General features: G+C 39.8%; 2 protein-coding genes across 5 annotated transcripts; both read right to left on the bottom strand.

Annotated features, from left to right (window-relative positions):
• Positions 1 to 38,256: 38,256 nt before the first annotated feature.
• nrn1la (neuritin 1-like a) lies at positions 38,257 to 115,044 on the bottom strand. The gene is made up of 3 exons (XM_087797213.1): positions 114,919 to 115,044; positions 67,729 to 67,879; positions 38,257 to 40,719 (listed from the first exon to the last, which is right to left on the bottom strand). Exons 1-3 carry the CDS (start codon positions 114,965 to 114,967, stop codon positions 40,428 to 40,430), a joined length of 492 nt encoding a protein of 163 aa, XP_087653339.1. The 5' UTR covers positions 114,968 to 115,044; the 3' UTR covers positions 38,257 to 40,427.
• A 236-nt stretch (positions 115,045 to 115,280) lies between these two features.
• Positions 115,281 to 139,190, bottom strand: edc4 (enhancer of mRNA decapping 4). 4 transcript variants are annotated; one of them, XM_087796976.1, is made up of 30 exons: positions 139,020 to 139,190; positions 137,925 to 138,087; positions 136,961 to 137,072; positions 136,633 to 136,732; positions 135,596 to 135,782; positions 135,346 to 135,493; positions 134,140 to 134,244; positions 133,078 to 133,190; positions 132,871 to 132,954; positions 132,704 to 132,799; positions 132,519 to 132,615; positions 131,109 to 131,289; positions 130,967 to 131,033; positions 130,803 to 130,894; positions 130,550 to 130,725; positions 130,312 to 130,391; positions 130,112 to 130,232; positions 127,961 to 128,247; positions 127,672 to 127,902; positions 126,588 to 126,686; positions 125,703 to 125,849; positions 125,544 to 125,580; positions 125,256 to 125,403; positions 124,415 to 124,570; positions 123,375 to 123,490; positions 123,140 to 123,305; positions 121,233 to 121,419; positions 119,963 to 120,182; positions 119,370 to 119,533; positions 115,281 to 116,225 (listed from the first exon to the last, which is right to left on the bottom strand). In XM_087796976.1, exons 1-30 carry the CDS (start codon positions 139,105 to 139,107, stop codon positions 116,042 to 116,044), a joined length of 4,152 nt encoding a protein of 1,383 aa, XP_087653102.1. In that variant the 5' UTR covers positions 139,108 to 139,190; the 3' UTR covers positions 115,281 to 116,041. The 4 variants fall into 4 exon arrangements, with proteins under 4 accessions (XP_087653102.1, XP_087653104.1, XP_087653100.1 ...); XM_087796978.1 differs by having other exon boundaries at positions 125,256 to 125,400; XM_087796974.1 differs by having other exon boundaries at positions 132,871 to 132,973; positions 133,079 to 133,190.
• Positions 139,191 to 144,179: the final 4,989 nt, after the last annotated feature.

Raw genomic sequence — 144,179 nt, 5'->3', positions numbered from 1 at the left:
AGAGCAAAGAGAGACGGTGACAGTGGACAACCTTGTCTAGTGCCATTATTTAATCTGAAGTTTTTTGAAATTATCCCGTTAGTTGTGACTGGCCATTGGAGAAGTGTAAAGTGCTCTGATCCACCCTGTAAAAGATTCCCCAAAACCAAATACTGATAGACATGAAAAGAGGAATTTCCAGTTGACTTTATCAAAAGCTTTCTCTGCATCTAGTGATAATACAAAGTCATCAGCATTACTTTTATTTGAAATTTGTATTAGATTGAATAGTTTTCTTGTGTTTTCAGAGGACTGTCTACCTTTGATGAAACCCGTTTGATCTGGATGTATTAGAGTTGTCATGACTCGTTCTATTCTAGAGGCTAGCACTTTGCTAAAGATTTTAATGTCTGTGTTGATCAGCGAAAGGGGTCTGTAGTTAGCTGGGTTGGAGGGGTCTTTATCTGGTTTTAATAGTAGTGTGATCATAGCTGTATTCATTGACGAGTGAATTCTAGTTGTTGATGTGAATTCTGTCAACATTAGAATGAATAGATTTGAGATAGTTGGCCAGAAGTGTTTGTAAAACTCAACTGGAAAACCGTCAGGGCCTGGAGATTTATTAATGGACATTTTATTAAGAGCTATGTAAATTTCCTCTGGTGAAATTGGCCTGTCTAAACTTGTTGCTTGTTCTCTAGATAGGTGTGGTAATTTTAACCCATTAAGGAACTTGCTGATATTGTCCGTGTCTGGGTTTAAATCGTCACTGAATAGTCGTTTATAAAAGTCTTCAAACACCTTATTAATTTCTGCCTGTGAGTTAACATATTTTCCATTGCTATCTTTTACGGTGGAAATAGTTGATTTTTCTTTTCCTTGTTTAATTAAATTTGCCAAATATTTAGCCGATTTGTTGCTGTGCTGGAATTTATTTAGACGTAGTCTTTGTATTTGGAATTTCACCTTTTTATTCAAGATATCATTTAAATCCAGTTTAACTTTCCTAATCTGACACAGAAGAGTGTCGGCTGGGTTTTCTGAGTATTCTACCTCAAGTTCTTTTAGTTTGGTCTCTAGATCTTTTTCTTTCTGTTCTTCAGTCTTCTTCTTATGGGAAGGGAAGGAGATTATTTTTCCGCGTAGCACAGCTTTAGCCGTCTCCCAGAGGAGGGACGCAGAGATGTTTGGTGTATCATTGGTTTCTAGAAAGAAGGACCATTCTTTTTTAAAATAATCATCAAAATCTTTATCCTTCAGTAGAGATGTGTTCAACCTCCATCGAGTGGAAGACTTCAGTTGAGGTTGGATATTAAGACAAAGTGAGGCTGGTGCATGGTCGCTTACAATTATGGGATGGATTTTTGTTTCTGATGTGATTGATAGTAGGGATTTACTGGTCAAAAAGAAGTCTATTCTAGATGAAGTGCGATGTACCTGTGAGAAGTATGTAAATCCTTTCTCATCCTGGTGGTTTAGCCTCCAGCTATCAGCCAGTCCAAACTCCTCCATGTACTGTTTTAGTACTGCTGTTGATACTGAGGTTTTAGTGTTTGCAGTTGAACTGGATCTATCCTGGACTGGATCGAGCACAGTGTTAAAGTCACCGCCTATAATAAGATTAGAACAGGGCAAATCAATTAGATTAGAGAACAAGGTGTGAAAGAAGTCTGGGTCGTCCTTGTTTGGCCCATATACACTCACTATAGTCAGATTTTGTTTGTTATTTAGGGAGATATGAATAATGACGTATCTGCCTTCTGGATCACAAATTGTAGTGTTAAGTGTGAATTTGATTTTACAAATTAAATAAAATAAAATACAAATAACTAATTCTTTCTGTCTGTAGTTCGGATCATAACACCTCAATAATCAAATTATTTCGTTTTCATTTAGAATATTTTCTGTTTTCTTGTAATTATTTAATGTAGATATGCCTACTTTAATGTACGAGTCACTTGTTTTATTTTGTATTTAATTCGTTCCATTTTTGTATTGTATCCACAACACAAAAAAAACCCTGTGTTTTAACAATACTGGTAATAACATTTTTCTCCTTATATGACATTATTGTGATTTGTTCTCTGAACATAATACAGTTGAAACATACCCTCGTAAATTGTAAACAGGCTTGTAAAACAATTGGGAAAATGAGTGTGTTTAGGCTGATTATTCCAGTTGCATAATGAATACAATTCTACAATAAAGTCTGTTTATTAACACTGCAACGAAAACAATAAATAACAGAAACAATGATAACTTGACAATAAAATTAAATAATTATATTTTTAATATTCAGATTTCTGTATTACAGGGCAGTTTCCCATCAAATATTGCTCCATCCACTTGGCTTTGGCAGGGATCGGGGGAGAAACAAAAAATACAGATTCTAAAAAAATAAGAAAAAATATGTGACCTTAAGGTTGAAAATACATTTTTAGAGTTCCCAATCAATGTCATCTTATTTGACAGCAGAGTGCCCAGGAGTATACACACGCAAACACAAGGAGAACCTACAAACAAACAGAATGACCACAAGTTGCCCCACATAACAGAGTTATTACAATTCAAACTAGAAAATTCCTTGGACCTGCAATACATGGCATACCTATTTCTCAGATCAATCTCTGCTGAGCTTAATGCCTTCAGTCTTTTCTGACAGTTTTCCAAATAGAGAAGATGCTTGAAGAAAAAAACAAAACAAAAGAAAACCAAGAAAAAAAAAACTTTGGATCATAACACCTTCAAGCATGTGACCTCGAGGTTAGACTCAATTAACACAGAAATAAACTGTCTGACCACCAATGGTTCATCATGCTGGCATGTCTCTATTTTTAGCTTTAGAGATACATTACTCGTAGGGAGTGCAACTACTCTACAATATGATGTTTAAAAACGAATTACCTTTGTCTATGGCATTAGACTGCAGTATCCGGTAGCTTCTGAGTAAAAGGCATGCAGACCTCCCCTTTTTCTGGTCACAGTGTAACCTATAAAATTAAATATATAGGTTATCCATTTGTCAGTTTAATGGATCACCTTAATGTACATGTGTGACTGAATCGAAGCTATATAATTAAACACGTTTACCTGGTAAACTGTTTTTGAATTCCAGCAACAACCTCTGCAGGACTCGATCGTGTAGAACTCTTTTTGCGAGGATGCAGATCGTATGCTCCAGGGAATAAAGCCTCAGAGAATGTAAAAAAGAAAAGTAAAAAAAGGAGTTGTAGAAGATTTGTAGATACATGCATATTGTACTTACTATCAAGCCAGTGAAATGTGCCCGTATCCTGAAGGAATCTGTAGAAATGGTATCTCTGAAAGTGGTCCACACCAGGCTTAATGTTAGGTATGCACCATCTCCCATCAGTAGGATATCCTCAAGGAGGATTTCTGAGAGGATCGCCTTTGGCAGCTACAAAATAAAGGTTAGATGCAATCCAGAGATTGGATTCACGTAAAACAAATGCATGTGTATGTGATGCTAATGACATGAAGCATCCACTATGTTTTTTCTCTGAGTAATACCCATTATTCAGAGCAACATCATTTGAATTAGGATTACCTCAAGTATGATACACCTGGTGGCCTTGTCAGTCCGAACCTTTAAACGATAACAGTTTTAGTGAATCAATGTGCATGTGCAGAAAAATGAAAGTTGAATGGAAGCCACTTATTATCTTGCTTACCATGTGCATCTTTTTTTCGGACTTTGGGATCCTGTATAAAGGTTTCAGAGTCCCTTGTAGCAGAACTCTGGCTTCATTTAATAAATAATAAAATTAAATTCACACTCAAAACTTCAATCTCAGACCCAGAAGGTAGATATGTCATAATTAATATCTCACTAGATAACAAACAAAATATCACCATATTTAGTGTGTATGGGCCAAACAAGGTCCACCCAGATTTCTTCCGCACTTTATTCTCAAATCTAATTGAGTTACCCAGTTGTGATCTGATTATAGGAGGTGACTTTAACACTTTGCTTCATCCAGTCTAGGACAGATCCAGTTCAAGCACAAATACCAGACCTTCGCTATCATTTGCAGTTCTAAAACAGTACATGGAGAAGTTCGGACTGGCTGATAGCTGGAGACTGAAACATCAGGATGAGAGAGGATTCACGTACTTCTCACAGGTACATCACACTTCGTCTAGAATAGGTTTCTTCTTAACAATCAAATGTCTACAATTAATCATATCAGAAACAAAAATCCATCCCATAACAGTAAGCGACCATGCAACAGTCACACTTGATCTAAATATTAAACCTCAACTGAAGTCTTCCACTCGATGGAGGTTTAACACATTTCTACTGAAAGATTTTGATAATTATTTTAAGAAAGAATGGTCCTTCTTTCTATAAACTAATGACACACCATACATCTCTGCTTCCCTTCTCTGGGTAACATCTAAAGCACTACTATGTGGAAAAATTATCTCCTTCTCTTCGCATAAGAATAAGACTGAGGACCAACGAGAAAAAGATTTTGAGAGAAAACTCAAAGAACTTGAGGTAGATTATTTGGACAACCAAACCGATACTCTTCTCTGTAAGATTAGGAAAGTTACATTAGAATTAAACAGTATCTTGAATGAAAAAGTGAAATTCCAAATTTAAACTCAAACAAAGCAACAAATCAACTAAATATTTGGCCAATTTGATTAAACGAGAAAAAGAAAAATCAACAATCTCTATTATAAAGGACAATAGTGGAAAATCCTTTCAAACACAGGAATACATTAATAAAGTATTTGAGGACTTTTATAAACAGCTATATAATGCAGATACAAACAACGACACAGATGATATCATGGAGTTACTTCATGGATTAAAATTATCACAACGTTCTCGAGAACAAGTAAATAGTTTAGACAGGCCCATATCACCAAAGGAAATGTTCATAGCTCTTAACAAGATGTCCATCAATACATCTCCAGGCCCAGACGAGTTTCCAGTTGAGTTCTTTAAACACTTCTGGCAGACTATCTCAAATCTATTCATTCGAATGGTTACAGAAGTCACTTCAACAACTAGGATTCCCTCATCAATGAACACTGCTATGATTACGCTACTCTTAAAACCTGATAAAGACTCCTCCAACCCAGCTAACTACCTCCCCCTTTCACTGATCAAAGCAAACATCAAGATCTTTAGTAAGGTGTTAGAATAGAACGTGTCATCCCAACCCTTATACATCCAGATCAAACAGTTAATTGGAAATTTGTGTTCTCAACGTTATCAACATTCGGTTTTGGGTAATCATTTATAGCATGGATTAAAGCACTTTGCAATTCTCCGATGGCCACAGTCACAACCAATGGGATAATTTCAAATAACTTTATATCAAACAATGGCATTAGGCAGGGGTGTCCGCTGTCCCCGTATCTCTTTGCTCTTTTCATTGAACCCCTTGCAGCATACTAGAGAAAAACAATACTTAGGACACTTAGGAAGCCATAGCCATCTCTTAAAGAATGTTTTTACAACCTCAAACATTTTCTAAGATCTGTAAACTGGTCAAAATCAACTATTTTGCCACCCGTAAAGGCCAAACAATGTGTGTCAACGTTAGTTTCTCCACACCGTAGACATTAAATATTTAGGAATCTAAATCTCCCCTTATCTATTAGAATTGTTGAATTTCTCTCCACTACTTCAAAGGATACAGGATGATATAAATTGCTGGACAAAATTACATTTATCACTTATAGAAAGAATAGAAACAGACAACTGACTCTTCCTGGCTTAAAACAGAACAAGCTCATTGTAACAACCTACTGCTATTGGATCTTCGATTTCTCATTCAAACTATTAAAAATCACAATTTTTTTAAAACTCTGACCATGAATACAACCTTAAAGTCTTTGTGGAGAACCTTAAAAATCACAAACTCAGAAAAAATAGCCCCTTGAATCGGCTCACCCATCTGGCTGAACACGGATGTCACTATCAACAAAAAAAATGATTAACATTAGCAGCTGGAACGAAAAGGTTGTTACACACCTGCACCATATTGTACAAGAAAACTCGCTCATAGCCTTCTCTGAACTTGTAGATACATTTACTATGACAAATTCACACTTTTTAGAATATATGCAATTGCATGCTATAATTTTACCAACAATTAGAGCAAACATATCGTCAGAAGATTCCATTCCAATGAATAAACTACTAAACATCCCCAGTACAAGGAAAATAATATCCAAAATATATTCGGTACTGAACCAGGCGGACACCTCTATGTGCATACCAACCTCAAATTGGGATGAAGATCTCTCCATGAGCATCAACTCTAACTTTTGGAGTCACATAATGTATGTAATAACATTTTCATTAAGAATACAAACAACATTTACAGCTTATCCAATACAAAGTTATTCATAGAACTCACTGCTTCAAAACTACATCCGGATGGGCTTCACTTAATCAGTCACATGCACCAGCTGCTCCCTGGACACAAAATAGTCTTACTTTCACTCACTGTGGACATGCACACCAGTCAAGTTATTTTGGCTTAATGTAAAAACTAATATATCCTTATTTCTGTATATATATTAGCGTCTCTTAATGACCAAATGTTTAACTTTGATCTAACCTGGACCAATGTCATCTCACTTTTAACCCGACAACTTCCAACCCTATACAAACAAATTTCTTGACATGCTGTACATCACTAGATTCTCACACACACTCGTACTCACAAACACCCACAGGCACATAAACGCACATACACATAGTTGTTCTGGATGGCCCTCTGGCCTGGGTGGCCTTCCATCTTGTGTGATGGGCGGACCTTGGGACCACAGAGACCGTGGACCGCCCATGGAATGCTGCTGTCCCAGTCAGGTGACTGTGCTGCTCCCCGGCTCCTGGGGTGGTACTCGACGCAACTACTGGCTGTGTTGTTGTGGGGCATCCTTGAACCATGCCGCTGCTGCTGTGGTGGCTTTTCGTCCCTCTGGCCTCACTACTCATTGTGTGGAAATACTGAATCAAGTGGCACCTGTTAAATCGAACTTGAAAATTCAGAAAAACGGTGCCCTTGGACAAATGAAGATCTCCTGAGTCTGAAGAGACTTTGTCGAAAGACTGAGCGTCTCTGGAAGTCCACTAAACTTCTTCCTTGAGTGCTGTATCTCTGGGTGATATTTCGGCACTAGTGAACAAGATGAAACCCTCCTTCCTTGTAGGCTTTTTATCAAAGTATTTGATGTAATTGGGCCTTGGGTTACCAATATGGTGAACCTCAAACTTTTCCACAGGGGTTTTTCCCAATGCATTTAAACATGCCATTGTGGAGCCTTTGCTCAAAAAGCCAGGCTTAGACCCAACTGACCTCAGTAATTTCCGGCCTATTTCTAAGCTCCCTTTCTTGTCCAAGATATTGGAGAAAGTGGTGTCTGAGTAGCTGTCATTGTTCCTGGATCAGAGCAACATTCATGAGAAGTTTCAGCCTGGCTTCCGTAAATGTCACTCTACGGAGACAGCTTTACTGAAAGTGTCCAGTGACATCATGATGTCGGTGGATTCGGGTCAATACACTGTTCTGGTTCTCTTGGATCTGTCCTCAGCCTTTGACACAGTTGATCACCAGATACTGCTGAGAAGACTGAGGGATGAAGTAGGACTGTCTGGGTCTGTGTTACAATGGTTCTCATCATACCTTTCTGGGCGCAGTTTCAGTGTATCTGCCAATCAAATGAGGTCTGAATCGGCGGATCTGTTGTGTGTAGTCCGTCAAGGTTCTGTTCTGGTCCCTTTTATTGTTTTTGCTGTACTTGATTCCCCTCGGTAAAATCATTCAGAGATTTCCTGATGTTTCTTATCACATTTTTGCTGATGACATCCAACTCTACTGCTCCTTTGATCCAACTGAGCCCTAGAGTCTGAACAGCTTAGTCAATTGTTTGATAGAAATCAAACAATGGAGTGAAAACACTTTGCAGCTAAATGTGGACAAAACTGAAACTCTGGTTATTGCTCCTAATGATAAGGTTCCAGGGTTGAGTTAGTACTTGGGTGACTTAGTCAGTCTATCAAACTGAGCTTGAGAAACCTGGGTGTTGTATTGGACAAAGACATGTCTATGGTTTAACATTGCAGAAAACTGACCAGAAACTGTTTCATTCAACTGAGAAAAATCTCTAAACTCTTGTCACAACATGATCTGGACTTGTAATCAATGCGTTTGTGTCATCTCGCCTGGACTATTGCAACAGGTTGTTTTCATGTCTTAACAAGAAGGAGCTGTCTCGCCTCTTTTCGCTTGATGGAGTCTACTGACTCCTTGAAGAAAAATCTTAAGACATTTTTATTTGTACAGGCTTTTCCCTGATTTTCTGGAACTCTTCTGTTGTTCTCAGTATTATCTTGACCTTTAAAGTATATATTTTATTGAGTATTGTTTTGATTGTTTAAACGCTTTGTGACCCTGGTCTGGAAAAGCGCTATATAAATTAACAATGGCCGATTTATAGAGCTTCAAAGTTCAGATTTATCTAAGTTTCCCATGGTGCCTTGGGATACAGGAAGTTCATAACACAATCAAACCACCACTGTTAAGCTCAGAATGGAGTCTAGAATAACATGCTAAAATATCAGCTCTGAGGTCTGAGTAGTATTACCCAAGTCCATTTCTGGAAGATCAAGTCTAATTATTCTGTTACTGAGACCATCTTGACAGAAGAATGACAACCTATCCCTCATTTTCGCACCGATGGACACCAGATTTCCTACATAATTACTAGGTGGTCATCAGATTCTGTAAATAAGATTTAATCTTTTTAGCTTCACATGGGCCCACATGACTCCTGAAGTAAGGGAATTAACCCTTTCATGTCCAACACACCAATAAACCAAAATAGATCAATAGGTCAGAGATTCCTTTAGCTACTTGAACAAAAATGTACATGTTAGATATTTAGTCCAGTGTGAACACACACACTAATTTTCAGACCAGCATAAACAGGAGCAAAAAGCATGTATTTCATGACTGTTGTTCTTTTGCTCTTATTTGACCTCTTTGACCCTCAGACGTATGAAATTTGGTCTGTAGAACCTCTGAAGAAAGTTGCCCAAGTCCATTTCTGGAAGATCAGGTCTGGTTATTCTGTTACACTGAGAGACAACTTTGACAGAAGAATGGCGCCTGAAATTATGAAAGTTATACAACTATTTTGTTGTTATTCAGTTATTATACAAGAACTTACATTTCGCCGATCCTTAAAACTCTTCACTGGCTGCCAGGTTCTTTCAGGATCGACTCAACTAAAATTCTGGTTCTTACTTTCAGAGCTATTCATGGTCAAGCTCCTCCTTACATCAGTGATCTGATCCAGCCTTACACCCCAGTTGGGCTCTGAGGTCTGTGGATCAGGATCTAGTTGCAGATGGTTCCTCGCACACGGTACACGACCAGAGGAGAGAATCCTTCCAGGTTGTTGCTCCTAAGCTTTGGAACGATCGTTCTTTGCGCTTGATGGATCTACTGACTCCTTCAAGAAACATCTTAGGACATTTTTATTCGTGCAGGCTTTTCCTTGATTTTCTGGAACTACTGCGTTGTTCTCGATGTTATTTTGATATTTTAAGTATATATTTTATAGAGTATTGTTTTGATTGTTTAAGCGCTTTGTGACCCTGGTCTGGAAAAGTGCTCTACAAATATTACTTACTTACCTACTTCATTACTTATTTGTGAATGAGTTTCAACTAAAGTTATAATGCAAAGTTAGCTGCTACTTTTGCAAGTGTGGTCATTTCAAGAAAGAAGTGGTTTATCTCTACTTATATCTTAAATATCTCCACTGTGTTTTGCTGAATGTTTGTTTGTGTTTATGTTTGTATTTTGTGGATGTACTTTGGGTGTTGATGGTTAATAATTGAGTAGTGGAGAAGGGGTAGGTTTAGACGAGCTTATGCTTCATCCTTCTCACTTTTTGGACATGTTGGGTAAATATTATTATTGTTTGGCTAATGTCATTTGTTTTGTTTCTATTTCTTAAGTTGACTTTCTTATGTAACATGTTCGAAATAAAGCATTCATTCATTCATTCATGATTCATTAACATATGTTGTCTGCTTTGTCTGAATATTGTTCATGTTCATGGTCAAAGCGGCAGGCCGTCAACAATGAGTCTGGTTCCGCTCGAGGTTTCTGCCTTCTAAAAGGAAGTTTTTCCTCGCCATTGCTCACTGTACAGCTCACTGTACAGTGTTTTGTTTCTTGCTCTTTGTTGAATTGCTGGGATCTATTTTTCCTTAATCAACTGTAGTCTTATTTCAACTGTATAGTGTCTTGAGATAACTTTGTTATGATAAGACACTTTAAATAAAATTGAATTGAATTGAATTGAATGTTGAACTCTATGTCGATCTCAAACTAGGGTTAACAGATAACTTTTTACAACTTCTAAATCACCAATAGTCATTTTCACAACACATTACCTGCACTGAGGATAAATACTATGGGACCATTATTCAAAATGACATAAAATTGTGCTTTATTACAGGTTTCATACCAAACAATTGTTCACAGATCGTCACAAATGTCACGAGTAACCATCAGAGTGAATCTGCACGACGTTGATGGTCTCATCCTCAGTGAAGACTTGTCCTTCAAAGCCTCACCAGTCAAGCCCATGGTGCATCTTAAAAGAATAAGACAATAAGAATGAACAGCTGTACTGTTCTTCACTTGCTAATTAAACTCTTACCTTGCTGTGACGTTGCCATGCGAGACAACTCTTTCAGGGAATCACAACGACTTGACAGAGACTTCCAGAGGTGGTTCATCTCTTTCTCAAGAATCTTTCACTTCCTGCCGTCTCCTTACTGCCATAACAATGTCGAAACCTCTTCTCTTTGAAAGCAACAGAACCTGGGAAACATTGTGGAACAACATATGTTTTTAATAAAGTTGTATGATTATGATAATTTGAAGTTTAAATCTATTGAAAAAGATGTGTTTCCAACAACAGAACCCATAAAACCAGAAATTTTACATTATTACCACACATGACTATTTTAATTAAGTGTGAATGCTGTAACCATCTCACCTGCTTTTGACATGTGTTTGGTGGTGCTATTTTAGAGAGAAAGGAATTGACCCCTTCCACCTCTTTTTCAATAAGTCCAGCACTTGTCTGATATGCAGCACTCCATCTCACCTAGAAATTAACATAGAATTGTATTTTAGATTATTTACATGATGGGATGTGCTGTAGGTTTACAAGTTTGTGTTCACTATGCTTACTTCACATTCAAAGTCATTATGCATGAACCACAGAGAGAAAGGTTCATGTTAAGCAAGTCTGGGAAATTCTTGCAGGTCACTTCCATGAAAAAAACGACCAAAAAAACCTACTAGTGTTTCTTTTGCAGGTACAAGGGGTAGGCAAAGATCTCTCCCCTGTACATGTTGAGGGTACAAAGGAGCACTCCAAGGCTACAGACTGCTAGTTCCAATCCCTAAGATCTATGGGAGGTCCCTCTGGATGCAGACCAATTGATGATGTTAATATTATGATCACTTTTAAATATAAATGTGTATAAATATAAATAACTTGTGACATCATCATCCTTTGCTATGAAGACACCTTTGAAAATGGGTTGTTCCTCTTCTGCTCCAGTTTCTAGAAGCCCGATCAGAAGGTCCCGGAGTTTCTACCACGTAGTTGAATATTTTCATCGTTCAAAGATTGCTGGAGTTCTTGAAAAAACGCCTCTAGTAAATCAGTAGTGAAGAAAGTTTGAAACATCAATGTGTCATTATAAGTAGTCAAAATGCTAGAACGAGACTTGCAGATTCATACAAGCACGACAGCCTCAAGAGCAAAGACTACCTCTGTCTGGTCATGTTCTGCGACAGGTGGATTGGTGGTAGCACTGTAATAGATTGTAATAGAAACAAAGGAATGTTATGCTTAGCAGGCTGCAAAGGAATTGATTTGAGCAGTAATAACTGACTACAAAAGCAAATATACTTGATCATGCATTCAGAGACAAGCTCTCCATGTTTCATTCATCCATTGTGTTTCCCATCTGGTTTATGTCTTTATCTTGGACTTTAAAAAACTTTTCATTATTATTTTATATTTTTATTTTCGTTTAAAAAAAACAACAACAGATCAAATCCCTCATCCAAAAGGGTTAAAATAAACTCCCTGATAACATACATCAAATATGTTATCTGTATAATATGCAGAAGTGCCTGAATTAAATAAAATAAAAACTTAAATATTAATTAAATAAATCTCATACCATGGCCTACCAATACAGCAAACTTTTATTGGAATATAAATATATTTTTGTCCTTTCAAAATAACAAACAAAATACGCGTGTGAGTTGCATTAGAATTTTAAAAGCTATTCAGTGTTTTAGCGAACTAGCTCTCGTGTTAACACACTACAGAAAGTTACATTACAGGTAATGAAACATTGTCTTGAAGCAATAATTATATCTTACCTCATTAGATGAGTAACCTGCACCTTGTTCCGTCAAGTTACTGCAGAAGTGTGATGCGGAAATTGGAAGGCGGCTGACACTAAACTACAGAACTGGACTCGGTCTTCATACAAGCACATCTACAATTGACAATTATTGACGTCGTTGTTCGGCATGTTCTTCCATGGCGCTTTTAAACAAACGAGTACAATATCTAGTTTTATTCCTGTGGTCTGATGGGAATACATTCCGTGCACGGCGGAGGGATACAGTAATGACGTGATCTGATAGAAATGGGCTATCAGCATGTTTTGATCTGATTCTCGTCTGAGGTGTGTAAAAAATAAAGCTCAAAAACAGATTAAATGTTGAGTTGTAACACCTGAAAATATAATAATAACAGTACAGTCATTTTTACAGGACCTTTTAAGCATGTATTACTCTGCGAGAGCCTCTTGACTTCCGCGATGAATGAACAATCCAAGTTTCCAAAAATACAAATTTAGCATTTTTACTGATTTATGGGCGCCTTGTACCACCTTAAATTGGTTCGAGGTCGGTAAGCACAATCGGGGGTAGAGTCGCACTGTCATCATTTATCATTTCAAGTGCGCTTCATAGTTGTAGAATTATGGTAGCCAAATGACAACACTGAGACGTCACGTCACGTAACCAGGGCATTGAAGATTTAGGCAACGCGTCAAATGTTACCCGCTCAGTCTTAATCTGATGTTGAGGGGGTTCCCTGTATATCAGATGGGTGACTCAATGCGGCTAAAATCGACATTTATGTTCCCCCTATTGTGTCACCTGAGTGATTGCTTGGGGCACTGACCCAGCATGGGACGGTTGACGACTTGGGTGTGAGGATCTGTTGTTAGTTAAGACCCCCACTCTACAGGCTTTCCTACACAGTGGCTCTGCTGCATGTTTTGGTGTCAGCTGAAATGATAAATATATTGGCATTTTTATGTGAGTCACATTTTATCTTTTTGCTTGTTGAGGTATCTATGGTCAGGCTCTGGTCTAGACCCTTCTCTTTGAGGTCCTGACCTTCTCCTTGAGAGCCTTAGTGTTCTCTTTACAGAGCGCCCCTCATGCTAATTCAGCATCTTCACCAGCTAGTAAAGTGCGAGCGCCTGAGTCCATTGTCTTCACACTTTAACACTCACGGCAGCTCACTTTAACAGGAGTGTCCGCTTACAAAGCAGTAGGTCGTAAACCACAAAAAACTATTGACACAGCTTGTGATTAAGTAATTCAATAATTTTCAACAATATTTCATTAAATTCAAATTGTTCTTATGTATTGCGGCTAATTTCATTGCTAATATTTGTATTCAGCACATGGCTATGATAACTTATTAACTATAATAAAGTATTTGTATAATTAAAAATGTCATTGTTGCTCGAATGACATGCTATGCTAATTGAGATAATAGAAAATAAAAATGTATTTTTTTGACACAAATTGTGGTTTTATTTGATTTATGCATCTATTAGTAAAACTTACAATACACTATGGAATACGCACATGCTAACACACATGGTTACACACACACACACACATGCTTACACACATGGTTACAAAGACAAGCTAACATACATGCACACTACCACAAGACCTTCACTGTGACCCCTAAAGGCTTGACCTCTAAATATTTTGTTGATTTTAAATTTTTTCCAGCGTTAAGCCAGCAAAAGTGTTTTCAAAGAAGTGTCTTCAGATGCATCTTCGGAGAAAGATGAAAACACGTCACGATAATAGCGTTCTCTCCGTCTCTTCACCAACAGTTTGACCTTCAGCATTGTGGAGCTAAGCAAAACGAGAGCCCACGTCCGGGAAAAAGAAGCTGAAATTCTGTTTCTCCACTTATGCGTTTATCAAAGGCCTTGTGAGAAAGAAAGATATTTTATTCCTCAGTAACTCACGACTGCTGTCTGAGGTCATGCAGAGGTCGAGATTATCATGCATTTTTAATATTCATCAGGTGTGATTATGTTGTTAGATGTTGCCGCACTCCCACTTGTTCAACGCTGAAATTTTACTTTCAGACGGGCTAAAATTGCTCAGTGTGAAAACTATGCATGTTTCCATGTAGAGATTAAACCTGGTCAACAGTGACTCGTCCCATGAAAAAGGATTTATTCTGCATGTAAATCTCAGCGAATCATTAAGTGTTCAATTGATTCCCGCTAACGCCCTGCCAAGTCTGGGGAATTCATGATTTAACTTAATGAGTTGGCCCTTTCCGTAACTCAAAAATCTCACATCAGCAGCTAAGTAGCGATTGAACTAAATTTGTCACGCCGCTTTAAGACTGAAACAAGTCGGATTCACTCACTCCGGTGTCTGCACAGATGAGAACAATTTCATTTAATTTTTGTAGTCGGTAGAAGCTGTTTGTCTTGTCAAAATAAAATGTTCTAAGTCAGGATATGAACTTGACAGCAACAAATGATGGTGAACTACTGTTGTGTACAGGTTTAGATTATTGTCAACTCGGATGTCAAGTTTTAATTAAGTAAATCCTCTGTGGTTTGACTCATAAACACTTTAATTTATAGTTGCCCAGATACTATTATCTGAACTCTACCTAAGAATTATTCAAATCAAGAACTTATGTGACTCATAGTTTTGACTCAAGATCTCTCCCTCCAGCCACGACGATTAGTGAAGCGTATCTTCAATCATCTCGCCATGTTGGACTTCTGATCTGAACCTCTGACTTCCTTCTTCTATCCTGGTAAGGTGGAGGTCTTCCTACTCCTCCTCTTCCTCAATGGATAATTCATCAGTGCTTCTCAGAGCGGCTCCCGCTGCCGACTGTGATTTCCACTGGGACTATTTCAGGGACTTATCCCACCTCAGCCGGGAATTAGAGGCTTGAGTGGAGCATAGCATTAATCACAGTCACCTGAGTGTACACACACATACACACATACACACACACATACACACATACACACAATCACACACACACACACACAAACACACACACTCAAGTGTGTGTATTTATGTACTCATTAATGTGTGTTAATGTACTCATACACGTGTGTTTGAATATGTACTCATACACGTGTGTTTGAATATGTACTCATACACGTGTGTTTGAATATGTACTCATACACGTGTGTTTGAATATGTACTCATACACGTGTGTTTGAATATGTACTCATACATGTGTGTTTGTATATGTACGCAGACATGTGTGTTTGTGTATGTGCTTATAAATATGCGTTCGTATATGTACTGATAAATGTGTATTTGTTTATGTATTCATACATGTGTTTTTGAATATGTACTCATACATGTGTGTTTTTGCATATGTACTCATACATATGTGTTTGTATATGTACTCATAAATGTGTGTTTGTATATGTACTCATAAATGTGTGTTTGTATATGTACTCATACATGATTGTTTGTATATGTACTCATAAATGTGTGTTTGTATATGTACTCATACATGTGTTTTTGTATATGTACTCATTCATGTGTGTTTGTATATGTACTCATACATGTGTTTTTGTATATGTACTCATTCATGTGTGTTTGTATATGTACTCATTCATGTATGTTTGTATATGTACTCATTCATGTGTGTTTGTATATGTACTCATACATGTGTGTTTGTGTATGTACTTATAAATGTGTGTTTGTATATGTACTCATACATGTGTTTTTGTATATGTACTCATTCATGTGTGTTTGTATATGTACTCATACATGTGTGTTTGTATATGTACTCAGACGTGTGTTTTTAAATGAATGCATAGGTTGACATAGGTTGAGTGTTAGAGCTCCCTAGTTGGTCTTTTGTTTGTGTGTGATCTGTTTAGATGTGTTTTATGTGTGATTTATTATTGTTATTATTCATTTGGTATTTATGTTCTTTTCATTTTTGCGAGTTTTTTTTTTATTGTTTCACTTGTGCGTATGTGTGCTTGCATTTTACTACTTTCGTGTGTGTGTGCAAGAGCGTTCAAATGTGGGTGTGTTAAAAGGAAACACATTGATCATGAATCGAGCGACTCCCTAAGAGAAACCGAGGAGAGAAGTTCAGTGAATGTCATGCGGTTTGTAGGCGTGTTGTGTGTCACTATAGGTAGTCTAGAGTGATTTGCTACATATAAAACTAAATAACAGCTTAGGTCAACTGTGACTTTAAAACAAAACCAAATTACCCGGCAAAAGGTCCCTGTGTAACTGTCCTGCGAATTCGTCACTGGTTTGCCTCTGTCCATGTCACAGTCAAAGTTCCCGTCTTCATCAACGAAAAACAGTTTAGTCTGCAACAGCTTTGTTTGTGAGCACTTTACTTGACGACATCAATCCACGTTAACAACATCATCGTTTCCAGATCATCTCCATCAGGCTTCGTTTGTGACATCTGGATGTGGAGGATAAATAACACACAGAGGAAACCTTAGTTTTTCTCTGGAAAGTATGGACAATGCAGATATTTCAATGTGTAAGTGGAAGCTAAGCAATAAGAGGAAAGAGAGCAAAATATGAAAAAGTGTAACACAATGAGGTAATAATATCAAGATTGTCCACGAAGAAATATGATGACTACGATTAGATGAAGAGGGACTTCTTCCATCCTCGTCTTTTATTGCAAAAGATGAAATTCATGAAAAAATATTAACTAGAAAAAGTTTGGAAAGTCTGTGGTCCTGACGTAAGAAAGAAAATATCCCTTCAAGTGTACTTGTTCTACTCTCATTTGTCCTTGTTTTTCCATCAGGTGTCCTTGTTCTTCCATGCTTGACTTCCCATTATGTGTCCTTGTTCTTCCATCAAGTGTCCTTGTTATTTTGTCAAGTGTCCTTTTTCGTCTTTCACGTGTCCTTCTTTTCTCATGTGTCCTTGTTCTCCCATCAGGGGTCCTTGTTTTCCATCTTTGTCTTCTCTAGCGTGTCCTCATTCCATCCATTAAGGGTCCTTGTCATTCCATCAAGTGTCTTTGTCATTTTCTCATACAGTATGTCCTTGTTTTTCCATTTGGAGTCCTTTCTGAATTTTTTTTTTTTTTCTAACTCACCCAAGTTATTCTATTATATGCCTTTTTTCTCTAGTCTAGTGTCCTTCTTCATCTCTCATGTGTCCTTGTTCTTCACTCATGTGTCCTTAATTTTCTCTCATGTTACCTTGTTCTTTTCTCATTTGTCGTTGTTCCTTCATCAGTAGTCATTGTTCTTCCATCGAGTGTCCTTGTTCTTCTCTCATGTCTCCTTTTTCCCCTTCCTCATGTGTCCTTGTTCTTCTCTAATCTGTCCTTGTTCTTCTCTAAAGTGTCCTTGTTCTTCTGTCAAGTGTTCTTGTTCTTCTCTAATGTGTCCTTGTTCTTCACTCATGCGTCCTGGTACTTTTTATCATGTGCCTTTCCGTCAAGTGTCCTTGTCCGAGACAGTTTGAGAAACATTTTCTTTCTCATTTAACTTGTAAATTGACTCAATTAACTTGAGGACGCTACAGAGCTGCCCCTCCCTCCACGTCTCTCTGAAGCAGCAACTTACGAGTTAAAAGAGCAGCAAGGGCGAACACGGTGAGCCTGGGAAGCACAGATGAAAGAAATAAGTCCACATTTGTGCTGTAATTAGAGCCACTGTGCGTTTGAAGACAAGCAGCTCGTTTACCAGCGCAGATCCACAAAGATTTGGAGAGAAAAAACGTGTCAGAGAGAAACTTTGTAATTCTTGTAAAAGGACCGGCTGAGTCTAACTTTCCCTTCAAATAAATTGACAACAAATTCACACTTTGCTTTGTCGCAGTGCTTCTACTGCATTGCCAGACTGCAGCAGAACCAGGTCCAGTGCTTCTGGAGTCCTGCACTCCGCTGAGGGCACGATTGAAACAATAGCAAAGCAAAGCACCACAACCTTATTCTCTGAAGATGCCCGAATGCACTGCATTGATGTAGAAACAATTAGAGGAAATGTCACTGCCCAAACACATACATAAATACAAACTAACTCACACAAACACACAGCAGAACCATACACACACACACAAACTCAATCACTAGCTCACACACACTCAGAAGTCAGTCATATGTGCATCAAAACCATAACAACATTTTCAACACTTAACAGAGATAATGCTAAACATTGCCTCCAGAATTGAGATAAGAGTAAATAAGCCTCTGCACCTAAATACATTTAATCTCGGGGAAGGGTCTGCCCCCCATATAAGCCCACTGCTCGCCATTCGTCTCTCTTTTGAAACTCAATGACGGAGAGAAGACCCAGCTGGGCGAACAGTTAGAGGGCTTTGCATGTACTAATAGAACTGGGATTACATCCAGGTAGCTCTTTTTATTATTTTTTATTATTTCTCTTTACTCTTTTTTTTATCTTCATTTTCTATGAATTACATGCTCCACCCTTTACCGTTTATAACTTAGGCGAAGGCCTTAGAAAAAAGTTCACTCCTAGCTGGGACAGAGATCTTCACTCTGTTACCAAGAAAAGAAAACCATCCCACCTAATCTCACTCTGTTGCCATTTACTGTCTCCAAAACTGTGTGAGACAGAGAACCAGATCACGTAAATAAAAAGGCACAAACTTGGCCTTAGACGACCACGATGCAGCTTGACAGATATCTTCAGCCGCATTCCTCTGAACGCTATGCACCTGGTCAAGTGGGCTCTCCATCAGGGGCAGTGTGACCGGCTACCTCATTAAAATTTGAGAATTGCACTACAAATCCAATGAGCAAAAGGCTGAGAGGATCCTCAGGCTCCAGCATTCTTTGTCCCGTAAGAGACAAATAGCTGATTGTATTTACATAAACTGGCGGTACATCTAACATAACAGCCCAGAGCTCATACAGGTGTTCCCCCTGGAAGCAAACAGTTCCACTACTGGTCTCCCAAACCTGGCGCCAGTTCTGTGATATTATACCTGGGGAGAGCTCCCACTCCTCCTGACAATTGTAATTCAGAATGGAGGCTGCCACGCGGAGTATACCTGGTGACCTGACACCTCTCTGCCTGTTCAGATAAGCCAGTGTTGTGCAGTTGTCTGATCACATGTCTCCCTTCTAATTGAGGAGAAAAATGGTGGAGGACCTTTTGAAACTCTAACAGTTCAAGGTAATTTACGTGTTTTGGTGTTTTCCACCACACTGTCCTGTCCACAAGTCCCGCCCCAGCCGGTCAGGGTCTGTGAACACATGAGTGTACTGATGTGCACAACCCAATATGACTACTTTCTGGTAGGCTTGGAGAGTTCCAGAAGTCTATGTCCTTCATGGCGAGGGCTGGAACAGTCAGCATGTGGCCATTGTCTCGAACTGGATGAAGTCGGAGCCGAACCCCGGTCAGATTTAACAAACCCAGCCTGACCACTCGGTGGGCTGCCGCAATAAGATAAGTAGTGACATTATGTCTTTGATTGGTATATATGAGGTTGTTCGAACCTTGTCTAGCTGGTGTAGGAACGTCACACTTCTCTCGTCTGATAATCGAGCTGTCATGCTACTGGAGTCTAGATGCAGACCGAGGTAGGGCATGTGTTGACCTGGTTCTAACATTCTTTTCTTCCAATTGCGTATGTGACACAAGACTAGAGCAGTTTGATCCTGCACCTCTTGTCGAGAGGATGCAAGAATTAACCAATCGTCCAAATATGTCAATTTGTTGACTCCTCTCGACCTAATCGGCTCCAGTGCTGCCTCCACACACTTGTCCTTAGAGCCAGGGAGTACCCAAATGGCAGGCAAGTGTATTCCAAAACCTCGTCCCCTACCTCAAAACGTCCACATTTTCTGTGGCGAGGAATGATCGTCAGGTGAAAAAAAGTATCGGTCAGATCTATTGACCTCATCCAATCGTCTAGTCTGACACTTTCACACCTTTCGTCCCGTCCCTCTCGTTGTATGGAGGTACTCGTGGGGGCCCCCGATGACAAGGGCCGGTTCGATGCTAAAGTAGGCAATGTTTCAACGGATACTTCCACATTAACTTCATGTGTGGATGTCTGAGATGGTTTAAAAACCATCCTGCGTGTTAGAAACTTCATCCACCGTAAGAACGTGGCCACCATCTCGTTTGTTTTTGTTATCGGGGGAACCACTTGCAGCTGTCAAGCACTTGTCTATGGTTTTTAAAACCCAATTCACAGTTTACCAGGCTTGATTTCTTTGCATAGGACGAAAGTAGACGGAGCGACACTTTACCGTGACTTTTTTATTGCCACACCAACCTTCTTAGCTTCGTTATTAGCATCAGAATAGCTACATGCTACATGTGATACCGCTAATATCTTCCCCCTTATGTGTTGAAAACTTACCACATGATATTTCTCTTTCTCGTCTCGGATTCGCTGGTTTAGAAGAGCGTGTAGATTCATTATTTTCTCTGGCGGTAGCCTGTTAATCACCGGTGACAACAAGTGTAGCGGCGCTGAAGTCAGAATTTACATTAGCCGTTGCTGAAGCTACCGTAAATACTGTGGCCAAGGAAGGCAGACCTACGCTGTTAGTCTTCCCCTTATGTGCCGACATAATAACAGTTTCAGATGTGGAAACAGACTTACATGGAACACTATCATAGACTTTCCTACCTTTATTTTGATAAGGGAGCTGTCTTAATGAACCGTGTGCTGCTCGAGTCGGACCGCCCCCCTGAATGCGACGCTTGGTCCTGCGGTGGGTCAGGTTTGGCTGGTTTATCCAACCATGGCGAGGGCCAAGCATAGTTTGACAGCTAATCCAGGTGTGGTAGACCTTGGTCCAGTCAAAGCCCTGCTCAATACAATATAGCGCATAGGCGGAGGCAGTACCTTTTCCCGCCAGCGGCGCAACTGCTGTCTACTACTCGAACATCCAGAGATTGTCCATCTTAGGACACGTGGCCACAGGCTTCGGCTTAGGCTCGTGCTCCCTTGCCATCATCCCACAAGTAATGTCCAAGTTCGGTTCGGAGGTGGGGGTGCATGCGGTTGCAGACAACCCGATGCGAGCTGCCACCGATATAAAAATGGATGGCAAGTCGTCTAACAGGAAGTGGTGTTCAGCCGTGGCTCCGGCAGTGGAGGATGTAGCTGGAGTTTTCTCATACAGAGACTCGGGGTCCTTAAACTTATAGATTCAACGGTTGTCCTACTCCTTATACTGGGACCATGCATTCCTAGGTGGTGAGAAGGTCGGTGTGGCCTACATGGTGTTAGCCACCGGGGTGGAGCTAGCTGCTATAGCAGTAGTTGCAAATTTACATATTTTTTTTCAAACTCCAAGCAGCATTAAAATCAGAAAGGGAAAGAAACAACTACAAAAAAACATTCTTAATCAACGCCAACTTACATGTATGGTCTTTTTCACTTTTGTCAGGTGATGAGCTCTTAGCAGGAAAACGAGGAGGACCAACGTCTGTAGCCTCCCATCAATCCACCTTCCTTATAAGAAGTCTGTTAGATAAGTCGTCTCGTTGACTTTGAATTTTGCAGGAGCCGAATTGACCACCGACGGAGAAGTCTAATATTTGAGGACGAGCCTATGTGAGGACACGTGCAGGAACTACACGCTGCGACTCTTGTGGTCAGTGAAGGTTACGCATACGCTAAAAAAGAGACCTTCCTTTTTTGAAACTACCCCGACCCCCCCTTATTGGTATAACCTTCACTGTTCAGCCCTCCCCTGTGCTCACTCCTCCCTTGCATACATCTTCATAATCTGTCCTTCAAATTCTTCTGCGTCTCCCTCGCTCTACTCCCCCAACTCTTGGTGCTAAAAAGAGAGAATCAGGAGTTTCTTGTTGATAATGATATTCACCATTTTTTAGTGACTTTACATTCTCCTCAGAAAGTATAACACTTCAAACAAATTCAAAACATGATCAACATTTATGTGATTAACATGTTGATGCAAGGAATAAACACAAACAAACTAAACAGTTATATGAAGGCATCACACAGACAATCTACAGCCAGGAGAACACGTTTGACAAAGAGTAGTCAAATACTAGTTCATCAAGGAGGATGGAGTGTTTATTGTAAAAAACAATCAGATTCAGACAATCAGATGTTTTCAATTTTTTCCCATTTGGTTCTCATTCAGGGTACAAACAGAACAAAAACACAAATCTTGACATCTAACTGTATACCCCTCTATATAATAATACAAAATATAATATAAAAAGTTAAACTGGAAAACAACATAAACAAATGAAATACCTTGGTGTCACTCTATCTAAAGGTCTTCACAAATTATATGATGTCAATTATAGACACACAGACCATGAAATAAGGAAAGTCAAATGATTAGCATGCATTCATCTACAAATGTATATGGAACGGTAGAAAACCAAGAATTAAATATGAAATACCACAGCTCCCCAAAGACCAAGGAGTCCAAACTTCAAAAATGATCACTATGCAGCACAACTTGGACCTCTAACACCTCTGAGCTTCTGGAAGAGTCTTGGAAAAAAACAACAGACAATGTATAGCCCCTAATAATTTCTGTCAAACTGGTAAGACTGTGGGGGCCTAGACGTTAATTTTCTTATCTCGCATCTGAAGCGGAGCCTCCGTGAAAATTTGTGAAACGTTATTTACCCACCTCTTAAAGACATTTGAATCTAGTTCAGGGTAAAAACAGAACAAAAACACTAATCTTAACATCTAACTATACACAACTATACAAAATATTAGTCAAACAATTATGTTCAACTGGGAAAAAAATAGAGTTCCTAGTATTAAAACAAAAATATTCATTAAGAGAGAGAGGATTTAACATCTGTAGTGTTACACTAACATCCTCAGAAGAAGCGTATGAATGTTACATCCAACAGTTGTAACAAGAATTGGAAGTTAACCTTCGATGCCTCAACATCAGTGATGAGACAAGAAAATTAAAATTAGAAAAAGTAAAATGAAAGTGTGTGTGGTGTCAGTATATGGTGCTACCAAAAGTTAAACGGTTTAGAGTGAAATTTCTGATCCAGTAACAAAACCATCATGAACATAGTTTAGAATTTTGGAATTGGGCAGTGGTCAGAACCTGACATGAATGGAGTGAGCATAAGTGCCTTATACAGGAAAGTGTTTTTGTTATAGGCTAAAAGAACTACATCTAATATGTAATAATGACACATCTAAGGTTAAACTAACTGTTAAAGATAAAAATGTAAATTAATTCGAACACATAAAAGTGAAACAAGTTCCATTAGGCTCATTGTTGGGCAGAATTGAGTCATGTGTAACACATGTCTCAACAGGGGGGATGTTAAGGTCAAAAGGACACTTTGCAGCAACAGCCATCCCTCTATACTGTGAATAATTTTATTTTTTTACTTTTTGTAAATATTATGTTTAAAGCTTAAACACAACCCACATTAATTTTCATCGATGACGTTCACATCGAACGTCATCGATGTTTGATCGACATTCCTCTCACTGTGTGTGATGACACATCAGCGCTGCCGTCTGTCCAGACCTCAACGAAAGGTGGTAAGATTTTTTCATTTCCTCTCTTTAATTCGACTTTTACAACCGAGTTGAACGTCAGTGACAGCTGGTACCCACGTGACCGCTGCTCGCTTCAAAAGATCCCGCTCTGCGCGCCTGTCAGTGACGCGGCGTCGTCAGTGACGTCATCGGTGCTGAATGTGGGACTTCTTAATGTTCGCTCCATTATTCTTAATGATCTTTTCACAAGAGTTAATTTGGATTTATTATGTCTTTCTGAGACTTGGCAGAGAGAGGAAGAGTTTATTCATCTGAACGAACTCTGTCCAGTAGGGAGCGCTGTCCTGGGGAAGCCTCGCCTCTCTGGTCGTGGAGGAGGTCTTGCTACTGTTTTTAGGGAGAGTTGTTCTTGCAAAGTGATTCAGACACAGGAATTCACTTTTTTTGAGTCTCAGATGATCTTGGTTGGTTCTACAAGACCTTTCTATTGTGTGTCAATCTACCGTCCGCCTGGTCCTGCGGCGGTGTTCTTGAAAGACTTCAGTGACTTCTTATCTTCCATTATTCAGATGGAATCTGTTCTTATTCTTGGAGACTTTAATCTTCATGTTGATGACGTCACATCTTGTTCTGCTAAAGAACTTTTAACTTTAACTGAAGCCTTTAATTTTGAGCAACATGTTTCTGAACCCACTCATCAAAAAGGCCACATTTTAGACTTAGTTTTTACTCTTGGCCTGAACATTTCTAATGTATCTGTACATGATGTCCATCTGAGTGATCATTCTCTTGTCTTGTTCAACCTGGACTTCATCCCTGAACCTAAGCCTTTGAAAGTTAGGTCTCAGAGGCGTGTCATCTCAGCCGATACTGCAGACAGTTTTTCTGCTATGATTGACCGTCTTTCCTTTGATGACTGTCCAGATGTGGACAGTTTGATTCACTGTTACACTGATCATTGTGTTGAAATACTGGATCAAGTGGCACCTGTTAAATCGAACTTGAAAATTCAGAAAAAACGGTGCCCTTGGAATAATGAAGATCTCCTGAGTCTGAAGAGACTTTGTCGAAAGACTGAGCGTCTCTGGAAGTCTACTAAACTTGAGGTGCACAGACTTCACCTCAGGGATCTGTTGACTTCTTACAATGAGATGGTAGAAACTGCTAGATCTGATTACATCAGAAAACTGGTAGCAGCAAATAGGAAAAACCCCAAAGTTTTGTTTGACACGATTAATTCTCTCGTGTCTCCTGCTCCTCAAATCACGCCGGTCTTCTGTGAAGCTGACAGCAATGCATTGTTGAGATTTTTCATTGACAAAATTAAATTGATCAAAGAGAAAATCTCTCCCCCTTTGTTGGGAACCCCTACTGTCTCTGAGCCCCTCTCCTCCTCTTGGTCTTCCTTCACTGCTGTATCTTTGGGTGATATTTCAGCACTAGTGAACAAGATGAAACCCTCCTCTTGCTCAGATGACGTCCTTCCTTGTAGGCTTTTTATCAAAGTATTTGATGTAATTGGCCCCTGGGTTACCAATATGGTGAACCTCTCCCTTTCCACAGGGGTTTTTCCCAATGCATTTAAACATGCCATTGTGGAGCCTCTGCTCAAAAAACCAGGCTTAGACCCAACTGACCTCAGTAATTTCCGGCCTATTTCTAAGCTCCCTTTCTTGTCCAAGATCTTGGAGAAGGTGGTGTCCGAGCAGCTGTCTTTGTTCCTGGACCAGAGCGACATCCATGAGAAGTTTCAGTCTGGCTTCCGTAAACATCACTCTACGGAGACAGCTTTATTGAAAGTGTCCAGTGACATCATGATGTCGGCTGACTCTGGTAAATTCACTGTTCTGGTTCTCTTGGATCTGTCGTCAGCCTTTGACACAGTTGATCACCAGATCCTGCTGAGAAGACTAAGGGATGAAGTGGGACTGTCTGGGTCTGTGTTAGAATGGTTCTCATCTCACCTTTCTGGGCGCAGTTTTAGTGTATCTGCCAATCAAATGAGGTCTGAATCGGCAGATCTGTTGTGTGGAGTCCCTCAAGGTTCTGTTCTGGGTCCTTTATTGTTTTTGCTGTACTTGATTCCCCTTGGTAAAATCATTCAGAGATTTCCAGATGTTTCTTATCACATTTTTGCTGATGACATCCAGCTCTACTGCTCTTTTGACCCAACTGAGCCCCAAAGGCTGAACAGCTTAGTCAATTGTTTGCTAGAAATCAAACAATGGCTGAGTGAAAACACTTTACAGCTTAATGTGGACAAAACTGAAACTCTGGTGATTGCTCCTGATGATAAGATTCCAGGGTTGAGTCAGTACTTGGGTGACTTAGGTCAGTCTGTCAAACTGAGCCTGAGAAACCTGGGTGTTGTATTTGATAAAGACATGTCTCTTGTTCAACACTGCAGAAAACTGACCAGAAACTGTTTCCTTCAACTGAGAAAAATCTCTAAACTTAGGAAAATGTTGTCACAACATGATCTGGAGCTTGTAATCCATGCGTTTGTTTCTTCTCGTCTGGACTATTGTAACAGTTTGTTTTCATGTCTTAACAAGAAGGAGCTGTCTCGTCTGCAGTTGATTCAGAACTCTGCAGCGAGAATTCTGACCCGCTCAAGTAGGAGAACTCACATTTCTCCGATCCTTAAAACTCTTCACTGGCTTCCAGTTTCTTTCAGGATCAACTTTAAAATTCTGGTTCTTACTTTCAGAGCTATTCATGGTCAGGCTCCTCCTTACATCACTGATCTGATCCAGCCTTACACCCCAGCTCGGTCTCTGAGGTCTGTGGATCAGAATCTACTTATGGTTCCACGCACACGGCTCAGGACCAGAGGAGAGAAATCTTTTCAGACTGTTGCTCCTAAGCTTTGGAACAATCTTCCTCTCTCTTTGTGCTTGATGGAGTCTACTGACTCCTTTAAGAAACATCTTAAGACGTTTCTATTTGTTCAGGCTTTTCCTTGAATTTCTCGAACTCCTGTGTTGTTCTCGGTGTTGTCTTGATCTTTGAAGTATGTACTGTTTTGAGTATTGTTTTGATTGTTAAAGCGCTTTGTGACCCTGGTCTCGAAAAGCGCTATATAAATAAATATTACTTACTTACTTACTTACATTGTATAATAAGATAAGATATATAAGAAAACAATTTTTCATTTTTAGATTGTGAAGATTGAAGTGTTATAGACTTTATGGAGGTTAATTCCATGTAAAAGGAGAATTCATTGTTTGATCATCATTGATGAGCTTTGAAATTGATATTTTTTCTGTGGAATAATGATACTGTATTGGTTGAAGAATTGTTGAGGTTAAAGTTTTTATAGTTGTTGTTGTAAGAATTTGCAATTGTAAACATTTCCATTTGCAGAAGACGTCTAAAGCTTATCTATTTGGGCCCTATGTCAACCGAGAGGAAGAGTGCCTATGTTTCAGCCTGGTCTCCAACCACTATGAAGCCAGAGACTCACAAACAACCCTCCAGGAGCCCTCATCTGACTCTAATGTGACCAATACAGATGTTCGGACTGCTTACGCTCCTATCAACCCAATCCTTTTGAGGGAGAACCTGAGACCCCCCAGACCCTTCCTACGTCACCAAAAGAGGAGGTGGATGGTTGGATGCCACTAACGCGGTGACTGTAGAATTCTTTTACCTGCAGAAGTTTCACTCTCTGATAAAGAAGCTGAACACTCCAAACTTCATTCCGGCCGTCCAACACTTTCTGACTGGAAACAACATTGAGGCCGATCATCACAGAGTGACGATTATTACAGAGATTGTTTTGCTCGAGCTGAAATCTTCAACATTCATCCTTCCTGCGCTCATCCTTTGTGAGCACAGCGGTGTGAAACTACAGATGGAGAATCTGGAGTCTGGATCTGAAATCTGGGAGAGAGCTTGATTTTTCAACCACGAGCAGAAGACGAGATGGCTCCACTCTACGGGACACTCGCCTACTATTTCCCCAGACATTCCCCCTCTAGAGAGTTTGTAGGATATTTGAATAAAGCCGTTGAAAACTAAGTTTCATCCCGCGAACACAAGGAATTTAAAAAACTGGAAATCATGTTTGAGCAAGTACAATCACTTCACCTACATCATTGGGACACTATGGTGAGAACCACGTCGTCTTTGTGTCGAGGAGGATTTTCAAAAACCTTCCAAAACTTTTTTCAAGAAGTGGGAAAACAGACAATTACCATGAGTCGACTACTCTGTTTTTATACCTTTCTGTTTGATGTCAGTGTTGAACTTTTACAGTCCAAACATCCGATGAACGTCTCACAAGAAATCGCTCTACTACACATTTTCTTCTGCAATGAAACATGTGTTTGGATCAGTCAAATGGTTCTATAAAAAAGCTGTTTTGACTTTAACACACAAGATTTAACACTTAAGACGAGCGAGATGTCAAGTTTTTTTTAATGACTACCTCCTTCCATTCTGTGAGCTTGAAGGATAACAACTAGAAGAGATAGAAGTGTGTGTCTTGGCACTTGACACTTGTCTTGACACTATTCTATAAAACAGAAACAATAAACCATTTATAAACTATGTGAAAACCTACAATTCCATAAAACATTTGCAATCATAGCCATGATAAACATCTGAATTGTTTCCATCATCGTGTTGAGAAACCATTAAAAGTTACAGAGTTATTGTCGTGTACATACTTTTAATACAGAAACAGGAAGAAAAATAAAATGTATTTGTAAAAGTTGATTGTTGAATGTTTATTGATACATTTTCTTAACCCGTTGTTGTGTTTCTCTTTAGTCGTTTTCTCATTATGATAAAAAAAACAAAACAAGGTACGTACCTTTTACAAATTTTTGGTCATAGTTTGTAGAAGAAAAAGTATAAGATCATTTTTGTAATAAAACAACAGAAAAGTAAAAACATAACACAGCAGAATGAATTGTTTTAAGGAAACGTTTACAATTGCAAATTCTTGGAGCAACAACTATAAAAACTTTAACTTTAACAATTCTTCAACCAATACAGTGTCATTATTCCAACACAGAAAACATGTATTTCAAAAACTCATCAATGATTATCAAACAATTAATTCTCCTTTACATGGAATTAAAGTCTATAACACTTATCTAAAAATTGAAAATTGGTTACAGTTCTTATCTCATGATACAATTTGAGTTGTGTTTAAGCTTTTAACATAAGATTTACAAAAAGTAAAAAAATAAAATAATTCACAGTATAGAGGGATGGCTGTTGCTGCAAAGTGTCCTTTTGACCTTGCCATCCCCCCTGCTGAGACATGTGTTACACATGACTCAATTCTGCCCAACAATCAGCCTAATGGAACTTGTTTTACTTTAATTTGTTAGAATTCATTTACATTTTCATCTTTAACAGTTAGTTTAACCTTAGCTGTGTCAATATTACATATCAGATGTAGTTCTTTTAGCCTAAAACAAAAACACTTTCCTGTATCAGGCACTTATGGTCACTCCATTCATGTCAGGTACTGACCACTGCCCAATATAAAATTCTAAACTTTGTTTATGATGGTTTTGTTACTTGATCAGAAATTTCACTCTAAACCTTTGTTAAACATTTGGTAGCACAATATACTGACACCACACACACTTTCATTTTACTTTTTCTAATTTTAAGTTAAGTTTCTTGTCTAATCAATGATGTTATTGTTTTAAAATTTTTAAATATTGGCTTATTTCTCGGTTATAGTAGTCTGTAACTTCTAGATATCTAGAATAATCCTCTCTCTCTTAATGAATAGTTTTGTTTTAATACTTGAAACTCTATTTTTTCCCCAGACTAATATTTTGTGTAGTTGGGTATAGTTAGATGTTAAGATGAGTGTTTTTGTTCTGTTTTTACCCTGAACGAGAACCAAATGTTTATAAAAGGGGTTTGTGAATAAGAAAGTTGTAAAAAGTTGTTACAATATTGTAAGAAGTGGACTCAAATGTTAAATACGAGAGAAAACAAAATAAAACATTGGTAAGTTCTATTTCCAAAAGGCCTCAACTTCTATTTGGTACACAAATCACTTTGGTAATCTCTTGGTAAAATCTAACTCAAAGTCATTCAAGGATGCTCTAAACACAAACGGAACAAGAGGCTTGACCTACAATGTATATTAACTTGCGATGTCATTTTATTTTTCACTTCCAGTAGAGACCTGTTCGAAGATGACTGTGTTAGGAGGACACAGTGTTAAGATATTTTTCTTTACAAAAATTGTCTAAAGTTTCAAGTTCCACATTCCAGAGTGCTAGGGGGACCCTTGTATATCATCGATCATCGATCATTAAGACAGTTGCTGTACCAGGGGGCGGGGCATAGGATGAGTAGGGGTCATCATACGTTGACTGGTACCAGAGGTCAAAAGGTCATCAAATGTCCCAGGGGGGTCATAAATCATTTTAATGATCTCGGCTGCAAGTGGTTCCTCTCACTCCAGTCCACACAGTCACGTATTAGACTCCTCGTCTTCGCTGTTGTCCCTGATGCATCCAACAATGGCAGTGTCGTCAGCATACTTCTGGACCAGACTCAGCTCGGAGTTGTAGCTGAAGTCTGAAGTGTAGATGGTGAAGAGGAGAGGTACTGTCCCCTGAGGTGTTCCTGTACTGCACACCACAGTGTCAGAAGTGATGTCCATCAGCCTGACATACTGTGGTCGATCAGTGAGATAGTCCAAGATCCAGGAGACCAGACCAGGGTACACATGCATCTTTGTAAGTTTATCTTGCAGCAGAGTGGGCTGGATGGTGTTAAAGACACTAGAAAAGTCCAGGAATAGAATCTTCACTGAACCGCTTCCTTTATCCAGGTGGGAGTAGGTCCAATGCAGGAGGTCTGTAATTGTTCAGCTCACTTGGCCCGATTTTTTGGATCGATACAGGAAGTTTTCCACAGAGTTGGTACTTTCCCCAGCTGTAGACTTAGCTTGAAGACATACTGGAGTGGCTCAGCTAGTTCAGCAGCAGTCGAGCAGACACCTTGTCAGGACCAGCAGCCTCCATGGACGAATCCTTCGAAGTAGATCGCGTACCAGGAGTGAGGTGATGCTGGGAAGCGGTTGTGTGGAGCTGAGGGGGGCACAGGAAGGTGGGGCAAGTTCTGAAGCGGGCTGCAGTGAGGGTGAGGTGACCTGCTCAAACCTGTTGAAAATTTGTTGAGACCGTTTGCCTCCTCCACCGTGTCCACTGCGGTCAGAGAGGACTTGGTCTTGTGTCCAGTGATGGTTTTAATACCATCCCAGACCTCTCTTATTTGTTCCCCATTCAGTTTCTCTTCCAACCTCCTCCTGTAGGTGTCCTTTGCCTCCTTCAAGTATCGCTTCACCTCGTGCTGTGCTGACCTCATGGCGTCTCTGTCCCTGCTCCTGAAAGCCACTTTCTTATTTTTATTTTATTTTATTTTATTCCGTTAATAGTGTTAATTTTTTAATATTGTAAATAATTTGTATATTTTTAAGATCGTTTTATTTTATTATCTCTTTTATTATTTCTTTTTTTCCTTGCACTTTATTCTCATTGTGCTGTTGTAAAAGTGTGTTTCCCCTCTGGGGATGAATAAACGTATTCTATTCTATTCTATTCTATTCTTCCTGTTAAGGACATTCCTGACCTCCTTTGTTAACCACGGTTTATTATTAGGGTAACAGCGGACAGTCTTAGCAGGGGCGACAATGTCTATGCAGAAATTTAAATAATCCATTAGACAGTGTGTCTGACCCTCCATGTCCTCATCATGAGACTTCAGAAGCACATCCCAGTCTATGGTGTCCTCCACAGCTGGTGTCCACTTCCTGGTTGTCCTAGTAGTCACAGTCTTTCTCTGAACCAGAGGAGTGTACTGTGACTGAAGGTGGACCAGGTTATGATCGGACCTTCCAATTGGAGGAAGAGGTTTGGCTTTGTATGCATCCTTAAAGTTGGAATAAAGAAGGTCAATTGTCTTGTTATTCCTGGTGGAAAGTAGGCAGTGTAGAGTCCAGGTTGGCGTAGTTAAAATCCCCCAGAGATGATGATAAAAGCATCAGGATGCTGATTCTGAAGTCTAGCTGTCATTGTGTGAATCTTCTCACAGGCAGATGCAGCCGCAGCGCTCAGAGGCATGTAAAGACGATCGATCATGTGACTGAACTCGCGTGGTAGATAGTATGGCCTCAGGCTGACAGCCAACAGTTCTAAATCCTGAAGGCAACAAGAACAAGACTTTCTTCACAGTAACGTTTCCCGGGCCTACACCAGCATTTATTCACATACATGATGAGTCCTCCTCCTCTGCACTTCCCGCAAGCATGTCTGTCTCTGTCGGCTCTTACGGTTGGGAAGCCTGGCAGGTCCACGTGAGTGTCTGGAGTCAGCTGAGTAAGCCAAGTATCTGTGAAGATCAACAAGCTGCTCTCTCGGTAGATCTGCTGGTTGTTGAGAGCAGACAGCTCGTCAATCTTGTTTGTCAATGAATTGACGTTCCCCATTGTGATCGTGGGGATCGGTGGTCTGTGACATCTCTGATTGTCCGTTAGCCTAGCCTTCATTTTCTTGCAGGCTCTACATCAACAATAGCGACGCTGAAGTTTCATCGGGATATTGTGACGATCTCCAGCCCATGCCATTCACTTCAGTGACAGTAGATCCTCTCTTGAGTAAGAGACACATTAAAATCAACTTTATTGAAAAGGGAATGTTAAATAAAATAAATATATAATCAGCAAATTAAACATCCAGACAACCCTTTACCTCGGCTTGTTAACATAAAATCTATCAACTTTGGTTTTCTGCTTTCAAGGAACTGAGATAAACTCTGCTTTAACCCATGAGTCTGTCTCATTTAACCCTTGTACATCATAGTTTCTAGGAAATCACTAGATGTAACTTTTGTTATTGTTGAATTACTGAATTATTCCTGCATCTTGACTCAACTGCTTCTGAGCTTTAACTGTTCCTGCTCTTGCTTTTAAGATATTTCTTTTCCAGCAGGATGTCGTCGAGGCCACAAATTAAAAAAGAAGCAGAGGGCTATTGTGTCTCTTAGAACATTTTGAAGGTATTTCAGATGGTAAGTAAAGACTTTTTCCTCCACTGACTTCGGACTGCTAAGAAAGTCTGCTCGTTCTTTCGGAGATAATTATCAACGGTGTCAGGAGCCCCAAATGGAATTTGGCATGATATAAGCGGCATTCAAAGAACAATATAATTTGCCTGCATGAAGAGCTTAAGAGCGACTCTGCTCCACAGGAGCGAGTCCGAGTTTCATTCTCATAAGGCTGAGAGGCTAATCGCTTAATTCGCTTACGCTGATATTTTCACTCTCAGAGTTTCATATTTTAACTTGCATTCGATCAGCAAAACCCAAACAAGATTTGTTTGTAAGAAACAAACAGGGAGTTAAACGTGGTCTACCTACAAATGAGTCCATCTTACTTCTTCTCATGTCAATTTCGTTCATTTTATTCTTCTTATTTTCTCCACAGGGTCTCCAGAGCTGGAGACTGTCCCAGCTACATTCATCAACCAACCTTGGTAGGAAGACTATGGAAGGAAACCGTAGTACAGAGACCTAGCCTCAGAAGTAGATCTAAAACAAAACATCAATCAACATACAGGAGGAGCACATGTCAGTTGACTCATGCTGGATTTTAACCCACAACTTGCTGTGAGGCTGTGCCACTCATTTTAGTTTGTGGTATTGCTATAGGAAAGTAAAGTCCTGTTAAAGAACTGTTAAGTCACTTCTACTGAGTCACAGAAATTGTACAAGTATATTCATAGTAATTTCAAAATCAAGCCACTGTCCTTTATGGCCCTCAAGTGGACTTCCTGTTTGTGTGATTCAGAATAGGATTTTATGATTTTATAACCAGAAGATTTTTGAAAAGATATCAAGAAAAATGTCAGGGTTTTTGACGGTTTATGAGAACATGATGAGAGTATCCTTGTGTCACATAATGATAAGAAGAAGTTCCTGAAATATAATCTGAAAATCTTTAGGGAAACTCACATGCTCCTTTTGACGAGACCGTAACTGAAAAAAATCACAGATGAATCCAACACATGAGCGGGACTGTTGCCTCACCCGAGCAAACGGAATATTCTCAGTCAGGAGAGCTGAGTGGCTCATTATCGAGCTCCTCTTTGGTGGAACACTTCACATGACGATGATCCTCCAATTTAAAGTTCAACCTTCTAAACAATCTTTCCTAAAGCCAGTCATTTTAATGCTCTCGCTGCAAGTTCCAGTCAAGAAGGGATACTTACTTACAACTATAAAAGCTCTTGAGAGGGATCAGAAGTCTAGAAGTTTTTTTTTTTTAATTATTACCAATAATCACTTAAACCACACAGTGAGAGGAATGATACATATTGTTTATGGTTGTAAATAAATATTTGTTTAAAAAATCATTAAAATAATGGTTTAAATTGTTGTTCAGAATTATGGGTCAGTGACAATACCCAGCAGGTGCTTCAGTAAAGTGAGTGACAAAGAATGTTTACAAACAGTGGCATTTATACAGTCAAAGTTGGGCGCGACTCCCCTTCATTGGCTCCTGGTTCTCTGGACCTCGGATCTGGTTGGCTCCTGATGTTCGTCCCCACGTCTCCGGGAAGATTAGGGCATCTCTTCTCTTGTGTCAAGAGTCATGGGTGGGACAGGTGACTCCCTCAAGGCAGTTTTTGCCCGAGATGCTTCCTGCTTTTTGGTCAAACTCATTCTTGCACAATCACTCTATTCTTACCATGCTTCAGGTGAAGCATGATCAGTCACAAGATTGGTCATAAACTCAGCCAGCAGTTTTCCATGTGCTTTGGGTGTAAGCATCAGTTTCTGTTGGATTCAATCTTTTATAATTAATTGTTATCTACATTCATTATATGATATATTTTACCTAGATGGTTTCATGCACACGGTTCAGGACCAGAGGAGAGAAATCCTTCCAGGCTGTTGCTCCTAAGCTTTGGAACGATCTTCCTCTCTCTTTGCGCTTGATGGAGTCTACTGACTCCTTCAAGAAACATCTTAAGACGTTTTTATTTGTTCAGGCTTTTCCTTGATTTTCTGGAATTCCTGATGTGTTATCAGTTTTATCTTGACCTTTAAAGTATATACTTTATTGAATATTGTTTTGCTTGTTTAAGCGCTTTGTGACCCTGGTCTGGAAAAGCGCTATACAAATAAAAATGACTTACTTACTTATTTATATCCTATAAAAGGTAAATATTATTAATAATAATTCATATTTAAACAATAGGTATATAGGTGTGATCCTCCCACAAGAACCCATGAGATCTTAAAAGAAGACAAAAATAAATAAATTGATGTTTTATCGAATCCTGCAGACAAAGGTGATGCTTGAGGAAGGAGCCTTGTTCAATCCAAGACCTACAGGGGGCACTGTTGAGTTTTAACAGAAGTTTAGCGGTTAAAAAGAGGTCATGAGATTTATTTTTTATTTCATGTTTTAAATGCATTTATTCATGTTCCCAGTGTTCACGTGCTTTTGTTTGAACACCAGTTTGTATTTTTAACTCAACAACAAACATCCGCTGCAGTAAAGTGGGTCGTATCATCACGTGGGTGCTGCTCCTCAACTTGTGCCTTAGGTGGCCTCGAGGTTGCTCCTAAACCACAGTTTCAACCTTGGTCGATCTCTGTGAGTCGTTGCTTCAGCTATTAAGTGAAGCAGGACGTGTGGGAGACCATTCTGTGGCGGTGACTCAAGTTTTGGTGGAGCGGACGATAAATGTGAGTCAGCAGATTTACTCAGCTGCTGCTGACAGATCACCGGCCTCACCTCTCAGTCTCACACTCTCACATTTCTCAGTCTCACATCACACCTTTCTTAGTCTCTCACTCTTACACTTCCCATTTTACCGGCACAAACTTCTCTGTCTCACCCTTTCACACGTCTCAGTCTCACCAACACCCATTTCGGAGTCATACTCTCTCACACTTCTCTGCTTCAACCTTTTACACTTTTTGCTCTCACATCACACATTTATTAATCTCACTTTCTCCCACTCTAAATCATCCTTTCACACACTTTTTAATCTTACACTTACACAATTCTCTAACTCAACCTTTTACACTTCTCAGTCTCCTCACACACTTTTTTATCTCACCCTGACACACAGTCTTACCCTCATACACTTCCACTTTATACTTGCACCCTATGAATCTAAATCTCACCCTCTCGCACACCTCAGTCTCAACCCTGTCAGTATCACCATCTCAATTTTACCCTCACACACTTCTGTCTCACAACTCACGCACTTCTTACTCTCACACATCTCAATCTATAACAGTTATTGGTCTCCCAGACTTCTCTGTCTTAAAGTCATACACCGTTTCACATGTTCAGTCTCACCATAACACTCTTTCAACCCCTCACCCATCTCAGTCTAAACCTCACAGAATATCCACTTACACAAGCCTCCTACTCTCACCCTCTCACACACCAAGATCACCAGATCCTGCTAAGAAAACTGAGGGATGAAGTGGGACTGTCTGGGTCTGTGTTAGAATGGTTCTCATCATACCTTTCTGGGCGCAGTTTTAGTGTATTTGCCAATCAAATGAGGTCTGAATCGGCAGATCTGTTGTGTGGAGTCCCTCAAGGTTCTGTTCTGGGTCCTTTATTTTTTTTGCTGTACTTGATTCCCCTAGGTAAAATCATTCAGAGATTTCCTAATGTTTCTTATCACATTTTTGCTGATGACATCCAGCTCTACTGCTCTTTTGATCCAACTGAGCCCCAGAGGTTGAACAGCTTAGTCAATTGTTTGGTAGAAATCAAACAATGGCTGAGTGAAAACACTTTGCAGTTAAATGTGGACAAAACTGAAACTCTTGTGATTGCTCCTGATGATAAGATTCCAGGGTTGAGTCAGTACTTGGGTGACTTAAGTCAGTCTGTCAAACTGAGCCTGAGAAACCTGGGTGTTGTATTTGATAAAGACATGTCTCTTGTTCAACACTGCAGAAAACTGACCAGAAACTGTTTCCTTCAACTGAGAAAAATCTCTAAACTTAGGAAAATGTTTTCGGAACATGATCTGGAGCTTGTTATCCATGCTTTTGTGTCTTCTCGTCTGGACTATTGTAACAGTTTGTTTTCATGTCTTAACAAGAAGGAGCTGCTCTCGCCTGCAGTTGATTCAGAACTCTGCAGCGAGAATTCTAACCAGCTCAAATCGAAGTACTCACATTTCTCCGATCCTTAAAACTCTTCACTGGCTTCCAGTTTCTTTCAGGATCAACTTTAAAATTCTGGTTCTTACTTTCAGAGATATTCATGGTCAGGCTCCTCCTTACATCACTGATCTGATCCAGACTTACACCCCAGCTCGGGCTCTGAGGTCTGTGGATCAGAATCTACTGATGGTTCCTCGCACACTGTTCAGGACCAGAGGAGAGAAATCCTTCCAGGCTGTTGCTCCTAAGCTTTGGAACGATATTCCTCTCCCTCTGCGCTTTATAGAGTCTACTGACTCCTTTAAGAAACATCTTAAGACGTTTTTATTTGTTCAGGCTTTTCCTTGATTTTCTGGAACTCCTGTTTTGTTATCAGTATTATCTTGACCTTTAAAGTATATACTTTATTGAATATTGTTTTGATTGTTTAAGCGCTTTGTGACCCTGGTCTGGAAAAGCGATATACAAATAAAAATTACTTACTTACTTACTTACTTACCTCAGACTCACACATTTCTCAGTTTGACCCTTACAAACTCTAAGTTTCAACCTCTCACACCACTCAGTCTTACCCTCACACACTTCTTAATCTCACCCTCTCACACTTCATACGCTCTTGTTGATGTCAGTCAGACACTTCTCAGTCTCACTCTCTTCCACCACACACACAAAAGTCACATGAGCAGAAGCAGCGAGTCAGCCATCACTTTAATAGTTTTCTAGAAATGTAGCAAAACTACGGCAATGACAAACCAGACAAACACGAGAGATTAAACTTGAGTAACTTCAATCCAGAGTGTTGGCAGGAGTCCGCTGCTCTTTCTGTCTCCAGACTTGGTGGCGGGAAACGTCTGTCTGCGATTAACATTCCGAGTTTCTGCTTCAGACATTCAGTCACGAGAAATTAGAAGTGCATGCTCTTTCATTTCACAACACCGAGCAACATTCAGAACCTTCCTGCGTCTTCTTAACACAGGTAATGTATTTGTGATGTAGCTTGACTGAGAACAACATGATAAATTGTTATAAAGATGATTCCAAAATTAAAAATGTTTCCACTTAAATTAATTACAATTTAATGTACAATATACATGTTTGAAGTACAAGACAAGTATTTATTAACTTTTCATTTGTTTGAAAAACAATTGAAAGTAAAAATGATCAGTCAGATGAAGAAATATTACCAATTTGTGTATTTACAGTTCAGTGATCCCTCGTCTTTACGATTGAAACAAGCAGATTTAATATTCAAAATCTTGTAGTGCATTTGATCAGTGACAGACATGGTAGAAAACGTTAAAGCTATAAAGTGGCATATGCAGGGTTTGTCTTCACTTTACAGGTGAAATAAAAGGTGAGTGCAGGAGTTGAAGAGGAAGATGCAGGTGTTACCTATGTCCAGGTGAGAACAGGTCATATACAGAACTTTGGTGTCACCTGTCGCAGTTTTTGGTCACTAAAACTGTATTTATTATTTGCAAATAGAAAGAAAAATGATTCCACTGATTACCTATAACCGGGTAACAGTGGAGAGGTGGTAATGTGATGCTCGATAAGCAGCGATGTACCTGGTGGTCACATTTCATGGTTTTGTTTTTTATTGCATTGTAGCTTATGACTTGAACAAAATTCAATAATTCAATTGCGACATTCAAAATTAAACATAAACAGAATACAGAGTTGTTTTTTTCATCTGGAAAAAACCTGTAAAGATGTTTTGGTTCAGAGGTATTACTTTTTTGCACATGCTTAAAAATGTGTTAAAACAAACAATAGCTTTGTAAATAAATGGAGATGTAAAGAGAATGTAGGAACTAAATAATATATTGAGAATATATCACAAAAAAATAAATAAACATAATAAAAAATTTAAATCACAACCACATGTCCGTGTGGTTAAGCTACGCAGCAAGCTGGCATCAACCATCTTTTTTTAGACATAGTCTGAAAACGAGTTGTGGATCTTCAGGGAAACACTAACATGACAGTGACAGAGTTGTATCTGTTTACCTCTTCTGGTGAGATCCTTGCTGGAGGGAAACAAGATAACATGCTGCTTGCTCTGGAAAATCGCTTTCCCACCTTAGCCATATTGAAAATCCCAAATGTGATTTGTTGCTTCACTTTATGAACCTTCTCCTCTACCAAACAACCACAATTACATCCAGACGTGTTATAAAACGATTAAACAAAGGAACTATCTGTAGACCAGCGGTCGCCCCAGATCTCAATCTTTGCAGCACGTTCATACTAGGGGGCCAGCGTCTTGTCCGTCTAATTACAGCTACAGCTTTCTAACCTTCCGAGTCGTCCGTTTCATCACTGGTTGACCATAATTAGCCTGAGCCCACAGGTCCAAGTGCAAACTGCCGCTAGCTCCCAGACTATTTTTCTCTTCAGATCTCTTTCGTCTAATAACGTGTTGCTTGTTTACACCTCTCACTTTGTTGGTTCATGAGTCTCTCGCTAAATTCTTTAACAACAAATGTCTTTGACTATGAATGTCTTTTAAGACAAATTTCTTTGACAATGACTAGAAAGAAAAATTGACCAGTAGGTGACCACGTTAAATACAAATAAAGTTTTTTTTTCCAAAGTTTGCTGACTTCTTCTTCTTCTTCTTCAGTATATTGCAGATTGTGTTTCTTTGCAGTATATTGATTGTGATTTTCAACTATAATGTAATTTCTTTAGTTGCTTTTTTAAATAGTGGACTATAGTGACTTCATTAACTACATTAAACAGTATAGGTTGAGTTTTCTTTAGTGATGATCTTTCCAACTTTTTTTTGACAATTATTTGCACTTCTTCCTCTCATATAGCTCTATACCCTGTAGACAAAAATCTGTGTTTTTTCTTAAGAAAACTCTTGAGTCTTACTTCACCCTTTTCAGTTCACAGTCAGAAAAAACACATACATCCCCCACAAGAGGTATGAAATAGTTCTACATTGAATGTAAACTAAAATATTTTCACACTGGTTGTAGATTGTTTTATCATCAGAAATGGTTAACCCTGGGTTTGTGTGTTGATGCTAATGAAATTAAACGGTTTACCGTCTTATAATATTTATAGTACTGTGTTTATGATTAGTTTAACATCTCTGTACACAATGATATTGAACCGATATTTCAAAGTATTTCTCAGCCTCAAAAAGCACAGAAAAACAACATTTCTCATGTCATGGTGTTGAGAGCAACAATGTGTATTTGTGTCCCTCCATCAGGTGATTGTGCAATTGTTGTGATCGTTTGTCTGTACACGTGAAAGGAATCCCAAAGGTACATTTTTTTTTGTAAAAGTGAGATTCTGACGGTCGATGGCGGCGACGTCATTCTTTCCGCCAGAGACAAAGGTTTGTGAAAAACAAAGCTGCGCCTCCTCAGAAGGTTAGATCCAAAATAGCGGCAGCAGCAGAAGAGACAGTTGCAGAAGCAGACGGGAGGATGTGCGAGCGGCTTGTCCCCGTAGAGACTCCTGGTTGATCTTGCCCTGGTTGACTTGCCCATGTGAAGATGCTGATTCAATTGATAGGCTGTCGCGCTTTGAGCACATGTCGTAGAGGTTTCCGGAGAACTGCATCTTCTTGGACTCCTGACGAAGAGACTCCCAAACGGCTGCCGCTTCCTCCGGACAGCCAGCCATGGCCAGGTTAGCACAGTCATGGAAGTCATCCCACGACCTGTGAAGAGACCATTTGTTATACTAAATACAACCAATTATGTTGCTCTTGTCAACCTCAAATTGATGTTGATAGCATCCACTTAACACGTATCACATCCGGACCAACATCTAACAGGCGTTGTTCAGGCTTAATCCTTCACACTTGCCAACGAGCTTCCACATGAGGAGGAGACAGACGACTGGAAGCAGATGTTCAGTCTTTGCTCGGCTGATGCAACCGTGTACTATTGTTTTAAGATTGAAACACAATCGGACACATACAAGACAGCAACCAAACAAAACAAAAATTAAAGTAAATAAGAGAAGGGAAGTTTTGTCTAGTGGCTGGGTTTTAAAAGTAGTCGCATGGAACCAAAAAATGCCCATAGGCTAACTCAAAGTAATATTTTGTCAAGTTAGTCTCTGGAACCTAGATGTGGCCATACAATACCTAAACTCAACATATATTATATAGATAAAGCCTTTATCTTATAAATATCTCCCTACCTAAAAATCAATAGCGTGGTGATAAAAGTGATCATACTATGTCTTAAAACTTTCACCTGGAACCTATAAACAAATACTTTTGAGGTGTTTAACCCAACATGGTTTAACTAGGAGGAGGCCCTGGCGAAGGCCCACTCAGTGGACCTGGAAAGCTGATATGCCCTCAGAAAAAAGACATTAATTTGTGTTTCCTTCTGTTAGATTACAATTATTATACACTATATGTATACGCCATACTTAAATTAATGCTAAAAGATCATCAAAATATGAAGTATAAATGACTCGCTTGATCTAAGAGCTTAAATGTTTGACTACACATTTACAATCAACATTTTACTCCAGACTGATTCACACTGTTTCAAGACAAGCTTGAAACAGAATTAGAGATACGACACCGGTTATTTAAAACATCTGTTTATCCGCCAATCACACCTTAAATCGTAGATCAAAGAACGAAGCAAGATACATCCGGGAAAGAAGACGGAAACCCCCACCCGAGAACATTTGAATGATTATATTACAAGAAAACAAATCAGGGTGTCTCTCTACGGGGGATCGGGACACAGGGAACTTGAAAGAACCATTTGGCCAGAAAGAACGACCCCCTGGGCGGGAATTTTTCCTTAAATATAACAATGTTTCTACAGATCGGGGCCTTTTCTCCCGGGACTATTGACATGTACAGTCGCCGGGAGAGAGTGTGTCCGGTCGCGATCGTAAAGCTTGTATTTTGTTTGACTTGGAGTGGCGATTTAACGACCCGTGACACACTCTTGATTGTCCATCTTTCTCCACGAAGCGAAGCATAAGAACTGGGACGGACTAACGTCGTGTTGGAGCGACAGAACGGACTCTGTGTTTTGATCGTTTTACTTCAGCTCTAGTTTGCTAATGGACATGTTGTGAGAAGTTGCCAGGATAGAAACTAGAATGTTGCAGACTATTTGGTGACTTTGGCTCAAGGACGTTTGTTCTGGCTCAACATCTGACGAGCTTCAGTCCAAGACTCCAGCATCTCTGACAAGATGGATCTATCTTTAATGTCAAAAGATGTTCACAAAGATGTTCTCTTTGTAGTTTATCATGGACAGAGGAACACAATTATGAAAATGGTGTGAGTACAAGGTACTTGTTGATGTTGGTTTTAGTGAAACAGATGGAGCTGTTATTTGACTTGAGAGAAACTCACATCAGCTGTGTCAGTAAAGGTTAAATGAAGATTCCAGGATGAGATTTCTCCTCCAAACACTCTGTCTGTATTCTGTCGAACACTCACTCAGCAGCCTTCCTGACAACACTCAGGCCGTAACAAGTCTGATCGTCACCGTCAGAAGTCTGACAATTAGAGTTAAAATGGAGCTCTGACCCGTCCAAAGGTCCGCCATGCACGTCGGCCATGTTGAAGTAATGAGAAATGCAGCAGCGTGTGGAGATCTGACGGCACTGCCGGAGCCACTTTACAGCTTTTGATTTATCACTGCGGCAGCTGAGCGATTGACCAGGACTTAAATTTAGACAAACGAGCTGAGCAGCGCTCAGTCTGACGCCCAAACTCACAACATCAGCATTTGACTGGTCCCTGCTGTTCACATGGAGCCCTGAGTGTGTCCTGCTGTCCCCTAGTTGGTGTGCCTTTGTTAGAGAGATTTGGTTACTGTGTTAATGACATGTTCTAAAGAAGTGTGTGTGAGTTAACAAGAGTTGCCTGCTGGTACACATGTGTGTTGGAATGCTTGTTTCAGAAGTTTGTGTCTGTGTCCTATCCAATGACATGATCACAGATCCTCCTGCAAAACAATAATTGCATAGCGTTCAAATATAAAATTTGCTTTACAAGTTGACAACATGACATGTTAGTAACTACTTACAATAAATTGCAAATGATTGATAAGGATAAGGTCCAAAAATTATCTCTTTCTTTTATCACTGTGTGGCAAAACAAAATAGTCTTTAAAGGAAAATGGGCTATAAAAAAAACCATCTAATCCAAACTCTCCTGACTTTTTCACATTTGCAAATGTTGACGTGTTCCAATCTAAGTTGCAGTAGTTTCTCATCATGACAATGTTTTAAAGTTATTACTCTCTCTCTCTCTCTCTCTCTCTCTCTCTACACATACACTAGAAACAGCCTCAACTGAATTGGATTCATGCGACAAAAGCACAATAATTTAAGATGTCAACCAAACAAATCAGAGAATGACACGGGATCTTCCTCTCAACTCTGAAAGAGCTCTGCTCTGCTCAGAGCCCCGCGACATGCTGACTCTCGCTGCTCCTGCTGCCCGGATCTAGCTTGAGGCAAAATTAAAAGTGAAATCAAACCGTAATTCAGCTCTACCACACCACATATCTGCCTCATCCACACTGTCTGAACCAACATACTCTGACTTGACAATGTAAAGCTTTGTAAGTTAAGAAAATAATCTTGTAAAGTGTCAAAATTCTACAGGAAGCCAAAATTACGTAAGGAGGCCAGTACTGCCAAGTTGGAATGGTTTCCCTTTGGACAAAAACTAAATTATTGACTAATACGGATAGGTTATTGACAAACTACTGCTCTCCTCTGATAGGTCAGAGTTTGTGGTCAATCATATCAAAGAACGTTTCAGATCGTTCATTTGGTAACTTTTTATTTTAGCCAAGATGACAGGTTTGAATGCATTTTAGAGCCATGTTTGCTAAAGGCAATGCAAAATAGAAGGGGGGCAGTCGTTGTTTGGAGATAAGCGATGCCATCAAAATGTCACCCCGCCAAGTATATGGTCCTTGGTGAAACTGTTACTACTTCATAAATTGCAAATGATTGATATCGATTAAATATGTCCAAAATCTCTTTCTTTTTATCACTGTGTGGCAAAACAAAATAGTCTTTGATTGTAAAATGGGCTATTAAAAAAAACATCTAATCCAAACTCTCCTGACTTTTTTCACATGTTGCAAATGTTGACGTGTTCCAATCTAAGATGCAGTAAGTTTCTCATCATGACGATGTTTTGAAGTTATTACTTTTAAAATTCTACTGCTTCTGAAATGTCTGCGAAGGAGAGATTACAAGAGCGGATTATTGTCGCAACACTGTTCCCCTCTGATTGGTCAGAGTTTGTAGTCAATCAAATCAAAACTAAATAAATAAAAACTTTTAACATCAATAGAATTAATGATTATTGGTGTTCATCTCTTGATAAACTAGCTCATTTTTTAAGCGCAATTATGGAGGGTGGAGATTTATATTATCTGTTAAAAAATAATTTAAAAAAGCTAGAGCAACAATTCTGCTGAAATCTGAAGGTTTTCTGATGCTGTTAATGAATTGTTTCCTTTCAAAATGTAATGTTTGCTGTGTGTTAAGGAGCTTTTCGTGCTTTTTGGGGGGTGTTGCACGAATAAAAGTGATGTTTGAAAGGAGTGACTGTGTGTGTGTACAGTATGTGTGTGCGTGCGTGTGAACGAATGACTGAGAGTGAGCGCCCTAGCTCATCGAATGCTGGTAAAATAATGCTGGATTCTCTAATAGTTTATCTGGCCACAAGAAACATATTGAAGTAAAACAGTGCCATCTGAATACTGAATGGTCGAATTTAAGTCCAAGTGATTCCAAAGCGAGTGAACTTGATTGTGTCAAGATGACTAACTCTGAAACCACTTATAATGTATAATATAATATGAAAAAATGTGCATGAGAAATGCAGCCTTCAGATGTAACAAACCATGTCTTTTTGAGCCGGTCCCATGCCTGGATAAATTCAGAGGATTGTGTCAGAAAGGGCATCCGATGTAAAACCTTTGCTAAAACCAAATTGCGAATCAAACTATGACTTCCATACCGGATCAGTCGATGCCCATGTTAACAACTTTTTCCCGAAGATGAATGAACATAGGGTAACTTATAAAATGTATACATGTCTATGCTTATGCGCAGTATAGTTTTGAAAACATGATATTTCTAATGGAAGTGACTTCATGTGACAGGTATAATCAGATAATTCCTTATTTGCAAGAGTTATCTCAAGAGCGCAATTTTGTGAAAAAAAAATAATTCGTTTTATTTTAATGCGCCTTTAAAGACGCCCAAGGACGCTTTACAGAGGATAAAAGCAGCACAATAAAAACATTAAAAATACACAGTAAATATACAGAAAAATACAAATAAATTATTACAGGATTCTTGCTAGGACTTGGTGTTAATATCCCATGATGATCAGCTCAGTAATAATGATGGAGATGTTCTCTAGGTGGGGTTGGATTGAAAGATTGGGGAATTGACCGCCTGGTGCCACCAGCCCGACACATCATCAGTGGTGTACCACAGTCTCTTAGGGTGTTTTGGCCTTTTCTCACAAGACACCCTCCTCCGTGGCTGGCCCACCACAGGCTGATCCAACCTGGGCGTGTGTCACACCGGGGGCACCCTGTGGCCATCTGGCTGCCCAAACGGTCTCCTTTCGCTTCAGCCACAACCAATGACTGCTTCTTTGGGCAACACTGGCTAGCTCCTTCATGGCCTTCCGTTGAGCCTGCCCTCTGATGCCGACCTCCTTCAGGAGCCTTGTGGTGGATCTAGCTACAAAGCCCCTACAGCCAACGTCCACTGGTCGCACCTTGACGCTGCAGCCCCGATCAGCTGCTAAGTTGGCATACCGCAGGTTCTTCCTTTCGTATGCGTCATCGATGGCCTCCTGTAAATTCGATGATGAAGACACGTCGGCAGGATTTGGACCAGAAAACCAGGTCTGGGCCAGGATGTGTTTAAGGGTTGCTAGTGCAGCACACTGTGGTACAGGTTGGGTGCTCCCCGAACCAGAGATGTAAGTTAGTTGGAGAGGGTAGGGTGTCATATGTTGATGAAATGATGAAACTCATTCAGAGGCATTTGGGTATTCCCAGCCATTTCCCCACTTGCGCGTTCACCAATTGTTCCAACCGCTTAACATGAGAAAGGGTGACCTCGTACATTGATATAGGCCACTTGAGACGAGGCAGCAGCCCAAATTGAAAACACCATAGTTTCAGCTAGCCTGGGAGAGCAGTTTTGTTGATTTGTTTGAGGCTACAGAAGGTTTCCTGCTTGAGTTGCTCCACTTGGTTGGTATCTTTGAGATTTGCGTTATACCAGCGTCCAAGGCTTTTGATGGACTTCTCTTGTATTGTTGCTATCTGCTCATCGTTGATGTGGAACCTCTTATTAGACAGTTGGTCTTTGATCAAGGAGATACTCTCTTACTGTAACTGGCGACATCCTTAGGTTCTCGCGACACATCACCGCAATGCCCCCACCTCTCCTGGAAACGTGTGGTTTCGCATTGTAAACAAACCCAGCTAGAAGGGCTTGGTTGAGGTTAAAGAATTCTTCCGGTTTCTGCTAGGTTTCTACAAGCGAAATAATGTCCAGATTTTGGTAAGAGAAGTACTTGGAGAGGAAAGCCCATTTGATTGTGAGCGTGCGGACATTGAAAATCCACAATACTGACAGTAGTTCCAGACAGTATCAAGGCGCAGCCACAGCAACAGGTAAGCCAACTCAGTGGTGGTAGGAGAGTTCCAACGAGCACCAGCTCAATCAACTGATTTGTTAGCCGATTGTAGGTGTTGCCCAACCAGATGGTAAACAATCAGAGTCAGATAGTTTGTCTATCACCAGGCTTTTTTTTAGGTAAGGTAAGGTAAGGTAACACTTTATTGATCCCTCAGGAGGTCTCCTTCGGGAAATTGTTTTTGTCCAGTAGCCAATACATACAGCATTTTTTTATAGAAAAATAAAAAAATAAAAAAATAAAAAAATAAATCAAAATAAATCAAATTAAATCAAAATAAATCAAAATAAATCAAAATAAATCAAAATAAATCAAAATAAATCAAAATAAAATAAGAACAAGAGAAATAAAGAGAAAGAACACAATTACACAATCTAAGTCTAAAGATAAAGACAAAGAACATAGATCAAAGAAAAACAACAAAGACAAAGGATACAAAGACTAACATAGAACAGAACATCCAGATACTTTCACTCCACTCCTGCCCCCGAACTCAGAATTGTACAATTTAATAGCGCGAGGAATGAATGAATCCTTGAGTCTATTTGTTTTACACCTGGGTAGGAGCATTCTTGCACTCATTCTGCTTCTCTGCTCACTGATGACAGTGTTCATATGATGACGATCATCATCCATGATGGACAGTAGTTTGTTCAATGATCTCCTCTCAGCAACTGTCACCAGTGAGTCCAGCTTCATTCCAACCACAGAGCCAGCACTCCTGATCAACCTGTCCAACCTGTTGACACTCCTCTTGGACACATTTCCACCCCAACACACCACAGCATAGAACAAGACACTGGCCACCACAGACTGGTAGAACATGCAGAGGAGCTTCTTGCAGATGTTAAATGATCGAAGCCTCCTCAGAAAGTACAGTCTACTCTGAACTTTCTTATATACATGGTCTGTGTTGCAGGACCAGTCCAGTTTACTGTCCAGCCAAACGCCGAGGTACTTATAGTTGTCAACTATCTCCACCTTGTCGCCTCTGATGGACACTGGACGTGGCTTTGTCCTGGACCTCCCGAAGTCCAAGACCAGCTCCTTGGTCTTTGAGTTGTTCAGCTGCAAGTGGTTCCTCTCACTCCAGTCCACAAAGTCACGTATTAGACTCCTATACTCGTCTTCGCTGTTGTCCCTGATGCATCCAACAATGGCAGTGTCGTCAGCATACTTCTGGACGAGACTCAGCTCTGAGTTGTAGCAGAAGTCTGAAGTGTAGATGGTGAAGAGGAGAGGGGCCAGTACTGTCCCCTGAGGTGCTCCTGTACTGCACACCACAGTGTCAGACATGATGTCATTCAGCCTGACATACTGTGGTCGATCAGTAAGATAATCCTAAATCCAGGAGACCAGACCAAGGTCCACATGCATCCGTGTCAGTTTGCCAGAGTGGGCTGGATAGTGTTGAACGCACTAGAAAAGTCCAGGAACAGGATCCTCTGAACTGCTTCCTTTATCCAGGTGGGAGTAGGTCCGATGCAGGAGGTGAAGGATGGCATCTTCCACACCAACTGCTGGCCAGTAGGCAAACTGCAGGGGGTCTTGCGCGTCCTGGCCTAAGATGTTTGAGGACCAGCCGCTCCAGTGTCTTCATCAGCTGCGAAGTCAGCTCCAGTGATGGTTTTAACACCATCCCAGACCTCTCTCATTTCTTCTCAGCTCAGCTTCTCCTCCAACCTCCTCCTGTAGGTGTCCTTTGCCTCCCTCAAGCATCGCTTCACCTCCTGCTGAGCTGATCTCATGGCGTCCCTGTCCCTGCTCCTGAAAGCCACTTTCTTTCTGTTAAGGACATCCTTGACCTCCTTTGTTACCCATGGTTTATTATTAGGGTAACAGCGGACAGTCTTAGTAGGGGCGACAACGTCCAAGCAGAAATTTAAATAATCCGTTAGACAGTGTGTCTGTCCCTCGATGTCCTCACCATGAGACCTCAGCAGCACATCCCAGTCCGTGGTGTCAAAGCAGTCTCTGAAGGTGGACCAGGTTATGATCGGACCGTCCAAGTGGAGGAAGAGGTTTGGCTCTGTACGCGTCCTTCAAGTTGGAATAAAGAAGGTCAATTGTCCTGTTATTCCTGGTGGGACAATCCACAGCCTGATGGAAAGTAGGCAGAGTAGAGTCCAGGTTGGCATGATTAAAGTCTCCAGAGATGATGATAAACGTGTCAGGATGTTGATTCTGAAGTCGAGCTGTCATTGTGTGGATCTTCTCACAGGCAGATGCTCGGAGGAATGTAAACACACAGCGCGATCACGTGACTGAACTCACGCGGTAGATAATATGGACGCAGGCTAACAGCCAACAGTTCTAAATCTTGACAACACAAGACTTTCTTCACAGTAACGTGTCCCGGGCTACACCAGCGTTTATTCACGTACATGATCAGACCTCCTCCTCTGCGCTTCCAACAAGCGTGTGTGTCTCTGTCCGCTCTGACGGTGCTGAAACCAGGCAGCTCCACGAGTGAGTCCGGAGTCAGCTGCGTGAGCCACGTCTCCGTGAAGATCAACAAGCTGCTCTCTCTGTAGATCCGCTGGTTGTTGAGGGCAGACAGCTCGTCGATCTTATTCGTCAGTGAATTGACGTTCCCCATCGTGATCGTTGGGATCGTTGGTCTGTGACGTCTCCGATTGTCCTTTAGCTTAGTCTTTAGCCTCTTTCCTGCTCGACAGCCTCGGTAGCGGCGCTGAAGTTCGATTGGGATCTCCTGGCGATCTCCAGCCCGTGCCATTGACTTCAGCGACAGTAGATCCTCTCTTGAGTAAACAAGACGATTCTCTCTATGTTCAAAAGTATCCATTAAAAAAATTATAGTAACAAAATAAATTAATAAAAACAGAAAGTTATAGATATTGCTGCGGAGCTACTGAAGAGGCAGCCGTCCTCGTCGGCGCCTTTAATGACTTATGTCTAGATATATCCGTGAACAAACAAATGTTTTACCGGAGAGCAGCAGCAACCAGACGTGACGTTCACTCAACCGGAACTGAATATATGACAACAACTACGTGTGTTATTTCTAAAAACGAATAAACGAAATGCGTGTTTAACGTTCAAGCTTACTCCCCCTTCATTTAATTTCATCACACCGAGTAATATGATATGAAAGTCATGTTTATATTTGGATGTGTTACAGACAAGTTTAAAAACATGCCCGCTAACCGATATTTAACTGGTCTGAAATCACAGGCTGCAGCTGGATGCATCTTGAACATTTGTGATTGCTTGTTGGACACTCCTGGGATTGACCAAGTCCTTGGTTTTTCATTAAGTTTTTCTCCATTCCTTCTTGAGCTCCATTGACTGCCTGCAGCCTGCACCTTCCTCTTTTTGGGTTTGCTTTTGGTTTGGTTTATATATTTACTCATTTAATGAATCAGACCCATTATGATTTATTCAACCTTATTTGATAAAATAAAATGTTTTACAAAACCTTGATATATTCTTTAGAAATCATTTAACATGATCATAATAGAACAACAGATTTGGACTGTTGTTGTATGTTCTCAAGATCTTTGTTATTAATATATCACACAAGAAAAAATCATTTTTATTGTTCTTCTTAGTTATTCTCTGGTACCTCTTCAAAGTTTGGGCAAATATTCAGCACAAGTGATTACGATGTTATAATAAACATGGACTTTCAGTCATAATCTATCAGTCACGTGATAATATCAAACCAGGGTTCCAGATGTAGAGGTCACATCCTCATCAGTTCGAGAGGAAGTAGATGTCAGTCGCATTGTGGTAACAGATGTTGTGAAGATAGCAGGAACTGGAGAACACTGACAGACAGCCAGCTGCCTCGTCAGTAATCAAAGCCCAAGAGAGTGTCACTTCAGCTGCACACTTGATTCAAACGTTCTACTGACGCCTCAATGAAATTCACAGCATGAAGCTTGAGATTAGAGACATTTTGGTCCTTATATAGAGCTCCTAGAACCCATCCTTCTCTCTGTAAACATCTGCAGGTTCACCTCATTTGAGAAGAGGAGATAGAAATCTTGAAGGAAGGTCATTAGATGTGGACTTCTTCCATCAGTAAAGATAACATATTCTAGAACATTAAGGTCGTTAATCCTCAGAAATTATAGGATCTTTTGTTTAACAAGATCAGAGTGTCACCTGTAATAATAGTGACATCACTGAATTAACCACACTGCAATTGAACCATAGGAGCAGTTGGGCTGTGTCTCTGGGAAACCTCTGAGGTTCATGGTCAAGTATATTAACCCAAAAGGGTATCTTATTTAATTAGCTGGTTATTTCATATCTCATTAGCATACTTTACACAGTCATGCAAACAAACACACACACACGCATGGTCTTTGGTAAAACATTTAAAAGACGATTTCTATGATTTTATTAGATTAATGTCCTCACCTCCATTCCAGTTATAGCAAAAATCTGTCATCTTTGACAATATCTAATGACTAAGATGGTTTAAAAAAAAAAAAAAGATTTAATTTATATTAGTACACATGCTCCAGATCTTTGACAGTATTCAATCGTGGATAAATATTGATTTATAGCTTCATAAACCTGAAACAAGATTCATAGCTGAAATATAATGTTTTAATTATCAATTTATTTAAAATTCTGCATTTAACCTGCCATATTAAATTGTCTTTCAATTGAAAGGACCAATGTCTATTATCATGAAACGATAAATATTGACTATTAAATAGGTCAATAAAGGGTTAGAAAAACAAAGAATATTTTAGTTAAGGCCAAAATGTAGTTTTTTAGTTTTTTTGTATTTTTCTTATTCTTATCTCTTTTATATACGATTGAGATTAAAAATATTTCTGGTCTTACCTTTATCTATAAATAAAGTCCATGTGCCTGTCCTTCGCCACACAAACCTCCGTTACTTTGTTGTAAAAGTCCACCTTATTTCCTTAAAAGTCTCTCCGCCTCAATGGAGATATGAGGTAGTTTGAGGAGGCTCATTAGCATGTGCCTCAAGCTTTGCTTTTTCACTGCGGTTGTATTTACGATCAGCGAAACTAAATAATACCCCTGCAAACATTAAACTTTAATGATTAAATGCATCAGCCAGACTGTGGGAAAAAGGAGGCAAATACACGTATCTGTGAGTATTATTTTGGCGACATTCGGAGATATGACAATCAGCATTGCCTCACTTTCCTCCTGTAACAAAGAGTAGTACTACACAACGCTCTGTCAAAATTTGATGTATGACCTTGATGCTACATTGTCTGTACTTATAGAGTAAAACTGTGTGTGTTTCTTTTTAAAGGCTGAACAACCAAATAGAAGTTGTGGACTTCTAGAAATAGAACTTTCCAATGTTTTAAAAGTGTTTAAAACAGACGCTCCACCATTTTTGTCACCTTCTTAAAATATTGAAACAACTTTTTTCTAACTTTCTTATTCACACACCTCTTAAAGACATTTGGTTCTCACTCAGGGTACAAACTAAACCTAACAAACCTGCGCCTGGGTTTCTCCGTTCTGCACCCTGACAGCTAGTTAACTATTTGTAAACTAGTGAGCCCTTTTGTGCTTTTCCAGTGAACTAGTGAAGGTTAAAACAATCACTAGTAAACTAGTGAGCATTTTTGTGCCTTACTAGTGAACTAGTGAAGGTTAAAACAATCACTAGTAAACTAGTGAGCATTTTTGTGCCTTACTAGTGAACTAGTAAATGTTATTTATATAGATTTTATGGTAAAATACTCCTACTAATGTCTGTCTATCTGGTTTCAGGTTTGAAAAACAAACCTGTGAAAAAAGCTTGACAAATGAACGATTTATGATCAATTTTATAGTGTAAACATATTATTCCTCTATAGACGTAATGCACAGTAGGAGCGAGTGGCACTGTACCAAGATGGCCGCCCTGTATACACCACTCTAGTGGGCGGCAGCAATCGATGAGGCCTCTATGTGTATAGATGCCTATGGTTCGAGTTGTTAAACATCAGATGGTAGTTAGACACTGATGCTTTCAGGCAGGCGCATATGTCCTCCTCTGTAGTGTCAAAGAGTCTACCAGCAGCTCAGTTGACTCAGGTGACGCAGCAAGGCGGAGACTACTAAGCTGCGAACAGGTATGAAAAATTCTACTGATCATCTTATTTCATATTCTATTTAATAGCGATGAAATCTGCTTTCAGTTACATTGTAAACTACTTTGTTGTGTTTTGTTTTAATTTAAGTTAATGTAGCCAGAAAATGTATCTCGTCTCCCCCCAACAAATCAAGCAACTCACTCGTCCATCTAAATCGATCCGAGAAAATGCAGAGGATTTTTTGGCTTCTCAAATGAGAGCTGTGTTGGACAATTCAGAGTTGAAGCCTAAGGAAAAAATGTAAGAAATTTGATTCTACCAAGCAGGATTGGAATGATCGACAACATTTGACCTCAACTTTGGAACATGATAGAACACAGGACACCAGTGACATTTGAGTACCACGTGAAACTATTCCTTCACCTGTCACAGATGACACTATTAAGTATGTTTTGAGTTCCTCAACACGTTGTCGACGTTATACATTCCTATATCTTCGGTGCATAACCCTAACGCTCAGGAACAATATTAACACATAAAATCAAACTGTGATCACAGCTTTGATGGAGGAGCTTACAGAGAAGCGTCGGGTAAAAGTCGAATGACACCGACGGTTAAGAAAAGATAACACTTTTTACTGTCTTCGTTTTGGCTCACATAAATGAAGACCATGAAATACAGTTTTGTCATTTCATCAATAAAATATTTATTTAAAAAAAAAAGTAATTTGCGTGTACAGTTTTTTTTTTTTTTTCACCAACAAGTTTAATATACGAGTAGGAAACAATTTCAATACATCAATTTAGGTGACAACGCAAAATACTGTAGGGAACGGTTCAGTTTATTCATACTGTGTGACCGATTCTTACAGCAGGGGCTACTGTAACTTTTTCATAAATAGTGAGGCACGCAGTATTTTCATCCGATATAGATGTATGTAGAGTCGACAATAAGAATAGCTGGCTCTTGTGATTTTGATCCTCAAATCGACCAAGTTCAACAATAATCTCTCACAGAAGAAGAGATCGCTGTGTAGAGGTCCGATTAATTGAATTTCTCTGGATACTTGTGTGAATTTGGCTCAATTATTCAAACCGACATTGGGTCCAATAACGGTGACGATAGAATCCACCACTCCGGGTGTGTCTTTGTAGAATAGTCCTGCGCTAAACTGTGTCTTTAACGTGTCTGCTGAATAGTTGAGTAGAGTTTGAATCACAGCTCTTTGAGGTGGGTGGAGCTTGACTGTGAAATCATTCTCTCCCCTAGAACCACATTGCATTGACTGAAAAATGGTATTCCGCGGATAATTGATGAGGCTGACGCTGCATCGTTTGGTAAATCTGTTCCATCGGTGTTGGTTATTTTGACACGTAGACGTAAGAGCGTATCATTGAGATCCAATATTTCTCTCCGTCAGAGGAGTGAATGAATCCAGTTCTTCTAACGTCCATTCATAGGATTTTTGGTTCAGGAGAGCCATGTTAACCGCTTCCTGTTTTAAAATATATTAGAGTTCTTGACTGACTTCTTCCTAAAGCATCTGCTTTTCGAGACTGACTTATTTCTCTTGACGTGCCTCTGTTTATTCTAACCGCTGGCAACACGTCTGCCCAGTGGTTGACTCTTCAACCTACACGACAAGACGGCTATACCTCCCAAGCCTTCCTGCTTCTTTTGTTCGGTTATTCCTTTTACCGCTTAGGTGAAGACATCTGATGCGATGCTCGACGCCGCTGATTTAAGGTGAGTTTTAGCGATACAAATTCCTTTTTTAACTAAAGGCGATACAAACCGGAACAGTTTTGAGAACAAAGACCCTAAACCACGCCTATACTAGATGCCTGACCCATCGAAAGCTGGAAGATCCCCGCCTACCTATCTTTCATGATAGTGTACAAATCTATGCGGATTGGCTCTCAAACTGGTGAATGCCAAAAGCGGAACTGCAGAGTCTCCGTGTTGAGTTTACAATGGATGTCCCGCATCAAATGATTTTCAAATCGGTGAACCAGGAATTTATACTCCCCGTTTTTCTATTCAATCAGTCTTAAATGAAGCGTCACAATTGATTTCCCATAAGTACATTTAACAGGATTGTTCTGATCAGATTTAATTTTTGATGTGATTTTTAGCCACAGGAATACAATAGGGTAGATTAACACGTTGTGTAATCACATAGCCATTGCTACCTTTTATTTCAATGGTTCTCAAAAGAGGTGCATAAGCATCCCCTACAATTTGGGGTCTCAACACATCACAATAACAATAGAGGTTGTAAAAACCTGCCCTCATGTCTACAGGCTTGGACCATTCAATATTCTCATGCTATGACCCTGATTTGAACCCCAGCATGTAAGACAAGGTTGGATTAAAGAGCAATTGTATTTGCCCATCGGTTACAAGTTCAAATTTCTTCCTGATTTTATCATAAGACCTGATGTCCGCTTCAATTTTACGAAAGTTAGCTTCCATTTCTTCTTCGAGCTGTTGGATGTTGTCATAAAATCCCTGTTTAATCGTGTGTTTTGTCGTTCCTGCATTTCTTTCTTAAGTGTCGTTGGTGTTTTCAGATGGTTTAGGTCTAACATGTAGACAGGAGGTATGTGTGGAAGGCATTCAGCAACAGTAAACACTTTGTCTGTAAAACTTGATATCCTGAACTCAACTTTAAACGTAATGTTGTGATTTGTACGTTTTTGAGTTTATCCGTACAGATTGTCCAACACTCGCATGACCTTGTCTTTGACCTCCATCATCTGCCTGTAGTTTAACAGGAATTTCACTTTGTTTTAGTACAGAAGCAAAAGCTTTTACGCCTTCAACGGCCGACTTTCGTTTTACAACACAAATATAGGCCAATCATCTATGAGGGTAAATAAGTAATTTTAAACGTCGTTATATTAGAATAAAGCTTACATGTCGCACAAATCTCCTTGAAATTGGTCGAGTGGTTTGCGACAAAAAGCCTGTTTCTCGGAAGGTTGAAGTATCTTGTTCCGACAGAAAATTTTGACTGTTTTTCTGTCTCAGCTTGCACTCCTCGTTGCAGTCACTCTACACCCCCGTAGTTTCCAGGATGAAGAGGATTGTAATACACTCTTTTTAATATGTGTTATTGTGTGTCTTCATGGATAAATGAATGAGAGAAACACAGTTGTGATGCTTTATTCTTTTTTTTTCATAACAAAACAGAGTCAAATTGTAGGATATGTGGTAATAATGCAGAAGGTTTGTTGTGAATCAACAGAGATTATAAAGTAAGGAGTAATAAATAAAATAAAATAAAAAAAGAACAGCTCCTCGAGACAGCTGTGCTGCATTTGACTGGGATGATCTCACATCCAAAACACGTTTCTTTAATGAGTTTTCGGAAAACCTTGTTGTAGATGTAGATGAAATAGAACTGTCTTCAGCACTTTTAGAGTTTTACCGGTCGTCCAGTCATCAACAGCATGGCACATTTCCGTAGCTTGGGCTGGTGGTGTCTGAGCCCAGATGGCTTGAGATGGATCCATATCATGGAGTGGTTGAGAGTCTGACACATCGTCCTCAATCTCATCCGTCAGATCTTTCACATCCATATCATCAATGGTTTAGGTTGATAGTGATCTATCAAACATGGCTACGCCTATAAACGTGTTCTCAAGTCATCTCGGCACCCCTTTCACTCTCATGGCTCAGTTTTGTGTGAGACAAGTTACAAGAAAGATGGTTCTCTTATAGTAAATCCTTCTCGGAGGGCGCGTGGTCTAAAAGGATAGAGTTTTTTCACCGTGAGGTTATCATTCTCTTTCTGGAGTCGACAAAGAGGTTAGTGACTTTATGAGAGAATTGCTGCATTTTTTTTATTCTATGCTTCCAGGGGAATCCGAACCAAGGAATGGAATACTCCGTAATCAGAAATAAAACTCTCAAGATGATTTCTCTTACAGATTCTCCTCCGATATCAAGAGTAAGACGGTCGGACCACCGTGTTGAACCTGAAATCTTAGCCAGCCATAAAGCCTTGAATGATGTTTTACAATCTTCTTCATCCTCTCAGAACTTGATTTGGATTTTAGATTTAGAGAGTTCAAAAGCCCCAGTCATTGGATGACAAAACTGTCATATCATCCACATCCTGTTTGGTTTGTCCTTCATTCAACTGGTTAAGACAGAGCACTCCTGTCTCGTACTTGAAAACAAACCCCCAGCTCACGCCTCGATCGGGATGATCCAGCGGCCATTCTTCAGTTAGAGAGTCGGTTGGAGGAGCCTGTGTTAGTTGAAAAAAAAACACAGATTTATGCGGTCCATCGGTTCCAACGCCTCGCGCAATGTTGACCGGCGTCTCCGTTATGAAACCTTTAACGTTGAGCGTTTTTTCCGACATTGTGAGTCTTTTCCTCTTCTGTATAAGCAATCAGATTCGATTTCTCTGTCGAAGCGATCGCAAACAAACTGAGTCCACAACCAGCTGGAGGTCATAAAATTTTGACGGAAAAAACCTTCCTTCCCCTGCAAATAGATAAGGTATGAATATAATGATGAATTCTACCGCTTCAGGTGCAAGATAAGAAATTATGGGAGTAAACCTACCAGTCTAACCTTGATTGTCCACTCCGAAGCGTGTGATTAATGTGTAAATAATATAACACTTTTTTAAAACATCATCAAGGTCATCCATCAAATTTTGACAGAAGGTTGTGTAGTACTACTCTCTGGTAACAGCAACACAACTTCATGCTCACCCCTTCAGAAACCTCAAAGATTCCTAGTTATGACATATTCCCAGACAGCATCTTCTAGAAGTGTCTCTTCTTCCTGGACATATTGAATGAGCGCAGTAGACAGGCATCAGCAAAAGACTGAACACTGTAAATCTTTAATCTGGTGGAGGTCCAGGGTCCTTGTCCAGCTCTGAATCATGCAGGAGCGCAGACCCAAGTTGCTGCGGGGTTAAAATGGAATTGTATGAAATGTTCTTTTAATGTGGAGATACTTGGAGTGTCTCCCCTGGTCCGGCCATGAAAGAGATACAATGACTCGTCTTTGAGGTCACAAGGGAAGCAGAACGTGTTAATGTCAATGTGTGCATTAAACATGTTGGATTTACTGTGTAAAGACAGCTCCAAACATCTAGTTTCCGCTCCTGGCCTTTTGATTGAACACTGTTGCCTCCTCGCTTGTTTCTTCTCAGTCGTTGCATCCTGGCTCTTTCAGGTCCTCTAGTGCTATAGGAGACATTCTGGACACACGGACCAGTGTAACCCGGCTTGAGTTGGCGGTGAACCCTAACAACGTTTAAAAAGATGGTTCAAATGAGTTCAATTTTCATTTTTAAATATTTTAGTTTTATCAACTGAAAAATATCTCATTAGTAAAATATCTCCTCCATCAGTAGGACGCTAGGTAACCCTTGCTAAACTGGCAGATTAAAGACAATGAAGCTGCATAAATATTTACCATATAATAATCTGGTATTATCCACAAAGTAACGTGTTCAATTAAGACACTTAAAAAAACCTTTTTTCGAATTTAAAAAGTTCTATGATGCACTACAATGTGTCCTAAGATGCTTTTTCTTAATTATCTTGGGGCTGCTATGTTTATCAGTGTGTTGTCTTGGTCTTTAATGTTTTGAATTTTTTTTTTTAACAGTGTATTGTTGTTTAAGCACCATGGGACCCTGGTCTGCGAACGGAGCTTACTTACTTACTTACTTATTTTTGAAGAGGCCTTTTTTGCCATCCTGAGCTGACTTTCCTGTCCATGATTTATGTCCATGATTTATGTCCATGAATTAAGGGACAAGTGGTTACTACGGTCTGCAGCCATCATTTGACAGTAGACACTTTTGAGGTGACATCAACTAACAGTTTTATAGGTGTTCCTGATTACCTTTGTACTAAACTAGCAGCATGTGCTAAATGGCCAAATATATTGATGAAAATAGTGATTTCGCCAGGGAACAGGTGGTGAAAATTCTGAACTATAAAGATGAAAGAGATATTCCGGTGGATATTCATGGAAAAGTTCTATTCAACAAGGTGCTATATTAACTGAAATCATTTCACAACTTCAAATGTTCCCAGAGTGTGTCACGACTGGCGTCCAAGGTTGTAGGAAGTAGAAAAAAATCAATCATTCACCATTTAAAGTTATAAAAAGAGTTTCCTGAAGAGTTGGATAAGCAATTGCAGTGGCTTTGGTCACCAAGACTGGGTCAACACGTGTCCTTCACCTGCTTCATAATGGAATAAAGGGCCAAACAAAAGGGTCGATTTAAACTCAACTATATTTACTCTGAAACACTTCACAGGAGCCGGCAATTAAAGCCAGGTTCATGCTGCGTTCTGTTTGAGAGCATTTAACGGTTAGTTCAACCAAAATTCATACTTCACTCATTTTCTAATCACCCTCATGTCAACTAAAGATTTACATTGAGAGTAATCCTTTTCTTTTTAAAGTATAGGCAAAAATGTATGTCCATTTTAATGTAGCGACTAGATATATATCTTGCGCAAGCACACTGACACTTGCAATGTGTTACAATGAGGAAAGACTTCAGTTAGCAGCTGAGAGACTGGGAACTTCCGCTCCAAACAAACTTGAAATATACAAACTTATTTTTTAGTTGTTTCTTAACAATCGCTCATGTTAAGCATTAAATACAAGATGGATGTTACACAGGAGGATGTTTTTGGGTGTTTCTTTAAGAGCTTGATTTTTGGACAAAGATGAAGACAAAAGACCACTGAGCACCAGACGCTTTGTTAAAATTGACTTACATTTCCGCCTTTAATTCAAAGTTGAAATAAACCCCCCATTGTGCTACTTCAAATTATTAATGTGGGATAACAGGGAAAAAGGGGAATACACTCCTCTTTGTTTGCACTTTCCCACTCAAACACAGGAATGTAAATAAGAAAGAGGTCTAACCTAAACCTGTGGAAGGAGGACATAAAGGCCAGATAAAAACGCTCTTCGTGAGGAGAATCTAGTTGGAACATTGGAAATACTCGTTTTGTTTGTATCCATGGAAACTCAAACTTGACCTTGCAGATGCTTTTTAAAACATTCTTAGATGGAAATATAAAAAGTTTCAACTACTAGATTTTCTGCAACCTTCAGAAGTTAGGAAGTTAGAAAGTAAGCAATGTTTTTTTCTAAAGCGCCTTTCTAGACCAGTCATAAAGTCCTTTAACAGTCAAAAACAATACCCAGTTAAAACTATATACTATAAAAGGCCAAGACACATATGACAAACACAGGAGTCCCAAGGAATTAGGGAAAATCCTGTACAAATAAGAATGCCTTAAGATGTTTCTTGAAGGAGTCAGTAGACTCCAATAAGCGCAGAGGGAAAGGAAGATCGTTCCAAAACTAAGGAGCAACAGTCTGAAAGGATTTCTCTCCCCTGGTCCAAAAGCTTGTGCGCGGAACTATCTGTAGATTCTGACCCACAGACCTCAGAGCCCGAGCTGGGGTGTAAGGCTGGATCAGATGACTGATGTAAAGTAGAGCCTGACCATGAATGGCTCTGAAAGTAAGAACCAGAATTTAAAACTGATCCTGAAAGAAACTGGCAGCCAGTGAAGAGTTTTAAGGATCGGAGAAATGCTAGTTTTTCTGCTAGAGCGGGTCAGAATTCTTGCTGAAGAATTTTGTATTAACTGCAGGCGAGACAGCTCCTTCTTGTTTGGACACTAATGTAAACTGTTACCATAATCTAAACGAGAAGACACAAACACAAGGATAACAAGTTCCAGATCATGTTGTGACATCATTTTCCTAAGTTTATAGATTTTTCTCAGTTGAAGGAAACAGTTTCTGGTCAGTTTTGACATGTCTTTGTCAAATACAACACCCAGGTTTCTCAGGCTCAGTTTGACGGACTGGCCTAAGTCACCCAAGTACTGACTCAACCCTGGAATCTTATCAAGCAAAATAACCAGAGTTTCAGTTTTGTCCACAATTAGCTGCAAAATGTTTTCATTTAGCCATTGTTTGATTTCTAGCAAAACCGTGTATTAACCAGAGTCAGCCAACATCATGATGTCATTGGACACTTTCAGTAGGGCTGTTTCCTTAGATGATGATGTTTGTAGAAGCCAGACTGAAACTTCTCATGGATGCCGCTCTGGTCCAGGAACAATGACAGCTGCTCAGACACCAACTTCTTCTTCCAAGATCTTGGAAGTATGGGAGCTTAGAAATAGGAGGTTAGTAAGTTCTAAGCCTGGCTTTTTGAGTGAAGGCTCCACAATGGCATGCTTAAGTGCATTGGGGAAAAACCCTGTGAAAGGAGAGAGGTTTACCATTTTGGTAACCCAGGGGTCAATTACATCAAACACCTTAATAAAGAGCCTTCATGGAAGGACGTCTGCAAGAGGAAGATTTCATCTTGATCACCAGTGCCGAAATATCGGCCAGAGATACAATGTGAAAAGAGGACCACAAGGTGGATACAGGCTCAGTGATAGCAGGGGTTCCACATAAGAGGGGAGCGATTTTCTCTTTGATCAGTTTAATTTTGTCGGAAAAAAAAAATTCAACAAAGCATTGCTGTATGCAGGGGAGATTGGAGCAGCAGGACAAACGAGAGAAATGAATCAACAACACTTTGGGGGTTTTCTTATTTGTTGTTACCAGTTTCTGAATGTAATCAGATCTGGCAGTTTCTATCATTTGGTCTGGTCTCCTGGATTACGGATAATCTTACTGATCGACCACAGTATGTCAGGCTGAAGGACATAGAGTAGAGTAGACTGTACTTTCTGAGGAGGCTCCGATTATTTAACATCAGCAGGAAACTCCTCTGCATGTTCTACCAGTCTGTGGTGGCCAGTGCCCTGTTTTATGCTGTGGTGTGTAGGGGTGGGAATGTGTCCAAGAGGAGTGTCAACAGGCTGGAAAGATTGATCAGAAGGGCTGGCTCTGTGGTTGGCATGAAGCTGGACTTACTGGTGACAGTTTCTGAGAGGAGATCACTGAACAAACTACTGTCCATCATGGATGATGATCGTCATCATCTGAACACTGTCATCAGAAGCAGATGTAGCACGAATGCTCCTTCCCAGATGCAACACTAATAGATTCAAGGACTCATTCATTCCTCATGCTATTAGATTGTAAAATTCTGAGTTTGGGGGCAGGAGTGGAGCGAAACTATCATGATGTTCAATTCAATTCAATTCAATTTTATTTAAAGTGTCGTATCATAACAAAGTTATCTCAAGACACTATACAGTTGAAGTAAGACTATAGTTGATTAAGGAAAAACAGATCCCAGCATTTCAATTCAACATGTTCTATTCTATGTTAGTCTTTCTATCCTTTGTCTTTGTTATTTTTCTGTGATCTATGTTCTTTATCTTTAGACTTAGATTGTGTCTTCTTTCTCTTTATTTTGGAAAAGAAACAATTTCCAGATGGAGACCTGACGGATCAATAAAGTTCTACCTTACCTTACCTTACCTTATTTCATTGTATGAGGAAATCAGATCCCTGAGGTGAAGTCTGTGCACCTTAAGTTTAGTGGACTTCCAGAGACGCTCAGTCTTTTGACAAAGTTTCTTCAGACTCAGGAGATCTTCATTTGTCCAAGAGCAGGAATTTTCAGGTTCGATTTAACAGGTGCCACTTGATCCAGTATTTCAACACAATTATTACTGAAACAGTGAACTGACAGAAGTAAGTCTTCCACGTTGACCGTTTCTCCAAAATACCACTTCAAAATTTCTCATCAGCTCTGATGATTAGGGAATGAATGAAGAAATCAGTTCTTAAAGTTGTTTTCTCCTAACAGACGCTATGTGAGCTAAGACATTCTACCTGTCAGGGTGTGTCCAAATATCCACGAGAGAAGGGGTCTCAGAATATTTTCAACAAGGGTCAAGATTGGGTAAGGGCGAACCATTGTACCTGGCATTGATTCAACCATATTCTATATAAATTAATTAAAAAAAAACAACAAAGAAGAGCAATATAACAGATGGAAAAAAAACATTAAAAAAGAATGAGCATCTTTTTTATTTATTCTTTTTATAGGACTTACCAGACGTAAAACAGTTACAAATTTTGATGATGACAGAGAAAGTTTCAGCAAATGAGAAGAATAGGATTTAAGTTTCATGATGCATTAGCTGAATTTTTTTCGTTAGAACATTTGGGGGAAAGTAGTCAACTTCCTCTAGAATATATCTATGGCAGTCAATGATTGTAACACAGTATTGAGTTATCGCATCTTAAACCATGCCATTCTAAATCATCCGAAACCAAACACCTGGGGGGAATCTAATTTAGTTATTTTTTGCAAGGATGGATATGGTAAAAAAGAACAACTTTTTAAGAATGAATAACAAATTTGCATTTTAAAGTTCAGAGTATGACTGTGATAATGAAGCATTACAAGCTAAACAGAGCGTTACTTTGGGGTGCTGATCTTAATCTAAGAGACAGAAGTTAGATCCTTCTGAATAGCGTTTGGGGAATTTATCAAAAACTTAAGTAAGTCACTTATTCTCTAAATTACTCTACAATAGTAAGCACAACAAGTTTATTGAGCTAAGTGGATAAAAATACCAATTTAATAATGTACACTCTCATCTGGCTAAAAAGTGTGTCCATTAATGCATGGAGCAGCGTTCATTTACTAACCACAGCTGACAAAAGTCTCGTTTAACTGGGACTAACAAACGGTTGTTTTTCCTTCTGCTCTTCAAAGTAAAGCTAATGAATTCGCTGGTTTGTAATTGTAGAGCGTGTTTAGTCTTCCCTCCTCACCCCCGCTCCAACTGCTGCTGTTGTCAGTGTAACAGCACAGGACTTCAGGGAGGACTGACAATGGAGCAGCCTTGGCCTAGATGCAAATCTTCTCATTCACACAGAAGCGAGAGAGGGTTTTCTGAAGGGGTTCTGCTGCCTTATTCTCATTAGCTGCCTCTGATGGAAGTGCTAATACTGAGGCGAAGGTAAAGGAAGATGCGAGAGGTGGAGGGAGGAAGGAGGAGTAAAGTGGAAGACGAGACAAGTAAGTCGCCTTCTTGAAGGTGGTGAGGTTGCAGGATTAGTAGTTTAATTGGGACCTCAAGGAATAAAAGTGCAGAACAACAGAGCGGTGGCACCACAGGGCGGCTTCAGGCGCCACACAAAATAATCCAGCAGATAAATTAAGAATTATCTCGTCATTAAAATGATAAGTACTTCTGTAATGACAGCAACCTCTTCTGGTGGGAGGGACGTGACAGTCAAGTGTGAGTGTGTGCTGACCCATAGTTGGGGGCACTCTCCGTTCATCTGAATAGAGATTTTAAAGCTGAAAAAAAAGATGTGAATGCGGGGAATGCCAAAATGTGTTACAGTTGAAAGCTGAAAAGACACTTTCAGTTGGATTACATTGCCTTTATTTTCTCCCCTTATTCTTATTTATTTTCTGAACCTTTTTTTATATTCAATACTTTTCCCATGCTGATTGAGCACTTTATTAATCATTTTGAAATTATGAAATTTTTAAATCTTTAGTTAATTTATTAATTATTAAAATATTTAGTCCAAGATTATTTCATTTTAAGTTTATTTTAAATACAATGGTATAATATATGGTGTTTTTGTGTTTTTGTTCACCTATTTGTATATATTTGTCTTCGTCACGTTCGTTGAAGTCAAGGCGCACATATTCCGTGAGTTTCTGCTCGGCGTCAGCGGAACCATAGCAACGGAAATAATCATCCCGGAAGATCTGCGCAGATCTTACCCCCTGGAGCCTGCTCTGCAACCCCCCGCTCCTGACTACAACCAACACACAGTGGAACAAAAAGGCTACAGGCAACGCCAACCCAAAGAATGTGTTTCCACAGCTCCACAAACACATAAACTTTCCAATACCAGGAAACAATATCCTGGATAATGTTTACTCCACACACAAAGGTGCCTACAAAGCTCGTTCCCTCCCCCATCTTGGAGCCTCAGACCACACCGCTGTTATGCTAATGCCAGCATAAAACCTGGTTAAGACCTTGACACACTGCGTCGATTATCGGGTGCATTGCACCATCGGGCAGTCCTGTGTGGTCGGCTTCCCGAGTCCCTGTGGTGTGTCTCCCCCAGTCGGCAGTCGGCGTCCTAGTCAGTCCTAGTCGGACGACAAAAGAGGCGGGTTCACGCGTTCAGTCTTTCGGCTCCGTCGGGCTCAACCGTCAATCTGATTGGTTGAGTGCTAGGTTTAGCGAATCAGCGCAGGACAATGAAACGGAAGGCCTTTAAAGTCAACAAACCAGCTAAACGGCCAGTTGGGACTCATTGAAATGGAAATTTTTATTCAATTGTGGATGTTTTTCTTCAGTGGACAATTAGCGTTTTTTGTCGTGAGGTGTGACCACTAAGTCTCTCACAGGAGACAATATTTTGAGCAGAAAAATATGAGCATTGTGGTCCCTAGAGTCGATTTCACAGAGTTATACCAACACGTCCAATCAGCCGCATATGTGGAGCGAACTGATCGACTGCCTCTTAGCATGTACACGCTTCATTCATAATAGATGGAGAGAGAGTTAAGCTCATCTAAAAATCTGTTCCACTCTGCAGACTTTACAACTCCGACCTCTGTATCTTTGTCCACTCTTGTTGAGCATTAACTTAATATAAGCTGCTGCATAAGAAACTGAAAGACAAGCAGATCATTAATGACCTCCTTGAAGACTTCAAGAGAAGATGGATGACAGTGTGGATAACAGAGCAATGGAGACAATATGGATGGAATAAAGGACAAGCAAGTTGAGATATTTTGTCTCTGAATCTCTAAAATCTCTCTAAAACATTTTCAAATCAGAAGACAAGGCAGGGAAGAGGCAAGACAAAATTGTCTAGATTGTGAACATATGGATCCCCAGGGACTCAACAATGGGACTTGAGGGTAGAGATCCATGAATGAATGAAGAAAAGATGATAGTTACTCGTATGAGGCTTGACTGTGATTAACTACTGTTGAATTTAATTCTGTTCAATTGATAAAAGGGTCTTCAACATGTGCAGTTGTTCAACATGACTTTTACTGTGTAACAACAGTATAAAAGTTAAAGTGGATGTTCAACTTTATAACATGTTATGAAGTCCAAACTGACATAAATAATCACAGTGATGGATTTGAGAATGGATCTGAAACTAAAATCATTTTTTAACTAAAAATACTCTCACCCCCCCACATCCTTTTTCCTCTTTAGTTCTCTCTGGTTTGGTTGAGTTTTTCTCAGTATCTCCTTCTGTATGTATGTAATCTTAATTTTTTTTTTTGGTTGAAGCACCTATATGTATTTTGAAAAGCGCAATAGAAAACATTATTATTATTATTATTATTACTTCTTGGAATCTCATTACATTACGTTTTTTTTTTACATTTAAACACTTTACACACGGTCCATAGAATTGTTCATCAGATTGGAAAAATTAGGAAAGTTAAAATAAAATCACATATTGAGTGGGGGCATTGCCGTAAGAACCTTCCCACACTGACGCTGGGATTAAATATTGAAGCCACTCGACAGTCGTCCTCCAGCTGTAATTAGCCGCGTGCTTCACTGTTTGCCGTCCAACGGTCAGCAACACTTGTGTAGGAACGACGCATCTTGTCACCATCATCGGTACCGGCAGAGCATTTGAGGTTTTAAGTAGCTGACTGTGTTAACTCTGAGAGTGTTCAGCGAGTTCAGTAAGTTCTACGGCAGCTCAAAACATGCGCCACACGGACGCCGTCCTGAAGATGTTCTATAAAAGATGAGGCTCAGATGGAGAAATGTGCTTAGTTGCTTTATTTAAAGGATTATTTTAAGGAAACACTGGTTAAAACACTAAAACAATTCAAACGTTTACTTAGCAGGGTCATTTTGTGGTTGTGTTAGGGGTTGTTGTTCCTAACCAAACTGGTTTCCAGATGATGAGAAGAAGCTTCAAAACATGCTATTTTCTCAACAACATCTATGCTCTCGTCTCCAGCCTCTCAGAGCCTTCAAGTCAGGGTGTCATCACAGCGGAGGTTCACCTCCTGAGATGATCATCTTCAAGGTGGAAAATCGCCCAACTATTTTTATTAGGTTTTGAGATGAGCTTGACTTTGACTCCTTACCCAGATCACATCCTTACCCCCCTCCACCACCACCACCACTACCCACACCTCCAGAGGCTCATAATGTCTTTGGTGCTTATCCATTAGCCATTGTAAGGACTACCATGGACAGGGAGTGAAAACTGTATGACCGGGACTAAACACAACTATTATGAAGTCAAAGTGTGAGGGGGCAAGGTGGTGATACCTTAAGATTTGTTTTCCCCATTAAATCCAGACTCCAGAGCACCGTAAGCCCTGCGTATGACACGAGCCAGATAAGTGTTCCTGGTGTCCGGGCGCATCGCACCATAAAAAAAAAAGTGGGTAACTCGCAAGTGTGAAAATTGTCTGCTTCTTTATCCCTTGGTGGATTTATACCTCTTTTCAGACCATCTAACAAGTTTGTGATCAGTTAATTTGATGACTTCCCTCCATCATTTCTAAACAATCATAAAAGTGTTTGTAGCAGCAAGTGAATCTTCCAATCGACCGAGCCATCGAGCTGATTGAGAACGCAGCGGACCCGAGATGACGGATATTGATTCTACCAAAGGTTTTCTTCACTGCCTCTTCAAGTCAGGACGGCCGGAGGATAGCGGACATTTTCTCTGATCCAACTCTGCAAAGATTTCCGGTGAGGGCTTTGTTCCAGGAATGGATTTTGACTTTTGATATTTTTATTTGAAAATCACACAAAGTGGCAGGAAGTGAGATTATGAGTCCATTGTGGGGGATATAAAGGCTACTTGAGAAAAGCTTAATATTATTTCGGGAGTATTACTTCACACAACACTAACAATGATATCAGAAGTGGGATGCTCACCACAAGTTTCGATTTCTGTTTTTAGATGCACAAACCTGCAGATGGAGTGGATATCGTGCGTGTCCTCATCTTTGCGAGCGCTGTCCGTCAAGCTGTCGCCCAGAGCCATCAGACACTTAGCGAAGCCCTTGTAGATGGAGTGACACCTTCTGGTAGACGCTGGAGTGACTGGACTCGGACCGAGCACTGGAGACACAGAGAGTTCAGATTGAAGTGTTTGAGTAATATTTCACCGCAACTTAGAAACATTACGCACTATTGCGAAAGTTTAAAAACCCAGGAGAGCTTGCATCCTAATTTGTAAATTATTCTTCCAAACATTCTTTTTTTGAAGATCTGTTAGCCTCTAATGATATAATTAGTTCATGTTACGGCCAGCAGCTTCATGCTAAGAGCATGTTTCTTTTATCTCTCTCTTTACACATAAGTCCTGGTGAAGGCAGGTGTAGGTAATCTGGCCCAATGCCACCTCTAGCTGTCTTTTTCCCTCGGCTCTAGGGTTTTTGGGGTTAGTTTCTGTTTCTCGAATATAAAACAAATCAAGAAATTATGTCTTGATTTGTTTTGTACAGCTTTATAGATTAGTTGTTTATTTTGAAGATTACTTTTGTTGCATTGGTTTGTATTATTTTGACTCTTGAGCTACTTCGTTTGGTACTTTAGAAAGGCCAGCTTTACTTGGTGCATCTGCCATTTTTTTAATGTTATTTATTATTTATTATTTTAGTTAATTGTTTATGTTTTTGTGTTCTTCTGTGATTTCTTTTTCTTTTTCTCATTTTTTATTTGTTCTATCTAAAATGGACTGAAATTATGATTGTTTATTATTTACATTTTCTTCTATTTGTCCTGCTGAAAGGTTTCAGTTCATCCTATATTCTGTATGTTCTATGCAAGTCTTAAAATGCATCGAGATAAACAATTTTTTGCAGAATTATCTTGCATTTAGTAAACAGCAAAGAAGCCAGCGAGTTTTAGTGTTTTAACTCTAACATCACAAGAGAAAGTGTTTTTTTCAAAAGAAGCTGTCGTCCCATTTTCCTACAGCAAACTCAAAGGCGTCTGAAATGAAAGTGAGGCGGTGAGGGAAAGTTCTTGCAGTGTTGTCGGTGCAGAGAAGAGAGCTTCAGGTCACACACCACAAGAAGAGACGCGCTTGGGTCTTTTATCTAATCTGGATATGATGAATCTGGGTCTGTCTAAGCTCATGACAATGATGCGTTCTCTGACTGTGAGGCAGAACCCACATCTTACTGTTAAAGGTTAATTGAATATTTACTACTGTTAGAAGTCTTCACATTGAAAATGAGATTAGGAAAATACTGCAGGTGCTACTACTGGGCTGTTACGAGTGTGTAATCATGTACTATTAACTAATCAAGAATATATATTTAATATATTTTATAGTTTTCTGTGCTGTTTTAATGTTTAATGTTTACTTAAAATTCTTTATTTTCTTGTATTAAAAATTTTTTCTTTTATATTATATACTATTTCTTTCTTAAAATACATTTATTTTATGTATTTTGGAACAGTCTTTTCGATATTTAATAGTATCTTTATTTGTTTGTTTTCTCTTTGGGAACTTAACTGAGAGCTCTAAAATTAAAACATTGAAAAAGTAGGTAAACATTGTTCAAACCAGATGACCTCATCTCGATTCATGACAAAAACTAAAAAATTTTACCAGATATGATATGTGAACTCTTTGATTGCTGTCAAAGTCTCAGAGCAGATGTGTACATAAAACACAACCTCCCTTGGCTGGTGGAGACAAAAGACGTCCACTAAAAGGTTCTGGCAGTTTTTTTCTGTCGCCATCTGCTTCTGAACCTACTGCTCTCCGTTAATTCATCTCGTCACGCCATGAGACACAACATTGTACACACGCACGAGCAACGCACAGCCACACACATACATTAAATTACATTTATTATGTTATTTTTTAAAGACAATTTTTTTTTTTTTTTTTTTTTTATTAGCATCCCTTCACCAGTTACAAACAGATGTAAGAAAAAAACAAAACAAGAGTATAATAGTGTTGTCTTCATCCTGTGGTGAGGTATCATTGTCCAACAACAATTGTTTATTGATAGCTAATTTAATCTTAGTTGTTGTTGTGGTTCATTAAATATTGGACCTGATAGGACCAGAGCTGACCAGCCTACATTTACATGTGTATAAGTGAGTAATCTTTGTATTATTTACAATGATTTAATCTGTGGATTCATGGTTTATTATTTACATTGTTGGTTTAAACTTGCTCTATGCTACCAGTGCAGCTCTAGTTCCCTGACAAGAGCTTATGATAACAACATCACTGTGGCAAGGAAAAACTGCCTCTATGAGGCAGAAACCTTAAAAGGACCAGGCTCCCGGCAGGGACTCTCATTCACAACTGATCAGGCCGATTAAAAATGTATATAATACACAGGTAAACAGACTCAAGTGGGGGTCCGGCCCCCATGCCATGTCCCTGCCCATTTTGCGGCCCCACCACCCAGGCAGCCCCGGAAAGACCGACCACCCTCACACAGGGGCGAGAGCGATCATATCCCTTTCCGGGCGCACTCTATGTTTGCAAGTGTATCAGTGATACAGCTGGGGTATTGTTTTGTATGTGTGTTTGTGTGAATGGCTGTGAGTGTGGGAAGACATATCAACAAAATAAAGGTTTAGGACAGCGAGAAGCTAGTTATGTACAGCAGGGGTCCCCAGGGGGTCGTGGGACACCGAAAAATTCAGCCATAATTAATAAAATTATGAAACATCGTATCATAAATAACGGACTATTGAGCGCACCTGGTTCAAATCCCGTGCATACTGGCAACAGAAACATACTGGTACCGCATTACGACGCAAGCGAGTGAATGAATGAACGGGTGAGTGATAGAAAGAGCGTCTATGAGAGGCAGCTGAGAATGAAAATGTACAATGTGATTACGGTGTCGGAAAAAAATAAAGATTATATTATATATGAGCTACATCATAATAATAGGTGGTCAAAGTGTGGGAAGAAAGTAGCGGCTTAACCGCGGTGAAGTTAGTTTCATTTTGGATATTCGACAGACATTTGCTTCACTGAAAGTGGCCGACAGAACTGCAAAGAGTCGCTGACGCTCCAGCAGTCTGTTAGGGACCGTCAATGAATTTTACATTGACAAACGTTAACATGTGAAAATTAATAAAAAAATGTTTTGAGAGGTGCATAGTTAAAACAATGATTACATATTTAAAATATGATTTAGTTCTATGATCTCAAAGTGATTTTGAAGAAGAGAGATTTCTTTCTTATATCTAGAAGCTATTGAGAAAAAACACATATTAATATTTACATATATATATTTATTTAAAATATGTTGAGCCGTGAACAGTGAAAATAATGAATACATATTACGGATATGATTTAATTTTAAGGTAAGGTAAGGTAAAACTTTATTGATTGAAATTGTTTTTTTCCAATAGCCAGCAATTTTTCATAAACAATAAAAAATAATAAATAAAAATAAAATAAGAAGAAGAACATAAAGAGAAAAAGAACAAGATGACACAATCTAAGTCTAAAGATAAAGACAAAGAACATAGATCAAAGAAAAACAACAAAGACAAAGGATACAAAGACTAACATAGAACAGAACATCCAGATACTCTCACTCCACTCCTGTCCCCGAACTCAGAATTGTACATTTCAATAGCCCGAGGAATGAATGAGTCCCTGAGTCTATTTGTAGGAGCATTCGTGCACTCATTCTGCTTCTCTGCTCACTGATGACAGTGCTGAGAGGATGGCTGTCATCATCCATGATGGACAGTAGTTTGTTCAATGATCTCCTCTCAGTAACTGTCACCAGTGAGTCCAGCTTCATTCCAACCACAGAGCCAGCCCTCCTGATCAACCTGTCCAACCTGTTGAAACTCCTCTTGGACACATTTCCACCCCAACACACCACAGCATAGAACAGGACACTGGCCATCACAGACTGGTAGAACATGCAGAGGAGCTTCTTGCAGATGTTAAATGATCGAAACCTCCTCAGAAAGTACAGTCTACTCTGAACCTTCTTATATACATGGTCTGTGTTGCAGGACCAGTCCAGTTTACTGTCCATCCACACACCGAGATACCTATAGTTGTCAACTATCTCCACCTCGTCGCCTCTGATGGACACTGGACGTGGCTTTGTCCTGGACCTCCCGAAGTCCAAGACCAGCTCCTTGGTGTTTGAGGTGTTCAGGTGTTCAGCGTTCAGTGTTTATGATCTCACACTGATTTTGATTGATTTTATACAAAGATCTGGAAGCTATTGAGAAAAAAATATATATTTACATATACATTTTTATTTGTAAATATTGTTGTTCTGTGTCCAGTCAATTAGATTTGAGAATAAGGTGTGGAAGAAATCTGGCTCGTCCTTGTTTGGCCCATACACACTAACTATGGTCATATTTTGTTTGTTATCTAGGGAGATATTAATTATGACATAGCTACCTTCTGGGTCAATGGTCATTGATTATTATTTTATTTTTCTTCCTTCAAGGATCATGAAACTCCCAAATCGAATACACGTATTGCATATACAAGTATTTGGCGGAACCGACGGGGGTAGTATACGCCTATGCATGCCGTCTTCAAAACAATGGCTTCAGCTTTTGAAGGAAAAACAAGACACCTTTTCTTATTCATAAACTTGCAAGTCAAATTTGTATATAATTCAGATTTGAGGATAAATGTGCAATAAATATGAATCCTTAAAAACCTACACACGTGTCTTTGAGGTTTGGAATTTGAAGAATGAAACCTTTCCAAACACTTGAAAAACATCCTCACTGGTCTATAGTGTTCAAGGTGATTTTCTGTTCAATATAACTTATGATACGCTAAACTTACAGCAAACACAAGTTCTGTAGCTAGAACGAGAGAAACACTTCACTACAGCTAATGTTGACGTGTATAATTATTTACATCTCATGTATGGTTATGCAATATAAGATTATGAGATGCTTCTTGCGTGTTTCTGAACCCATGTTATTTAAAATAAAACTTTTTTTTTCCTTTTTTAGCGAGAAGCAAGAGTCACAGACTGCATCCCACACTCATAAAACTTTGAAAGGCAAAAGTAAAAAAAACGGCTACTCGCCACCACTGTTAGAATGTATAAAAGTTGTATATTTCTTATTATTTGCACATTTATAAGACAAATTATCTTACATCCAATTATCTTATTAAACTTGAAGCCTGCTCAAAACTTTTTTTTGGTGATTTAAATGCTTTATTTCGAACATATGCTGGTACATAAGAAAGTAAATTTAAAACAAACAAAACCAATGAGATTAGTCAAAGTAACAATAGTCAAAACAATAATAATATGAACCAAACATGTCCGAAAAAGGATAAGCTCAATTATGGTATAAAATGTATCCGTAAGGCTTTGCTTTACAAAAGACCCAGGTGCAGGAGATACTCAAACCACAACGGCTGAGGTGACAATCAACAACACAATCTAATACAAAACACGATGAAATACAAAAAGAATCCACAAGATGGTGACAGTGCTACAGGAGTCCGTTTTCTCAGTTCAACGACAACAATCCACAGTTTAACTAAAGTCAGAGAGATACAAGAGACAGTTCAGGGTGAGCGTGACTGCAAGGATCAAAATCCACCGGGGAAGAGGAGAAACAAAAATAGAAAGAAACTTACCAAAGTTGAACCAAAAGCACTGAAGCAAAAGGCAGTCAGGAAAAAAATGAGTTCAAGGCCGAGATCCAAGATGTCAGACAGGGGCAAAGCTTTATTGGGGTATCAATAACAACCTGTTGACACCGACTGACAAGAGAGCCCGGGCTTTATACTTGGCTGTAATACGGTCAAAACACAGAGTCCGTTCCAGTCGCTCCAACACAACGTCACTTCCGGTTCTTATACTTCGCTTCATGGAGAAAGATGGAAAATCAAAGTGTGTCACGGGTCGTTTATTTGCCGCTTCAAGTCAAACAAAATACAAGCTTTACGATCGATCGTCCACACTTTCTTCCGGCGACTGAACAGGTCAATAGCCCCTGGAGAAAAGGTCCCGATCTGTAGAAACATCGCTATATTTAAGGAAAATTTCCCGCACAGTGGGTCGTCCCTTACGGCCAAATGGTTCTTTCAAGTTCCCTGTGTCCCGATCACCCGTAGAGAGAACTTCCTAATTTGTCTTCCTGTCATCTAATCATTCAAATGTTCTCGGGTGGGGGTTTCCGTCTTTTAGCCCCCCTTTCCCGGATGTGTCTTGCTTTGTTCTTTGATCTACGATTTAAGGTGTGATTGGCAGATAAACAGATGTTTTAAATAACAGGTGTTGTATCTCTAATTCTGTTTCAAGCTTGTCTTGAGACAGTGAATCAGTCTGGAGTGAAATGTTGATTGTGAATGTGTATTCAAATGTTTAAGCTCTTAGATGAAGCGAGTCATTTATGCTTTATATTTTGATTATCTTTGAGCATTAATTTAAATATGGCATATACGTATAGTGTATGATAATTTTTAATTTAACAGTGGTCCAATTGCCTCATCTTCGGCAGCTGTGGTTCTCTCGAAGCAGCGCCCTCGCAAACTGTCCATGGAGGGAAACCGCAATACAAAATAAAAGCATGACAGTATCAAAGTATAACTTTTTAAAAATACTGATATTGGTATGTTCTACTGAAATGTTGGTATCATGACAACCCTAGTATACTATGTACACTAATTTACTTTAATATTTACACTAAATTATAATTACAAAACAGAGAAACTGTGCAAAACTCTGTGTACAAAAAAATGTACACTAAAATAAGTACACACGTAGTTTAATTCTACCATATAGTGAAAAAGCTAGTGAATAAGAATGTGTCAAATCAAGGTAAGTGTATCTGAAATCCAAGCGAGTGTCAGGAGATGCCACAGATTGCCAGTGTGATGCAACTACCTGCCACTGCCACTGGCAGGATCTTGGGGTCTCATAAATTGCACACTTAAACACAAAATGTACAAACATACACAAAAGCATGTAAACTTATAAACACAAACATCTATATGCACACAAACATAAATATACTTACTGATTATACACAGTGACAAAAACACTTAAAACAAAGGAACTTTACTTATTCACTATACACAGAGACACACAACCTCAAAATAAACACTTAAGTACATGTCAGCTTGAACCTGCTTGGACACACACATTCGTTTTGTGTCATCATTTTGTGTGTTGATGATCTAGAGCGGTGACTCTTCTTTCGCACCTCCTCGTGTATTCTGGGGAGACTGTTAAGTGACTCATTAAAGTCCCCCGGTGGTTCTTCAGGACAGAGGAGTGCATATAAACGTATGTGTGACGAGTGCAGATGCTCCGTGTCACCATTAGCGAGCAAGACGGCAGGAAAACACTCGTGAAGCGTGTGGGAGTCCAGCAGGGGCGTGTTCCTGCTGCTGTCTTAGTGGCAGCAGGTGAGCAGCAGATGCTAATAAAGTCGGACATTGTTCACCACAGCCCCTCCCAAGACCTACATATTTCATATAGCCTCAGATACACCGTTTTCTCAATCGATCCCAGACCTGCAGATTAGCAGCTTCACTGATCAGCATCAAGTTTTCATAAAGACTTGAGGAGAAAGTGACCAGCCAAGACGGAACCATGCAGCCACAAAGTCCTTTCGGACATTATTGTCTGACTCACGTCATGGATGATGCGTGTTGATGTCTCTCTTTGATAATCCACATACATAAACATGTAGGAAAAAAAACCTTTCCAAGCCTCAGAAGAACAAGACGCAGGCCAGATAGTTGGGCACCGACAACATGGATGAAGTAGAACTGGTGGATCTGGAAGCTAAAGTGAGGTTGTTCTTCAATTATATCCAAATGTGTCGTAAAAGAACATCGAAAACATGTTAGCGCTGATTCTGCACCTGAACTCAATTGAGCAGAGCACTCACACAATTTCACCCCAAAAGTAATACTGACAGAACAAAACACAAAAGTTTTCCAAACAGGCCTCACACCTTCTGACTTGTAAAGTAGCAACAACCGTGCATCCTGTGAATCACTGGTTCAGCTTGAAACACCAACAAAATAGTTGAGGGCAGACTCTGGGTTGAGGAAGGCAAACTATGCATAGTTTCATAATACTGTTCAGACCGACCTTATCCCACCACAACACCGGCATGAATTCGCCATCTTGTTGGACTGGAAATCCTAGTACCATCGGATGGATCCCTAATGCTGCAAGTTAGAATTTAAATCACCTGCTGGACTCCAGCTAGACTTTTCCCACAAGTCAGCCGCAAAATATGTCAAGGTGAATCCAGATGAGAGCTTACCAGCCTGAATCTGAATGGACTCGAAACACTTGGGTGATAAAGAAGGTTAGGTGGTAGAAAACACAGTGGAGATGTTTTGTGAATCACACTTTTTATTTGAAACTATGTTAGTAAAACAAAGATTCTTCCCCAGTTGGGTTCAGGTATCACAGACTCTTGTTCATGACTCCCGTCACATCAACAGCTCATATGGCACTATTGGTAGAGCACTCGCCTCTGGACCCGGTGTTAGTGTCAGTACAGGATTAACACAATTACAGTATTCACATAAGCATGTGCACTGCCACCAACACTCATGCGCATGGGCCTCTCTAAACCCCGTCAACAACCAGACAAGAACAATCGATCACAGTTTAGATCGCATGACAGTATTCACGAACGTGAAGTGACTTATTTTATTGTGATGCAGCTATTTACATATTTGAGTAATAATAATAAGTTGAGTAACAAGGTAACATTGAATAATAGGCTAACTCTTTCTTTTTTTTTGTTTAGACATTGTTTATATTCTCACACAATTGACACCAGAGAGTTTATTCTGAAGAATGTACTACTATTACATTGTGGTTTGCTCACCCAGCTGTCCAGGAAATGAATAACTCATGTACTCAGATCACAAGAACAACATAGTTAACAGGACATAAACGCAAACACATTATACACAATATTTTCTGAACTGCGATCTAATCTAATTCCACATCTATATCAGCGCTGATCATAGATCATTAACAATAGCATTTCCAAAGTGGTGAAGCTATGATGAACATATGATGCTTGTCAAGGCAGTAGTAGTTGATCCGATGACATCGTTGTAACCAATCGCTGTTATAGACTGATGTTTGACGTTCGCCTACTTAATTTGCACACTGACAATCACATGTCAATATAAATAAAAGACAAAATGTATACATGAATAAATAAAAGACGAAATATATAAATACATAAACACATGTTGAAATAACAAAATACATAAATAAGTAAATGTCAAATTAAAAATCATGAGTCATTTATGTATTTATTTATTTAAACATTAATTTATACACTTATTTATACTCTATAATTCTACATATTTCCCCCAACGCCTGGTTGGTAGTTGAGGTCCCGCCTCCACAGTACAGCTCTGACTAGGTTGTGGTCCTGAGCACAAGCTATCTTTGTCAGACTGCAGTTCATGTGAACACTTGTCAAGACTTTGATAGAGAAAATACTGAAACATGAAAAATGCATGTTTTACATGTTCCATTACTAGAGGCCTGGCGCATCGGAGGTCGTCGCCTCACAGATAGGACGTCAAACTCAACTATAAAGCTCCGTGTTCAGTCAGAAAAGGAGGCGTAGAGATGAGGACTCAGGCATCTGCAGGAGAGGAGATCAGTGATCTGACAAGTGATGGGCTGCTCCTCCAGATGAATATTTGATGTCTGAACTAAGACTGAGCCCAGAAGAGTTCTGCAGAGCCACTATATTGACAGAAGCTGCTGGATCAGAAGGAGATTATGGAGATGAAGAAGATTTCATCAGAGGAAGTTCGATTGCCATCTCTCGTTTGTCAGAGTTGTTATGGATCAAACTATAACAGTCACGTGACGAAGTCACCTGAACGAGAGGGTTCTTTTTTTATACCAATATTTGACTGAAAGCCTTTCAGGTTTTTTCAAGTTATTTTCCTTTGAGGTTTAATGAAATGTTTTGTATCGTATACAATTTTGATACATTTTTTAAAGATTTTTTCTAAAGTTGATTTCATTTAATTTAATGAAAATGTTTTTAATTTTTTTAATAATGGTTTTTACCTCTTTCCACAAATTAGTTATTTTGTTTTCTTTTCTTTTTTATTCTATTTAATTTCTTACTTATTACTTATTACTTGAAGTCAAATTTAACTTTTATTTTAGATTTGTTTTTTGACTCAACTGATTTGTCCCAGTTGAGGTCTATATTCTGTTTTTATTTTTGCTTCATTTCTTCCAGCTTGGGGGACAGTATGCATTTCTGGAGAATCCTCGTACATAAAGTAATTAACCACTTTAAAGGGTGACTAATGTGTTGATTTAAGTGTCTCTTAAATTGATCTTAGACCTCTATAGTACTCACCAGTATGTGTCTGTTTGTACAAAACTCTCTTTTCATTGAAATATTTACATTAGAAAATGTGCCCACTGAAACGCATTAGTTTTTCTTAAGCTAAAACCTTGTTTACCATAACCATGCCCACTCTACTGTGGTTGGTCAAACATTGAGGCTTGTCATGCAGTGTCATCAATCTTAGAAGTCTCCACCTCCAAGGGACATGTATACAGAAAGAGGTAGAACATTCTTTGCTGCTACAGCAGAAACGTAGCCCTTTATTATGACATAAAATAAAAAAATGTCCCATTGTGGGACTTATTAAGGAAAGTCTGAATCTAAAGGAAATCTCATAATAGGCTCCGTTCTCGTAACCTCTCATTCTCCCTGTGTTGCGTGGGTTTACTCCAGGCATTCAGGTTTCCTCCCACAGTCCAAAAACATACAGAGGTTGATTGAGAACCTTGGGAAAATTGTCCGTAGGTATGGTTGTCTGTCTTTGTGCAACAGACTGGCTCCTGTCCAGGGTGTCCCCTGCCTTGATACTGGTATAGGCTACAGTCTCCCCGCAACCCCGACCCCGACCCCGGGATAAAGCGGCAGACAATGAATAAATGAATGAATGAACTTCAAAACAGCATCATGATGAGGAACCTGCTGCATCTTGGAGAGGAAGACTTCAACATTTCAAACTCGTGAGTTAGTCATGAGAGTTGGGTTTTCACATATCTTGGCCTTGACTTGTGTGCCAGGTGTAGTCAAAAACATTTTTATGTGATTCCAAAAACTCTTCTGAAAGGTTGTTTTGTCTTTACAGATTCAGACTGGAAAAAATCTGAAAGTTGAAGTATGGAGCTACAGAACATTATGGTAGCAGTGAACAAGCTTTGAAGAAATGTCTGTGAAAAAACAAATATCGAACTAAAATGATGCCACACCAATACCGAGGTGGGGCTCAATCCCTGCAATCCTGGGTCAAAGCTGTGTACTAGCCTTGATCCAATGCTAAGGGGCAGATGACAGTTCATGAACTTGAAAATATCGGTGGCCCCGTAAACACGATAGAAGATGTAGATGTAGATGTAGAAAACCAAATAAAAGATTCATCATTTCACTTTTGTTAGAGTTATATTTTTACTGCTAGCGTAATGGTCTGTCATTACGCACAATCCAGATTTAGTATCTGATGGCTTGACTGTGATCGCGGAAGCATCTGATAGTTTTACTCCAGAACAGAACTAAATCTGTCAAGTTGACTTAAATCATGATTTGCATATTGACCAAACAGGCCTAGTTTATCTACATTAGAACAAGGTAAATAGTTTGTGCTAATGTTGTGTAAGAAGTAAGAAGTAGCTGTTAGATTACTTAATTCGCTTTATTGAATACAAAGGATCAGCTCCATCTAGTGCACTAATAGCACCTCCAGTTCTCAGGAGAAAGCACCAAAACTAACAGGATGGTGATTGATGCTGCTGGATGTTTAAGGTCAATGTGAATCTCAACGAGATTTATGAGTCTCAGTTTTTGCGGATTTTCTTCTACGATTGTCTCAAAATAAACTAGACTTGTAAGAAGACAAATCCGTGTAATTGCAACAATTGTTAATGGAAAATCTGTGTAATTGCTGATTCAAATGTAAATGTAATTTCACACATAGAATTTAAAGTTTCACAGATGTATCTTTTTGTTTTGTAAACTACTACAAATGTTTGTTAATACAAAAATACATGTCATAAATATTGATTTCACATTTGTGGATATCACAACACATGTGCAACCATTGGATATTTGCAGATCACCCTCTGTGCATATACAAATGAATGCAAGACAAATCTAGCTCCATATTGAAGGTGTATGACCCCAAAAATGAGTAAAGTTACCACTACAATTTGATTAGGCCCAGATCAGAGCACAGATATGGTCTGGGCATTATATCCGATCACTTTTACACAGGCACGAAGAGTCATTTTTAAATTCCAGGCCATGCTTTCTGGGATCCCAGTTCGTATCTCAGATATGGAAACAGAAACATTATTCTCTCGCTCAGACCAACAAAGTGTTCCAGCACTCTGGAGACAAGTGCTTGTTGCTCTGATTTAGAACTCAAATAAATAATTAAATTTTGATGAAATAGAAGAGTTGGCAATGACCTTGTTTCTCCTAATACTCTGGCTTGTTGCACATTTTTTTGTTGTCCCTATGACTTCAGCAAAATGCTGAAGACAGAAATGATGTGAAGGGGGATGATGACCTGACACGATGAAGATGTAGTTAGCCGCGATAAGGGATCTTGTTGGCGACTGAATCAGATCATTGTCTTGAGATCCTTTGAAGTTTATGTTGTTCAAGTGTTACAAACTGAAAAACAGACCAATAGTTCAGTTTTTACACTGTTTGCATAATTAATAAGAAAATTATTATATTCAACATTTTATCATTTCTATACGTATGTTCAGACTATGTATGAAGTTGAATGCTTATTGGATTTAAGAATATCAGGTTATGTGTATAAGTATTATGAGGTAGGTATTGGCTTAAGGAGACCAATACGCTATATAAAGGTGTGCATAGTTTTATTTATTAATAAGTAGGTTCCTCTCCTGTCAACCATAATAAAGAGCATATAAACATGTTGACAAGGAAAGAAGGAAAGTCAGTACCATTTAGGTCAGCCCAACCGGTCCGGGTGCTTACTAGAGATGACGTGATACGCTAAATGTCATGAACTAAAAGATTGAAGGATACTTTCAATCCCTAATTTATCTTAACAAAAAGCCCATCTTTGACGTCGTGGTCTGATAACACACATGACTTTCACTCCAAAGTAATGGATTTTTTTTGGGGTGAGAGTCAAATGCGTCTTTTTGTTAATGTGAATGTTATGTGTGTGGTACAAAGTGTATTTTCAACTGCTGAGAAAAAGCTATAAAAAAGCTTTTAAAGATAAGTTAGCATTTGCAACATGTGACATCATCAAGCAGGACATACGAAATGATGAGACTGGGTCATAATATCTGAAGACATATTTCTACATAAATTGGCATTACCTCACCTGACCTCTGACCTTTTGGCCCTTCTTAAGTCATTTAAGTGATCATTTCTATTAGGAAAACAATTAAAACTCTTTAAACAGTCTCTAGGAGGCTTTGGTTGCAGTTGCACAAAATGTTTGTTCTTAACAGATCTACAAACTGACAGACTTGATGAATTTAAGGCATATGACTGTTACCAACACTAGTTGTTTGTAGTCAATCTTTGTCTTCAACATGTCATGCCTTGATGATGTGAAATCAACAGATTTCCTCAGTGATCCAAACTACATTAGGTGAGTCGCGTATCCATTTCCACCTGCTCCTGTTTGAGAAGCTTCTCTCACTCCAAAATTTTCTAGAAGTTTCCCTTTGAGACTCTTCAATGTCATACCAAGTGTCTTCAAAACAAACTGAATGAAACTGCAGCACTGCAGGCTGGATCATACCTCATGGTCTCCAGGTAGAGTCTCCAAACACCCGTACACACATCACACAGCAGCTGATGAATCGACTCGCTAACATGTATTGACCCAAGGTTGTTTGATTTTTGGATTAAAAGAAGTTTTGTTTGAGACGTTTAGTGGCAGGTGATGAAGACCTGCTTGTGTCGAATCACTGCAGGTTTTCTTTTTAGTCTTTTCAGAAGAGAAACATTTTATTTTTCACACTTTCAATGCTACTTTTATAGGGCAAAAATGTCAAATTATTTTGTGAGCTTACATTGCCAGTGAGGTCAATTAAGAACTATGTTGAGAGTGATGCTAATGTTTCATTTCATGTTTCAAAAACATTATGTTGCCAGTGTCGCTTACTCGCTGTGTTGTCAGTTGTGTTTAAAAATGAATGTCGTTATTTTGTCACAGATGTGTTGCTGGTAAATTGTATTAACAATCTATTCTGTGACGCTAAACAAGAAGTTGCAGTTAAAGCTGAGGGGTAGTTTATAGATACAAAGTTCTGAGTTTAGACTGTACCAAGGATCCTTGGTTTTGAAACAGTAGTGGATGCTTTGATGTATTTATTTCTTGTTTTTTGCGGCATAGATTCATGAGCTGCAATGTGTTTATGACGTGTGTGTGTGTGTGTGTGCGTGCAGACGATTTAAATGAACTTGGGACATTTGGTCGATCAAATGAATCATGTTTGAGTCTAGTAATTGCTGCACTTATTAAACTATGTCAAAGCGGTCGTAATATCAATTACTGTTACACCAGTGAATCATTGGGGTATGCAAATGAGGCTGAGAGGGTTGTGCAATCTGGAGTCTACTCCGTACAGGACCTGGTCGAGGTGAAGGGCGCAGGCGGTCAAGTCCGTGTTGGTTTAATCAGTTGAATAACACGAGGAAGTGAGAAATGAAGTTGGGAGCGACTTCCAGTAGGGGGCTCGACTGACTGGCTCTACAGTCTCAAGTTTGTGATTTGACTTGTTAATCTGTCGATAAACCCACAAGTGGAGATCATGTTTCCTGAAATCTGAGGCGACTTTCCCCATCACACTAGCCTGACCTGGAGTGTGCGCACAGACACACACACACATGCACGAACACACTCCACTAATCTATTCATGAGCTCGTCCTGTTGAGGCTGGCAGGATCACTGCTGACTGGACCAAAATGCTGCTGATGTCTGCTGCTCTCCTCACCTGACAAACAAATACACACTCTCACAAACACAAAGAGTCTCAGGGGATCAGATTCTAACTGATCAGACCTGCAGCTGTTTTTCTCAAGATGTCCATTTAATCCTGAATGATGACGCGTATGTTTCCTAGTGACCCCTGTAAGTAAGTAAGTAGGTAATTTTTATTTATTAAGAGCTTTTCCAGACCAGGGTCACAAAGCGCTTAAACAATCAAAACAATACTCAATAAAGTATATACTTTAAAGGTCAAGATAAAACTGATAACACAACAGGAGTTCCAGAAATCAAGGAAAAGCCTGAACAAATAAAAACTTCTTAAGTTGTTTCTTGGATTTCTCTCCTCTGGTCCTGAACCGTGTGCGAGGAACCATCAGTAGATTCTGATCCACAGACCTCAGAGTCCGAGCTGGGGTGTAAGGCTGGATCCGATCACTGATGTAAGGAGGAGCCTGACCATGAATAGATCTGAAAGTAAGAACCAGAATTTTAAAGTTGATCCTGAAAGAAACTGGAAGCCAGTGAAGAGTTTTAAGGATCGGAGAAATGTGAGTTCTTCTACTAGAGCGAGTCAGAATTCTCGCTGCAGAGTTCTGAATCAACTGCAGGCGAGACAGCTCCTTCTTGTTAAGACATGAAAACAAACTGTTACAATAGTCCAGACAAGAAGAAACAAACGCATGGATAAAAAGCTCCAGATCATGTTGTGACAACATTTCCCTAAGTTTAGAGATTTTTCTCAGATGAAGGAAACAGTGTGAGTTCTAGTTTAAACTAGAACTTTTCTCATGTAACTTTTTGGTCACTTTCTCTTCCCTCACATCTTTCTAGAGTCAACTGATTTGTGACTCTCCAATGTTTTCATGATGATGTTTTTACACAGAATTTGTCTCATTTTATTTGGATTTTTTTACCTCTCTCTTTGCTGGACTATGTTTTGACTAAAATATCATGGTCCCCTTCACGGGACTCTGGATCATGGCCGTCAGTGGATCGACACTGGACTAAGTGAGCATCTCTTTTTCCCCTCTGAGAAACATTTGTTGTTTCCAGACATGTGTGTCAACGCTGAGTAACTTTGACGACCAGTCAGCGTGTTTGTTTGGTTGCCATGTTAGTGGTTAGGAAAGTTGATGTAACATTGTTGTAAGATTTCCTCGAGGGTAAAGATACAGAGAGAGAGAGAGAGAGCATGTGTGTGTGTGTGTGTGTGTGTGTGTGTGTGTGTGTGTGTGTGTGTGTGTGTGTGTGTGTGTGTGTGTGTGTGTTCAGAGCACAGCAAGTGACAACAATTCAAAATTGGAGCAATGACTCACCAGTGTAATGGGGACATACTTTTCCATGTGTGTGTTTCAGGTGTGTGAGATGGTTCCGGAAACAAGTTCAATAACAACTCCAGAACGTGTGCGTAGATAAACTGTTCAAATGAATACACAACCTTGTTGTCACAACTCAGTTTCTCTGAAATGAGAAAAAACCTCAGCTGAGTGAGGGAGTGACTTTGAGGTCCTCAATGTTGGTCTGTCAATCATCCTCTCTCCAGAAACTCCCCCCACCTGTTCACTTAGGTGTTCCCAGGTCACAGAGACTGTGTCTCTTAAATTGATCTTGGACCTCTATTGTACTCATCAGTATGTGTCTGTTTGTCTAAAACTCTCTTTTTATTGAAATATTAGAAAATGTGTTTAAGCCCGCCCCACTGAAAAAACTTTACTTTTCTGGAGATAAAATCTTGTTTACCATAACCATGCCCACTCTGCTGTGATGGTTAAGCATTAAGCTTTGTCAAGCAGCTTCGTCAATCCTGGAAGTTTCCACCTCCAAGGGACTCGTTGTATAAAGCCATTATTACATCATCATTGACTCCACTCTGATAACCTATCATTTGCTGAGATGCCAGACGGGGGATAACTTTATAAAGTAATAAGTTAAAGACATGGTCATGATAAGGGACTTACTGCATCTTAGAGAGGAAGACTTCAAAATTTGAAACATGTAAGTAAGTAAGGAGAGTTTTTTTTTTTTAAATTTACATTAGTTGCCCGTTAAGATCTGGATGACGCACACGCAAAAAGTTATTTTTAAACTTAATGTTTGGCTTATTTGAAGCCTTATCTGATGTTCCACCCGAAAAACAAGCACTGCTTCAGTTGACAAGTGTAGGAAATTAAACCTGTTTCATCTGCGATGGAACTTTAAAATTTAAGTGTTGTTCATTAAAGGGCGTCAAAGAGGAAACTCCACCGCGGGGAGCTGAGCAAGCCAAGGATGTCCTCTGGTGATCACTTTTGGTTTTAACTGGGACGACTGCAGAGAGTTGTGTTACATGCTACTTTAAGAGGTGTGTGACTTGTTTATCAAGTCGAGAAAAAGACTAACAAAATCAGGAGTCATAGCAAGCCCTAAGCTATTAGCTTCTCTTCTATACATCATACGTCATTCCGCTTCCTGTGAGCCTTTGATCGACTGCTTGAACGTGAGCTCCTGCAATAATTGCCCAAAACAGTCGTTTTAACGACTACTTGTCCGGATATTATGCTCATATCACTAAAGATATGTCTCAAGCATCTCCAATCTATGATCGTGATGCTCTTTTCAACATCAGAGAGTCGATGGAGGATTATAACCGCGACCGTTTTCAACATCCGGTGAACCTGTTTCCGGCTCCACTTCTCATCGACTCGGACTCTGTGGAATATCGTTTGATCTCTCGGGTACCGGGCGATTTGCACAAGCGATCGAGTCGGTCTGGAGTTCAGGTCAGGATGAGACGCGCAGTCGCGATCGCTCGGAAAAACTCTGACGTCATTGGACGTCATCGATGTTTGATCGACATTCCTCTCGCTGAAGAGTATGACGACACATCAGCGCTGCCGTCTGTCCAGACCTCAACGAAAGGTGGTAAGATTTTTTCATTTCCTCTCTTTAATTCGGCTTTTACTACCGAGTTGAACTTCAGTGACAGCTGGTACCCACGTGACCGCTGTTCGCTTCAAAAGATCCCGCTCAGCGCGCCTGTCAGTGACGCGGCGTCGTCAGTGACGTCATCGGTGCTGAATGTGGGACTTCTTAATGTTCGCTCCATTACTAATAAATCCTTTATTCTTAATGATCTTTTCACAAGAGTTAATTTGGATTTATTATGTCTTTCTGAGACTTGGCAGAGAGAGGAAGAGTTTATTCATCTGAACGAACTCTGTCCAGTAGGGAGCGCTGTTCTGGGGAAGCCTCGCCTCTCTGGTCGTGGGGGAGGTCTTGCTACTGTTTTTAGGGAGAGTTGTTCTTGAAAAGTGATTCAGACACAGGAATTCACTTCTTTTGAGTCTCAGATGATCTTGGTTGGTTCTACAAGACCTTTCTATTGTGTGTCAATCTACCGTCCGCCTGGTCCTGCGGCGGTGTTCTTGAAAAACTTTAGTGACTTCTTATCTTCCATTATTCAGATGGAATCTGTTCTTATTCTTGGAGACTTTAATCTTCATGTTGATGACGTCACATCTTGTTCTGCTAAAGAACTTTTAACTTTAACAGAAGCCTTTAATTTTGAGCAACATGTTTCTGAACCCACTCATCAAAAAGGCCACATTTTAGTCTAAGTTTTTACTCTTGGCCTGGACATTTCTAATGTATCTGTACATGATGTCCATCTGAGTGATCATTCTCTTGTATTGTTTAACCTGGACTTCATCCCTGAACCTAAGCCTTTGAACGTTAGGTCTCTGAGGCGTGTCATCTCAGCCGATACTGCAGACAGTTTTTCTGCTATGTTTGACCGTCTTTCCTTTGATGACTGCCCAGACGTGGACAGTTTGATTCACTGTTTCCAGTTTAGTCCACTAAACTTGAGGTGCATAGACTTCACCTCAGGGATCTGATGACTTCTTACAATGAGATGGTAGAAACTGCTAGATCTGATTACATCAGAAAACTGGTAGCAGCAAATAGGAAAAACCCCAAAGTTTTGTTTGACACGATTAAGTCTCTCGTGTCTCCTGCTCCTCAAATCACGCCTGTCTTCTGTGAAGCTGACAGCAATGCATTGTTGAGATTTTTCATTGACAAAATTAAAATTGATCAAAGAGAAAATCTCTCCCCCTTTGTTTGGAACCCCTACTGTTTCTGAGCCCCTCTCCTCCTCTTGGTCCTCCTTCACTGCTGTATCTTTGGGTGATATTTCAGCACTAGTGAACAAGATGACACTCAGATGACGTCCTTCCTTGTAGGCTTTTTATCAAAGTATTTGATGTAATTGGCCCCTGGGTTACCAATATGGTGAACCTCTCCCTTTCCACAGGGTTTTTCCCAATGCATTTAAACATGTGGAGCCTCTGCTCAAAAAACCAGGCTTAGACCCGACTGACCTCAGTAATTTCAGGCCTATTTCTAAGCTCCCTTTCTTGTCCAAGATCTTGGAGAAGGTGGTGTCTGAGCAGCTGTCTTTGTTCCTGGATCAGAGCGACATCCATGAGAAGTTTCAGTCTGGCTTCCGTAAACATCACTCTACGGAGACAGCTTTATTGAAAGTGTCCAGTGACATCATGATGTCGGCTGACTCTGGTAAATTCACTGTTCTGGTTCTTTTGGATCTGTCCTCAGCCTTTGACACAGTTGATCACCAGATCCTGCTGAGAAGACTGAGGGATGAAGTGGGACTGTCTGGGTCTGTGTTACAATGGTTCTCATCTTACCTTTCTGGGCGCAGTTTTAGTGTATCTGCCAATCAAATGAGGTCTGAATCGGCAGATCTGTTGTGTGGAGTCCCTCAAGGTTCTGTTCTGGGTCCTTTATTGTTTTTGCTGTACTTGATTCCCCTCGGTAAAATCATTCAGAGATTTCCAGATGTTTCTTATCACATTTTTGCTGATGACATCCAGCTCTACTGCAATAATCAAACAATGGCTGAGTGAAAACACTCTACAGCTAAATGTGGACAAAACTGAAACACTGGTGATTGCTCCTGATGATAAGATTCCAGGGTTGAGTCAGTACTTGGGTGACTTAGGTCAGTCTGTCAAACTGAGCCTGAGAAACCTGGGTGTTGTATTTGATAAAGACATGTCTCTTGTTCGACACTGCAGAAAACTGACCAGAAACGGTTTCCTTCAACTGAGAAAAATCTCTAAACTTAGGAAAATGTTGTCGGAACATGATCTGGAGCTTGTAATCCATGCGTTTGTTTCTTCTCGTCTGGACTATTGTAACAGTTTGTTTTCATGTCTTAACAAGAAGGAGTTGTCTCGCCTGCAGTTGATTCAGAACTCTGCAGCGAGAATTCTAACCCGCTCAAGTAGAAGAACTCACATTTCTCCGATCCTTAAAACTCTTCACTGGCTTCCAGTTTCTTTCAGGATCAACTTTAAAATTCTGGTTCTTACTTTCAGAGCTATTCATTGTCAGGCTCCTCCTTACATCACTGATCTGATCCAGCCTTACACCCCAGCTCGGGCTCTGAGGTCTGTGGATCAGAATCTACTTATGGTTCCACGAACACGACTCAGGACCAGAGGAGAGAAATCTTTTCAGGCTGTTGCTCCTAAGCTTTGGAACAATCTTCCTCTCTCTTTGGACTTGATGGAGTCTACTGACTCCTTTAAGAAACATCTTAAGACGTTTCTATTTGTTCAGGCTTTTCCTTGATTTTCTGGAACTCCTGTGTTGTTCTCAGTATTATCTTGATCTTTAAAGTGTATATACTTTTTTGAGTATTGTTTTGTTTGTTTAAGCGCTTTGTGACCCTGGTCTGGAAAAGCGCTATATAAATAAATATTACTTACTTACTTACTATACGCATTCTTGTGTCGGGAACACACAAACTTTTTTGCTCAACATCTTTGGTTTACTCACACATCAATTAAAATCACTATCAGTTACACAAATGTAAGACCAAAACAAAGAGGATGTGTTCAGGTGCCGTCATGGTGGATCAAAATTCCAATGTTCCCCCAATGCTTTGGCAGTATGCCTGAACATAAAAAAATAAATGAATACAAACTTGTTCATGAACGAAAGTAGAAAATACTATAGGTCACAACTATAGTTTATCACAACTTAAACTCTCAACTCATCTGCCTGCTTTCATCTTGGCTGCGGGCGAAAGAGGCTCGCCGGCTCGGCTGGAGTTAAACGTCTCAGTGCTGACGAGTTAGAGTTGAATCAGTGGGTTGTTGGTTTTAGTGGCAGACTGATGTTTACTTGCCGTTTAGGCGAGAGATCTAAGACCAGAAACACTGAGATAGTTCATCTTCACAAAGTAATGGGTTGAGTTTGTGATTCTTTAAGTTTGTGTATTGTTGTGCGACACTGAACATGTGACTACAACATTTAACATAGAATTTATGTTAAAAATCAATGAATACCACTTCTTGCTAAGCAAGGAATTTGTCCTTCGTTGTATAAAAAAACACTCAAAGAAGAAATGTTCAGGAGGTTCCACTCAAGAGTCAAAGACAAGCTCCACTAAAATGGGACGTTTTCGGTTTTTACCAATGCCAATCTTAGCCTCATAAGCTTTTAGTTTAACTTGCGAATTGACTCGAGAATTGAGATTCCGATGTTTTTTTCTTGAGACGTTTCTAAATGTAGGAAAATGGAATGAAATTTGAATAAATAACACTTTTGTGAGCTGCTACCTATGAATGTACTTCTTGTGTTTCGCTTAGCTAGCAACACAAACTAGAATAAGCCTAGACGTTAATCCATAACATGAAGAGAAAGGTTCTGAATGTCTTTTGAGTGTTTGGGTCGATTGGAGCAGTTCTGTAAGTTAGTTAGTAGAACCACCGAAAACTGCTTACTCATCAGGCAATGATCTTACACAGAGTTTCTTCATCCATACTCATCCATTATCAACCAGCCGCTCTGGATGAAGTCTCTGGACGACGTCAGCAGCAGAACCAAACACCCAGCTCATCAACAAGAGTTTGGACCAGCCAGCCTTCAGGAGCTAGAGGGCAACAACATCAGAGAGGAACCATCGCTCAGGTGTCCGGTGTCGCCTCCAGGTGATACAGTACACGTCTGGATCGATGATGCAGCTGCAGACCGGCGGGCTCCGTCCATCACACAAACGTCTGTTTTCATTTATGAGCGAACTAAATCTACCGGTTCGTCTACTGTCGGTAGATCAAAACTGACTCTGATTTTGCGGCATAATGAGACTCTGAGGTTGATGGTGCGAAGCCAATTACGGCAACTCAGCCCCGACAAACGATCAGAGCTGAGCGGACCGCGCAGATTAGAGGGCCGGATTTTGTCAAGTTGCAGCTGTAAGTCCAAAACATATGCCTGAGAGACAGGCTGTCAAAGATTGTGGATCAGAGAGCAATAAAACACTGCTAAAGGTACACAGACCAGAAAGTTTAGGGAAACTTCATTTAGACATGAAGGAAAGAGACCGATAACAACTTATGTGACATCATTAGTGAAGCTGTGACATTATCAGTAAGAACTACGAAATCATCCGCATATACATGACTTTATGTTTCTTAAGAGTACATTTTTTAGGTTCACTGGACAGCAGGGTCGTGTTTAAGGTGGACGTGGCTCTTTCCTTCCATCACAAGCACCAATGTTCGTAATTTCCCAGAGGAAGCTTCCCAAGAGATTAATGAAGTGCAATCCATCTATCTAAAAGTACAGAACAAGAAGTCTTTGACTCTTCTGAGGAGTCATGAATATTTAGGAGAGACTATGAAGTTCCCCCCGAGAGCGACTGTGATTGTACCACTGAACTCACAATAGCAGCAAAAGTCTGACGGAAAAAACGGCGGGGTGACTGCACCGCATTCTGATGAGCCAAAACAACGACTAGCTCCGCAGAGGGTTGGGAGACGATGTACCGAGGAAGAGAGGACCGAGGTGATGGACAGAGGAGGGACAGAGAGACGCTAACCATCTTCTCAGCCAGACTGGTCAGAGATGAGCGAGTGAATGTGAGTAGCTTTGGCGGAGGAGCTGTCACTCAAGAGAAGAGCACCGAGGTGTGGCTGCGAATGTGTTTGCTGATTTCCCTGCTGGTCCTACACATACTCACACACACACACGCACACACACAGAAACAAGCACACACCTTTTGAATAAAGTTTGTGTAAATCTGCCGACAGTTTACTACACTGTGATGTTCCTCTAGAGGGACATGACTGTAAAAAACATCTCCTCATGAGCTGATCCTTTAAACTGATTCATAGTCAATGTTCACATCTACACTCCTGTCTACACACGTCTGTGGTGCTGAGGAACCAGTTCAGCAAAAAGACTTAACTCTCCATTTACCATCCAAGATGTTATTATCATCACTGGTAATCAACTTTGTGACCCAAGAGACCAGGGGCCTCGTATATTAAGAGTTGTATAGATTCCCCACTAAAAAGTCTGTAAACTCAAGTCAAGAAAATGGTGCACGCTTACAAATATTCCGATTTATGAATCTGTGAATGTGCACAAATCCAAGTAAAATTCCTTTCTACATACCTGATAAGAGTTCTCAAAAATATCATCAGTATCGAGCAAAAACAAGTGTTTCCTGACCCAAACAAAGGGGGATGGAGGAAAGCACTAGTCCCCAGTATGAACCGGTTTCTTCTTTGTGGGCCAGAAAGATGGTTCCCTTTGTCACTACATTGATTCTTTGAGGATTTAACGAAATCACCATCAGGAATACATACCCACTGCCCCTGATAAACTGCCTTAAACCCTCTCCATTTTCACAAAAACTGGACTAGAGAAATGCTTACCACCTTACCTAATGAATGGAAAACTGTGTTGAATAAAAGTACAGAAGGGTAGTACTAAGATCATGGGCTAAGAGGAGAATTGTAACTGGGCCTTAGACTTCACAGACAGTATCTGACTTGGGCCCCAGTTTGTGCCTGGAAGTTTGGAAGGCTTTTTGTGCTGTCCTGGGAGCCACAGTCAGTGTGACATCAAGCTGAAAGAACTAATCAGATTGTAGAGACTCTCCTCAGATGCATGCGTTAAGACAACCGCACTCTCTCACCTTTTCAATGCTCCCTGGGGTACCAGCCTCCAATGTTCCCAGGTGTAAGTAAGTAAGTAAGTAATTTTTATTTGTATAGCGCTTTTACAGACAAGGGTCACAAAGCGCTTAAACAATAAAAACAATATTCAATAAGGTATATACTTTAAAGATCAAGATAAACTGATAACACTACAGGAGTTCCAGAAAATCAAGGAAAAGCCTGCACAAATAAAAACGTCTTAAGATGTTTCTTAAAGGAGTCAGTAGATCCATCAAGCGCAAAGAGAGAGGAAGATCGTTCCAAAGCTTAGGAGCAACAGCCTGGAAGGATTTCTCTCCTCTGGTCCTGAACCGTGTGCGTGGAACCAATCAGTAGATTCTGATCCACAGACCTCAGAGTCATCTCCGTTTCTTCAGTCCAAGTGTTAATGACAAGATGTGAGAAGACCTTGAAAAAAGTTATAAATGCTTTGAGCTTCCCAGAGGATTGAACGTCAGGCTAACAGCCACAGAACCCTCGTACCAGTCTACTCTCCTGGACAGATGGTCTGTATTAACCGTCCCCTCAAAGTGAAGTCCCACAAGTTGGATCCCCTTTTTTTGAAATATTTTAAGGTTGAGGGCTAAATAAATCCAAGCGTCATTTGCCTTAAGCTCCCGGCCAATATGAGGATCTATCTTAGGTTCCATGTCTACCAGCTGGTAAAATGGATAAAGCTGGTTTGAATGAGGGAACTGACTCTTTTGAACAATCTGCTGGATCGTAGGTCAGTAACTATTTGATGATTTGACGCCTGACTGAACTAAGGAAGTCACCGGGTGAGTGTGCGTGTGAGTTCTAAATTGTTTGAGCTTCCTCCAGGCATTTAAAAGTCGAATGTGTAACACACATACACACCCACAGACAAGCACACACACACACACCGACACAAACACACACACACACACACATAGTGCCACCTTAGGAGGTCTGAGCGTCTAATCATTTTGGCGGAAAGCTTTTAACGTGTGTTTTATTCAGCGACTGTCCCTGACTGCTGCTCACTTCCATCCTGACAGAGACGTTTTGACACACACACACACTCACAATCTCGTACACACACCAACACACCCACCCACGCATGCACGGACGCACACACACAATTGGTAACTACACAGGACTTAAAACGGCCTCTCTTCTCTGTTGTTTTTGTCCAATTAAAGATTCAGTTTTTTTTTTTTTCAGTCAGCTGTCTCAGTTCAATGAATGACGTATTTGCACAGGTCAAAAACAAAAAACGGTTTACGCACACAGAAAGAGAGGGAAAAAAACAAATATTTCAAATTAAATTGTCATTTTTTAAATTAATTATTTCAATGCTTTTTTGGAGTCAACAGTAGACAAGCTTTGTGTCGACAAAAGTCTGACCTTCTGGAGCACATGCACCAACTTTTGTTCGTCGGACTGAGCCCCGATTCACTCCATGACTTCCTGTCAGAGATAATGGCGAGAATTAATCCTGCGTTTGAGATTCCCCTCAAAGATTATGCAAATGCAGGATTCCGTAATAACAAGCTGCGGCGCTGAGCTAGCAGACAAACAAGCAGCAATATTGTTAACGAGCTTCTGTCGATAGTTTTTTAAAGTAGATTTTACATTTCAACAAGCTGTTGAGAAACAAATTACTTTTTTCCCACTTTGAAATCAGTTATTTTACCAAACTACTTGCAATGCAAGTGTGTTATTGAAAAACGTTTTTAATAAAAACTAACATTTAAAAAAATACGGAATGTTTAATTTCTGTTAATCGACTTGATGCATCAAACAAGATTCGTCAGGAGCCTCCAACACTGGAAGAGAGCTGGCTGACAGTGCAGCTCCTAGCTCCCCGGGGTGCTCTGGAGCATAGTGAGATAATTAATAAAGTGCATTATTCACACTTTGTCTGATAACGAGCAGAATGAATTGATCTCGCTGCAGCAGAGCAAGTCTCTCAGGAACTGTCAGTTCATTTAGCCTTTAGAAAATCCTTCACATCCGGTTGGGTCCAACGCAGGTCAGAATCTGGAGGCTCAGCTGTTTCATCCCAAGGTGGTCGGATTCTCAGACGAGTCTTCGGATCAATTGATTAAATTCGTTGTGTTTGACCAGCAGGACTTGGAGCTCTGAGTGGTGATCGATGGACGGACAAATAATTCGGAGCCTGTTCTATAGCGCTCCCTGGAAGATCTCATCGCCAACAAAAGATTTGATTTGATGTGAGTCAGAGAAATGAATCCCTACAGTTCAAAGAGGCAGTAATGTTGATGGCCAAATAGGGGCGTCCTGCTGATCATAGATTTTCTAGTTGCTCATACCTGATTGAAGGCAGTTACAGGAAGTAGTTCCCAGCAAAGTTAAAGTTATACTAAAGTTAGACTGAGACCAAGAGACCTGATATTCTCAGATTCTTGACCAGGTTAACCTTTTTTTTATGCCCTCAAGAATATTGTCTCTTCTGGTCTTAGATCTTTAGGACATCCCCCTGTACATGTAAGCCACCATGCTAGCTATACACTCGATACAGTAAATGCTCATCTAACAAACTGAGGTGTTGAATGTCCCTTTGCTGATCTGTGACCTTTCAGAGTCATTACCACGACCTCCGTAACCTTTCCTCAGAGCTGCTCATTGATCCGAGCGGAGCCTCTGTGGGGCGGCACTCTGATTTAACAGTTTGTGGCTGCAGACGTGCAAGAAGATGAAGATTAAAGATCACTTCGACTTTTCTTCTCTGACGGATAAATCTGCCGCGGCTCGTCAGACAACTCATCGGTAAGCCTCGTGGACGTCTACAACGATGGCACCCACAGCGGGAAGGCTGTTGTCTCTTGAAGATCTCTAGATAATCACAGCTTTTTTATGATTTATTATATCAAATATATATACGTATATATAACCATAGGTGTATTCCAAATGTTTTGAATTGACTTTTTGCAGAAAAGATGATTTTCATGAGTTGTCACAAAATCTTGGGAGTCAGAGCAGACCACACGTCAAGGTCACCAGGGTGACCTGTGGCTCCTCTGATGCAGAGAAAGACTTTGTCGCTGCTCGGGTCTCCCCTGGCCGTCGCTTGGTGCATTATTCAGCCTAAAAGCTTGTTAAGAGGAGCTCACATGGAGCCAATGAAACTTTGATGCGGACGAAACGGTTTAGCTCTCTGGCTTAACGAAACGTTGACACCAGTTACAAGGACAAAGTGACTGACGACTAAGACCGGCAGCAAGACTCACTCAGGGAAAACACACACAGTGGGAGGAGGCGAGAGGCAGCTCTGAATTAAAGAAGTCCTCCAGGCGGCTCCTCCATCAACACCAGCTGAGTAACAGGTAACACTCTCAGGACTTACAACTGTCAGCACAATCACACGCACACCTAACTGCAAAGAAGGAAGGATAATGAACAGCAGAGGGAACAATAAAAATAACAGCAGAAAAAAAAAAGGAAAGCAGAGAGAAAAGAACAACTGAGAGATGAAAAAGAGAAGAACAGAAAAGGAAAAGAACAGGGAATCAGAACCAAGAAAAGAAAACGAAAGCAGCGGGAAAACAAATTAACAGCATTTAGGGGTTTAAACAAAAAAATAACAACTGACTAAGCTGTTCAGCCTCTGAGGCTCAGTTGGATCAAATGAGCAGTAGAGCTGGATGTCATTAGCAAAAATGTTGTAAGAAACATCAGGAAATCTCTGAATGATTTTACACAGGGGAATTAAGAACAGCAAAAGTAAGGACCCAAAACAGAACCTTGAGGGACTCCACACAACAGATCCGCTGATTCAGACCTTTGATTGGCAGATACACTGAAACTGCACCCAGAAAGCTATGACGAGAACCATTGTAACACAGACCCAGACAGTCCCACTTTATCCCTCAGTCTTCTCAGTAGGATCTGGTGATCAACTGTATCAAAGACTGTGGACAGATCCAAGAGAACCCAAACAGTGTATTTACCCAAATCAGCCGACATCATCATGTCACTGGACACTTTCAGTAAGGATGTCTCCGTAGAGTGATGTTTGCGGAAGCCAGACTGAAACTCTCATGGATGTCGCTCTGATCAGGAAACAAAGACAGCTGCTCAGACACCACCTTCTTTAAGAATGGAAGCTTTGAAATAGGCCTGAAATTACTGAGTCTGGGTCTAAGCCTGACTAGTGAGTAAAAGCTTTTCAATTGCATGTTTAAATGCATTGGGAAAAACCCCTGTGGAAAGGGAGAGGTTTACCATTTTGGTAACCCAGGGGCCAATTACATCAAACACTTTAATAAAGAGCCTACATGGAAGGACGTCTGACGAGAAAGAGGAGGATTTCATCCTGGTCACCGGTGCTGAAATATCAGCCAGAGTAATAGGTTTAAAGAAGGCCTACAAGGTGGAGACAGGCTCACTGATAGCATGGTTTCAACACAAAAGGGGAAGCATTTTCTCTTTGATAAATGTAATTTTGTTCTTTAAAAAACTCAACAATGCATTGCTGTATGCATCGGATGTAATCAGATCTGGCAATTTCCATCATCTCATTCTATGAGGACATCAGATCCCTGAGGTTAAGTCTGTGAACCTCAAGTTTAGTGGACTTCCAGAGACACTCAGTCTTTCGACAAAGTCTTTTTAGACTCAGAATATCTTCATTTGTCCAAGGGCACCGTTTTTTTGAATTGTCAAATTCGATTTAAAAGGTGCCACTTCATCCAGTATTTAAACACAAATTGTCCACGTTAAGGCAATCATTTAAGGAAAGAAGGCCAAACATAGCAGAAAAACTGTTTGCTGTATCGGCTGAGATAACACGCCTCTGAGACCTAACTTTCAAGGGCTTAGGTTCAGGGATGAAGTCCAGGTTAAACAAGATAAGAAAATGATCACTCAGATGGACATCATGTACAGATATTAGAAATGTCCAGGCCAAGAGTAAAAACTTAGTCTAAAATGTGGCCTTTTTGAGGGATTAGGCTCAGAAACATGTTGCTCAAAATTATAGGCTTCAGTCAAAGTTAAACGTTCTTTAGCATAGAAGGATGTCATGTCATCAACATGAAGATTAAAGTCTCCAAGAACGAGAACAGATTCCATTTGAGTAGTGGAAGATAAGAAGTTGCTAAAGTCTTTCAAGAACACTGCCGCAGGACCAGGAGGATGGTAGACTGAAACAAAACAGAAAGGTCTTGTAGAACCAACCAAGATCATTTGAGACTCAAAAGAAGTGTATTCTTGTGTCTGTCCCTTTGCATGAACAACTATCTCTATAAAACAGCCAAACCACCCCCACGACGACAGGGGCGGGGTTTCCCTTCAACAGCGCAGCCAGCAGGGCAAAGTTGATTAAAATGAATAAACTCTTCCTCGATCTGCCATGTCTCTGAAAGACACAATAAATCCAACTTTTCACTTGTGTAGAGATCATACAGAGAAAAGGATTTATTTGCAATGGAGCGAGCATCCAACAAGACAATGTGCAGCTCCAATATCTCCGTTGGGGTCCAGGCAAACGAAGGCACTGATGCGCTGTCACATACGCCACAGGGAGGAATGTTTGCATTGCGCAGACATCGAGCATGTCTTATGACGTCAAAGTCAAGGCGAGCTGCAGCGTGTCTTCTCTTGACTTGGACACCAGAACGTGAACCTTTCCTCGATCTCTTGCGGAACTCACTCGGTATCCCACAGAGCAGCAGATAATACAGAAAGTCTGTGTCGATGACATACCGAGGAGGAAACACTTGATCATAACTGTCCCGTATGTAAAAATCAACTTTTTGATGCTAAAAAGAGAGTCACGATCATAACCACCAGGTTTATTAGAAATAACTTTCCCTTAAAGTAAGGCTCGAGACATATCCTTTGAGAGATGAGCATAATATTAGCAAAAGTAGTTGTGAGAACAACTCTTTTTTAACCACTCAATAGCAGGAGCCGACTTCAGGTGCTGCCGATCACAGGCACTGCCGGAAGCAGAAGGCACGTAAATCTCATACTTTGATCTAGTAATAAAGGGGCATTCCATGCATTAGCTTTGTAGTTTTCAACTATATGTCTGCTTTATCCCTGGTGTTATCTCTGGACCAAGTAGACCAGAAAGGCATGGAAACAAATGTGTTTGTGGTATCTCCTATGTTATCTCTGGGTCAAGATGAAGGATATCCACCACTGCATATGTATTTCTGGAAGCCAGGAAGGTCCTTCATAATAAATGTTTTCTATAGAGCTAGCAAGATAAATGTTTAGGGAATACTGTCATAAATTCTTCAAAGTTTCCAGATTAATCAAATGTCATGTAGTACACATTTTCTAAAGATCTTATATCTTATTGACTGTAGTTTGAAATACAAGTTCCAGATAAAACCGATACAAATTCTGGTAATTGTATTTATATCTTTTTATATATGGGCAGGTTACTTGCTCCCCCGTGAGAAGGCTGAGCAGGAGGCAAATGGGCCCGGACATTGCAGCTGCCTGTTGAAGTAATGAGCTCTTATTGACTCTAGGACCTGATGCTCCTGCAGCAACTTATTAACAGTTAACTTACTACACACACGCACATATGCTGATTGAAAAATCATTAAAATATTAAAGGGAACTCAATAAAAAGATAGTATTTGTTTGTTCTGATCTCTGCTGCACTGATAGAAATTAAAGACACGTTCCCGAATCAACTTTAACGTTGGCGCCAGTGGTGATCCAAACGTGAGCATCTGTCGTGAGGTTCAGGATCACAAACTAAGATTAATTTAATCAATTAAAATTAAGGTCATGTGCTTTATGGTCACTTCAGCTGTCGCACAAGAGCAGCACTTTTAACCCACATTTACATTTCAGATATTCGCCGCGTCAGCAGATCCTAACACAGCGTCACATGATAATATTAAAGGACTAAACCCTAAAGTCACTGATCAACACCTTTTTTAATCTGCTACACTGACAGAAATGAACCCTATAACAACACCTGGTGCAGGGCCACCTCGTGGTCAGGTTACCTGACGCCTTCTCATTTACTTAACTCGGAAATCTAGTTTAACAACATGACCTTGAGATCTTCAAAAAGCCACCATGACTTGTGTTGTTAACAAAAGCCTCCCTTTGCCTTGCCTACAGGGAGCCCCATTGGCCCAACAAGAAGCAGCAAGAACCGCTGCACTTATTCAGTCGGAGATGAAGGCCATGCTCACAGAGGAGTCAGACCGAATAATGTCGGAGCTACTTGCTGTCAAGAAGGAGCTAGCCAACAACATCACAGCTATAACACGACTTTTTCAGAGATGGGGTGGGGACTGACTTTATGATCTAATGACCTACACTTGTTAAAGATGAAGATGCAAAAAAAAGGAAGCCATTTACCTTTTGAAAACAATCCTTAATACAGACTTTGTGATAAATCACACAGATCGTTTGGGGTCTATTGTGGGCACTGAAGCAGAATCCCTTTGTGATAGTTACAAAATTCACCAGATCTGTTTGTTTGACTGTGTGTGAGTAAGACCATTTGTATAAATATCATCCTGTTTTAGCTTTAGAAGTAACATTTAGATGGCTGTGGTCATAACATTTTTTTTCCTCCTGTTGACAACTGATATCAGTTAAACATCTGGAAAAGTAGAATATTTTAAACAAAATCTGGCTCCGGGGATTACTACATCCTATTATCTGGTAATCCTTAAAGGCAGAGTAACGATGCTGCAGAGAACTTGCAAGCTTGATTCAACAAACACAGTACACAGATGTATTCACGTCCTGCATAACCCTCTGCGAGGACAGCTGCATCACATACAAGCTGAAACAAGTGAGGCCAGAGAAGGAAGTTCAGGAGAGCAGACAGAGAAGAGTTCAAGGCTGCAAAGAACAGATTAAGGAAGATTGCTTGTACTCTTATGAGCTCAAACAACAGCTACTGGCAAATGACTTTGCATCTGTGTGGAGGGGCTTGAGGAACATTACAAACAAGCTGAGGCCCTCCTCTGCCACTGATAACCTTATATTGGCAGACATTCAAATGGCACTTCAGCCAGCAGTGGAAAGAAAAAACATTCAGTCATTCCACCAAAGCTTGCAACCTGTCTCCGCCCTTCCCCCTGTTCATCTCAGCAGCAACACTGTACACCATCACAACTATTGTCAACATCAAGGAGGAGGATGTGGACAGAATATTCAAAAAGGCACCAGGATCCAACTCTGGTTCTCCTTTGACCTTGAAGCAATTTTCTGATCATTTGTCTCCTATGTTCAGAGACATTTCTGACACTTCAAACCTGTCTCGTGCCAGCTGGCTTCAAGTCCTCAACAATTATCCCGCTGCCAAAAAGCACAAGACCATCCGGACTTAAGGACTAGAGACCTGTCGCCCTGACTTCTGTGGTCAAGGGGTGTTTTGAGTGTCTTGTGCTGCCCCACCTAAAATTAGATTAAGAGCCCCTAATGGATCCAATGTATTTTGTAACAGAGCCAACAGGTCCGTTGCTGATGCTATGAACTTCGCTAGAACTTGCACTACCATCCAGCAGCACCTGGCAAAAGCAGGATCCTACACCAGCTGTATGTGGACTATTCTTCGGCGTTCAACACAGTCGTCCCTGACCTCCTCCAGAACAAACTCTTCCAGCTGGACGTGCTTGATTGTCTGACTGTCCTTTCAGACAGAAAGCAGCAAGCCAAGCTAGGAAAACATCTCATGGACTCTAGGACCATCAGCACTGGTACCCTTCAAATCTGTGTTCTCTCACCCCTGCCTTTCTCCCTGTTCACCAATAGCTGCACATGAAGTCATACCTCTGTTAAGCTCCTCAAGTTTGCAGACAACACCGGTCTGAACAGACTTATCTCAGACGGAGAAGAGTCCATCTACAGATGATAGACTGGTGACTTGGTGCAATGAACCAAGCTCAACACTCAGAAGACAGTGAAGATTTTGGTGGACTTTCGGAGAGTTCGAGCCACCCACACCAACCCTCTCATCCTCAATGGCTCCGAGGTTGATATTGTGAAGTTTATATATCAGCTGGGCACCATCTTCAATGGACATCTGAAGTGGGAGATAAAAATGTGTGTCATTGTGAAAAAGGCTCAGAAGCAGATATCATTTGTGCGTCGGTTGATGCAGGATGCTGGTGCAAATATAAACTGCCACCGGGAGTCTATCATCACCTCCTCCATCACTGTGTGGTACTCTGTTGCAACAGCTATGGACATGAACAGACTTTAGAAGATTATCATTTCTGCTCGGAAGGTGAGAAGGTGGCTGTCCTCTTCCATTGGCGTGCAGACAGGACAAAACCTATGTCAAGAAATTCCTAAAAATATGGAAACAACTAAGCTGATACTTTAAGCTCAATTATATGTCAGTGCATGCCCCTGATATTTCTGCTTCTTGAATTGATGGTAATTTCATGAGGTGCAAACTAAATGGGATAAACGGTGTCCAAAACGTTGAATACTTTTTTTTAGAACGAGAACAACTTTAAAAACTGCCTTTTCAACAATTGTCAAGAAAAAGTGATGTACCCAAAGATTTTTTTTTAGATATCTACAACTTCCCAATCTAGTATCCACAGCACTCTCCAGCTTCCTTTCACCATCACCCAGGATCCTGCTAGACCATTTTTATATTTGTTTAAAACATTCTCTATTCTAGTTTAAAATTGTGTACAAATTACACCTTACCTGTATTAACCCCGATGCAGTCCAGCCACCATCATGTTGTTTTGAATGTGTTGGTTTGACAAAGGGACTGAGAACACAGATAAAATTGTCGGCCACTGTGGCTCTGTTTAATGTCTGGTCACAGGAGCAACGCAACGACAAATCAACAGAAAATATTATTTTTTTTAAATCGACATTACTGGCAAGACATCTAATTTTGATTAAATGGAAAGATCCCCACCTTCAACCTATTAACAATGGGTTGGTGATCTGATGAAACATCTGGAGAAAATGTGATCTACAACCAGAGGTTATTCCCCTAAATAGACTAAGATATGGTAGTCAGCTGTGCTTTTCGTTGAAAAGATGAACACAAATGCATTATCAATGTAACTTGACTTGTTAACAACTTGTTTAGTTTTATAAGTATATGTTTTTTTTTCACTACTGTACTGTAGTGTTGTGTTATTGTTTTTATAATGGAATGTCGATAGTTTGCAAGAAATATTGCTGGCAACAAGACCCAATTACAGATCGATTACTGTTACATGCTCCTCACACTCAAGAACAAATGTGTTCAAAACACCGTGAAGTTACAACAATAACATCAACATCATGTGCGTCTCCCAGAAACACAATCCTCCATCACTTTCAAGATAATCGCGTTTGTTTCACCTATTTGCTTTATCACATTCTCAGCCCATTTGGACAAAGTCTTGCTTTGAGATGATGGATTAAGGTTTTAGCCCTTTATATTTAAGCATTGTATTTGTTTTATATGGATATCTAGAAATACAATTAAAAAAGCTCAGGACGTTCAATTCAAGTAGTTATCACACACTAGGAACTTCAGACAAACGCAGACAGAATTAATTGTTGCAGATGTGTTTACACGTGCCAACAGAACTTATGAGGCTGCAGTTAATTCATCGTATTGACCTACAGCAGATCTGAAGTCAGTTTGCACATCCGGACTTCTCGTTGTTGGTCGAGATGTTGTTTGTTGATGAGTTTTTGCTGGAGCAGCCTTGAAATCTCTTCAAAGGTTATGTTGCTTATTAATACACATTTGTGATCACTGATCATTTATTAATGTATATTTTTTATTTCATGATTTTATTTTCTCAAGAATCTGTTCTATTTTTAGTGTGTAATTTTTTTTCTTTTTTTGTTTTTTTTTGAGGCAGAATGTTTTTGTTCTGATCAACTTCTAACAATAAAATCTTGATGAACGTTCCAGGTCAGGTGATTCCATCATCAGGACGTCCATCTTAACGACTGATGATCTCGTCAAGGTCTAATCTCTGATGATCAGCGGTAAACAAAAAAGGATCGAGAGGTGAGTCGAGCAGCCGAGGTGGAGATGAAGTGGATTTATCTTTGTTTTGAGATGAGTGATCAGATGTTGGCGATCATATGGAAGTTTGTGGATGATGTTGAGAAGATGATGAGAAAGAAACAATAAGTTCTTCATCTGATATAAGGTCGAGGGAGAGGCAGCTGAGGCACAGAAGTCCAGACTACTACTACTACTACTACTACTACACTTTTCCTCCACTCTTCCCATGGTGTCTCACTGAGAGACTTTATCTCTCTGGAGTGCTCTGAGCCTCCACAAAGTAAACCACTTGCAAGCTACAAATTGGTTCTCTGCTTTGAGTCTCAGCTGGATGACTAAGCTGCTCTCAACAAGAAGAACACTATAAATGATGGTACAGTTATCCTTTGTGGACCTCAGTTAGTTTAAGATTGCTGGAGGAGTTCTCCATCCCTCTGTCTCTCTTCTTCCCAGCCAGTCACAGCAGAAGCCTATTAACACTGAGTCTGGTTCTGCTTGAGGTGTTTGCCTGTTTAAAGGAAGTTTTTCCTTGGCAGTGTCGCTCAATGTGATTGGCTGAGACTCTTCTCTTATGTAATGTTTTTTAAACTGTAAAGTCTTGAGATAACTTTGTTAGGATTTTAGATATTTGATATGGTGTGTTGAAACATCTGCATGCAATCATGCGTAACACCTTTTACCCCTGTATAACCATGTTACGCCTTTTTGAGAGTAATTTATCATGGTCTTATACATACTCTTACAGAGTAACATTTCGATTGCTACTTGTAATGTTTTAAAACATTCCTTATTCGTTCTTTATTTGTATTCAATTATTTTTGTAGATGATTGAAGACAAATCTTAAAAACACATTCACATTTTGAAAATAGGAACAGATTTATTTAAAGTAAGGTAAGAATACTCACATTAATTTATACAAACTCGTTTTACACATGCACGTCTTTTTGAAAGTTTCCTTGCTCCCAGCAAATTTTTCAGATTATTGTCAAGTTTTGTTTTATCATCGTTAACTTAAATGAAAGTAAAAGTATAACAGATCCTTATTTCACTTTATTTTCTTGATTTTACTGTGGAAACTGAACTGAACTGAACTAAAACGTCACATAATCACGCACATTTTGTATTCGAACAGAGGGGGCAACTGAAAAAAACGTCTTTTACAAATCATCAGAATAAAAATATTACTTAAAGCAGCACTGCATAGTTTTTAGTACCTTTATATTTTTGTACTAAAATACTTGTGATGATACATCAACTTAAAACTAGTTGAATGAGTCATGTACCGTGACTTGAGGTGTTTTGTGTGCTTTTTACTTTCACTTCACGTGGGGATGGTAGGAACATGCTCCGCAAAAAAATGTAAACAACTAACTTCTTTACGTCACTTCCTCATTACTGCCCATCGTATACCGAGGGCTAAGCATTGAAGCAAGCGAGAGACCCGCCGTTGCGCTGCTATGGCTGAACCTTGGCCAAAGAAAACAGTAATTTTGTCTTTAGAGACAAATAAAAGAAAAATAGAATCTATTCGGATGTCAAGATGGTCATGGCTCGTCACCTGCTTTTGCTCGCTGGCTTGAGGTCAGAGACGAGGAAGGATTCACGACCGACGCTGCTTTTCCTCAGTTCTTGCTGGACAAGTAAGTAGTTTCAAAGTTTCGATGTTGGAGACAAAATATTTTCATTTTATCAATCAAAAACCTGCGTGGTAGCGATAAATATTCACCACGTAATAGTTCACAGCTACACACTTATACGACCAGACACGCTACCAACCCAAACATTTAAAATGAAAAAACGATGAATGAAGACAACAAACGTTTATCTTAAATATTTATATGTGGAAAGATCATTGATACTGAATCACTGTGGTTTTATCGTGTCTTGTATGTGACATTAGTTTGCGATGATTAATTCACAGAGAGAGAACACGTTTATTGACAGTTTTGTAAATACAACAAAGGATTTGTTATGTTGTTGTTAACTTTTTTAAGTCAGGCCTGATGTATATATAGTATAGATATATAGTTCACTTCAGAAGCTCCTAACTTTTAAGTTAGCCAGTAAAAATGACATCTTCAAGACATGGTTTTACTGTTAGGTGTCTAGTGTATTGTGTTGTTTATATACATAGTTTTTGTTATTATCTTTTTTATATTGTATGTTTTATTGGTAATTATTGTTATTTTTATATTAAAATTATCTGATAAAACATAGAATATGCATTTTTCCCCATTGTGGTACTTTGTCTATTGCTTTTATTACTAGTGTGTATACATTTGTGTTTCTCAGGCACTGCTCATGATTAATTTATTTTGTTTCTCTACAGCGATCAAAAGAAGTCACTTCTACCACATTCTATCCATCATGTTCAGAACAAGCACTTGTTCGTCATCTATATCGAATTTATCATTCCAGGGAGCGTTACTAGTCGCAAAACCTCTTCGTCGAAAATGTACTGCTGCATGTGGGCCATATTGCAGACACAAATCCTGTTTAAAAAAAACACAAATGTTAATTAACAAATGTAAAATAAATATTTGTAATGATCTGAATCATTGAATCATATTGTTCAAATTGATATTCAGACAAAACATCACATTAGTATCGTGATTTGTTCATTAGTTCACTGTGAAACTATCTTATAGAACATCTTATTTAGTCTTGCGGCTCTTACTTAATCGCGCTGGTTGTGGTGGTGGTGGTGAATTACGTAACAAAAACAAAGTTAAAGTTATGTTATTTACAAAGCCGTCGTAACGCATATCATATTTAATTATCCACAATCTGATTCATTACCTCATCGATATCCATCCTTCATTCAGCCAATGGAAATTCTTCCAACTGCTGCAAACCGGGACATGGCAACTTTTGTGACAAGTGCTCATGGGAAATTTGGTCTCCTGGTGAACTAAACACTACCACTTTAGTCCACTGGCGTCGCTCGACTAAAAATCGGCCAGTGCTGCTTTAATTTTACCCATTTTTTTAACTAATAAGTGATCAATAAAGTAGGTTGAAAAAAATCACCTTACCCACACATTATATTAATTCAAAATAAAAGCGCAGAGAACAGGAGAGGAGTCTTAATCCATCACTCATTGTACCGCATCCCCATGGGACCCCTCTCCACCTCCTTCGTCTTATCTTCATTGATCTGCCCTTAGCAGACAAGCAATGCTCACTGATGATGTTTAAGATGACTGATGAGGAGGAGCTCTATTGACACAGTGAACTTACATAGATTTGCTCATCTCTGAAAATTAACCCTCTGCCGTAGTAATGTCACAATAAAACCAGAATCGGTCGGAAACTGTCGCAGCAGACGACTTCTTGAGTGACATCTGTGTGACACTGAGAACCAAACTCTTTAAGACTTACAACGTCATTATATTCAGAATCAGAACCTTTTTAATACCAGCGTTGTAAACACAACACAGAAATTATTATTATTATTATTATTATTTAAAGGAGACCTAATGTGTTGATTTAAGTGTCTCTTCAATTGATCTTTGACCTCTATAGTACATATAGTACATGCAAAAAACTATTTTTATAAAGATATTTACATTCTAAAATGAGCTTAAGCCCCACCTACCTAAAACAATCAGTTTTGGCTCAGCCAACTGTCATCCAAGCAACCACGCCCACTCTGCTGTGATTGGTCTGGGGGCAAAGGTGTCACTACACCACACCTCTGCCGACTTCCACCTTCATGGACGCCTCCGAAACAAAATAGATTGAGCATGGCACATTCTATGGTAGAACTTGACGTCAGTATATCAAATACTGTGATTTGCATCAACATATTATTTTATTGTTTATGAGGTGCTTGTGTGGGAATAGCATCATGATGGCAATTTGAACTAAAAAGTTAAAATACATGCATCTCAGTATAGATACGTAAATGTAATAACATTTACAAGCCCAGTAAATCCTGCTATTGGAGTATTAAAAGCTGTGTAACAGGCTCTTGCCTTTTTATTTTAGGTCCTGAGGTGGATTTGTCAGGTTCCAGACCCACTAAAGTGTATTACAGAAGACCCAGGATTTAAACCAAACAATACACAATATATACAACATATTTAGGGTTGGTTTTGATGTTACTTTCTTTGTAAAATGAAAACATATGTTGGATAACAGGTTGACACAAAAACCCTTAATCATTTTTTGGGGAAATGTAGGCATTCCTCCAAACTGGGAAACATGTCTGGCAACAAGCTCCTCTTCGGACAACCTGGGAATCCAGGATGTTAATCTGTTTCAACTCCTGCACAAATGTATGTGGCTCCACCAGAACTTTAAACACTGGTTTAATCAGCTCATCTGTATCAGGAACTATAAAAAACAACCTGTACCCTCGAGTCATGGCTTGAGTTCGACAACATTCTCATTATGATACAGACCAGCCAGGTGTAGTCTGTTAATTAATATAAATAATCAACATGTACGTTCATGGGCTGATTCAACACACTGGGATACTTAATTCCTCACCTGATGAGTCAGCTGTCATATCACCACCATTTTGTCTTTTTCTGAAGTTGTTCTGTGAATTAATGTTGCTTTGAATCATCCCACTTATGGACCATTCAAAGTATTGTACTTTAAGATCTCGACATTGAAGTTAATGGTTGAATGTCTGAATTAAAATGATCTCTTAATACATTTCTATCTGGCTGTATGATGCACCAGTAGAATAAACTGCTGCAGACGTCATGATGTTGCACACAGGTGTCTCTGCCACATCCTGAAGTTTATTTATTTATTCATTTATTTGTTAGCGACGATGCAGTCAACATAATTACAAGACAAGTTTGCAGTTGATGCGATGCATAAAGAATGTATAGCTTGTGCTAATTTTCAAGTCCTGTCCCTGGTGGGGCCTTTTTACAATATTTAAAAATACACAATAAAAGTCTATCGTAGAAAACTATTGTTAAACATTTACAGTTTACATTTACGGTACAATCAAAAATCACTTCCATACATAGTGCTACTTACAAATGTGTACATATTTGATTGGTTTTCAACCAGGCCTTTAACACAAAAGGTGAACATTTTGAACTCAGATATGGACTTAAATTCAGCAGGAAGTGCTGACATTCTGGGCAAAGTTGTTTGAACTCCACAAATGTCCCTCTTCGAAGTTGGTTAACTTCACAGTCTCACTGTTTCACAGGACAGGTCTGAAAGAAAAAGGCAAGAGAGCACTTTCAAACACTCCTCAAAAACAAGTGCTGTGTCTCAAATCGCATACTAGCTTGCTCAAAGTTAGTATTTTTAGTGCGTTAGTGCGTCTCAATTCTTAGAATGCGAAATTTAGTGCGCCATGCACACTAAATTGGCGTACTAAAACGCCCACAAAACTGAGCATGGTTCGATGGACACTAACCACCCTAAACAGCCGCCATCTTGATGACGTTTTAAACGGAAGTTACGTCATATATAAATGCAGATATATATATATATATATATATACACTTCCAGGTGCATTTTCAGCAGCAGTAGAAGGAAGAGACGTCTTCGGTGCTGATACCAGCTTAAATATCTCGCGAATATTTCGATTCTCATATTTTTTCTCTATTTCTTTTTCCAAACTTGCAAGTGTCGGCGATAGCTTTCAAACAGCTGGTTGAAACCATCGTTAAATAGAAATAGAAGTAGAAGAAGAAGCTGTGACCTCAATTCCGGTTAGTGCGTAGCAGCAGTGTTTGATTTGAGACATACTATCTGTGGAGAATTTGTGTAGTAGTTAGTATGTACACTATTCTGATGCATACTAACTTCTAGTATACTAAGAGAAGTATGCGATTTGAGACACAGCAAAGGTATTTCCTGTTGTACTATGTTTCTGAGTCTTCCTGTCGTTGCCTTAAAAGAAAAACATTCTCAAATACTGAATATACTACAGACCAGATTCATGGCACTTGAAATGTCTTACCCGAGTTGGGATGGCTCTGTCAACGTTTACAGAGGATCATACGTCAACTCGTGTTGCACAGAGAATGATCTAGTGACAAGTCCTTGATCTTCGTCTTCATCTTCACCATCATCCGTCAGCATCTCCAGGCGTGTTGTCTTTGCTGATCTGAACACTGGTCGGTCCAACTTGCCCCTCATCAGAGTGGAATGAGGCAAAAGCTCTGTGTCCGACTCGCTGTCTGACCAACACCTGTGTCGCTGAATCTGAAACTTGGAATAACAAAAATGTCCACTATTACTTATACACCTGATGCACTAACACACATAACACAAACGCCTTTTTGCAACATATTTTCAACAACACACCTGAATTAAACATATTTTTACTCTTAATAATTTATATCTTGGACTTTTACAATATTAATATTTGCCATGCCTTTTTATTTTATTTCTACAGGGTACTTTTCTGTATTGTATTTTTTGTATTATAGTTTTTCTTCTAAGACCTGCAACTCAGATGACTTTATTGTGACAGAGATCACCACCACATGTCTGTGCAAATGAAATTCTATTCATGTATTTCAATGTCGCTTAAACTGTGCTTTCTAACCAAATCCAGCATCTAAAGCACTATAAACACCTATTTAGATCAATAGCAGGACAACATCAGGAGCAATATTGTTCATTAACACAAAAGTAACAACAGAAATACAGACCTGTGCTCCTCTAGTTCTGTAGGACTTCTGTGTCGCTACTGTTTTCATAAAAGTCGTCTTGTCAACCTCCAACACTGACTCAGGAGAGATTTTGTCGCTAAACGCATGTTGACATTCGTCACCAGGTTCTGGTGTTTCTATACGAGTCAAAAATATGAATTTCTAATAGGTTGTACAGTAAATATGAAATAAAATAAAACGGTTGGAACTGCAGTCCGTTTCCGTCGCTCGAACACGACGTCACGTCCGGGTCTTAATACTTTGCTTTATGGAGAAAAAAGGTCAATGCAGAGTGTAACGGGTCGTTTATTCGCCGCTTCAAGTCAAACAAAGATACAAGCTTTTACAATCGATCGGTAGCGCTCTTTGCCGGCAGCTCTACAGGTCAATAGCTCCGGGAAAGACAGTCCCGAATGATAATTAGATCGCTATATTTAAGGCAAATTTCCGGGCCGAGAGGTCCTCCCCCTATCGCCCTATTAGTTCCTTCAAACTCCCTGTGTCACGATCTCCTGTGGAGAGTTCTTCCTACTTTGTTTCCTTTTATAATCATTCAAATGTTCTTCGGTGGAAGTTCCTGTCTCCTAGCTCCCCCCCTCACAGATGTGTTCCTGCTTCGTTCTTTTGATCCACGACCCAAGGTGTGAAAAGGGCAGAAAAAACACGTTTGAATAACCGTTGTCATGACTCTACGTCTGTTCCAAGCTTGCCTTGAAAACAGTGTGTCAGTCTGGAGTGAAATGTTGATTGTGAATGTGTATGTGTATTCAAACGTTTAAGCTCTTAGATGAAGCTAGTAATTTATACTTTATATTTTGATTATCTTTCAGCATTAATTTAAGTATCACTTATACGTATAGTGTATAATAATTTTTAATCTAACAAAAATGAAGAAGTACAACCGTAGTAACGTGAGATCTTGAAATAACCAGACGACAACTTCCAGTTGTTTTTCTCAATAACTGCTGAACTCTCAGTTAACTCTGCCGTAAAACTGCGTTTTATACAGCACCATGTTGGTGTATAAAAAAATGAGTAAAACAAGGTTGGCTGCTTAATGTACACATTACAACAACAACAAAGATCAGAAGGAACTCTCACCATGTTTAAATAAAGAGGATTTTTTGTCACGCTGAATATGCAGGTTTTGTTTTTAACCGCCTAGTAAATATTGTTGTTGTCATTATAAAAAAATTGTCTACACCAAACTTTGCCAAGATTACTAAATTGTGCTTCACTCACTGCGTGTAATGTTTCCTCAGTGGCTCCATGTAGAGACTCGGAAAATAAGTTATATATAAGTTATAATATAAGTATTTTTTATTAATTTGGACTAAACTAAAGGGCTGGTGCAACAGTAATATTCCATGGTTAAATGCATATTTACTGCATGTATAAATACTAAATAAAATAATTATTTACCGTCTTCAAGCTCCTTCTTGAGGGCTTCATAAGCCTTTACTCTATCCATTTTCTGGAATAAAAAAAAAATCCATTCAGCATTAATCAAACCATTGCTAATAAAGGTCCTAGCAAAATATAGAAGAAATATTGCGCATGAATATCCATTTACTTTTTTAACTGCACTTTTCAATAATATATCATTACGCTCATATATGTTTAACGTGGCAAAAAAGTAGAATACCAGGTTTTAACAAACAGATGTGTCCAAGACTATCTCTTTAAAAGTTTTTAGAGCAAATCGCACCACCTGATATTTTTTTTCCTGAGACCTGATATTTATTTTTTTCCTGAGACCTGATATTTATTTTTTCCTGAGACCTGATATTTCTTTTCCTGAGACCTACATTTTTTTTTCTTGAGAGAAGATTTTTTTCCTGAGACCTGATATTTTTTTCCTGAGACCTGATCAGAGGAGGTGTTTTGTTTGTATTTTTCTATGGCATGGTACCACTTTTTGTTTATTTGCATTTGTCATTTTTGTTAAAAAAAAACAAAACTTTAATAATAATAATAATTCATTTTATTTAATGGCCTTTCAAGACACCCGAGGACGCCTTAAAGAGGTTAAAAGCAGTACGATAAAAACATTGAAAATACACATTCATTCAATACACAGGAGCAAGTCGGGAAATCGTTTTATTTCGGTCATCTGTGACTATGTACCAAGATACCCCAAAGTTTTTGCCATTAAAGTTGTTACCCCGAAGTAAGTTGCAAAAGTCGTGTTGCAAGTATTTTTCAGGGTTGAAATTCCAAGGGAAGTACTCACTGATCAGGTTACAAACTTCATGAGTAAGACATTGAAACAAGTATATGACCTACTAGGTATCAGGCGTATCAGAACCACTTCTTACCACCCACAGACTGATGGTCTTGTTGAGCGGTTTAACCAGACCCCGGTGAACATGCTTGTAGCGGACACTGGAAAAGACTGGGTTCAGTGGCCTCCGTAATTGTTTGCTTAAAGGTTGGTACCTCAAGCATCAACAGGGTTTTTCCCCTATTGAGCTTTTATATGCTCATCAGGTCAGGGGGCCATTTGATGTTCTGAGGGGGACCTTGGAAGGAGAGGTCTCTGAAAAGACATCATCTATTTTGTATTGAGGATGAGGGAAAATCTTACAGCGGCTGCTTCAATGGCCCAAAAGAAACTCCAAAGTGCCCAAGCTAAGCAGACATGGTATGACCACTCAGTACGCTCCAATGTTTCTAGCCTGGTGAGTCAGTCCTGTTATCGTTACCCAGCTCTGACAACAAACTGCTGGCCAAATGGCAAGGCCCCTACATTGTGACCGGTGACAAGTGAGGTGCACATTCCAGACCAACGCAAGAGACACCAGGTCTATCACGTCAACATGCTGAAGAAGTGGACTGAGAGAGCAGAATCAGTTCGTACATAAAGGTCTGTAATGATGATCCAGGCTGTCAAGAAGGAAGATGAGTATAGCGAGCAGTGTGGAAGAGAAGAAGCTGGACCTGTGCTGTGTCTCAAATCGCATACTTCTCTTAGTATACTAGAAGTTAGTATGCATCAGTTTAGTGTACGTACTAACTAGTACGCAAATTCTCCACAGATAGTATGTCTCAAATCAAACACTGCTGCTACACACTAACCGGAAATCACATGACAGCTTCTTCTTCTACTTCTATTTAACGATGTTTCAACCAGCTGTTTGAACGCTATTGCCGACACCTTCTGGCAGCTCGTTTTAAAAGTTTGGAAAAGGAAATAAAGAAAAAATATGAGAATCTAAATATTCACGAGATATTTAAGCTGGTATCAGCAGCGAAGACGTGTCATCCTTCTACTGCTGCTGAAAATGCACCTGTAAGTATATGCATATATATATATATATATATATATATATATATATATATTTATGACGTAACTTCCGTTTAAAACGCCATTAATATGTAGAAACTGTAGAAAAAAAACAACTTTTTTTTTCTTTTTTTTAAACAACACATCTCTTTTATAGTAATAACCATTTAACAGAGCTTATACAGATTATATTTCTTTCAGTGAGGGAAGGTAACAAATGCCTAAGGGACTAGTATTGTCCATACCAGGGTTTGGGGACCACTATGCTAACTAACAATTTCACGACAAACAAAAAATGACTGAATAATGAACATTACTTCAGTCACAAGTTTAATAAAAGTCATAACGTGCAAACAGGCAAGCATTGTCTTGCTGATGGCTGAATTTCGTAAACATATTTTTAACATAAACATTTGACATCATATTCAAAATTAAGAAAAAAGTAAATTGTTTTGTTTCTCTGTCGTAAAAACTGACTTCACTGCGGTGACACTAAATCTATCGTTCTAAATCATTGAAATCATAAAATGTATTCATCATTTGTGGAAAAAAACAAAACAAATTTCAGTCAGTTTTCTCAACACAGAACATTCAATGTGTGTATGTGGCAAGAAGTACATATATATGACCTCCAATGGATCCGATCGACTACAGGTGTCTGAGAAGACGTTTTCCTAAACTTCGCTACTGTGTGTATTTACATGCAATCTGAACAAATGTGGAACTGGACAAACTCTTTGGAATGCTATGAGAAATAAAAGAACGAAGCCGATTTAAGTAATGTAGAGACATTATTGGTAAAACACTTAGATGTGGTTTGATAGAGGGTTAGAATGGAGCAAGTTTTTTAGTTTTTTTATTGTTTATTTTTCATAAAGATTTATTAAATTATTCCTCTTAGTCTTTTCTCTTCATTTCATTTCTTTCCTCTTGCTTGCACTGCTTCAAGGATTGTACGTTCATGTGAGAGCTTTCATCCAATCATATTTGAGCAGCCGGTCATGTGTTACCCGAGGCCTTCAGTCGTTTCAGAAGTGGCCCTTGTCCATTGAACTCAACGAAAGACGAAGGATTATGTTAACCAATCAGAATCGAATTGGCGACACAAGGTCAGCGCTTTGGAAGCTACACGCGTCACAGCTTCCACGACGCTGGACGTGTTGAACATGTGACACGTTCATGTCCTCTGATTGGATAGCACTGAGACTAGTCACATGGAGATGATCTGAATTATTTAACTGTTTTTTTTTCGACACAATGGCTGACAAGCTTAATCTGGTCGTTGATATACTTGCAAAGACATTTCAAGAAGGACTTTTCAAGAAAAGCTGGACGTTAAGAAAGTTTTCACAAGCCTTAAATGATTGATTTATTTCCTCCATAAATACGAGAGTAAATGCATTTTTTTCTTAATAATCTTGCGCTTTATGAGATCAATAGTGGTGCTTGTGTGTGTCGCTTTAGCTTGTGTGTGTTTGTCGCTGAAGCGCGTTGTATGTGGGGGGGAGCGATACAGAGCGTGTGTGTTGTGGGCCATGGAAACCACACAGACTGTAGTGGGAGTGATATTTTGATATAATGCACTGATGTTCATTTGATGATAAACGTCTTATTGACTTATAAAAATACACGCTCAGATCCCTGAGTGCATTCATTCAACATGCGCCGCCACGGATTAGAGGTGTTCCATCAAACACGCTTCAGAATTCCTAAGTGAGATGTGTGACACACACACGTGTTGTCATTGTATGGCTGAGTAAACATGAATCAGTCAGAACTTTTTTTTCTCAATGTGTCAAAATTTGCCAAGTCGCAGGGCTTCTTTTTGTGCCTCAGATACCGCAAAGCAGCTTCAGCTGCTCCCCCCGCTGGTCATCACCTGCCACTGCTCCATACATGTTTCACGGATAATACTCAAAAACAGTTTTAATATGTGGGAAAAAAACAGTTGGACAATAACATCATTTGCATCGTTTGCGTCTTGTTGATTCGTCATTTGTGGTTGTGGAGAAAACGTGACAAATTGACTTGATTGACAGTCGAAGTTTGATGATAAACGAGACTCAAAAACACGGAGACGCATAGATATTAAAACAACATCTTAAAAAAGAAAGTAGAATCACACGCGCGCGCACACACCAGTTAACCTGCGGATCCATCAGAATAGATTCAACTTCCACCACTACGGAACCAGAACTTTCACTCGCAGTGGAAAAACTTCAATCTGACGTCACTCACTCAGAATCACGGCGACGAGGACACACGCGGAGGTGAGCGGTGACGTCATGCTGACCAGCAGTCCGTACAGGGTTCCCAGAGTCGGAGTCCTTGGGTCCAAAAAAACGATGCTGCTGTTCGCTCGTGTCTCTGCGACTGCTGCTGCTCCTCGGATGAGAGGACACGCCCACCGATGAAGAGGATGAAGAGGATGATGAGGAGGGTCCCACTGACTGAACCTTCAGCAGGAGACGAGGAGACACCGGAGGAGACTCTTGTGTGTGTTTGCTGCCCATCATTTGAGATTTTAATGAATGAATAAACTGAGGCGTTTATATATCATAAGTAATGTTTTTTCCACATCATTGATTAAAACACACAAATGACATGAAACTACTTTTTTATTCCAAACATGTTGAGGGTAAAATAAACATGACTTTTCAGAGCAGAACGTAAAGAGTCATTCGCTGAACTGAAGTAACATGACTAGAACTTCATCATGGAGCCTTATAACTGAAGTACAAACAGGTGGAACTTTACTTACTATATGAGAGAAACAGATGAGATTGAGTGTCGCTGTGAGAGTAGAACACAGTAAGGCACTTCAGCTCGACTGTGTGTGTTTATTGTTGAACTTAAAATGGAGACAGCAGGACTAACGTTGCATAACATTGCTGCCCCTTTCAGGCCTGGACATAAAGCCGACGTTTTGATCAGTAACAAAGGTTTCACAAATTACAAATATTTTTAAAAAATGCCGACAGTACACATGGACGACTCACAAACTACTCGGACGAAAATAAATCACTAACTTGAAAGGTGGATGAAGAAGAAGGAGAAATATTCCAACATAAAACTGAAATGACTAATATCAAATTCTGCTAGCTCGGCAGCCTGGTGGTCAATCGTACTTCTCGTCAAACTGACAACCCTCTGTGGACCATACATACAACAGCAGAGGGGTTGACGTCCAAACAAAACTCAAAACGGGTAAAGGAACAACTTTCCGGTGACTCTGAAACATTCTTCAAGTCCCCAGTAGAAATCTGGCGCTAGAGGGACTTTAGTGAGAGTCTGACCTCCCATCTAGTCCTTGCTGCTTAGAATTCGGAATCTAGGTATGCATCCGTCTTTGGTGGCGAGGCTAGTGTTTGAGGAGTCCCTGCAGGATCATCATAAGCCGCCGCGCCTTCTTGCTGAGAGGACTGTGGGCGTCCTGCTGCAGGAAGGTGAAGAGTTTGGGCTGGACCTGTGTGAACACAGAGGCCATGTGGTCCCGTGTCAGAGGGTCACTGTAGTCCAGATTCATGACAGCGTCCTCCAGGTAGCTGTGGGGGGGGAGGAAGATGTTGTTAAATCTTTTCTGAAAAAGAGTGTAGCCCACTTCCTATCCAGCGTGACAAATTATTCAGTCATGTGTTGCACGGATCAACTTTTCACCGGAGGATGGAAACTAAGCCATAAGTAGACTCTCTCGGTGATTCTCAACAGATCTAAGTAGGAAACTTCCAGGTTTCCAACTAATGAAAAAGAAGCCCGAGTCACACATCCACTGACAGAAAACAGTTATTTGAGTCCTATATCAAAGTAAAAATCAAGCATCGTTACGCGTGTCCACAAGAGGGCGCCCAGAACAAGTAAAACTCATCATTTAATTCAGTTTTTATTTAAATTGTCATAACAGACAATTTGCAGTTTAAGTAAGACAATTTGGGGGAAAAAGAAAAAAATATAAGTCAGCAATTCAACAATGAATGATGATACCTCAAAGAGTTATGATTCATTCATTGAACGTGAATCAGAGACCAACAGGACAAAGCTCTTCTTTCTCAATTCGTTAAACTCATTTTAAGGTGGGTCGGACTTGACTCATCACTGAAGTGAGCCCCTGAAAGAGTGAATACTCTCGTCATCCCAGACGGACACGAGTCTCTCACACTGTTGATCATGTTTATCTTTCTCCGTTACACAGAGCAGCAGCGAGGTAAGCCGTTCACAAGCTTGATGCTAGTAAGTCAAGTCAGTCAACCGGTGACTGACAACCGTTGCCACGTCGACCGTACAATGACTTTGACAAAAGAAGTTCTGTCAAACCTTCAGGACACACGAGTGTGGAGTGCAGACAAAGAAACATGCAGCATTGTATTTCTCACCAATAACAACTATGACTTTGAGTGTGCGGCGCAAATGTCCTTGATCCAGACTCTCTCAGTCCTGCACAGATTGACTTGTTCCACGTTCACCTGCGTCCTGCTCCCAGCGATGACACTCTCAGTCAGACAGCTGCTGCCGTGTCTCTACAGTTACTCTGCTCATTTATCTGCATGTTTGTAGTAATAAGTCAGTAAGTAAAGGTTATTTGTAAAGCGCCTCTCTAGACAAGGGTCACAAAGCGCTTTAACAATAAATATACAGTTAAAGGTCTGGTTGTTAGGACGTGTCTAGCTGATGTTTAAAGGATAACCAAGTAAAAAGCTGATTTGATTAAGCAGTCGACTGTCATTGAGTCACTAGAATTGTGGCAGGAATACAGAACTAGTGATTGTAGAAGAATTACGTTTAGTCAACTAATGATAGTGAAGGAGCTGTGTACAGTAAATGTTAAGAATGTACTTACATTAATAAATAAAAAAATTAAAGCACAAAGGCAAGGTATGATGTAAATCCGCCTCAAACTGCAACCACATTGTGAGTTGGGGGTAAATAAGGTGATGAAAATGAGGTAAAGACAAATTAAATCAGTGCGTCTTTTTTTATATCCTACTAAAAAACAATAACAACCTTCAGAGAATTCTGAAAAGGGATTTGTGGAAGAACACCTTGGATTTGTTGACATTAGTAGGAAGTTATCATATTCAAACAGAATTTTATTAGTATAAAAATACCATTGCCTTTAACCAGATTAAAATAATTAACTGACTAAAAAGGAGTAATAAGATAAATAAAATTAATATAATAATAAAATGACAGCTTGAATATGGGCTAGTTTGGACCCAACTACATTAGTAATATTGTTATCAAAGTTGCTGTAGTAAAACATCTATGACGAAAATGGAAGAGGTCATAAATAGTAATGGCTGTATTTGCAACAAAAGTAATAGCAGAATAAAATTAGAAGAAAAAAATAAAAGTACTTCTTAAAAGGGAAAAGTGTCATACAGTATTAATGTAATTAGTAGTCAGACGAGTACTGGTGGTGTGATCAGATGTACAAAAGTTTCAGTTAGAACAGCGCTGGCGTAACTATGGTGGTTATTGTAACACGTACAGTGGTCATAAGAGCATGTGCTGACAGCAGGACTGTACTTTCACCGAGTCAGAATAAGAGCTGGCTGTGTTCTGGCAGAACGTCCTCTGAAGAAAGCAGATGCTATATTTAAGTGAAGGTTTGATGTTTCAGCCTCCTCTTCTGCACCGCAAGCTAATAAAGCAGGAGTCCGGACGACACCCCGGAGAGCTGCTCTATCTCCTCGGACGACACCCGGAGGCAGCGCAAGCTTCTATTAGCGGCAGCTGCGAAGCCAGACAGGTGATGAGGCTGTAAAGAGACCCGACTGTGGGAGAGGACCGGCTTTAGTGGACATCAGGAGCATGAGGGGCAGAGATGCTGCAGTCCACACCAGATCATAAAACAAAAGGCAGGAGATCCGACCCAGGACGAGCGTCTGTCCAGTCCACCACTGACTCAGTGTTAAATAAGTTTATGACCACAAAACAGGACATCAGACCTCAAGATACCTGGTCATGGATCAACTTTAGAAGAAACTTTCAGTAGACCAAGTCCTGATTGCCCAGCACTTTATTTTCCTCAGAAGTTTTCTGCTATTGCATCTAGCATCTATGGGTCTCAAATTCGGGGTCTGCAAACCAATTGAAGCCCGCTGAAAAATAGTATTTGTATTTGATTCAGCATTGCTATAAAACTGAAGGCCAGATTTCTCTCCACAGGTTTTGGTGTACCATATTTTCCACCCTAGTAGGCGCATAATAAGGCGCACCTTTAATGAATAGCCTATTTTAGAACCGTTTTAATGAATAGGGCTCACCGGATTATAAGGCGCATAGAATAAAAGATGTAGTCAAAAGTTTGACTGGGGTTACGTTATGCATCCACTAGATAAAGCTGTGCTAAAGGGAATGTCAACAAAACAGTCAGATAAAGTCAAACTTTATTTAGCGTTCGGACAACTCTGTTCACTCTCATGGTAACGATGTTCAAATGATGTTTAAAGGCTTCAAGAAGAATCGCGAGACATGCCCACGGCGTGTCAGCTCAGTCAGCGCAGAGTCATGAAATTGTTTGTAAACAAGTAGCCCACCAGGTAATGTTCATATAGAAGGCGCTCCAGATTATAAGGCGCACTGTCCTTTTTTTTGAGAAAATGTAAGGCTTTTAAGTGCGCTTTATAGTGCAGAAAATACAGTATATTGGACACAGTAGGTCTGCTTGGATTAAATCAAGTGTTTCTCACCTCAACTTGAGCTCGGAGCGGGTGCTTAGGTTGGAGGAGAGCTGCTGGACCAGCGACAGCAGGACAGGCTGTGTGAGGGGACATGGGTGCTGCCCAAAGACCTGCTGCGAGTCGATGGTTTCACACACATACAGGACCAGGTTCAGGTCTGTTGCTGAAAGAGCCTGAGGGTAAATGGATAGGTAGATAGAACTTTAAGCTCTGTGAGAAGAGGACCACAGAAGTTCCTGTGTTGAAAGACAAATACAGACCTGAGCACACATCTAATTCCAGAACATAATCAGTTGATGTCTTTGTTTTTTGGTTACCAGAGGCAGAACACATTCCTAGCTAGGAGGATCATCCTTTCCTTCTTCATTAACAAACACACCTGCAGCTGCTGACCAACACATGTTTTGTGCTTTCTCAGTAGACATTATCTTTCTTTATATTAATGTGATACAGAACTCTGTTTCTGTTTTACATTAACTATACACTCAGTCAGTTACACGCCAGGCACATATTTTCTACCATCTAAGGTCTGTGATTATATGTGCAGTTTAACAGAAAATTATGGAGGGTCATGGGAGGAGCTGTGCGTGTGCGTTTCTCACCTGCTGGAAGGCTTGGTTGAGCTGGCCCTGCTGCAGCAGTTGCAGGATGGTGGCCTGCTGCGTCTGGTAGTCCAAGTGGGTGGTGGGAACAGGAGTCCCTGCAGCAGACCTCATAGCCTGCATGATGCTGGAGGTGACGGCAGCCTGCTGCTCCTTCATGGCCAGACTCACCTCCCCTTTGACAATACGCTGCACATGGCTTAGGATTGACTCCTGCAGGCTGAGGAGAGACCTTGGTTATCTACAAGAAGAACTTTAAATACTCAGGTTTCCTCCCACTTCAACAACCCCGGATAAACTGGTGAGGCCGGGAAGTTAATTGCAGAGGGAGCCAGAGACCGGATCGAAGGCATTACATGAGGATTAAAATAGGCTGCCTCTCCTCTGCAGGTCATCAGCTGCTCTGAGGAAGGTCCAGCAAGCCCATGCTTGAGGCAGATATGCTGAACACTTGTTGTCCAAAAGATTATTCCCCAGAAGGATTTTCTCAGACGTGACCGTGAATAAGTTAGGCTGAGCTTTTAATAGAAAAATGGTTATACTTAAAGAAAGAATCAGGGAGACGACAGACCCGTTATTTTAACAACAATCTCCACCAATTCTTTGCTTAGCATTCTTGTCAACAACCTCAGACTGCTTAGAATTGTGCTCTTTAATTTATTTAATAAGGATTTCCTTTCATTGGGAGGTAAGCCATGGCATGTGGAGGGTAGAGCATGAATAAAGTACAACTGTTGCTTAAAATGAGGAGAAAATAAAATACATTTTAACACAATTGAGATTTTTTTATTATTCAAAAGCAGATTCTGAATTGAACAGAAATGTATATCTTATGAATCGATTTAGGAAACTGGCCATGATACTCAGCCCTAATTGGGTGTTTCAATTATTTTCCATCCTATTATTGGGGACCATCTAGTTTGTATACAACCTAATCAACTTGATACTTGTAACACTATTTCTATTTCCGGCTACCTTATTTTTAATTAGTTTTATTTCAATCCTGTGAACAATCGGAGCAGCCGATTCTTCTTTATTACTCTGAATGAACAGGCAATAGTATTGAGAGCCGTTTCACCACATGATGCAAAACCAGACCAAGTCCGAAAGGCTCTGTACTTGATTTATCATATTTAATTTAGCAGTCAGCTCTTGGAAAGTGTGCCGCGAGCTGAGGCCAGTGAGTGTGTGAAGTTTGAAAACAGACACTGGGTCAAGAAGAGGAACACGTTGCTGACACTGATGAATGAGAAACAGCTTGGATACTTACTTTCCTAACATCATCTGGATCTGGTGGTGGACCTCGGCACGTACGCTGGCAGTGATGTTATTGGCCAACTGATCGGTGGAGCTCTGGAACTTGTCGATGGTCAGCTGGAGCTGGTCCATGCGGGGGTCTCGCACCTCCTGCTCCCTCTGCTTCCTGTTCTTCGCGTGACTCTCCAGCTGCTGGATGTCTACCAGGGTGAAGGACAAAAGAGAGATTTAGTTGCAGAACAGCAGCAGTGCATAAAGAGTTTTGATACCATAGAGATACATTAAACACCTTATTAAAATAGGCTGCAGAGCTGTGTAACAAGAACCTAGAAAAGACCCTCTGGATGTTCAGCGGGTCCACACAGAAACAGCCTTTGTTATACTTTTTGAAGGCATGGGTGAAAAAATTTCACTCAGTCAGTACAAACATGCTTTGGAACCGCGGCGTTGCTGTGGCCAAGTCAGACAAAGAATCCTCAACTTCAACACTGGCATTTTTGTACAATCACAAATACTGGCACAGATCTGAGCACCATGAATTCAAGAGTCAGTGGTAGACTGAAGCTAGGTTATGAGAAAGGCCGTTTCTACAATGCACATGCAGCACTAAACATATATTTAAGTGCGTTAGTCCTATATTTTTGCTCAAAATCACTCTGCTACATGCATACACGCGCACTCTAGCTGTCATACACGTGCTGCCTACTCAACATTTGTCTGCTTACAACACCACAAAGCGCTGCTGCTTGATGCCTTTTAAACATTATTTGAACATCGTTACCATGGGAGTTAACAGAGTTGTCAGAACACTTAATAAAGTTTGACTTTATCCGATTGTTTTGTTGACATTCCCTTTAGCACAGCTTTATCTAGTGGAGGCATAACGCAACCCCAGTCAAAGGTTTGACTGAATCTTTTATTCTATACGCCTTATAATCCGGTGCGCCCCATTTATTAAAACAGTTCTAAAATAGGCCATTCATTAAAGGTGCGCCTAATAGTGTGGAAAATACGGTAGTCAAATGACTTACAGCAGCGCAGGGCAGAACAAGCAGGATGGACGTAAACTCTTTGCTTAACCTGTGGCACAATGGCATCATGCTCGACAGAAATATTACAGCTGGATGGCTAAAATTCTACCAGTGGTTCAACTTAAAGGAAGCAGAGTACCAGCCACCCCAACTAAACTCTTCAAAAGCTCGCTGTGACCGCAAATCAAAAAAACACGCAGAAATTACGAGTGAAGCTCATGATACACAAACAACACATCTAAAATGATGATCGTTGCACAGCTAAATAAAAGACCCTGAGTCCAGTGTTACATAATTACCGATGTCAGGATGCTTTACTGTGTGTGTGTGTGTGTACTTCAAAGTTTACTGCAGATTTACACAATTAAATTTGTATGAATTACAATCTATTTGGAATTACAGGTGATGCACTTAAAGATGAAAGAATAGCGAACAACTTTGCAAAAAGGTGAAAGATGGAATAAAAAGAAAGCCATGACTGATGCAGTGTTGTTGTATTCTGCAATACTGTAATAAAGTCAAAGTCTAACATTACGTTTGTTTACATCTGTAACTAACTCAAATAAACCTTCTCCATTTTATTTCAATGTATTCTTAATTTGCTTTTATCATAACAACGGCTTTATCACTTTATCTTAACAACCACAAAGAAATACATGATTTTTTTTGTATTAGAGATGGAATGCATGAAAAAAGGACCTTTAAAAAGATTGCATATTGTATACATAAAGAAATAAGCACTAGGAAAGCTTCTTCTTGTGGCTTAGCGCTTTCAACAACGCTTTCAACACCATCACAGAAGGTGACAAAAAGTTTGGAAAGAGGATTTCGGAGTCCAACTTTACATTAAGATGATGAATGCACTAATCACTGAATTGAGGTAACTTACATTCTTGGGTCCCTTGCTTGAAGCTGTCGTTGATCTGCTGGAACATGGACTGGCAGCTTCTCTCAAACACTGGCACCACGATGCTCTGGAAGGTATCTTTGTAGGCTGCCTGGATGGGACCCTGCAGCGCATCAGCCGCTGCTCGTCCTATCGCGTCTGCTGTGTTCTGAAAATAATTTTTAAAAGGAGGCTGATGAGTCACTGAACGTCAAAAGAAAGGACTCAAGTCACCCACCTTGGATTTGACCACTTTGGTAACATTTTCCTTTATGGTCACTTCAGCGGAGGCCAACTTGGCAGTAATAGTACTGGTCAGCTGACCTGAGATAGGCTCCAGACTCTTGGTGATGGCTGCACAAAGAAAACATTCTCCTTTAGTTGGGAGAGAATTTTGGAGTAATCCGAATAAGAAGTTAATGATGCAATATACAATTAATTAAGTATTTGGGACGGTTCTCTTCCCGTCTAACCCGACAGTGTGCTCACAGAGATGAGGCCCGAAACTCTATTCTTACTCAGACACAAGAAATCTTCATAATTTACAGACTATTTAAATAAGTGACAGACACCTTCAGGACTCCAGGGGGACAGTTTCTCCATGTCACAGAGCAATAAGGGATGTTTCCCTAGGAACACTTAAACATTGGTGGGAAAGCTGATCGACCCGGTAATCTCTTAATCATCAAGAGTCTTTTTATGCACTAAAGTTGACAATATATTTAGGACCAGGAGCAGCTGTCAACACGAGACACCTTTTAGTCTACACAGATCAACACGAGACATTCCGAAGTGAGATGAGGTAAAAAGAGATTTCGAGTTTCACAACTTTAAAATGATGAGAAGGTGATCTGGCTAAGAAAATAAAACAAGGGTGGCATTTCTGGATAAGAGCTAATATTGTAAAACAAAGGTAAGATAATGAATCGTTGGTACGATTAATAGAAAAGTGGAAAAAGTTGTTATAAAATAAAAATTAGGTTTCAAATATAACGAGATAATATAAAGACAAAAGAATAGCATTACAGAAGATTATGGGAAAAAAGGTTAAGACGTTAATATTTAAAGCCTAAGATAAAGGCTAAGGATGCAATTTAGTATTATACTAGATTAACAAAGTAAATATATCCAATCTATCAAGGTCATATTTGTGAAGGTAAAACAAGTCAAGATTGGTTAAAATGATGGGGTTTAGGACAAGGGACTTGTTATACTGCTGGTTGATGAAAATAAAATTCAGTTTTTGTTAAAAGTGTCGACAACAGACGTGTTTCTTACTTGGTGGAACAACTTTCTTAATTTCCTCTCGCAGGACTTTGTCCATCCTGTTGGTCAGTGAGGAGCAGAGTGCGTGGCTGAGCTGCTGGCTCAGTTGTTCCTGTAGCTGCTGCTGGTGGATGTGACTCTGTGCCAGAGCTTGCTCAAGTCTGCGCTCTTGAGTGGTGACGAGTTAAGGTCCAGATAAGCTCAAGTAAGGTTTAACAAAACAGGAACAAGCTTCTTGTCTGCAGTTTTTCTGAGGCCAAGTTAACAATCTAAAGACTGACTGAGGGCACACCTGACGATATTATCTTTGTGTGGTGCTCATTAACTCGAACAAGTTGTTGATCACCAAATAACATTCTTAAAAAAAGATGGCGTGCAATAGGGAGATTGAATTCTACCAACGTATCAACAATTTACTCTCAAAGAAAAATAAATTATTCTTATGAACATTAAAGAAAAACTTTTCCTTTTTAATCAACTTTTACATACTGTATGTTGTAAGTGATTTTATTTATAAGTGAATTTACTTTTAGATACTGTAAGAGGGACTTTTGAAAAAAAGTTTATTTCCTTTTTTCCTTATTTAGATTTAATTGTAAACAACCAGGGGTATCCGATCATCTGCAGGTGCCAAATATACAGGACCATGTTAACTAACTAAGAATTTTATCCTGAAAGTGACTTCATACGCCAGCAATTAACCTCACATTGTGTGAATCCCAAACACCACTCTTCTTCAAATTCACATGATTTATTTTTTGGTCAAATTATTTTACCTTTAGTTTATAAACCTTGAAATTTAAACTTAAAACAGCTAGTCTATAAATGAGATGGCGGCAGCAATGAAGGATACGTCCCTGCTCCTGGTGGTGGCTCATCCTCTGCTCAACCTGGCCGACGATGGAATTCTGCATAGCCTTAATCTGCCCACGCAGCTCAGTGAGCTCCCTCTGCTGGCCACGCAGCAACATCAGCAGCTCTTCCTGCACCTCTGCAGTCTTCTGCGGCATAAAGATATTTGATGTAATGCCACTTTGAAATACAGTGATACACCCTTTTTAAACAGATGTGACCACCTTGGAGTTAAAGATTAATCAAACAGTTGTTTTGAGTAAACAACTGTATTTCTAAAGGGTGTTACCTGAGCAGAGTCCATCTGCCTCAGCTGAGATGATTCACTGCAGAAGATGAAACCACAACATTTTTGTCAGTTCACATTGACAGCATCAACTTTCCCAAAGTGTACATGCTGTACTTTTGAACTCTTATTAAACTCTCATTAGTCCTGCGGTCAGCCTACCTGCTCTCTCTCTTGCTCTTCCTCTTCTGTTTTGGTGACGCTCTGGGGGACGTTTTCCAGTCTTTGACTGGCAATCTGTGAGACGAGCGAGTGGCACAGTTTCCAGAGGAGGATGCCAACTTACTGTCGACCTCGTCGTCAGGGTCACTGCAGTAGGGAGAAAAAAAAATTGAGGTGGTGGTTATAGACATACCACCAACATTAGGATAGCCAAGTTAAGGAATAGGTTAAAGCAGCTCTATGCATTTTTAAGGTGATCGACTCCAGTGGACTAAGGTGGTAATGTTTAGCCTGACAGGAGACTATGGACTACACATGATCACTTGCTAAACGTCGCAAAAGTTGCCATGTCCCTGTTTGAGGCAGTTTCCAGAATTCCATTGTCTGAATGAAGGATGGATACCGATGAGGTAATGAATCAGATTGTGGATGATGAAATATGATATGTGTTATGATAAGGTAAGGTAAGGTAAGGTAGAAATTGTTTTTTTCCAGTAGCCAGCAATTTTTCATAAACAATAAAAATGCTTTTGTAAATAACATAACTTTTACTTTGTTTAGTACATAAAACCTATTATTACTACACTAAAACCAGCGTGATATGTAGCATTTTCACACCATCCCCAGAACTTTTACAGTGAAAATAAAAATCACACAAAACACCTCAAGTCACAGTATACAAGTCATTCAACTAGTTTGAAGTTAATGTGTGTCATAAGTTATTTTAGTACAAAAATATTGTTGGTACCAAAACTACCCAGAGCCCCAAAGTTTTGAGCCCGAAACTTGGCTTCAACACAACTACTACTACTGAATTGAGAAAAACTTTGGTTGGAAATCTGTGAACATAAATAAGAAATGTTGAGAAAGCATGAGCATTCATACCTCCGCTCTGAATCTAGGTCCTGACTGTCATTCTGCGCGAGGTGGAAGGAGTGACGGGGGTATGGCGAACTCAGTCTGTCCTTGGAGTCATCTCTGGAGCTGGAACAAGAAAAAAAAAGCTCCAAACTTCAGAGGTTTGAATAATAACCGAAGAAAAACGCATCCTTAGTATGAAACTAATTAACAAATTCTACAGCAGAATGTGAAACTGCCATGACAATGGTGTCTTTTGCATCCATTTATGAGCTCTCAAATATTTCAAAAAATAAATCACAACTATTGAAGTGAATGACAAAATGTTTCAATATCATTGCAAAAAAACATTTAATTGAAGTCAGAAGAAGCCTCTCGTGCGAACAGTGAAACCTCAATCCGAGGGGTCGGCAAATTGCGGCTCTGGAGCTGTATCCAGCTTCTCACTGATTTTTTTGGTATAAATGTGGGTATTTCATTAAGATTTTCATAGTGTTTTTCCAATGATGCATCGTCGATATAAGAACATCAGTTCTACACCATCATTGGCACATGCTTCTCTCCCTTCATATTTGGATGTTTGTGTCTTAACGAAAATGAAGACCAAGACAACTGAGCTCCATTTGTTACATTAACAAGACCAAACATTTATGTCTATAAATCTAAAATGTAACAGATTACTTAATCCCAACCCTTAGTCAACATGAGGGTCAGTAGAAAAGGTACTAACGTTTTATTTATATTTAGCATGAAGGCAAAAACCGAAAGTCAACACTATATGGAATAATTACTGTAGGAAACGGTACAAAATGGCTTTGAGTTGTAAAGGTTGCCGATCCCAGCTCCGTTTAAATCTAAATCTCTACACATTCCATTTGCCTCACTTTTAAAATTTCTGGATAACCATTACCTGGTTGAATGAGAACCTAAATGGTAATGATGATTAATGATTAAATTAATGCTCTTGGTAGAGTATATATATTTTTTTCAAATAAAATGTATAAAAATCATTGTAAATGCTTTTCCTGCAATTTGAATACTAACTTTAATCACACACACACACATTCTGTTATAAACAGACGGTTCCTTCAGTTTGGTTGTGCATCCTCACCGGTCAGCATGGCTGTTGTCCCTCGCACTGTTCCGTGTCTCTCTGGTAATGTCAGGTGCAGCCGGCCAGGGCGTGTGGCTCACACCGCCATCAGTAGATCCTCCTCCTGCTGTAGCATTCTCCTGTGATAATGCCGTTTCCAGTAGGGAGGGAGTGTTGCTCATTCTGAGCTCTGGCTCCAAGGAACCTCCTGCTGGACCTTCTGCACCCCCTAGTTCTGGAGGCAGCAGCCTGCAAAAGCCATGGGTGAATAAGAATGTTTTGAATAAGTTATGGGCTGTTACAGTACCCGTTGTTGTTGGTGTTGCGTGAAGATGTTAGCATGTGGAGGGCGGAGGCAGCTGAGGCCATGCTATCTGCCTGGAGGGCTGAGAGTGGGGGCGAGTCCAGACCAGGGACAAGACTTCGCTGTAGGGCTTGGGATGCGATTTCCGGCATGTCCTGGGACATGGCTGTTGAGGCTGAAGAGATAACATCTGGGGATCGGGCTCTCGTTGGGGAGGCTAGATGAAGTTGTGAGGAATCCAGAACCTGTGGACCATCGAGTGCCAGATGCCCACTAGGTGTCGGCAGAGTCTACGAGAAAGAAAGACCAACGGTAACTCTGAGTTAAAGATCATTTATGAACATTTTTGGACATGATTCTTTAAATGAGTAACTTAGTAACAGTTAAAGTGACTCAGTTATTGTAGGTTACTTGCTACTTTCAAAGTAACTAGATATATTGCAATATTGTAGAAACCACAATATAGTTTCTTTTAACACTTTTTCTGGCTTTTACAGCATAGAAAGGACCACATACTTTTTGTAAAAAAAAAAGAAGGTAAAAGTGCTTGTCAAAATATTAAACACATAAACCACATATAACCTTTGAAATAACATTTAATTTAAATTCAGTTATTTTATTTATTATTTATTGTAAAGAATCATTTGATATGTGATTAACATGATTTAATAGTAAGTTAGTAAAACATTTAACGCCGTAATGACTCAACTTAACTTGTTTAATGTATTTCTGTGTCAATATTGATCGACTACGCTGTCAACCTTTACTCGACCAGTATTAAACACAAACTCTCCATCTACTGTATTGAGGCAGATTCCAATGATGAAGTCAACATGAACTTAACAAGAACGTTTGTTATTGTTTACTTTCATGCGGTCGATTGAAAGTTTCTCTCGTCTCTGCAGAACAGTTAATTTCTTCGTTTTGTCTTGTCTTTCTTGTTACTTTGATTTGCGCATATTCTTTGTAGTGATGCGTCTTTAGATGCTTAATCTGGTTAGTGGTGTTAAATCTTTTTCGCATTTTTCACACTGCTCCACAGGTGCCAGCGCGTGACGTCACCGTAAATATAGCTTTTAAAAAAAAAAGAAATACAGTGCTATTGAATAGCAATACAGTATCGGGAATAAAAAAAAGAAATCGCGATGTATCGTTATCGATATTTTCTTACACCCCTAAGAAATACCAACTATACAAAAACTCAAATTGTTGAATAAAAGAGATAACTTGAAACATAAGTGCTGACAACAGTGAATTTATCAAACCCAAATATCACCCTACAGCTCCTTTAAGATCATAACAATTAAAAAAATTGAAATTTATATCAGTTCATTATGACCAAAACTGTCACAGTTATTACTATTAGCAGTGTTGATAGAACGTGCTCAAGAGGTTTAAAAAGTACTTTAACACGATTACATTTTTTTGACAATATACTATTTAATTTAGGGGGGACAATAAGCAGGTGTTTTGTACAATAAATACATTTAAATACATCCATAAATATAATAATGTCTTCGAACAACAATTATTATGTAAACAAATCAAATAAACTAGTCTTAATCTGCTTCAGAAAAGCTAAGCATCTGCTTTTGAGGGACCTTAAAGCGTGGAAGAAGTCTGGACGACTTTTGCTCATGATCGCAGTTTTAAAGTGTTGATCACGTAGAGATGAAGTGTTTAACATTGTTGTGACCTAAATTAAACTTGTCATGTATTTCGTTTACTATTTATCATTGATCGCCCTGAAGTCATTTCGATTAATCCAGTATTAAACACTAACTATTTAATGAATATAGGCGGATCCCAATGATGAAAATAGCATTAACTGCTTCCAATGAATTGCTCTATTTATGACTAGAAGCTTTTCATATCTCTACCTGTATCGGATCTGCAAATCAGACCTTTTTCACTGATTCGCAATTCAATCTTGAGAGGCTGGATAGGACAGAAACAAGAAACCGGGATCGGAAAACTCGTAGTAGTTACTGTAAAACGTTACTCCAATCAATGTTTATGATGTCCGCAGATGTGGTGAAATGAAGAAATAAGGGTTTATGGATAGGTTGTAATCAAACTTTCCCGCTTTTTTGATCAAGCTCGGTTGAGCATTTGCTGTTAAAAATTAAGCAAATAAGAACTTTAAATTCGTACCGGTAGGTTCTCCAGACCAGGTAGGAGGACAGTAGAGATTGGTCTGGGGCTGCTGGTGCTCAGTGACAGACTGGTGATGATGTCAGCTCTGCCAGGACTCTGGCTGATGTCGTCCATGGGCCTGAAGAGAAGGAAAACGGACCACTCAGTCTTCTGGGGATCAAGTACAGACCGGCTTAGTGAATCCAAACAGCTTGCACCTGCTAGTGGAGTCCGAGTTGCTGCTAATGGCCGTTACAATGGTCAGACTGCTGGCACTGCTTCCTGGAGATGCAGGAACCTGAAGGTGATATGACGAAAAGTATTTAATTGATGTCTAAATCCAGGTCTCTTGATTAAAGACTTGTGCTACTCACGGGCCCTGTGAGATGCAGCACATAATATCTAACACAACTAAATAAATAAACTAAAAACAAAGAATGTTTTAAACGCTCTCACCGAAGCGCTCGGCGTCATAAAGGCATCAGGAGTCATCAGCTTTGGCATAGCTGCGCTAGCATTAGACAGAAAGTCAGTGGGTGTAGGAAGTGAGGGGATCTTCCTTAGGTCAGTTTGGGAGCCACTGATCGAGTCCTTGTCTGAGCTCTGATCTGTCAGATGATCGGACAATGAGGCTGGATAAGAAAAGGGGGTCATTATTGAACATTTTTAATTAATCTTTCATTGTTTATTTTAAGGGTTAAATATCCACCCAAACCATCTTGACTGTCACAGATAGGCGGGAAGGCACAAGAGTTGGAATCTGCTTGGGGTTGGAACCAGATCTGAACATCTTGCAGGCTCCTGGATACAAAGAACAATTTCTGATGCTACATATATATTTGACATGTTAAAACTCTATAGAAGAAAACTTACTTTGTGTGGACACAGTAAAGTTTAATCCCCACTCCAGATGTAGACTCTGTTGGACCCTGACTTCCCTCTGAAACAACCACATGCTACGTTTAAACAATCTTGACATTTACATTTAGCTCGGCGACCTTGAAAAAAAAAAAACCTGTTGTCAGACTCTCACTGTCATCCTCTGCTGGCAAAACCTCAGTGTGTCGTAACCGACTATGGCCAACATCCCGGACTCCAAAGCTGAGCACTGGGTGTGTGAGCAGGAACTCTGAGATGGTTGTGAAGCTGGCCTTGCCATTCTCCAAGTCCTGTCGGAGCTCCATCACGTAAAGAACCTGGAGAGCAACAGATCTCCGATTTTTAAAATAAAATAAATAAAGGCTAGACCAGTTTACAGTCAGGGTCCGGTTATTTGTGTATGTGTTCAGCATTTCTTATGGGATTCGTTAACATGGTTTCTACAGCTTATGGCACATTTAATTCAATTTGACTTTATTAAGCATTCAAAGAAGTATCACGCTTAAGAAGATGAGCTGTTAAAAAAAAAACAAGAAACTAGTTCATGGTTTACTGTTTAATGAATTAGACACCGACAGTATAAACATTATATACATATAGCTATAGTTTAAATACCGTATATTAAAGGCAATTTCATTTGGACATTGTTTTTTGATAACGATTATAATTCTTTATCATTAAGTGTTGATTTTATTTTGTTCTGGAATTTGGTTTATCGCTTTGCATCTCAACAAATTGTCACTTTGCTTATAGTTTCATTATATTTCTAAACAGTTAATCTCCCTTTTTTGGAAGTTTTAGAGTAAACCAAGTCTAGAATTTACAGGTATTTCAATCGAAAGGCTGGTGAAAAAACCCTATTTAAATAAATACAAATTTTGTAATTCCATATGTAGTCATTTTTGCTTTTTATTCAAACCATGACCAGAATTATCTCACAGTCGTGAAAGAAAGTTTAGACGTCATAGCTCAGATGGTAGAGTGGTTGCCTGCAATCCAAAAGGTTGCAGGTTCAATCCCAGCTCCAGACAAGCTTGTGTCGTTGTGTCCCTGAGCAAGACACTTTACCCCGATTGCGCCTGATGGCAGATTCGGCGCATGTGTGCAGCCTACTCCCATCAGTATGTGTGAATGGCTGTCAAAGCGCTTTGTGACCCTGGTCTAGAAAGGCGCTATATAAATAGAGATTATTATTATTATTTTCAGATTGGTAGATACTCAAAGCCCAGTTATCATTGGGCCCATAAAAGTGGGATTGAAGCATCTCTAAAATGTACATCTTCTGGTGTTGCCCAGAGCAATCACCTCTTTTTCTTAAATTGCTACACGAACCGCGTTGAAGTAGAAATGCAATATGCATCTGCTGAGAGAGTCCCGGCTGATTCCATTGCTCACTACTGTCCATCTGTAAATTTTTCATTTTTTTCTGTCAAGACATTTTAAGCTAATTGCAGATTTTTTCTTTTTAAGGATCCAAGAGGAAGATGTTGAACTTGTGCACATTGATGAAAAAAGAAATTGCATACAGCAATAAATCAGAACCAACCTTCCTCTGGACGTCTGTGAGGATGAGATACTCAGAAGATAGGTCAAGACTTGCCTTCAGTCCCGGCAGGACAGAGTTAAAAATATCGGGGGAGAACCTGGGTAAAAGCAAATCAAAATAGAAATTATAAATATCACATATCAAGGTGCACAACAGAAATGACAGAATAGAGTAGATAAGCCCACCTGATGGTCTGCAAACAGGTCCAGGAGACAGTGCACCACAGCTTTAGCTCCTGGTTCTGGTCTGCTCCAGTGATAAGAAACCTCCAGAACGGAACCCTATGTAAAAAAAAAGCATTAGTGAAGTCATTTCAAGTCAGTCAGCAGCTCACAGATGTAAGCAAACTTACTCTGGGTCCTGCCTCTTGTGGTTGTCACAGAAAAGGAGACATGAGAGGGGTCGTCCTCCATGGGGTCGCAGTTCGTGAAGACATCTGTGGTATGTTGATGAGCAGAAGACGAAGGAAAAAGAAGAGATTTTATAGTCATCACACATAGATCAGCCAAGAACTCATATCTGTTAACTCTTTTGTCTCAACTTTGCTTGTGAAACTCACCGAGGTTTGTCCTGCCAGCCTTCCACATAAATCTGCCAAAACTTTATGTAGCCATCATAGCTGGCGGTTGCTAGCACCGTTCCATCAGGAGAGAGAGCTCCTTCGCTCACACGCTGCAGAAAAGTTGCAGAAAACATTGACTCTCACTAACAAAACTAATATTGTGTGGATCAAATGAAACTAGTCATGGGAAGGGCAACCATCCTGGGTTAAATAAAAATGACACTTATTTTTTTAGGATTATTTGTGATGCTTAATAGCATCTGTCTTACTAGCAAAAAGTACAGTATCTTGTTTTGTAAAGCTTCTATAGCAGTTTTATTGCTTAAACATGCTGATCAAATCCAACAATATTACGATTTCTCTAGTGTTTCTTTATTTGCACAAAACTATGAAAAGGCAAAATGACAATAAAAGTAACCCCACTAACAAGGATTTAGTTGCATGTAGCTTGTTAAATAAATGTGCACAAGTAGAAATATGACTTGTTCATAACATTTTTCATAAGTTATTTCCTCATCCGACACTGGGATTTTTTTCAAAACATAAATTGTTAAGAAAAGATTTAAACAGGCCTCTAATAAACAGAGGAAAAAAGTTTAACTGTTTTAGGTAACCAAAAACAGATATTTTTAGCAAGATATAATGTCAGCCACAACGTGAACTCAACCAACAAAAAGAGTAGAGCCAAGAAGACAAACACCATTAAAACATTTTTTAAAATAAAGCCAGACATGTTTTCATCATTACTGATGTAAAAAATAATATAAAGGTTTAACTTAACCCTTGTCTATGGGTCACCTTGACTAAAGAACAGTATGTTTGTTGCCATGCGACCAAATTCAGCTCAGTGAGTTTGACCGCTCAAAACAAAACAAAAGAATACAATGGCAATATAATTAAAAAATTACATTATTATTAAAAATGCTCGCAAGTGACCATTATTCCTGATGGACAAGAACATCTAGTTGTGATTTCAGTTTATGAACGTATGCATCAAAAAGGGCATTCAGAAAAATAAAGTTCATCTCATGCACACTGATGTAGGAAAATGGCTGGCACCTGAGAATAGCCTTTGACAGTGATGAGTCCTTCTTTCAGGTCTGTGGCGACCACTGGCCAAACGCTGTGGCTGCTTCTCAAGACTTCCAGGTCCCAAACTTCTGCCTGAACGTTCAGAGGAGGAAAAAGTAGCAACTTAAAGCTTACGAGGTGCCATTCATTCAAGTCATGTCAAAGAGCCGACACTGCAGATTTGGCACCTTCTGTGCTTTTCTGTACTCTGCCCTTTCACCTCACAATCCCACACTGATGGTAAAATCGAGACATCAGGATCAATTAGTGTAAAAGTCTTGCTCAGGGACGTCCAAGCTTAACTACCATTTGAGCAATGTTGCTGTATAAAAACTGGGAAGTATGTGAGTGAAAGATGCAACCATATCAAAAAAACAAGACATACATACTTAATCTTAGTGGATGTACTATAAAAGACCATCATTAACTTTTTTTTGTTACCAGATCTCATTTTCATTAACTGTCATTTATTAAAAAAAACTATTTATAGGAGGCCCTAGAGCACACCTTTATATCCATTTAAGTTTACACCATTTTATTGATTAAAAGCTAGTTGGCTAGAAAAATGAAGCAAGTTATTCTAGCAAGATCTCCAGCATCCTCCATGGAATCTTCTGCCCTACTCTATACTCTCTTTTCTCTCAATGTATCCTCATTCAAAATTTTCTTCAAATTAATTTCTATTGAATATATATATATACACCTGGTACACCTGTCCAACGGTAACGCAGGTGTCCTAAGGCGAGCTCAGGGAGGACGGAAACCTCCCGTGGAGCAGAAGGGCAAAAGCTCGCTTGATCTTACTATAGTAAATATAGTAAAATTCGAACTATAAGCCACTAGTTTTTCCCCCACACACATTTATAGATTTTTTTAGGGATCATCGGCCACCAGGGGCCAGTCCTTTAATAAGAGAATGAATTCTGACTTCACTACTGGTTATTTATAACAATGAACGAAAGGCTTACTATCAGTTGCGCTTAATATTCCGAAAATTACAGTATAATGCGTCAGTTCTTATGATAACTATTTGAATGACAATTGAGTTTTATCTTACTGCTATAACTTGTAAATGTAATCTTCAAATATATTTAAACATGATGTATACTTTCCACTCCATTTTTAGTGTGCATGTCAAGCTACAACACTAATGTTGTAGTCACATGACTAGTAGTAGGATGAAAAGAAACTCACCCGGTCTTCATGGAGGAGAGCAAGAGTCTGGCTTGCATCATCCTGGTTTTCCTCATTTTCATCCATGATGAACGGACACCAGATGAGGCGGCGGTGAGAGCTGAGTGGCGTGTTGTCTGGTCTATTGACATGAATTACAATCTGATCTCTGTGTGGCGTAAAAGTTAAGGAGCATCAACTGCACCATCAGTAATAATGCAGCCACAGTCACAAACTCTCTTGGTGTGCGTCCACGTGTTATGCAGGATACAGAATGTTGGCACCAGTGCAGGTGAGCTGCCACACCATGAGGTTTCCAGCTTCATCAACACAACCCAGCAGTGATGAGTCAAGGTGAGCAAATGCCAGATCTGTGACCCCACCAGTGAAGCCCTTGAGAAGAGAGCGCTCGGTAGAACCTACGCTCAGCACACGGATCATGGCGTGGTTGTTGGCTCCTGGGTTAGAAGAAGATCATTTTGGTCACAGGTAATCTATTTCCATGTTGAGACTTGAATCTCAACAAATACTGAAAAATCTAACTGAACCCACAATTATTCTGCTCCATAGAACATATCCGTCATGACTGTACCATACAAATGGCTGGGTAAGATTCGATTTTTATGGCCATAGAATTGTTTAAATGATTAGAAAATAAAAGTTTTCAATGATAGGTTAAACAAGTTACGAATAATTGCATTTGTGATATAAAGGCGATTTTGTTAATTTGACTTTCAGCCTATCACTTAAGTCACGTGACTTACTATTGGCACGAACCACAACGCAAATACATAATAATGATTTGACCGGTTGCTGAATGGCCCCCTGCTCTACAGAAGCTTTTTAGGGGAGCAGTATAGAGTCTTCAAAAACCTCCATAGGACTGCAATTCGAAAACCCCCATAGAAATAAAAAGGAGTCGAGTGCATAACACCAGAACAACCCATCTAATATAATATCTCATAATCGTTCAGCCCATACATGATGACAGGCTCTTCCTAACGATTTTTAAGGGTTGGTTAATCAAGAGCAACCTACGTTGTAGTCAAGGTTAACTAACTTATGAGTGCCAAGGTGATCTAAATCACCAGCATTGAAGTTGGTAACAGTAAGAGAAAGAGTAATATGCATAGCCATGTGCTTGTCGGGCAATTTAAAAGTTGATACTGGAACAGATCAGGTTTGCTGTGGTCTTTTATGCGTGTGTCACTGTTTGGGTCTTGTCACCACATTCTTTTTTTTTTTTTTTACACCAACTTTGTCTAAAATGGTAAAACTGGAAATGTAGCAGTCCCAGTACTGACTCACCTCTGATGGCATATGCCAGGAAGGCGTTGGAGACGGCAATCAATCGGCCGTAGTGGTACTTGTGCTCCCACTCGTATTTGGCAACTGGCTGAATTTTGACCTGAGTCAGAGGAGAAATTGACTTCAATACATAGTACACATAGTAATGTTTGTCTTTCAAATAAAAAAATTAAATTTCACATGTTTGTTGTGGAAAGAAACTGTTGAATTATTTTTAATTTAAACCATCTTATGCTCGACCAACCATCTCCCCCATGAGCAAAAAAAATCTTAATTTAACCGAACTTTTTGTTTCTTATCTCCAGTGATCTATACCGCTGAAACTGACCTTGTTGCTTCCTCTGGCCTTGCTGTTGATGTTGGAGTCTTGACTGGCCACAATCTCCACATTGGAGGAGGTGATGGGGACGCAGGTGGAGCGATCATCACCAGTAAGGCAGCTGAAGGTACAGAGATAAGTTCAAGTAGACCCCTGATAAGATGCCATATGTGATGTGATTCAATACAAGATCATTTTATTCAGTTAATTTGGTGGTTCAAGAATGTATTAGTCCAAGTCTAGTCAGCTTTCTTAGCATAATTCCAATTAACTCATTAACAATTTGAAGAATGTATGCACTCTTCCCTCAATGGTCTGTTTTGAATGGAGCAATGGAGTGTCTAAAATTAAGTATTCAACATAAGTTGAACATACATGTACATGAAATGATCTGCAACACAAATTGATGTGCTGGACAATATTTCTATAATCATTTTTTTTTAACTAAAAGACCTATGACATAAATACAATCTTATGGATGATAATGATTGATGTATACAATTGATTCAATAATTGAAAATAAGTTCAATAGAACAGAAACTTTTTAGAGATGAAGTTGCTCTATAACTCTGAATAGATAATCCCACTGAGGTCCCTTTTCCACCAACTAATAGTGTCCTGCATTGCAGAATTAAAAATTGTGTTGTATATTTTTCAATTCTAAATGGTTTATGTTAGGGTGACTTATTAAGATTTCTATATAGGTTGCCATACTACATAATATAATTTTTCTGCCTGAGAGTTGAGACCTCATTTAATTTAATATTAAAGAAAATGTTTTTTTCGACTGAAATCCTTCTGTTCTAAATGATGTCAGCTGAGTAATATTTTGAGTATATCGAAACTTTGTATATGAAGTCCTTCCTTTATTGAGGTTGAGATACCATTTAGTTTTTTGGATCCTGCCGCATCAGCCTGAACTGCTCCTGAAGGAGAGAATTGAACTTTGAGTCAAACTTCCTGCCACACTTACACTCTCTGCAGCTCCTGCAAGCTGTTGGTGTCCGTAGAAATAGGTCTTGTTGAATCCCCCATGGTGGAAAGATCATTGGAACCGAGAAGGCCTGCGGTCCCAAGCAACCCATTCAGTTCCCCGTTGAGAGACGGTTTCCTCTTGTCATGGTCGGGCAGGGAGTCTGAGAAGAGTTTTCACAATAAGTGATGTGAACAGCAGTCCACTTCAGACACAATCACTTTGACATGTTCCTGCTCGCTGATCCCAAATTCTCCCCCAAGTAAGGGAAATTGAAGTCGTTCTTATATTCGTGTTGAAAATTAAAAAAGATTTATTTTTTAACGCACAAATTAAACTGTTTGGGTTTTCCCCCCAATTTTGTTTCACAATGCCATTTTTAATGTCTTCAAAATCCTGCAATACAGTAAATCATCCATGTAAATAAATTAACTTTTTGGGTATGGTTAAAGGCAGTAGACACCCTGTAAAGGTAACTAGTTTATCACAGGACTCATTGAGAGACAACTACTCAATAACACCAGCTGACAATTTAGAATGGTCAACACATTTTTTTTTTCTTTGGATCATGGGAGGGAAACCTTTGTTCATGGAAGAAAATACACCGAACACACAAGTAAATTCCACACTTCATTTGTTATTATCCAAATCATTCGAGCTCTAAGACCCCCTTAAGCACGACGCTGGCTTTGAGCTCGCGACCTTTACTGTGAAATTGTAACATTTTTAGTTTATTTTATATAGCATAGAAAATGTAACTACAAACTTATAATAATATCCCAACGTATGTGGAGAAGTTTAGTTTAATTGGTTCCAGGCTTAATTCAGAGACAAACCGACTACTGAAGACGTTAAGATACTTAGTGACGAACATCACACAAATAAAGACAGACAACATTTGGGCCATGATAAGCATTTACCTAACTCTTGTGAAAACAGATTTAATTTACGGTTTAGCAAACGACTAGCTACACTCCCAACAACCATTTGGATTTTTAAACTGGATAACTTCCCTCTGGTAGTTAGCATCATGTAGCATTAGCTCTGCGTGGCCTATGTTAGCCTAGCCGCCGCAGCATTCCCAGTCAAACTTACCGGTGCAGTTACCGGGCCGGTCCAGTTTTAGGATGTCCCGGAGGTGCTGGGTCGCATCCTCGATATCGATATTTGAATTGGACGCCATGGGCGAGGGAAGGGGGTAGTTGAGGGAGGTTTTTGGTTTAATGCGACACTGTTCGCTCTGTTCACCCAGAGCAACCGTCTAAACTTCCGCTAGTTACTTGCTGTTGGGTCCGTGTCCGTTCTGTCTGGTACATTGGTTCCTACTCTTGGACGTTATTTATTTATTCATTGTTTAATGCTCAGCTATTCTAAACAGATCAACACCGTAAATACGAATGGGAAAATATATAACATTAAGTCAATGAAACGTTCTGACCATCGTAACCGTATATGCTAAATTACTTTTTTTTTTTAAACAAACCAAAATATTTTAAAATAAAAGTTTAACATATGGGAATTAGCAAACGCTACATCAGAGATATGTTCAATAAAAATGCAATTATTTGTTTTTATGATTTACTATTTATTAATTGTTAACAAATATAAACATGTTGGACGTGTTGAAGTGAATATTTTTTAATGTCTCAAAAGACGTGATGACCGCTGTGTCGAAACAAGGTGTCACTGAGGTGGCGAGTATTGTTGGCCAGACTCACCTTTGTGGAATTTTTCACGTTCCTATCACCCTGGCAGGAACCCCCTGTGTTGCCCTCATCAAACCTAGGTCCACAGCATCTACAATGAGACCTCAAGGGGTTCCAACTAGGACCCACTACAGTAAAATGAAAGACAGTGGCTGGTAAATGAACCCCGATGTTTCGGGTCTTTAATATTTGCGAGCAACACACTGTAAGTTGGACCCAGGATTAAAATGGTGTTTCCCACAGAGAGCATACAGCCACAGCTGGCAACCTCAAGTTGAGCAAAGATGCACTATGAACTAGGCCCCTTCCCTTTAAATATGCCATGCAAAACCCATAACCAGCTTGAGACACTGATCCCTGTGCTGGACCTCCTTTGTCCAGTGAAAAAAGAGAAGGTAAAAGTAGCTGAGCAGGAGGTATGGAGATGCAACTGTTAGGGCCTGGATCCAGAACATCAGGGTGAACTGTGGCAGGTACTCTGTGATTCCTACCCATTGCCCCGCTTTGATGAGTCAATAGATCTTATGGCTGGTGTTGGCCGACGTACCCAGTCAGGAGTGTCTGGTTTACTTTGACAACATCTTGGTCTTTCTAGGCAGGCTTAGGAGTCCTAAGGCAGGCATTTTTCGGCGCATTGAGTCAGCAGGGATAAAGCTTCACCCAGACAATTGTTAATTGTTGAGTAAAGATCTGGAGTTCCCTGTAAATTGAGTGGGAGGAGTGGGTATAAGCACTTTAGAAGAGAAAGTCTGTGCAGTGACGGACTGGCTGAACTTAATTTAAAGGAAATGAGAACTTAATTGTGTGAATGTCTTATTGTTGCAAGGCATTGATATCCTTTACGTCTCAGCATTTTACTTTTTTTTTATTAGCATATCTTCACCAGTTACAAACAGATAAGAAGCAAAAATAACAATCAAAGGGTATAATAGTATTGTGTTCATCCTGTGGTGAGGTATCCATTTTCCAACAACAATTTTTCATAGATAGCTAATTAAAGCTTAGTTGTTTTTGCGGTTCATTAAATATTGGACCTGATAGGACCAGAGCTGCACAGCCTACATTTACACGTGTATAAGTGAGTAATCTTTGTATTATTTACAATGATTTAATCTGTGGATTCATGGTTTACTATTTACATTGTTGGTTTAAACTTGCTCTATGCTACCAGTGCAGCTCTAGTTCCCGGACAAGAGCTTATGATAGCAACATCACTGTGGCAAGGAAAATCTGCCTCTGGGAGGCAGAAACCTTTAAAGGACCAGGCTCCCGGCATGCAGTCTCCTTCACAACTGATCAGGCCGATTACAAATGTATATAATACACAGGTAAACAGGCTCAAGTGGGAGAGAAGGTGAGGTGTGTGTGTGTGTGTGTGTGTGTGTGTGTGTGTGTGTGTGTGTGTGTGTGTGTGTGTGTGTGTGTGTGTGTGTGTGTGTGTGTGTGTGTGTGTGTGTGTGTGTGTGTGTGTTTGTGCGTGCATGCGTGCGTGCGTGTGAGTGTGTGTGAGAGTGTGTGCAGAGACCCAGAAGTGCCAGCTGTACACATCTGCAGGACGGGCAAGAGGCCCAGTGACACTGAGAAGCCACGCTGCCCAACCAAGCCAGTTGGCCCATGCCTAGCCCTGCAAGATCCCGGCGCGAGTGTCCCAGCTGCGGTTGGAGCCTGTGGGAGTCCTCTACCAGCAGGCAAGATAACCACCACAGCCAGCCATGACCCCGAACAGCGATGAAAAAATAAACACACCCAGGAGGCCCCCAGTGTTGCACAGAGGCAAGGAACAGTGAGGTGATGGCGGAGGAAGTGAATTGAGGAGGCACCAGGAGCAGGCGCCGGGACAGAGGGGCCGGAGGGCCAATTGGCGGCGGACAGCCAGCGAACCAGTCAAAGGACAATGCATCAGGGCAAGCCCGTGCCCCAGAAGACCCCCCGGCCACCAGGCCACCACCCCGCCCACAACAGAGAACCATAGGAAGACAGGCCAGAGTGATAGAAAGTCACCACAGCAGTAGCGGTGAAGTCCATGCATGCCCCTCAATAACACAGCCAGTAGTTGGGTCGAGTACCACCGCAGGAGGCGGGGAGTAGCAAGGCCAAGTACCAGTCGAGGTCTTCCAGTGAGTGTTTCCCGGGCCACGGTCGTGTGGGTAGAGAAATAAAACCTGGTATCAGGGAAGGGCTTCCCTGTGACAGCCACAGCCCTCCCCCTCGTCATGAGCCCCAGGGGGGACAGCAGCGTTCCATGGACGGTCCACAGTCTCTGTGGTACGAAGGGTCCGACCACCACTCTCGCCGGCCCCCTACCATGTCCCCGTACATTTTGTTGCCCCACAACCCGGGCAGCCCCCGAAAGACCGACCAGCCACCGCCCCCAGCCAGGGAGGCAAACGCCCCCAACCCGGCACATGCAACACAGGGCACACGCAGAGAGTCACAGGCACAACTGCAGTTGGCATCCACCCCAAGACCACCCCTCGACAGCCCCCCATCATGGACAATGTGGAAGGCCACCCAGGGCAGAGGGCCATCCAGAACGACTGGCAAACCTCAAGCCCCAACCCCAACAATCCACATACCGCCCCAGCTGGTCAGCCCACCAGGCCCCTGACCCCACCCCAAAGGCCTTTCCAAATTCGGATGTTGACGTATTCCTTAGTCTTCTAGTTCAGAAGGATTGTGTTTGTGGCTATATTTAGACAAGTTAACAATATGGTCTGTGTTTTTCTTGGTAGGGGGAGCTGAGAAGTGTCTCCCAATATGCAAATCTTTGGACAGCATGTAACCGTGAAGTTCAGAAATGATGATATGTTAGTTGTTCCATTAAGCCAAAATAACTTGACTGATGTGCATTTCCACAGTGAGTGAAAGTAAGAGTATTTTGTGCCCAGGGAGCAGCTGGTGCATCTATCTGATTCAGTGAATTTTTGGCAGAATTGACATTTTTACCTATTTCTATTCTTTCTATAAGTGAGAAAAGTAATTTTGTCAAGCGATTTAGGTCATCCTGTATACTTTGAAGTAGTGGAGAGAAATTCAAGGAGAACCATTCTAATAGATTAGGGGAGATGTAGATTCCTAAATATTAAACATACTGTTAGACGGTGTGAAGAAACGTTGACACACATTATTTGGCCTTTACAGGTGGCAAAATAGTTGATTTTGACCAGTTTAGAGTGTAGCAGGAGATACTAGAAAATGTTTGGATGTTGTTGAAAACATTCTTTAAGAGATGACTCTGGCTTCCTAAGGAGGTATTCTTAAGTATTTTACTTCTTGTGACCTAATTTTGTACCACATCTCCTCCTAAAAATGTTTTCTGATTTGAACCATTAATTTCAGCTCGTTCCTGAAATGTTTTATTTTATCTCTTCAACTCTTTCTTCTATTCCTATTTTTCTACCATTTTCCCCCTTTCACCTGAATGGCAAAACTCCTCAACTCATGTTTCAACTCTTTCCACCTAGACCTTCAGGAACATTCATCTACTCAAACCTAGAAACTTCAACCTTAAAAGCACTTTTGTCTACTTACTACTACTAATACTACTAGTTATTCTACTACTACTTCTAATAATTCTTCTATTAATACTTTTACCAATACTCCTAATTCTACCTTTGCTTATACTTCTACTTTTCGACTATTTATACTAGTAAATCTACTAGAGTATTGCGTATACTTTTACTACTAATTATTCTACTACTTATTCTACTACAAATTCTAGTACTTCTACTACTTACTGCTACTAATTCTACTACTGCTACTACTACTTTCCCTATACTACTAATTCTACTACTACTTTATTTGTGCAGACTTTTCCTTGATTCTCTGAGACTCCTGTGTTTGTCTGTACTTATAATTTTACAACTAATTCTACTACTACTTGTACTACTAATTCTACCAGTACTTATACTTATACTTTTACTACTAATTGAATACTAATTTTGCTACTACTTATACTTATACTTTGACTATTAATTCTACTTATATTTCTACTACTACTTCTACAACTAATTATACAACTTCTTATACTTATACTACTTATTTAACTACTAATTCTACTACTACTTATAGTTTTACTTATACTCATACTTTTACTACTAATTCTACTTCTACTTCTAATTTTACTGCTAATTATAATTATACTTATACTACTGATTATACTACTACTTATACTTATTCTACTAATTATATTACTTCTTCTACTACTAATTCTACCACTACTTATATTACTAATTGTTAAAGAATTTATGTTTCTTATAGTTTTATCACAATAAACATTAAGTCATACTTGCTGCAGCTCACAATGAGCTGGAAGGAATGTGTCCAGTTATAGTTTCGTTTCTCGAGAAATTACAGTTTGTGCATTAAGATACACTGGCCTTTGCTGGCTGCGTCCAGCAACAAATGAACAGACTGTTGGTATTCAAGTGTGTCGTTATCTGAAATATGGTATAAAAAGCCAGCAAGGAGAGAAGTTCTTCAGTGGTTTGGGACGAGCCGTGAGAAGCGCCGCCACTCCTTGCTGGTGGTATAAACTGAATTCTGACTC

This window comes from Callionymus lyra, chromosome 8, assembly GCF_982586985.1.
Source record: "Callionymus lyra chromosome 8, fCalLyr1.hap1.1, whole genome shotgun sequence".
In the NCBI taxonomy this organism is placed as follows: Eukaryota; Metazoa; Chordata; class Actinopteri; order Syngnathiformes; family Callionymidae; genus Callionymus; species Callionymus lyra.
Note: the sequence above shows the minus strand (reverse complement) of the source record. Positions and strands in the feature narration are given on the sequence as shown.

Coding starts and splice junctions, on each gene's coding strand:
- nrn1la (XM_087797213.1), bottom strand. CDS start 114,967: ATGACGTCACCGCTCACCTCCGCGTGTGTCCTCGTCGCCGTGATTCTG. Junction 67,880..114,918: donor CCTCGTCGCCGTGATTCTGA/GTGAGTGACGTC, acceptor CTGTGTCTCCAG/TGCTCGGTCCGAGTCCAGTC. Junction 40,720..67,728: donor GATATCCACTCCATCTGCAG/GTTTGTGCATCT, acceptor GTCTCTTCACAG/GTCGTGGGATGACTTCCATG.
- edc4 (XM_087796974.1), bottom strand. CDS start 139,107: ATGGCGTCCAATTCAAATATCGATATCGAGGATGCGACCCAGCACCTC. Junction 138,088..139,019: donor CCGGCCCGGTAACTGCACCG/GTAAGTTTGACT, acceptor AACTCTTCTCAG/ACTCCCTGCCCGACCATGAC. Junction 132,616..132,703: donor ACCTGTTTGCAGACCATCAG/GTGGGCTTATCT, acceptor GCTTTTACCCAG/GTTCTCCCCCGATATTTTTA.